Genomic DNA, 143,401 nt, shown 5'->3' with positions numbered 1-143,401 from the left:
GCCCCACTGGCACCCCCACACCCCCACCATCCATTTCAGCAGACTGCAGATGTGCAGAAGCCCCTAGCTGCAGCCCCACTGGCACCTCCCATTCATTCCAGCAGACTGTAGATGTGCAGGAGCCCCTAGCTGCAGCCCCACTGGCACCCTCACACCCCACCATTCATTCCAGCAGACTGCAGATGTGCAGGAGCCCCTAGCTGCAGCCCCACTGGCACCCCTACCCCCCATTCATTCCAGCAGACTACAGATGTGCAGGAGCCCCTAGCTGCAGCCCCACTGGCACCCCCACACCCCCACCATCCATTTCAGCAGACTGCAGATGTGCAGAAGCCCCTAGCTGCACCCCACTGGCACCTCCACACCCCCACCATCCATTTCAGCAGACTGCAGATGTGCAGAAGCCCCTAGCTGCAGCCCCACTGGCACCTCCCATTCATTCCAGCAGACTGCAGATGTGCAGAAGCCCCTAGCTGCAGCCCCACTGGCACCCCCACACCCCCACCATTCATTTCAGCAGACTGCAGATGTGCAGAAGCCCCTAGCTGCACCCCACTGGCACCTCCCATTCATTCCAGCAGACTGCAAATTTGCAGTAGGAGCCGCTCAGCTGAACTGAAAACCTTCAGGCTTCAGGCTCATTCTCATTTATTACGCCAAGCTTTTCTCCTAATTGAAAAGGATAAACAAAGAAAGAGAACCGATGCTTCCACCTTACAAACAAGGACTTAATGTCTCCTGAATACCAGGAACCCAGAATCCTCCCTCCAGGGCCTCTCTGCCAACCTGCTGCCTCTGCCAGTCACAGCAGGTGGCACTCCTCTCCACATGGGCTGTGGAACCAACAGATCAGTCAGGCCCCTGGATCTGGAGCCCTTGACAGCCTGGCCTCAAGGGTGGGGTGGAGTGAAACTGAAAACTACCCCTTTAGCCTCCAGGGACTTCCAGCTGATAAGCTGACTGGGGACAAAATGAGTCCACACCTGCAGGATCGCCTAGCAGCACTGTGCTTGGGACCCCCGAGGGAGGAAGGGTCTAGGTGGGCCTGGCCAGACTGCCAGATGACTCTCGCCAGGGTCAATAAGTTCTTCCTTCCCTAGGTTGGTTTTCTTCTGTGAGGGGCCTTGTGGTTAGAGCTATGGGGTGGGGGGACAAGAAAGAAGGGCATTTGAGTGGCGGTCTAAGTCATATTTGGACAGCCCTGTCTGGAGCTCTGAGGTGATTATAGGTGTTTGTCACAGGCCGCACCAGCCTAACACAGTTACCGAGCAGATGGGTGGGGGAGGGGCAAGTGCTCGGAGCTGGAGCCAAGGTGGGAGCTGCAGGGTGCGCGGAGTCTCCCTGGGGCAATATCTTGAGCTCCCGCTCTTTGCACTTGGCATTTGATAATCCCAAGTTGTGTCTTCTCTTTCTTCTCCTCCTACTTCATCTTCCAACCTAGCACGGCACAACACTACACCTCCGCATACGCACACACACAGACACATGCCCACATGTACCAGGAACACCCAGACAACTGCACACGCTCAGATCACATCAGCCTCCAGCCAACGCTGATGTACAGTAACTCTGTGCCCCTCCACCCTCCACAGCACACAGCGTGCTTGCACACACAAACACAGAATTTACCTCTTCTGTGCTTGCATATGCACAACCCGCCATACATCACGTGTAAACATGCGCTCACAGACATGCAGGCACCCCCATCACCCCAAGAACCTGCGCATGGAGCCTCTTATCTCTCCTGTCTAGAAGGCTCTGTCTACTCCCTTCTCTTGTTTACACTGGTGATGGGTTTGCCTTTGTATACAGCTGTAATTTTTCATTTCCTTTTTACATAGAAAGTGACCAACAGAGTCCAGCGCTGTGCCCCGTGATGCTGGGCCTAGGGACCCAGAGGTCAGAAAGGGCTAGTGGCTCTGGCCTCTGCGAACTTTCAGACATCAGAGGAAAGAAACAGGTGTAAGCTTCAGATCTTACGAATGCCCACAGAACAGGCCCCTGACAGTGTGCCTGAGACCAATTGGGCCATGCTTGGTGGTCTTTCAAAACAGGGTGCTGTCAAACAAAACAGCTGGCCGAGTTTGTCCACAAGGAGGGTCCAGTGTGACCTACGACCCACGCTTACCTCCATTTCCCAGACGGCTACATGCAGATTTTAATGGTGTCTGTTGATGAGGTGGTTGTCTAAGGGTAGAGACAAGCTGAAAGTCGCCGAAGTGGTTGGGGAAACTGAGGTTCGGAAATAGAAGTCACTGGCTGTGACCTCTGTTGGCCCTTCCCAGGCTCTCGGGCCATGGCATCCTCTCTTGCCACCCTTAGCTCTCCCACCTCCCCAGGATGTCATGGCACTACAGCTGTACCTTGAAGTCTAGCCCGTTGGGGCTTCTGCCTTGGGGCCCAGCCAAAGGGACTTGAGCTTTTGAGGCTGAGCCTTCCCACCTTGGCCTTGCTCCACCCCGAAGCTGCTGGCAGACTTCTCCTGCCTAATGGTGGCCTTGCTAGGGTACCCCAGGTCCCATCCCAGCTCTCCTGGAGGCTGTCCTTCCCTCTATCACAGATTAGCTGTCCTCAGGCAATGAAGGACCTGAATCCCAGTCTCCAGGCTTTTCCCCATTCGAGGCATTTTCCTCAAAATAACATCCTCTGAGGAAGCAGCTGTGTGAACTTGACCTCAGTTTCCCTGATGTGCTCAGGCACATAGGTCCACAGCCCTCTGTGGGCTGGCCTCCACTCCAGTCCCATCTGCACTTCCTTTTCTATCCCTCGGCAATGGAGCCACAGGGCTCACTCCAGTGGTTCCTTGAGACATACCTGCTCAGCTGTACTGCTTAACCAACCAACAGCCTCTTTTCTGAAGTATCCTCCCCCCCCCAGCCACACCCCAGTTTGTCTCAGGCCATACTGCCTCCTGCTGTCTGTCCCCCGCTACCTCATATGGCGTCTGAAGCATGTATAGCTTGCATGAACTAGCTGGTCCAAAGCTATACTAAGTCTGTCACCCAGCTGGGGATAATGGGACAAGCCAGGGAGATAGCAGGGACACACACACACACACACACACACACACGGCTCACTTAGGGCCTTGCTTCGCAGTTGGATTCCTTTCCCCAGTTGCTGGGCCAACCTGCCATTCAGTGTGTCAGCATACCCTCTGAAGCCACTAGCCTGGTGGGGCTGGGCTTTTCTTGGCATCCAAAGACAACCCAGAGGCCAGAGCTGCAGGCAGCAGCCATGACCTCGACATTGTTCAGCTTCAGAGCCGAGAAAGGAAGCAGCTCAAGGTGCCTGGGAGAGGCTTCTTGTGGGCATAAACAGCGAGCAAATGTGCTAATCTCATTCTCTCCTATCTGAACCCTCAGCTTACGCTGAGAGTCAGGAGGAGGGGGTCTCAGTTGCTGTGGGATAATGTTCTTGTACACTGTAAAGATTTGTCACTTGTATTGGTTTAATAAAACGCTGATTGGCCAGTACCCCAGTAAAAAGTATAGATGGGGCAACCAGACTAAAAGAATTCTGGGAAGAGGGGAAGGCAGAGAATCAGTCGCCAGCCAGACACAGAGGAAGCAAGATGAGAATGCCTCACTGAGAAAGGTACCAAGCCATGTGACTAAACACAGACAAGAATTATGAAGATCAGAGAAGCAGATGACAACTCACTCCTCCTGGTGAACATGAAGAAACCAGAGACAGGTACCCCAGAAGGAGGGAGGTGGCCCCACAGCCACAGAGCAGAGGGGCCAGGGTTTGGGCAGAAGCAGAGGTTCTGAGATCCCTGCTCCTCCAGACCTCCTTCCCACTCTGTGTTTGTGTGAGAGAGTGTGAATGAGTGTGTGTACATGCATGAGTGTGTGTGTATGAGGCTTGTGTGAGTGTGTGAGCAAGTGTGTGTATGAGTGTGTGTGAGCGTGCATGTGTGTATGTTTGCAGACTGCCCACAGGAGTTGTGGACCAGGACTAGGACTTCTAGTAGTTTTTTCAGCAGTAAGACTTTGACAAAGAGAAGTCCTCCTTATGAGACTGAGTTTACTGAGTTTAGATGGAAGTTTCTCGGCTTTCTTCATATTCACCAGGAGGAGTGAGTTGTCATCTCCTTCTCTGACTCTCTTTTTCTCTCCCCATCCCTCTCTCATCCCCCACCCTGTCTTCCTCTGCTCAGATCTCTGTCCACTTTCTCTGCACTCAATCTCTGTCTCAAGCCTCTGCTGGCCATGGTGTGTGTGTTGGGGGTGGAGTGGGCCTCAGCTGAGGAAGAAACCTTCTTTGTTGCTTCAGAAAATGAACCAATTAAAGCAATAATGCTGCTCAAGCCTCTGAACAAGAAAGAAGTAAAAGTAGCAGCAGGGGAGACTCCCAGGGAAAGCAAAAGGCAGAACGAGTGAGTCATCCCCGAGGAGAGGCCAAAGCTGCAGGCTTCCTGACCAAGCCGCTGCTAGGCCCAGGCTCTTGGTTGGGCCCTGTAAGCACTTGGCAGGGTGTGCCTGCTTACCAATCCCCCACTCCTCAGAGTCATATTGCAGCCAGCCTCATGCTAGCAGACTTGCCAGGAGTCCTGGGAGTCCCGGGTTCCTGGTCTCCTGACCTATCTCATGCTGTCCAGAGGGTGGAGGTGGGAGCTGCCAAGTACACAGGGCTCTCCCTACTGTGGAGTGTAGGGTAAGAGCACCCCACTCCCCAAAAGCCGGCTGTCACTCACCCTTTGATTTCACATGAGCTGGAGACAAAGGCAGCATCATGGTCAGCTGTGCAGACACCACTCTGGTGAGCTGTGCACTCAGACACCACACTGGTGAGCTGTGCAGACACCACGCTGGTGAGCTGCGCAGACACCACGCTGGTGAGCTGCGAAGACACCACGCTGGTGATCTGTGTAGACACCACGCTGGTGAGCTGTGAAGACACCACGCTGGTGATCTGTGTAGACACTAGCTCCTGCTGAGCTCACAGCCCTGAATAATCTACAGAACAGGAGACGGCTACAGCCTGAGTGACTGGGGCGGGAATCTTATGTTGCTTGGGTATACTGGCCAGTTTTTTTGTCAACTTGACACAAGCTTAACTCATTTTATAAGAGGGAATATGAACTGAGAAAATGTCCCCATGAGACTGGTCTGTGAGCAAGATTGTGGTGCATTTTCTGGATGATGGGCTACAAGCTGCAACATTGAAATAAACCCCCTCCTTCCCAAGTCGCTCTTGATCGTGGTGTTCTATCACAGCAATAGAAACCCCAAATAAGGCACTGGGTGTGGTTTGAATAGGAATGGCCCCATAGACTCATAGACTCCTGTGTTTGAATGCTTGATCCATACTGTTAGGAGGTATGGCCTTGTTGGAGGAAGTGTGTCACTGTGTAGGCAGGCTTTGAGGTCTTACACGCTGAAGCTATGCCCAGTGGGACGCATAGTCTCATTTTGTTGCCTACGATCAAGATGTAGAACCCCCAGCTCCTTCTCCAGCACTATGTCCGCCCGCACACTGCCATGCTTCTAGACATGATGATAACGGATGAAACCTCTGAACTGTAAGCCAGCCCCAATTAAATGTTTTCCTTTATAAGAGTTGCCATGGTTGTGGTATCTCTTCAAAGCAATAGAAACCCTAGCTAAGACACTGGGGATCCCAGAAAGTGTTACCAGGAGCTAAAATCCATTCTCAATATAAAGCCTTGGTGTGGGCTTGATTAGAGTAGGGCAGAAGAAAACTCAGGACCCTTTGAGGACTTAGAAAACATGTCCCATGCGGCTTTGGGGAAGGGGTATGCATAATGGAGGGTCAGAGCCCTGGGGAACCATGGAAGGTTTTGTGCAGAGCAAGAGCCTCACAGGGTGCTTCTCTCTGCTGTTTCCATTGCCCTCTGGTAGAGGAGGGAGTCTGAGGCTGGGGGGAGGAGCAGGCGGAGTGCTCTACAGACCTCCAGGGAAGGTGGTGACAGCTGTGGAGATTATCTGAGGTGGGGAACCCAGCCCATGTAACCAGGCTCCTCCTCAGCTCAGAGCCCTGTCGTGAGCCTTGTGTAGGAATGATGGTGGCCTTGTTGCCCTCTGGCAAACACTCCATTTATAGCCAGGCACTGACTTACTCAGGCACCCCTCACCCTATCCTTACTCACCCACTCCACCTCCTCCTCCCATCCCATTCTGCCCTGCACCTGGGTTCACACTGTCCTGTGTCTTTTCCCCTTTAAGGCCCTCCTTCTAGAATGCTATCTCCTCATTCCACACATCCAGATCCCACCAGGCCATTCAGGTGGCCCTTCCTCCCTGCACTCTTCTTTCTTCTTTCTGGGGGAACGAAAGCACATTGCCAGAGCCTCTCTACTGCAATGCCTGTTTATCTTCTGGACTGTGCTCTATGCCAGTCCCAGAGCAAGTAGAGCCTGTGAAGCTAAAGTGCTCAGGATGGGGCTGAGCCTGGGAGAGGCCAGTAAGAGGACTCCATAGAGGAACAGTGTTGGGGGAGGGGGAGTGAGGGAGACGCTGTGGGCTGCAGCTTGAAGGGGAGGCTCAAAATGCCTCAGCTCCTGCGGATGACTCATCCCACCCTCCTCTCCACTCCCTGCCTCAGTGCCCACACGTGGCTCTGACTCTGGAGATTGATCTATCCCCTCACATCAAGTCTGACATTCACACCAGAAATCCTGCTTTCCTTCTTTCTTGCTAAAACTGTAACTTCCTACTGCAAGTTCAATCTCATCGTTTCCTCTATGCCACAGAATTGGACGGACACAAATGGTTGGATGGGCACAGACATGCATGATGGTTGGAGGATGAGTGGATGGATGAGGGGGTGGGTGAGTGGGTAGACAGATGGGTGGAGAAATAGATGAGTTGGTGGAAAGATGAATGGATGGATGGACTAGCTAGGTGGATGAATGAGTGTATATATGTATGTGAGGATTGAGAGTGACTGGGTGGGTAGATGGGCTGGTAGATAGATGGTTGGTGGATATGGATAGATGTGAGAAGGAGGCAGATGAAAGAGTGGATGGATGGATGGATGGATGGATGTGTAGGTGAGTGGGAAGGTGGCTAGAAAGATGAAAGGGTTGGTAAAATTGTGGGTAGGTAGGTGGATGGATGGATGGATGGATGGATGGATGAATGAATGGATGGATGGGTGGGTGGATGGATGGATGGGTGGACGGGTAGGTGGGTGGATGGATGGATGGATGGATGGATGGATAGACAAACGGATGGGCAGATATATTGGTGGACATGTGTGTAGATTGGTGAATATATGGCTGGCTGGGTGAGTGGTTGGATAGAAAGATGGGTGACTGGGTGGACAGATGGGCGGATGGGCAAGTGGATGCGTGCAGGAATGAAGGAGTAGATGGATAGATGAATGGAGGAATAGGTAAATGAATGGATGAGTAAGCGGGTGAGGTGATGGATGGACAGATAAGAGGATACATGGATGGATTGATTGGCCAAGATAATAACTAAGAGAAATGCATCCTAGAAGTGACGGTGACAGACCATGAGTGACAGACTGTCAATGTTCTGCTGCAGGACCCGTCAGAGCTCAGCCACATTCTGCCTGTGCATTGCTTTGCTCTCCTGGCACAGCTGAGCACACATTACCCTTCTGACCTAGGATGACTGCAGGGGCCACACATCAAGCAAGCACAAAATCTCATCCAGGAGGTGGATAGGAAGAAAGGAAGCAGGTTTTCAACTTTCAATCATGGCCCAGGTATTCTGACAGACAAAAATGGTGGGCAGCACCCAGGCAAGAAAGAACTTGGCTCCTCCTTCAGAAGCACAGGGAAAAGCTTTCTGGAGGAAGAGGGCCACATCCCACCGAGTCAGTGGAGAAGTAGGAGTCTAGTACAGCACTGGAGGGGAAGCAAAAGGAGTTAATGATGGGCCTGGAGCTCCAGCATGAGTGTAGCAGCAGACAGGACGGCAGGGAGCAGCAGACTCACACTGGAGGACCTGGGCTCCTGCCTCTTCCATGGTCCAGGTTTGGCCTTAGGGCCAAGGGTCCCTTGAGAGCCTTGAATAGGGAGAGAGCTGACTGCAACCTTGGGGACCTTTTAACTAAGTAACAGCTGTATAAATTTCTTCTGGGGATACAGAAAGATGTTTTTCTCTTGCCATCTCCTTGTAAATAGTGTCATGTTAAATCTATATGTCATCTCAGACATTAAACGGCATGCAGGGGGAACCCATGAACCCCTGCTATTGGTGATGGCAAAAGTAAGAAATTGTCAGCACAGTAACCCCACCCTGCATGCTCACGGTGACCAAGCTGAGATGCCCCTATTTCCATGTCATCTAAAAGTGACTCCAGTTTTATTTATAAGCCCCAAAGTTACAGAGTCAGAAATCAAAGCTCACGACTGTCAACTATTTCAAAACTTCATTGAGGAAAAGTAAGCAGAGTGTCAAAACTTAGTCTCCTGGGTAAAGAATACCTTCTCTAGAAAGGTTCTCCAGTGCTCACTGATGTTGCCGTGAACTCGATGAAGGATGGGCGGTTCACATGTTATATAAATGACAGTGTCAAACTGCTCCGTCCAGGAGTCAGAATTGCTTTTTCTGGTGCAGTTAAAAAGAAAACAGAGAGAAGGAATTTCTATGGAGAAGGAAGATGGAGTGTCCCAGGCATTGGCCATGCTGCCACTCTGAGGGTGAGCTGGACAGCACGCAGGGATCCACACTGTGGGTGCATCTCTTACCCCAAGGTTAGGAAAAGCCTTGCTTGGGAGGTGAGGAGAATATGGGCTGCTGGTCACTAGAGGGGCAAGGAAGGGTGTTCCTGCCAGGTGTGGATGGAGCCTGCCTTTAATCCCAGTGCTTGGGAAGTAAAATCAGGAAGATCTCCATGAGTTCAAGGCCAGCCTAGTCTACAAGGTAAGTTCCAGACCAGCCAGGGCTACACAGTGAGACCCTGTCTCAAACAAAACAATAAAAGAATTGAATCGAACAGGTGTCCAGCCCCCTCTGGGAATCTGCCCTTCCCAACCCCTCCTGGCCAGTTTGTCTTCTTGGAGCCATAGGCTCTGGATGCTGGGAAGCCTGCGGGTAGCTCAAGGCAAATATGTTTTTTAAAGCCTTCCATTTAAGGAGATTGTGTCCCTAAATAAACACTCAAAGCCACTGTATTTGTCCCCAGGGCTAGGAGCACAGAGCTAGGGTCAGAGGTGGGCAAGTGTCCCCAACTTCCAAGTCTTACCCAGTCCATCAAGCCTCTGACTGTTCCTTGGCTGTCTGCCAAGCTGTGCCAGGAAGAAGGCCAGAGTGCCTCCTTGACTGGTCAGCAGGAATGTGGCTTCTATTTTCCTTCTTGGGCCTCATTTTGTTATTTTTACTTTCTATTAGGAAGGGAACATTAGGAAGAATGTGCTGACATAGGCACATTTTAAAGAATCTGTTGGTTCCTGAAATAGCAAACGAAGACGTGCACACTCCCCTCATCATGAGGAACATGACAAGCACCTTCCAAACACCCCATGACCTGCCCAGTGTGACACTGGGTTGAGTGTCCACTAATGGGAGCAGACTGAAGACCCAGGGATGCCACTCCACCGGGAAGAGAAGCCTGGCTGCACCAGTGTGTGACTTCTACCAGGAGGTGCTGGAGTTCCAAGCAGTGTGTTGTGAACAGAGTCCAGTGAAGGGTTTTCCAGGCTTGGGGGACCCGAGATGCCAGTCCTCTGTATGGTGCTCCCGGTTGATCTAACAGGCTGAAGCTGTGGCAGCGAGGAGCGCAGTGTGTCTTCTGAGAAAGGGACTGGAGCCAGGGCATTCACTCAGTCACGGGGGGGGGGGGGGGGGGGGGGGAGTTGCGGGATGGCTGAATCTATCTCAGCAGGAGGCTGTTCGCCAGCTGCTCTCCTCTCGCTCAGTGTTAATGGTGCTGTTTCTTACAGCTTGCATGGACATCTGTGTCAGCTGTGTCTACACTACGGGACAGTATGCTGGGTATCACCACCCTCTCCCCAAACTGTGCCCAACCATCTCTGCTGCCTCTGCCAGACATCAACATGTCCATGTCCCCACACCCCCACAGCCTCGTGGGAGGTCACGTGCTCTGGGTGCTCCTCTGTAGGCGAGCGTCTGTGGGTGCAGGGCTGTGGTTGGGGAGCAACAGGAGGCTATTTAAAGAGTGAAGGCCTAGCAGCCCAAGAGCTGAGAAACTGCAGAGCTGGGCTACAGGGGAGCGTGGTGAGACCTGTCTGCTAGGTCCTGCAGGAACTCCCAGCCTGGGCCACCCAAAGGTGGGGTATCCAGAGACCCAAGGGCCCAGGGACTTAGAGCCAGAGCAGGACAAAGACGAGCAGGACTAGTAGAGGCTGATCCTCAGGACCTCTTCCAGCCAGTTTCAGACACTCTTGCCTCTCCAGGCCTCAGCTTTCCCAACTGTAAAATGGCAATAAACAGTAGGTGACTCTGGATCTGGGAGAAGACCCAGACCTAATAAAGACAGGTGGCTGTGCGCAGCTGGAGCTTGGTAAGCCTCAGTCCCTTTGTTTCACTGGGGAGTGCTGGAGCCGTCCGTTGGCAGGAGGTAGGTGCTGATCCCATAGAGGTGTGCCATGATCTCGCCTGACCCCTAATGCTGAACATAAAATTAAAGAGACCAAGAACCAGGTGACCTGTCTAGGCTACCCCCCCATTATCCTCTGACCCACCAGGGTTTCCAGACAGAGTAAGATCTGGACTGTGGCAGAACAGAAGGATTGGGGGGCAGGAAAAGGGGTGAGCTGTTCAGGAAAGGGGGGAAAGGACAGAAGAGAGAATATAGGAAGGAGAGAGGAAGAGGGAGGACTGGAAAGGAGGCGACGGCAGGAAAGATAGACATTCGAAGAATCTGAGAGACTGGGACATGGGAGGGGGAGGATGAGAAGAGGCCCTCCCTGCTCAGTGCTGTCTAGGAGACAGAGTGACCAAGACAGAGCCACTGGAAATACTGCCCTTGTCTAGCTGACAGTACAGGGCTGGAGGGAGCCCTGGGGAAGAGCCCAGGCAGGCCTCTCCAGCACTGGCATCCCCTGCTCTCACCCTCTGCCACAGTGGGATCACATCAGCCTGCTCTTCCTTCCACTGGGAACAACGGGGAGCCATCCAGGGATAGGTGACTAGCCCCTGCCCAGGAGAAGGTAGCAATGATGAGCCCCGACCCAGTTCTCAGGCCAGCTGCCACCCTCCATGCCCACCTCCTTCCCCTGTTCTGTCAAACTCTCAACACTTTCAGGCCCTCTCCCCAGGGTTCCCTCTACATTGGCTCTCTCTACTTCCTGCAATTTGCTGACCACACTGGGACTGGGCAGTGAAAAGATCCAAACACATGGATTTCAGCCCAGATTTCCTCTCTATGGTGGGCATGGCCACTTGTCCCTCATTGTCTCTTCTCTCCTTCCTGATGAATGTCATGCCTAATTTTGGGTGAGGTACATAACTTGTCAGATTTAAAACTACATTTTCCAGACTCCTTTGAAGCTAAGTATAACCATGTGACTAAATTCAGCCAACAGAATATAACTACAATTCTGGGGACACGTCTCTTTCCAAAGGCCAGGCTTGATGGTTGCAGCTGGGGCAGACATCATGGGTCATGTGGTTAATGGTAAGCAAATTGAAGGAACTGGGGTCCCTGGTGATTGTGATACTTTCCCACTACCCCAAGACCCCGCCTCTCTTTGTGTCCTGGAAAGAAAAGCTAGTTTGTTTATGACACTGCCTTTGGGTATATTCATAACTTAACTGGCAGCATCTTGAGCTTGCTATTTTCTGGTTCTAGACCCCAGATGACCCTCCAAACAGTGGGCAGTCCTCTCTTTAGGCACCTCCGAGGGCCCTGCCTGTTCTGATGTTTTAAGGCTGGGGGTGGGGCTCTAGGCTGACTTCACAGATGAACAAGAGTAAGTGCACCTCACGGGAGCTCAGAAGGCTTGGCCTGAAGGGGCCTGCTCCCCTCTACCACCCAGGCAGTCCCTCCTTCCCAGGGCCCTGGACTCCTGACCAGCACATGACTTCCATACCCTCCTTCCCCCAGCTAGAATGTTCTTTCCTAACAGCACCCAGGTCCATGATCAGCCCCTTAGGAAGGTCCATCCCAACTCTCCTTGTCTCAGCTCCTCTTCCCTTCCCCACCATAAAGCTGGGTGCTGTTTTGAGACAGCCTCTTGTAGCCCGGCCTGGCCTCACACTCACCTTTTGGGTGAGAATCCTCTTGTGTCCACAAACCAAGTTCTGGGATTACAGATGTGTACCACTATGCTCAGTCGTGCATTGCTGGAGAGCCAGCCTGGGGCTTCACAGATGTCAGACGACCATGCTACCAACTGAGCTACATCACTAACCCTAGAAGGTTGCCTTTGTTTCTGTTTTATACTACTTGATGATAACTAAAATTCTCCCACCTGTTCATTGCTTCTCTTTTTGGACTTTTCTCAGTAAAATGAGACTGGGTACAATGATTTCCCACCTAGCCTTAAGAATCTGGTGCACACTGAGTCCACGGTAGCGTTGGTGACTAGGCCCAGGTGACCTGGAAGGACTGGGCAAGCACCGGAACTGATAAAGCCAGAACTGGCACTGTGGAAGACTCACACTACCCTCATGCCCTCTGGCCTTGGTGCTCCCAGTTCTAGAATCCAGATACAGAGGCCTGATCACACCACCCCTGAGCTTTGAGCAGTGGGGCTGAGACCTGAATTCAGGGGGCCTGAAAGGAATCCAAGGGACCCCAGTGTTCCAGTTAGACCTGGAGAGGCTCTCAGATATCCAAGAACCCCTACTCAGCCTTTTATTTGCCCACCACATCTCTGTAATGGTCCTCTCTTCCTGCCCCACCCTCACACCCCAGGACCCTGCTTTCTCCACACATCCCACACTGCCATGCCTCCCATGGTTTTGCTATCTCCCACAGCCCCCCCCCCACTAAATCTTTCTTTCCCCCCTCCCGACTTCTCCACAGCCCTGAGCTCCCCTTCACCTCCCAAGCCATCAGTTCTTTGGTTCTAGTGTTCAGCATCATCCGTATCTCACAAGATGGTACTCGAAGCCTTCCAGAATCAGAGGAATCATGGGAATGGGGCTGGATTCTTCAGGAAGGAGAAGGGGACACTGCCATTTCCCAGCATGCCCCTGAGAGGCAAGCTTTTTAGCTATCTTCCCTCCCACGGCACCTGCCAAGCCTACAGGGAGACACTTGGGACCATACCCCAAACTCCAAGGTCTTCAAAGCATAGATTTCTCCTCAGGAAAGTGGGATATTGGTGACAGAAGCCTGGCGGTGTGGTTGCAGAGAGAGGAGCAGAAGAAGAGATGGGAATTCAGGGTTCCAATCAAATGCATGTCCTTCAGCAAGATGGAAAAGAGTGTGGCCCCCATGCCATGAGCAACCCCATGCTCCAGCCACATTAGATATCTTGGACTAGCTCTGTCTCCTTGACTCTAAGGCACCCCATGCATCGGCTGTGTGGTAGTTAGCAAATCTCTTCTCCTGGCTGACCTCAGTTTTCCTGAACACAAACGTGGGTGTACACCAGATTATCTCAACATCTAAAGCTCTCCAGCTTTTATTTTTGGCAAAGGAAAATCTTCACTGAGCTTCACTTGAGAAACAGGCACTCTCCAACACCAATGCCATGAGGACTTTACTATAGTTCCATTTACCAGATGAGAAAACGGAAGTTCAGATGAAAAAAATTCACCTAAACTCACACAGGGGCGGTGGGACTTGAATTCAAGCAAGCACTTAAGCCAGTTAACTCCTATGAATACAGAAAGCCATAGTTTCTTTCCTCCCATCCATGGTCAGCATTCTGCTTGGCCTGAGATGGAGCCATGGTGACTTCCAGGGCTGCTTGCGGAGACTGCAGAGAGGGTGACAGGCAGTGGGGCTCATGGCCTGTAATACAGTCTCTCTCATCGCCAGCTCTGGAGAAAGCATTCAAGTGTGTGTGTGGTGGTGGTGGTGGGGGGGGGGCGCCCACAGAGGTGGAAGGATAGGGGATTGGCAGGACAGCTGTTCAAGGGATTGGGCACGCAGGGGAAAGAGCTGTGCAGACAACGTCACATCACCGGCAGAGGGCCAGGAAAATGTCAGAACAAAATGTGCTGGCTGAGGCTGGAGATGAAAATTCATTCCTGGCTGCCCCAAGCAAATCTTTTTACTTCCCAGCGGCCAGCACAGGCGGAGGGATTAGTCACTGAGAGCGATCTTCAGCACCGCGGACAGCACCCACCTCCCTTCCCAGTGCTCACAGCTTCAGGCTCAGGGACCGGCACCCCAGAAACACAAAGCATGGCCTTGCTCCACTCCCTGACTCAGCCTCTGGTTCAACCAGGACAATTGTCAGTTCAGGGACTCTCACGCGGGTAGAAGAGTTGTTTCAGCCAGTGCTGAACTTGATACCCATTCACACTCTGGAGTGAGACGGAGGTGACCACTGTGTGTCTTCTCTCCCAAGCCACCATCCACGGAGGGTGCAGATACTAGAAGGTCTTTTTGAAAAGCTCTGTTGATGTCGGAGACTGGAAGGCAAAGGCTGAAAAGTTGCTCACTGGTTAGCAGTTGTCGGGCACTGGAAACAGGGCCCAGCCCAGGGTGACAAAGGCTACTCCTTTGAGTCTCATTGTCTTAGATAGGAATTAACGGGTCACTGACCTGTCCAAGGTCCTGAATCCAGGAAGAGGAATAGCGGGAGTGGGGTGGGGGCTGTGTCTTGCAGCTGAACTCTGGGATTTTGTCACCACTACCAGGGTGAGAAGGTCAGAGAGGGATCCATGGGCCCAGCTCCGAAGGGGTTCTGAGGAGGTGGAAAGCAAGGCATTTGGAAAGAGCAGAGAATAACGGAAGTCCAAGGGACTTAGTACACCATGACAGGTATGGGACAGGGTTGGCGAAGGTGAGGCCAGGAGATCTTGAAAGGTGGAACCTTGGTGGTGTTGCATGAAGCTAGGGACTTTGAGCCTGAATCTGCCACTCCACAGAGGAGCACTGAAGTGTGCACTTAGGGCTATGTGTTGAGAGGAGTCACTGTGTGGGAAAGGGACCACATGGAAGGTGCAACCAGCAGGGGCCCAGTGAAGGAGGAGCTGGGATAGACTGGTGTGATGATGTGTAAGAGATGACCATAGTCTTCTGGAAGCTGATGTCCCGGGGTGGGATTCCATCCTGGTCTCAGGGGGGACCCCAGAGTGCTCAGACCCCATTTCACATATCATGCCTACAGAAACATGGTCTCAACCACAAACCTGAACAGGTAAAGGCAGCAGTTGCACCATGGCACAGATTCGCTAGTGGGAGCAGCAAAGAGAGGAGCTGCCATCGAGAGACCAGGATCTTCTTTAAAAAAATAAAATAAAATGGCATCATTTGGCAGACTTTGAAATTATCAACACAGAGTTTACAGAGTTATCCTGCTTAATAGAGTAAGGGAATTGGTCATGTTTAAAAACTATTCCTATTCAGAATGCAAACGAAGGGGGTGGGAGTGGGGCGACTCATCTAGTAAAGGGCTGTCCTCACAAGCACAAGGACCCGAGTTTGGGTCACCAGAACCCATGTAAAAAGCTGGGTATGGCAGTGCAGTGTGTGGCTGTAATCACAGCAATGTGATTACAAGATGGAAGGAGACAGGTGGAGAATTAGAAGCTTGTGAGCCTATGGCAAAGCTCCAGGCCAATGAGACCGTGTGTGTGTGTGTGTGTGTGTGTGTGTGTGGTGTATTGTTTATATGTATATGAACAATGTCCCCTGTCCCCTGAAGACCGATACCCCAGGTTGTCTTTTGACCTCTCTACCTGTGTTCCATGTACACACACCCACGCTCACACACGCAGGTGTACACACACACATACGACCACCTCCACACCAGCAGCAACAAGTTGCAAGTGAAGTCTGAGAGTCACTAAGAACTAGCATCAGCTGCCCAGATCTTGGCCTGCCTACTCCACAGGAAGACACTGGGGAGAACTTCCTGACAGGCAGGCCACACAGCATAGATTTGCAATCCTTGGGGCCCTGTATCTCCTGTGGGTCTTCTGCAGCCATGGGCTGAGATGAGAGACACTCTAACCAGGCTGGATGTGAGCCGTGGTCCCAGGGGCCTCCTTCTATCCTAGTTCTGCCCCAGGAGTGGTGGCGGCAGCTGCAATCTTACACAGATGAGAATTCCCCAGCCCAGTCCCGCCACACTTTCCATGGGGTGATGTGGGCGTGAAGCACCACAGCTGGGGTCCATTCAGTCACTCTTGGGAGCCCCACTGTCTGCCTGGGAAGCTCTGATGTCTGAGGCAAGCCAACATCTCCCGGTCCATTCCTTCCATTCACTAGGTCTCATCAGACTGTTCCACACACGTAGGCATACAGCTCCATAGGAGCCCTGGCAGCTTCCCAAAGTGCAAAGTGGGCTCTGTCCACAGAAGCTCAGAGTGTCCCTAGGGTGAGTAGGAAGGTAACTAGAGAGTGTGGCAGAGTTAACCACGAACACAGGTCTGTTTCCCAGCTCAGAGTCCATCCATGTCTGAGTCAAAGCCTCAGTGTCTAACCTCACTTCCTATCTCGACAGATCTTGTCTACTGGACCAGACCCAGGGTAGCACCCACTTATTCCCTGCCCAGAAGCCGGGCCCTGTATCCTGCACTTGGTCCTTTGGCTCCATCTGGTGGTTGTTCTGTAAAATGACAACTGACCCACAAGGGAAACTATTCAAAGGGTAATTCAAAAATGAGGGACACAGGGAGAAAGAGGAGGGGAAAAAGCCCTTTGCTGATTTTGTGGGTTGCTTTGTGTTCTGAGAGAGGTAGAATTCGTGGGTCATAACCCTTATCAGCCATGGAACTATGGAGCTGTCACTACTTCTCAACTGAGCAGTGAATAATACCAATCTGAAGCGCCAACTCTGGGAGCAGCTGGGGACAATTATGTCCATATCAAATATGTCCTCAGTATTCCCAGAACACTATAGAGGGACAATTATCTTCAAAGCACATACATCATGTCGGGGGTTTTGTTATTTTCTTTTGTTTAGAGTTTTGTGTGTGAGTGTGTTCATGTATGCGCGCGTGTGTGTGCGTGCGTGCGTGCGTGTGTGTGTAGATGGTCTTTTGTAACCTAGGCTGTCCCAGAACTTACTCAGCAATGGAGGAAGACACCGAACTTCTCATGCTTGTCTCCAGAGTGCTTTGATTACGGACATGTGCTATCATGCCCCAGCCGGCTGTGTTGAGACAGTCTCGGTCTGTCAGCCAGGCTTTCCTGGAACTCACTATGTGGCCCAGGCTGGCTTTTCACAGGCAGTACTCATGCCCTGGCCTCATGATTGCAGACTGTCATGTAACCCAACTTGGCTTTGAACTTCTGATCTTCCTGCCTCCCCCCACCCCCAGGTACTGGAGCTCTACAATTTGATAGAGAATCAGCATGGCATTTTGGGATACAATTTCACTCTAGCTAACTTGAAGCTCATTTATGTAGCCCAGGCTGGACTTGAGTCCTCTCGACCTCACATCCTGAATGCTGGGACTACAGGAGTGCCACACTTCCAGTTCATATTAGGTATCATAAATAACCCAGCGATTATTAAAAATCTACAAAAGGACTTTCTAGAAAACACTGAATATGTACAGACTTTGGTATCCCAGGGGGTTTCCCAAAGACCCCTCTACCCTATCACTGAAGATAAAAAAAAAAAAAAACTCAAAAAAGTAGCCCATTCCCTTGTGTTATGCCAGGTTTTGTGAAATTTGAGATTTGTAAGCAGGAGTTCTAGCTCAGACCCTGATACAAAGCCATGACAGAAAAGAGAGCCATGATTTCCCCAAGGTTGTCCAGCACTTTCCAATATAACCACAGAGCTGGCAGTCTTTTACAGCAGGGGGATAGGACTCAATGAGAGCTTGACCCTCTCGTCTTTCCCGGAACCAAGACTTTTCCTCCTGGGCCCTGGACTGAGCCAGGTCCAAGGCAGCGGAGCATAGGCGCCATTCTGATGGAGGGCAACATGGGAGTGTGGGGGAGGGGAGAAGTAGACAGAATTATGCTTAGGCCCAGGTTCCTCTGTGTGATGGGGACAGTGCTTCTTACGTGTGTATCTGTCACACAGGGCGAGGATCTTTGTCCCTCCTGTAACTCAAGGTTTCCATGGAGACGAGTAAGGTATGAAGTGAGGACCCTCCATCTGCCTTCTGACCTTGCAAGAGAACAGGGGCCTCTCCATATTACAGGCAAAGGAAATGAGGCTCAGATATTACAGGCTAGCTCCAATTTACCTCCCGCCCAAGACCTCAGCCCAGAGAAAGAATAAACATAGCCCAGAAAAACATAAATTAAAGTATTTTATTTTGATAAAGAGGGACCTTGCAGCCAGACCAGAAACCTAGGATCACCACCGTGGGACACCCACCATGCCTTGGTCTCTTTGGTTGCTACAGTGAAGCTCAAGGTGGGGGTGGGTGCTTACAGATGATCATCCATTTCCCATCTCTCTGGGTGCTGGGAGACCAAAGATCAAGGCACAGTGGTTTTGATGTCTGGACAAACTCCACTTACCTGTACCTGCATGGGGCCGTCTTGTAGTGCTTCCACAAGTTACAATGGGGACGGATCTCTGGGCCTGTTTCAGATCAACAAAGATTGACTTCAGGCCTCTATTCTCACCATCTAACCCACCCCCGAAGGCCCCACCTCCTGACCCCATCATGTCAGTGATTAGGATCTAAAATATCAGTCAGGCCACAGCATCTCATGACCTTCTGAGGCCACACAGCCACAGGCTACTACAGCAACTTCAGGTCCCAACTAATGCAAATCTTATTTTTCAGAGAAGGAAACTGGGTTCTTTGAGGCCACCAGCATCACTTATCCTGACACCAGCCCTCAGGGGCAGGGACTGTGGTTGCTCAGCACTTGTTTCTGTAAATGAGTACCCAGCCTCAGCCTCTAGGACTGCCTTGGAGCCTACCATCAGTCTCCCTCCCTCGCTAGGACAGCCACGGAGCTGGAGGAAACTGGCGCTCCTGATCCGGGATCCTAGCCCGCCACCTAGAGGACATGTTGACAATTGTCAGGACAAGGCACCCTTCTCTGGTTTTATCCTTAAGTTTGGGGTGGAGCTGGGGGAGCTCATGGCTTTTCAGAAGTCCTTTATTCTGATATACAGAGCCCACCCCCAGGGTCTAGGGTGAACTCTATAGAGACCTCTTTCAGAATCAGGGTCATTCTTAGACAACCTCCTTTGGATGTCACCAAGTCTGGGGTCCTCGAAGAGAAATGTACCTGGAACCATACACTTTCTTTCACAGGTCCTTCCACGGTCTCTAGAGGGCGTCCTGGAACTGGGAGCCCTCATCTGGAGCTGCACAGATTAAAGAAGGTACTTCTAACCATGGGCCTCAGGGCCACTGCAGCCCTGCTGACCTCAGGCCGAGGTTGGCTGTGTCCACAGACCAGCAGTACTCCAGCTCCCTCCACGTGTCACTCTCAGGCCGTCATTCCCCTTGGAGATTCCCAGGGGTCCAGGGTTTCAGAAGCCCCCAGTGATGGTGTGATGTCTAAGTAACACAGTGGTGTCACCGCACACAGAGGAGATCATCTGGACAGGATGAACGGGTGCCAGGCCCAGGAGATGCTGGAGTGATGGGTGCCAGGCACTGGAGACGCTAGAGCGGTGGGTTCCAGGCCTAGAAGATGCTAGGGCAGTGGGTGCCAGGCCCAGAAGATGCTAGGGTGGTGGGTGCCAGGCCCTGGAGATGCTAGAGCGGTGGGTGCCAGGCCCCGGCTCAGGTGCTTCCAGACTTGGTGCTGGCTCCCACCATCTCACCTACATGGCCTTGGATAGGTGCTAGCTGAGCGCTACTTTCTGGCAAAGGGGGGGTTGGTTTTAGCTGAGAGAGTCTATTTCAGATGTGAAGAAAAACTTGCTGTAGACAAAACTTCTCTTAAAAACCCCACGGGGAACTCCAATGGGGAACCCCATTGTGAAGACCCAAGGTTTTGTGCAAAGCACTGTGAAGAGGAAGTCCAGCCCACGCTTCCAGAGAAGGACATGGGGAGGCTGCAGCAGCTGTCTGCCTCTTAGGACACGCCCACTTGCCATTGATGGGTGAGGAGAGAGGGAGGTTGAATCAGTGGGACTTGTCGACCGGCTGTCCACATCTGTTTGGTAGCAGTCCTCTATGTTCGTAACAGCAGACATGATTGTGTGCAAATTACCTCGTGTAGAAGTTCTTGGCACGGTTCCAGGCTCCTAGTAGCTGTTCAGTAAACACAGGCTAAGTTTGAGTTTGGATCTTGCTTGATCAGTTCAGATATGTGGCTTGTTTTCAGCGGGTGTGGTTCTTCTGGTCATTAACATTAGAATTCCAGCTACAGACTCAGTCTCCCGCCAGTGCTCCCAGTTACTCCCGTGTCCTGTGGGTGTTTCTTACAATGCTCCCCTATCCTTATGTCCTATGAGTGCTCCCCATGACTCCGTGCCCTGTCCTCACACACAATGATGCTCTCTATCTCCCGTGCCTTGTGAGTGCTCTCCACCACCACTGTGCCTTGTGAGTGCTCTTTATCCCCCGTGCCTTGTGAGTGCTCTCCACCACCGCTGTGCCCTGTGAGTGCTCTCCACCACCGCTGTGCCCTGTGAGTGCTCCCCACCACCGCTGTGCCCTGTGAGTGTTCCCCACTGGCCTGGTACCCTGACCTCTCATCTTCCATGATCCAGCACCTCACAGGCACTCTGACTCAGGTGTATAACTGGCATTGTTTGTGGGCACTTGGCACAACTTCCCTTCTGTTGCCCTCGGGAGCATCTGGACTTCCGTATTTCCACAGTCACTCCCCAGCACACACCCACTGCTCCATGAAGAGATGGAGGAGCCAGCACGTGCCTCCTGCTCTTCTCAGTTCACATCTCCTGCAAGGACATGGTTCCCTTGTTCAGCCTGTGTCCATGCCTTGACTGCAATCTGGGAAGGTTTCCTCCTCGCCATGCATTCCCGTACATGAGAGGATGTACTTGAACAAGGCAGGGAGGGCCTGGGCACACCTGGTCCGCAAAGGGGCTGTCTTTGGACCCCTAGGCCATGGGGTGCCCGTGACAAGTGGAGACCATCCTGGTGCCTCCCCACAATGCTTTCTCACTCTCCCAAGGCACCTGCTAGCACCAAGGAGGCTGAGCATGCTCACCGCAGGCCACCAGCCTGGAGCAGCTGCCACAGGTGTGAGGTTCCTTTGAAGTCTTGTATTCTGTCTCAAAAATAGATCCATGTCTGCCTTCTACTCCAGTCTTGCTACTTTGTCCAAGGCTTAAAATAGCACTTTGAGTCTCTACTACTCACTACGCGGGTGCTCCGGGAAGGTGAGGGCTCATCCAGTGGCCTCATCTATATTGCAAGCTTGCAGCAGCACCCATATTTTTGAGAGGCATCTCTACTTTGGTTTTAAAGAAGGATTAGGTTTTGTGTGGTCAGGCTGGAAGTGTGGCAGGTATTAGACTTAAAATTGTGCCCATGGCCTTAGCAAAATGGATTTTACAAAGTTTGATGCCAACCTGAATGGGCTTGCCTGGGGACTGGACATGAGGAAAAGGGTAGGAAGTGGGCAACTCACGGCATTAAGATTTAAAGAGCCAAATGGGATTTGTTTTTCCCACAGGGTTTCACTATGTAGTTCTGGGTAGCCTGGAATTCTCTAAGTGGACCAGACTGACCTTGAAGTCATAGAGAACCATCTGCCTTTTCCTCCCCTGTCCTGGGTTTAAAGTCATGTGCTGGGTCCAGAGAGGATGTTGAGGAATTTCTTCTAACCATCCTCAGAGAGAGCAAGTGGTAAAACACCGTTAAGTTATACACATCTGGATCCCAAGTATATGATCAGGTATTCCCTGATCCATTGGTCACAGTGCTCAGGAGGATGGACTATGTTGCACTGGACACAGGCATAGCTTCCTCACCTGAAGGGTGCACCAGGTAGGTAGCCTGGATTTGGGGAGGCTGTCCTCATAGTTGTAATATTGCTCCATTTTCCCAGCAGGGGGCAGAAAAGCACCCAAACAAGTCTTACTTATCTATTCGTGTGTGTGTGTGTGTGTGTGTGTGTGTGTGTGTGCGCGCGCGCGCGCGCGCATGCTGGTGTGTGTTTGTATCTCTCTGTGACTGTGTATGTATTCATGCCAATGAATTTGTGTGAACAATGTCCAGGAATCAGTTCTGTCCACCACATACAGGGATCAAGCTCAGATTATCTGGCGAAGTCACACTGAGCCGTCTTGCCAGCCGGATACTTTATGTTTGGAGATAGGCTCTCAGTTTCTTTCCCAGGATTGCCTTGAACTCACTCTGCAGCTCATGTGGGACTTGGAGATGAGATCCTCTCCCTTCAAGCTTACTGAGGAGCCGGGATCTGCGTTTCTAGACCTGTGGACGTTTTTAAAAAGCACAGCCACATGCAACATTAGCCTGGGGAATGGTTCACCAGAAGTCAGTAAACAAATAAGAGTGTAGGGAACCTGCAGGATGATGATTCGGATGGGTTCTGAGTCACAGCTGCCAGCACACTCTGACTTGGCTCCAGGTTCAATAACAGCAAATTGATTTAATTGACTTAAACTTTCCTATAGACAATAATTGCTCCCTTGGAACACAGTATTTTTATACTATTTGACGACACCAGAGGGAAAATAAAAGTAACTAAAAACTCAGAAATTGGATTGGTATTGAGCAGGGGAGTACAGGAAGGGAGTCACTTGAGAAGCACATCGTTGGTCCCTAACCTGCGCAGTGGGAGAATGACCGCTGAGGTAGGATGCTCAAGGATGCTCGTGGAGCTGAGAGAGCAAACAGACCACAAGGCAGATTCCAGAAAGGATGGAACCATGAAAATAGATCTGACTACAAAATCCTTGGCTGACCTCAGAGAGGTCGAGGCCGCTAGCCAGCAGCAAGAACAAACACGGGAAAGGAGGGCCGTTTTGGTGGCTGTCCATGGAGAGGGTGGAGTCAGAAGGGTGCTACAGCAAATGTCAGTGCTTCATCTGAAGAGGCCAGAGAAAACCATAGAAGCCAGACTGTATGGCGCAGACCTTAGAATCAGCCAAAGATGAATAGAAGACATCACATATGCACTCAAAGACTCAGATGAAAGTGTTCACAGTGGAAAAAACCCAGAACTCTGGAGAACGATGAAAATGTTAGACACATACTGTATAAACAAAGACACATGGATGTGCGTGGCAGTGGATAGAATCCGACGAAAGGACTAGTGGCCTTGAAGCTCGGAACGTGTGTGGGAGGCGGGAAATAAAAGGAATAGGTGTTCAAAGATCCATGGGGCAGGATTAGTTGGCCCAGCATGTGTTAACATGGGCGGAAAGAGCAAATGGACAATGAAAAGGGTATTTGGAGAACTACTGACTAAATATTCTAAACGTGCTTAAAAAATAATGTGTGCACCCAACATGTTCCCTGTGTGCCAAGACGTATGTTATAAAGGGAACAGCTGTGTCTTGGCACACGGAGCACCTCAAACCATGATGAGGAGAAAACTCCAGGTGAACAGCAGCAAGAATGGCTTCCCAGCACACGTCACACACGAGGAGTGCCCGTAAAGACAGCTGGGACTTCCCAGCAGAGATGGCAAAGGGCAGACTTCAAACATGGGACACAAAGACGTATCAAGTTAATGATAGCTGAGGTGGTTCATTTCAAGTAGACCTGTTGTACGCCCCCCCCCCCCCAAAGGCCTAGACAGACGGCTCAGCAGTCATAGCAGATGTAAGCACTGGATGAACCCCAGAGGACCCGAGTTATTTCCCAGCCAACTTCCTGAGTATATGCTGCCTTATTCCTCTGGCCACAGGCACCAGAATGCACTGCTGCATTAAACACCCATATGTACACAATTTTTTTTTCTTTTTGAGTCAGGATCTCACTGTGTAGCTCTGGCTCTGCTGGAACTCTCTCTGTAGGCCAGGCTGGCTTTAAACTTGCAGAGATCCACTTGCCTCTGCCTTCTGAGTGCTGGGATAAAAGGGGTCTCGCACTACACCTGGCTAAAAAATAAATTTTTAAAAACTTTAAAAAGACAAAAAATTTTAAAGAAGAAATAAAAGATTAAAAAGAAAAATGTCAAGTTTGAAGGGAAATTTAGGTCAGAAAGAAATTCCAACTTACAGGAAGGATTGAAGAAAACTAAAAATAGTAAATGTGTAAATAGTAATTACAGAAAACTCAATTTTCATTCTCTTTATTTAACAGATATATAATTGTTAGAAGCAGAAATTATAGCCTGATATTATGAAATTTATAAAGCATATGATTAAAGCTTTATACTTAATACAAAGAGTGGAGAGATTACTATAAAGTTTGATATAAAAAGACAGAATGATAAGGGTATAAATAAATATTCCTACAGAAAATACTATAAAATAATGCACAGAGGCTGACCAAAAGTGTCAAAAGAGAAAACTGATTTTTAAAGTTTAACTCACAGGCTGGAGAGATGGCTCAGAGGTTAAGAGCACTGGCTGCTCTTCCAGAGGTCCTGAGTTCAATTCCCAGCAACCACACGGTGGCTCACAACCATATTAATCAGATCTGGTGCCCTTTCCTTGACTGTAGGCATACAAGCAGACAGAATACTGTATACACAATAAATAAATAAATCTTTAAAAAAATAAAGTTTAACTCACAAGAAGACAGGGAAGGAGTAACAGTGGAACAAAAGATGCATACGACAAACAGAACGCGGATGGGAAAACTGGTAGACATAGACTTAACTACGCCAGCAGTTACATTAAATATAAACAGATTAAAAACTCCATTTAAAGGGCAGAGTTTATCAGATGGTGTAGCAGGAGCACTTTTCAATATAACAACAGGCTGAAAACAAAAGGCAGGACAAAGACATCCCACACCATCGTTAGGAAGCTGAAGTGGTGATGTCAGTATCAGTTCAATCATTTTACATGAGGGAGTAGCTGCCAAAGATGAGCATGCCGTGAAGACCAATCTACCAAAAAGCACAGCAGTTATGCACATGCATTTCTCCCTGCAGCTTTAATTTATGTGAAAATAAACCTAAAAAAAACTAAAATGAGAAACTGACAAAATCTACAATGATGCTATATTTCTTTGTTTCTTTTCTGTTGCTGTGCTAAAATGCCCTGATAAAAGCAACCTAAAGAAGAAAGGTTAACTTTGACCCACAGTTCAAGGTGCATCACAACAGGGAAACCAAGACAAGAGGGTTTGGGTCAGCTGCTCACACGGCATCTGAGGTCAGGATGCAAAAGTGATGAATGCATGATGTTGCTCAGCTCCCTTTCTCCAGGACCTCAGCCAGGAGGATGGTGCCACCCACAGTGGGCAGGTCTTCCCACCTCAACTCATGTGATCAAGACTGCCCTTCACAGTCATGCCCAGAAGGCTGTCTTCTGGATGATTTTAGATTTTTTTAAATTTCTTGACAATTAATACTAACCATTATAAAACCCTTCTCAGAAGTGATGAAACAGACTAAAAATAAGCTAACATATAGAAGATCTGAACAGAACCAAAAATATCCATCCAGTTGTTACAGACTCTTATACTGTATGACTGCACTAGATTATTTGTACATATGTACAGAACATTCTTATCTTTACTTAGTAACCTTACATTTTTTAAATTGAAATCTTTCAGACTATGTTTTCTGGCAGTAATAGTTAAATTGAATTTTTATATGCTACTAATAAACAATCAGAAGTTTAAATGTGAATGTTGAATTTTAGAATTGTTGAAAATTCTTCACACGATCTATTACTTTATATAAAATATATTTATTTGTCTAGCTAATTACCAAAAGTATTTTTAACTATTCCACATTGATTGTTTGCATATTGTGCTATATTATACACTTTCTTATCTTGAAATTATTTTTTTAATAAAAGCTTTTGGAAGAGGAGTTGGCACCATAGGTTTTGTGTGCTCTGCCGGTGCTGCGGCAGGGAGCTGAGCAAAAATCATGGGCGAATTTCAGCACCAGGGCACGGCAGAGATCCAGTTGAGGGTTGATTTGTGAAGATGTGAGGATGAAGACTGGCTGCCTTTTGAGATGACATGATGTTGAAGTATGGGAACTATTAGAAGACAGTGAGCTATGATAATGTGCAAGTAGACTTCACTCTGGAAGAGTGGGCTTTGCTGGGTCCTTCCCAGAAGAATCTGTACAAAGATGCGATGCTGGGGGGGCTGGAGAGATGGCTCAGAGGTTAAGGTGCATTGCCTGCTCTTCCAAAGGTCCTGAGTTCAATTCCCAGCAACCACATGGTGGCTCACAACCATCTGTAATGAGGTCTGGTGCCCTCTTCTGGCCTGCAGGCATACACACAGAAAGAATATTGTATACATAGTAAATAAATAAATATAAAAAAAAGATGCGATGCTGGAGACCTACAGGAACCTAACTGCTGGAGGCTATAAATGGGAAGACAAATATACTGAAGAACACTGTCAAAGCTCTAGAAGATGTGGAAGACATGAAAGAAATCAAAGGGAAACTATCTGAAAATACTCAAGGTGTTAAACTTTTCCATATCACAGTCATCTTCAAATATATAAAAGAATACACGCTAGAGAGAAGCCCTATGAATGCAATCAATGTGGTAAAGCCATGCATATTACAGTCATCACCAAAGACATAAAAGAACACATACTGGAGAGAAACATTTTGAATGTAACCAGTGTGGAAAAGCCTTGACCTGTCACATTCATCTCAAAATACATAAAAGTATTGATTCTGGAGAGAACCCTCATGAATGTAAGCAGCGTGGTAAAGCCTTTACATGCCATAGTCATCTTCTAATACATCAAAGAAAACATGCTGGGAGAAACCCTATGAATGTAACCAGTGTGGTAAAGTCTTCGCACAACATGATTATCTCCAAAATGATAAAAGAACACATACTGGAGAGAAACCCTACAGTTGTAACCAGTGTAGTAAATCTTTAGCATATCACACTAGTCTCGAAGCACATGAAAGAACTCATGCTGGAGAGAAACCTTACAAATGTAATTAATGTGATAAAACCTTTGCATATTACAGTTATCACCAAAGACATAAAAGAACTCATACTGAAGAAAAACATTATGAGTGTAATTACTGTGGTAAAATATTTCAGTGTCATACTCATCTTCAACAACTTAAAAGAACACATTGTGGAGAGAAACCTACAAATGTAGTCAATGTGATAAAGCCTTTTAACAACACAGTCATCTTCAACCTCATAAAAGAATACTCTGGAGAGAAACCTACAAATGTAATCAGTGTGATAAAACCTTTTCACAACACGCTCGTCTTCAGTCTCATTAAAGAACACACACTGGAGAGAAGCCCTACGGATGCAGGCAATGTGGTGAAGCCCTGGCCCAGCATAGTCGTGTTCACGTGCTTGGAAGAACTCATACTGGATGGAAACCGTATGAATACAATCACTGTGACAAAGAATAAATAACTCATATTCACACTGGAGAGGAACCTTATGCATGTAAGCAGTGTTGTAAAGCCTTTGCATGTATCAGTAGTCCTCAAAAATCATAAGAAAATATCACCCTGCAGAGAAACCCTATAAATTTAGTCAGTGTTGCAGAGTTATGCAATTCATGGTAGTCTTTATACAAGAGTAAACTTTTCCTTTTAAAGCCCATACATATTACATAAATCTTTGGGGATTGGAAGAAAGCATACTAAAGCATATTGGCTGTAAAGGATTTGGTAAGACCTTTAGCCACATAGATACATTCCATCACATAAGGTTGGTTATTTTTTTTTCTGGAGAAAAAAAACCTGGAAAGTATCAGCAATTTGTTCAAATTTTGTGATTTTTAAAAATTTTGTTTGTACATGCACACTCAATAGACAGTCTATGAATTTAAATTATAAAGCAATTCTTTTAGATTTCATACTTCTTTTTGATCACAGGAAACAAGAAATCCATGAATGAACTTTTTGGACATGCACTAGTGAATTTTCTGTTGTGGTAATGAAACAATGTCTCAGTCAGCTTACACAATGTCTCAGTCAGCTTACACAAGGCTTTCATTTCTCCCTTGGTCCAGAGAGATACAGGTTCACCATGAAAGTGGCTTGGCAACAACTGTCAGACATGGAAGGTAAAGCAAGAAACTACACCCTTACAGCCTCAGCCTGCACCTTGAAGCAGAGAGTAGACACTGGAAAGGGTGTATGGATGGAAACTCAGGCCTATACCTAGTGACATATTTCTTCAGCAGGACAGCATTTCCTCAATCTTCCCAAACACCAACTGAGAAGGATTGATTTCTCTGACTTCAAGCCTACATGATAGCTTTTTTTTTCATGATGAAGAAAAATTCTGCAAGCCTTTAACTATCTCAGTTCCTGTGTTATAGGAAGACTGCTTACAATAGAAAAACATTCATGAGAGAAAATTTGTGTAAAGATTTATTCAAATTTTAATAATGCAATATCAGTGTGTCTTGGTGTGGGTATGTCCATGTGCATTCTGTTTCCTAAGAAGGTTGGACCTTTATCTTTTAGCATGAATTACAAGAAGATATCAGAATTCTGATTTTGACCCTTGGAATGAACTTGTATTAATTGCTCAGCCATGTCTCTAGCCCTTTAAGTATCTTGATTTCAGGAACTAGGAAGAACTCATACAAGAGGAAAACCATATTTGTGTAAATGATGTTGTAAAGAACTTAGATATCACAGTTTCTACAGGTTAAGGAAATAAACCTTATTTCATCTATTTTCATCATAGCCCTGAAAAAAGCAAATTACATATCTTGTTGACTCAAGATTGATGATGGAGATCCCTGGTAACATATCAGCAGGTCAGACATTCAGCAATCAACTGTATATGTTACAATATAGCTTAACATGCTTTAAAGCTTTTCACAAAACAAAAAATTTAAACTGGATGTCAATAACAATAAGAAATCTAGAAAAGCCCACAGATAGCTGAAAATTAAACAGTGCATCAGTCAAAGAAGCAATAAGAGAGACAATTATAAAATCTTTGAGGCTGAATGATGAGGTCAGTACAACATTTAAAATATGAGAGAAGCCGCTAAAAGTCAGCTTGGGACCTTCAGCCTTGGATTGTGAGGAAAGACACTGACCTGTCCCCCTGTGAGGAGGTAGACCTGACACACTGTTACAGATGGTGGTCTAATTTAGGATCTTTTGGCAGTAAAATGTTGCCAAAGTGGCAGGACTTCAGTGGAAATCACACTTTGAGTCTGGAACTTTGCCTGGTGTGGAGATTTGAAAGAAAATAGCCCCTAAAGGGAATGGCACTGTTAGGAGGTGTATCCTTGTTGGAGTAGGTGTGGTTTTGTTGGACGAAGTGTGTCACTGTGGAGGTGGACTTTGAGATCTCATATATGCTCAAGATACCACCCAGTGTCTCAGCTCACTTCCTGTTGCCTTTGGGTCAGGATGTAAGAACTCTCAGCTCGAGCGCCATGTCTGCCCACATGCTGACTTGCTTCCTGCCATGATGATAATGGATTGAAAGTCACCCCAATTAAATGTTTTCCTTTCTAAGAGTTGCTGTGGTCATGGTATCTCTTCACAGCAACAGAAATCCTAACTAAGAAACCTGGCTAACAGCATAAGAGGTAGAACATTCAGCAATGAGTCATAGCTCCAGACGGTCCCATACTCGTGAGGGTGGACTCTTCTGCCGGAAGTTTTGGGTATAGATAACCGATAGCTTATAAAACATGCTCTAACTCTTTCCTACAAAATAGACTTTGTGGTAGAAAACTTGACCAATTGGAGACTAATGTCCTCTAAGCATGTATAAAGGAGGCTGAGCTAAGCCCTCGTGTTCAGTAGGGCAAGTTTATTAGATAGATGATAGATAGATAGACAGACAGACAGACAGACAGATAGACTCACTGTGTAGTCCAGTCTTGAACTTATATAGTTCAGGCTGTCCTCAAACTCTCAATCCTCCTGCCTCTACCTACTGTGTACTGAGATTACAAGTGAGTATCTACCACCATGTCAGTCGCATAAGTATATCTGTTTTATTTATTTTGGTATGTGTGTGTGTGAATTTGTTCATGTGTATGTGCACATGCGTGTTGAGGCCAGAGGCTGGCAACAGGTGCTTTCCTCAATCTTTCTCTACACTCTACACTTATTTTTTTGAGACAGGGTTTCTCACAGAGCCTGGTGCTTACCAGTTTTGCTAGATTGGCTGAACTTCAGGGATCCATCTATGTCTGCGTGTCCCATGCCAGAGCAGGGCTGGGATTACAGACATGAGGAACAGTGTCTGGCTTGTACGGGGTGGACGCTGAGAATTTGAACTCAGCACTTTACCAAATAAGCTGTCTTCCTAGACCCTTCAAATGTTATCTATTTCAAAATTAGTTTTTGTTTGTAGCCAAATCTATCCCTAAACCAGTGATGCTCTAGCCCCAGGCTCCCAAGTGCTGGGATTACAGACATGTGCCAACACACACAGTGATCTACTGTAGTTTCCGTTTATGAAGGGTTTATTTTACATAACCCCACCAGACGTCCAGATGCCCCTGCCCAGGGCACCACACTCCATGGATTCTTGGCTCTAGGAAGGAAATATAAGATGTGAATCCACAGGAGGTTGTAGTTAAAAGAAAAAGAAATCTCACAAATTAGTCAGATACTAGGAACCAACTCAAAGAAACAGAAATGGTTAAAGCTGGAGCGATGCAGCAATAAAGTCAATGAGGTCTCTTGGTTTAAAATGAGAGCAAAATATTCGTCAGTATTGCTATAGGATAGGGTCATTTCAGGTTCCCCATCCTCGGCTGCCCAAGGAACTAACTGGGGACCTCGGCTTGGGCATCTGGGAGCCACTCTAGGTTCAAGTCTCTTGCCAACCCTAAGGTGGCTCCCTTAACTAAGAACCATGCTTCCGTGCTCCCCCATCCAACCTTCCTTCATCCCAATCCTCCCCCTTCCCCAATCATAGAACCTTCATCTGGTGATGGATGGAGACAGAGACAGAGACCCACACTGGAGCACTGGACTGAGCTCCCAAGGTCCCGATGAGGAGCAGAAGGAGGGAGAACATGAGCAAAGAAGTCGGGACCACGAGGGGAGCACCCACCCACTGAGACAGTGGAGCTGATCTATTGGGAGCTCACCAAGGCCAGCTGAACTGTGACTGAAAAAGCATGGGATAAAACTGGACTCTCTGAGCATGGCGAACAATGAGGGCTGATGAGAACCCAAGGACAATGGCACGGGGTTTTGAACCTACGTAATGTGCTGGCTTTGTGGGAGCCTAGCCAGTTTGGATGTTCACCTTCCTAGAAATGGACGGAGGGGGGAGGACCTAGGACTTGCCACAGGGCAGGGAAATCTGACTGCTCTTTGGGCTGGAGAGGGAGGGGGAGAGGAGTGGGGGGAGGGGGAGAAGGGTGGGAGGAGGGGGAGAAGGGTGGGAGGAGGGGGAGGGAAATGGGAGGCTGGGAGGAGGAGGAAATTTGTTTTTTTTTTCTTTTCTCAATAAAAAAAATAAAATGAGAGCAAAGTGACATCCTTGGATCTACACGGATACAATTGGTGATGTGATAAGTTAGGAGAGAGAAAGAGAGAGAGGGAGGGAGGGAGGGGAAGGGAAGGAGGGAAGGTAAGGGAGGGAGGGAGGGAGGGAGGGAGGGAGGGAGGGAGGGGTGTGGAGGGCACAACCTGATACCTTGCCAAATGCACTTTGGGAAATGAGCACTGGGGTTAACAAGTACTGGCTACTGGTGACTGACACTACTTTCTCTTTATGCCATGACATGATTAACCAGTTTCGTCCACTCGGCATTTGTTCACCGCCATACGCAACAACTACAGAAGGGGCAGCTCCTTGTTGTGCCCTGGTACGTATATCAAACAGACTAGACTGGCAACCAGCATGGGCCGTCCTAGCCCAGCAGCTAAGGAGCATTCCAAAGGCCTGGAATTCTGCAGGCTGTGCTTCCTCGGTGAAGGGGAATAAAGTGGTAAAGCTGTATGAATGGTCGCAGTGAGATCTCCAGAATGTTTGCAAATGAACCAGCATGTTGCCATGTAGTCTATGGGTGCAAGAAGACGTCCTGCCATAGTGATAGGGAAATATTTTGAGTGAGAAGATAATGAGAATCATGAGATGCATATAAGGGAAAATTAGAGTCATTAAAAGAACAAATCATCAATATGCAGATTGTCTAACTGACTGTGAGGTCCTGGTGATTGACACAAGCCTCTCATATATCAGCACTCAGCTAAGACCTTTATGCTTGCAATCTAGTTCAGTCTGTAACAACTTCAGTTAAATGAACACATTCATTGAAAATATAACTTGACACATGAAAGGAAGTTAAAATGTGGCAGTGTGGTGTGCATTGGAAAATAGAACCTGCATTTTAAAGTAAAATCTTCTTGTACAGAGAGGTCCACGGCCAGCTAGCTGTGCTGGGAGTTTTCAGCACTAACCTTGCATAAATTCTTTCAGAAAGTAGAGACAGAGGAAACAGCTCTGAACCCATTTTGCAAGGCCAGCTACCCCTTATGACAAAATATGATTCTTTATTATTATATTTTAGAGAAAAGGAAAATTACAGTTCCATATCTCTCATAAATATAAATACAAAAATCATAGGTAAAATAATTCCGAATCAAATATGAAAAAGAGGATAACATGTTATGACCAAATGTGACTGATTAAAAATATCTGTGTATGTGTGTGTGCTTGCTTATCTGCATGTACACCTGTACTTGTGGGTATCCGAGGCCAGAAAAGGTCATCAATTACAAGTGACTGCGACCTGCCCAATGTGGCTGTTGAGAATCTAATTCAGGTCCTCTGAAAGCACAGCTAACATCTGAGCCATATTTATAGTCCTATCAAAATTTTTTTAGATTATTTTAACAATCTTTTGATGCAATTCACTACATTAACGTAACAGGGGAGAAACATACATAACAAACTCAAGAGACACAGAAACATCATGAGCCAAAAATTCAACATTTATTCATTCACCAGCACACAGGAACAAAAGGAACTTCCCCCATCTACTCACAGATGTCTAGAGAAGCCTTTGGAGAACATATTTTAAAGTTTGAATAGTAAATGCTCTCTCCCTGGAGTTAAGGGAATACAAAGCTACTATCAGTACTTCTGTTCAGCATTGTACTGAGAATTGCAGCCAGTGAGACAGAGATTTTAAAAAAGCATATGGTTTGAAAGAAAAGCATAAAACCACTACCAGCTCACACATGGCATGATGGTGTATACAGGGACTCCAAAATGATCTAAAAACACCTAGAATTAAAAAGCAAACTCTAAGGTGTTGTTTAAACAAGGTGACCTCCAAATCAATTATATTTCTATAATCAAGCAAAACCAATGGGAAGGACTTTCATTTGCAATTGAATTGTTAAAATTAAATGCTTAAGAATAAATGGTAATATGTACACACCGGATACTATGAATATTACTAAGTAAAAATTATATGTTTATCAATTGGAAGACTTGGTTTCTTGTGAACAAACCGAAGAGCTAATTCTAGAACATGCGCAGAAATGCAGAGAAGTCAAATTGTCACACCCACCAGAGAGTCATGCTGTTTCAAGCTACAGCGATGAAGGGCAGGCAGCTTTGGTTAGGAGAATGATGAGTGGTGTCTTAGTTGGGCTTCCTTCCTTCCTTCCTTCCTTCCTTCCTTCCTTCCTTCCTTTCTCCCTCCCTCCCTCCTTCCTTCCTTCCTTCCTTCTTCCTTTCTTCCCTCCTTCCCTTCTTTCCTCCCACCCTCCTCTCCCTCTCTACCTCCCTCCCCTTTCTTTCTCTTTCTTTCTTTCTTTCTTTCTTTCTTTCTTTCTCTTTCTGGGTTTTTGAGACAGGGTTTCTCTGAGTAGCCCTGAGTAGTACAAAACTCACTTTTGAAGTTCAGGATGACCTCAAATTCACATAGACCTACCTGCTTCTGTCTCCTGCATGCTGGGAATAAAGGTGTGCATCACCACACCCAGTTTAGAGTTTCTGCTGCTGTGATAAAACACCATGGCCAAAAGAAACCAGGGGAGAAAAGAATTTATTCCATCTTATACAGTGCCCCAACCCAGGGAAGTCAGCGTAGGAACTCAAGGCAGGAACTTGGAGGCAGGAACTGAAGCAGAGCCTGTGAAAGAACACTGTTGGTTTGCTCTACAGGGCTTGTTCAGCCTGCTTTCTTACAGCACTCAGGACCACCAGGGCAGGGGTGGCACCACCCACAGAGAGCTAATTTCCCCTACATTAGTCACCAATCAAGAAAAAGCACTGTAGACTTGCCAACAGGCAAGTTATATGGAGGCATTTTCTCAATGTAAAATCCCTCTTCCCAAATGACTCTAGCTTGTGACAAGTTGACATAAAACTAGCCAGCACAGAGTAAAGTAGAAACCAAAAGACTCACACACATAGTTGATTGATACAACGGAAGGGGCACCTCTACATAGTGGGTTGGTAGTATGGGAGGGGCGTGGCAGGCACCTGCATGGAGGTCAGAGGACCACCAGTCTGATTCTCCTGTCTCTGTTTTCCTTCTGGCCACTGGAGTGCTGGGGTTACAGGTGCATGCCATCACCTTAGCCTTGGGGGCAGCAACTGTGGGCTCCAATAATCAAAAAGTGTTTTTACACACTAAGTCTTCTCCGTGGTCCTTTGACTTATTTTTTACAAAAAAAAAATTAGTGTGGAAACGATACCCTTTAAATATGTTCTAATACTCAGTTTTGATGGGATACCTAATACCAATTATTCTAGAAAGCTGTTTAGAAGTTTAAAAATGAAGCTAACAAGGTATCTAGGCTACAATATGAGAAAGTCAATATGCATATATCTCTCGAAAACCATGTGTCAAATGCTCATAGTGTCTGTTTAAAGAGGTGAAAATAGGCACAACTCCAATGTTTACAAGTGGTAAACGGATCACTGTGTGTTCATACAATGGAATATCATACAGCAATGAAAGAAACATGTCTGCTATTCTCAAAATGGTGGCTGAATCACACACATGGCAATGAGCAGAAGGAGCAAACCTAGAAGTTTATGGATGTATGGTTTCTTATAGGAAATTCAAGATGGGCTGGAGTAGAGGCTCCTCCTGGGGTCCTGGCCCGGTAAAGTGCAAGTCCAGAGCCTGGAACTGCTCTGTTCCTAGTTCAGCGATGACCACATCAACGTGTTTAGGCTCCAAGAATTAGACATTACTTTCTAGTGAGCGTAATCTAAACTCCTGATAAGAACGACTGGAGGGGAGGCTTCCTTTTGGCTGGCAGTTTGAGGGCATGCAGCCCATGGTGGAGGGAGTACTGGAGGTCAGGCACCAGTTCCTGCTGTGGCTGTGGAAATGTGAGGCCTCTTATCACATCTCAGCAGATCGGGAAGCTGGAGGAATGCTCTGCCCAGACGCCATCTTCCTTTCCCTCTCCTTATGCAGTCCAGTACCCAGCCCACTGGATAGTGTCACCCACATTCACTAGGCCTGGCTGGAAACCCAAAGGTGTGTCCCAGCATCGCCTAAAGTATTTCTTAATCCAGTCAAGGTCACAGAGTTTACCATTCCGTCACCACAAATGGCATGCTCACAGAGCGAGCTGGGGATAGCAACGTGCACGCTCAGACTCTGCTGGCATCATTATAGATCAATGAGAAGTTCTCGAGAGAAACGTAAAGAAAAAGGCACAGATTATTTCCCCAGTAATTTCATTCCTAGGAAATTCTCCCTCAAACCAAATAATACATCATGCCACTATTTATAACAGCAAAAATTGGCAGCCTCCAAACACGTCACAACACGCTGTGCAGAGCGCAGCCATTTGAAATCTTAGAGATAAAAGGTGCTCTTAAAGAGACTTGTAAAGACGTCCACAGTGTGTTGTGAAATGAATGGGCACACGCAAAATGACCCATGCTACGCTGGCCTGCAACCTTAGAATGCTTTTACGGCAAATCATGAGAAGCAGAATAAAGGTGGCACTGATGCCCAGGGCAGCTCCTCTCCAAGCACAGGGGCCTAAGAGAAGGAGGGGCAGTCCCCACGCACTCGTTGTGGGAGCCACTCCGTGGGGCCCAAGTGAGAGAAAGTGTGAGACTCCAGACTTTTAAAGCATGGGAATTGTAAAAAGGACAAGGTGTAGAAAGTCATGGCTTAAAAGTGATGTGTTTGGGTATCAAGTTGACAAGGAGCTGTGATAAGTTAATTGTCAATTTGACAGATCCCGACTCACCTGGGAGTGGGCATGCTTGTGGACTATCATCTTGCTTGTATTAGTTTGTGTGGGGAGACCCCTCTAGATTACTGGTGAGGTCATTCCTGGACAAGGAATCCTGGACTGTATAAGACCATGAAAGCAAGCTGAGCTCTAGTGTGTTCATGCCCCTCTTCCTCTGACTGTGGATTGAAGGTGGTCCACCACCTCGAGCTCCTGTTGCTCTGACCTCCAGCCTCAGTGAATTAGACCTTAAATCTCGAGCTAAAATAAGCCCTTTCTCCTGCAAGTCACTTCTTTCAGAACTCACAGGCGCCGTGGCAGCTAGGTGAGCTTGTGTAAACACACACCACAGACTCAGTGGTTTCCCATGTTCTTCAAGCAAATCTAAGTGGAAAAGTTGGGTTTGGATCCTGCTGCTACCTTCATTATCTTTGCTGCTTCCCCCGTACTGTGCAGTCTGTCCTACCTCACTGTCTTTGCAGTGGCTGTGTCCCCTGCAGAGGACCCTGCCATTTTGCTCTTGACGAGACTGCCTCTTCTACCTAGCACAACCCCCTAACACACAGTGCATCTTCAGAGAGGTTTTCCCCTGTCTAAAGACACTCTCCAGTACCCTGGTCCTCCTACTCCACCCTAGTCTCCTTCCTGAACCGTGTTGCCTCCCCTGGCACATGGCCCGAATCCAGTGAGAACAGTGGCTCCTCCAGAGGGACAGGGCTGCCTCCTGCCCATCCAGTGGGATGGACCATTAGGGGACACTTGTGTTGTTGGGAGGGGGGTTGTACTCCTAGGGAGTTAACAGGAGAGGGGCTAGCTGTTTCAGTAAGTACAAAATAGCACTGATGACCTGACCCTGACTGTTTGATCTTAGCCTTTGCCGGCAGCTGTGTGAGCAATCCCTTGGTCTTAAGCCAGCCCCTTCAGAGAGAGGTCCCTCAGCTGTTGGGCAAGCGGGAAGATCAGAATGGAGCCACGCCTGGCCGAGAACAGGCCCATGGGATCCAGGTCACTTCGGCAGCTCTTCCAATGTGGGCTCATTTGAATGATTTATTTCTTGCCATTCATAAAGGGAGACAGAGAAAACAAGGCTGAGCCAGTAGGATTAGAAGTGGGAAGCAGAAACGAGAAGGAAGCAACTGCCAATGTGGTTGGGAATGAGGACGGAATTTGGCTCTGAGCTTCCTGGCAGCCCATGTGAAAAGGGAAGCCCGATCCTTCCTCTCATTAGCAAGGAAGACGCTTGTGTGTTCCTCGGGGGAGATGTAATTTGTTCCAGTTTTAGTTTTTCCAGGCAATAAATCCTGAATGAAATTTCTCCCTCGAGGTTGTTGACGATATGGCTAATTGATGGGATAAATAATATGCTTGTCTTACCCTAAGTGTGGAAATGACTCTCTAGAGACCTGGGAGCCACCTACCACATAGTTCACTGGGTATGGATTTTGTTTAGGAATCGTTATTTGTTATTATTATTAGTGGTTTTTATTTATTGAATTCGTATAGCATTTTCAGGCAGGGTCTCTCCCTGTAGCCCTGGTTATCCTGGACAGGCATCCTTATTATTAACGGATCTCACATTGACTTTCCCCCTGAAGAGCTAAAATCTACTCATAAATCACATCTTGACATCTTCATGGGGACATTTTTGCAAGGAGAGGGGAGGCAGAACCTGGCTTCCTCTCACAAGACACTGGCGAACTCTTTGTGTGCAATAGTTACAAAATAGAAGAAAACAAAGGAAATCCTTGGTCACATTGTGGGAAAGAGTGACTAAGGAGAAGTGGAGAAGACACTATTCAATGGAGGGAGGACATTTCAAGTCCTGTTTGGCTCCCCCTGCCTCTAACTAGCTTTATGATTTCAGGCAGGTTGGACCTCTCTGAGCAGGTTTCCCTGTTGCCTCAGATGACTGAGAAGGCAAAGGGTTGCCCTGTGCCCTTTCATTTCAGCTCCTGTCCCTGAGGGATCCCCCCCCCCCCCCGCCATGTCCAGCGAGCACTCTCGCACCGCATTTCTGGGATTCAGGCCCAGTTTACCCACAGAGGGAAGCTTGAGGCAAGGGGCTGGTCTTACATTGACCATTTGTCTGTAGGGGGTCCTATAAACCCTGTCCAATGGTTCCAATCAGAGAAAACCAGTCTCCAAAGACTGTTGAGTCTCCAAAGGGCCTTCTGGTGTGTGGCCACACCCTTTCTTTTCCTCTGTCTCTGTCTAAGCATCTTCATCCCATCTACTCTGCAACAGGCACTCACTAGTCAAAAAAAGAGCACATGGACATCTCCAGGTCATCACTTTGCCCTCCAGGCATGCCGTCCTGTGCGTTCCTGGCCCCACCTTTGATGTTGTTTCATGTATGGGTTCTTCCCCACAGAAGAGACAAGTGGCTAATTCCTCCACGGTGTGTTAGTTAGGGCATGAACATGAGGTAGGCCTACAGACCTCTGGCTGGGCTCGACCCTCACTGGAATACACTGTTCCCGGTCCCAATTATTACTTGCAATACTCAGAGCTTCGGAAAGCTACACTTGTTGACTGTCAAACAGCATAGCAGCTAGACATTTCTGTAGTATTATAGCCGGTTCTGGACTCTTTATATACACCCTCAGGGCTCACACTGGAGCTGGCAGCTGGACCTTACAGCTTTGCAAGATGAGGAAAGAGTCAAAGCTGTAGACACTCAAGGTCATAATGCAATTGACAGATGAGGGATTCCAAGCATCTGTGCTATCAAGGTCAAGAGAAATAAGCGGTCACGTCCCCTCCTCTGCTAGTCCCCATCAGGTGTCCAGGAACTCACCACAGGAGTAGGTGTCCATTGGACACCCCTCTGGGATTGCCCTGAAGGAAGCTTCATGAAACTGTCTGGACCTTCAGGACAACCTGACACTGGGCAGGTCTTCTAAGACCTCTTACTGAGGTAGAATCCTTTTTGACAACTTCCAGCCCGAGGTGAACCCTCCTATATGCCTCCCACCCCACTCAGCCTTCCCTTGTGGTGGGGGCAGTACAAAAAAGGGGCTGCTTGGGGTATGGCTGTCCTGGTTCCCCATCTCCGCAACCACAGCTTCTTCAAAAGATCCCAGCCTCACTACATCCCTTCAATATTTCTTCTTGCTGAGCCCCATTTCACAGACGCAGAAAATGAGGCACCGGGCAAAGAAGGGCTTCTTAAACATCTTTTCCAAACCAGCTAGGGAGCAGCAGCTCCCAGTTTTCTATTCTGTCTCGGTACTGTACTTTGATCTGAGCAGCAAGTGAGGTTCACCCTTTACGTATGTAGCCCCACATACTTTTTTCCTCATGCCCCAGGGCCCTTCTTGGTGTTCAGTGGGACACACATCACCCAACTTCGGTTGGTACTTCCAAACTGCTGAGCACCCAAAGGGTTAAAGGGGCCGGGAAGGGGACCCAGTAAGGGTTAAAATTATAAACGCATCTATCACCCTCTGAGTATTTATTGGGTTCCAGACCGACAGCATCAAAGCTGGGCAGAGCCAGTGGGCACCCTCGGATAGACTTGCGCAAACGCCACAACTTTCCAGCACGACCCCCCGAAAGTATCCCGGGCGCAAAGTTGGCGCAGCCCGCTCCTCCTCCGCAGCGTCGCCCGCCCCGTGGGGCGCGCGGCGGGAACGCGCGAGCTCCCGCGCGGGGCCGGCTCGGGGGACGCGGGGCTCGGCGAGGCCCGGCTCCGGCCCCCTGAATTGGGGGGTCCGCGTCTGCCCCAAACGCCGCTTTCTTCCGTTTTCCATGTCATTTCCTGTACTAATAAGATGGTGGTCAAAGCAGGGGAGGAGAGCAGCAGCGAGTCGCCGCCGTGCTGCTGCCGGCGCTGAAACTTTGCCCGGCCGGGGACCCCGCGCGCGGCCGCCCTGTCCCGCCGCGCACCGCCGCCCCGGCCAGGCCCGCCGTCCCGCGTGGGAGCCCGCGAAGGTGAGTGGGCCCGGTGGCCACCGTGGCCATGAACGCGAACATGGCTTCGGAAGGCTCTGGGCGGCTCGCCAACTAGCGTGGGGACCGCGGCGACGCGCGCGCGGGGACACTGGGCAGCGGGGCGCGTGCGGACGACGGGGCACGGGCCGTAGCACCGGCAGCGGGGCGGGCCCCGAGGTGGCCCGGGCCCGCAGGTTGCCGCGGCCGCCCGCCGCGGGCCTCGGGCGGCCCAGCCTCCGCCTCCTTCCTCCGCGCACTCGCCCGCCTTGTTCCACTGTAGCCTTTTCCTCGGCTCCGCCGCGCGCTGACGGACGCGGCCGCCGGCCAATGGGAGCGGCTTCTCCGGCCCGGTGTTCGGAAAGAAAACGCGTAGACCGGGGGCAGGGCGGGGCGAGGGCGGGATGCGGCCGCTGGCCTAGTTGCAGGGACCAGGTAGCCAGGGCTCCGGGACTGGGCTGGGGGCTTAGGGACCGCGCTCTTCTCTGCCACTCTCTGCGGGCCTGGGGCGGCAGAGGAAGGGCGTGGCTTTCATCTATTTTAAGTCTTGGTTGCGGCGTGGACTCTTCGGGAAATCGTTCCTGAGTGTCGTCTCCACCCCCACCTCCCCATTCTCGGTCCCCAAGGTACTACGTGATGCAAAAACTGCAGAAACTTGGTGGCCAATGACCTTCCTCCGTCAAGGCCAACGTGCCCTAGGCAAGTCGCTGCAGGGACTACGGAGCAGCTCGGGAGAGGACGGGGGGAAAAAGTTGCTGGTGTCTTGAGCACATCAGAGAAGGAGCTCAGACCCTTAGGATGAGTTGGCGACCTAGAGGAGGAAAGCCTCCTATTTTGTTTTATTTTCTGGCCATGGCTTCTTGGAGGATAGCTGTGGTCTGTAATTTAGAGTGATCTAGAAAGAAGCACACCCAGTCCTTTGTGCTTGGGGACCGCGAGTGATGAAGGAAGATTGCTCTTCATCTTGGGGACGCTATAAACTTTGGGAGTTTTGTCCACCCTGAAGCAGACTAATTTCCCACGAAGTGTGATGCCCGTGGCACCCCAGCTTGCCTTGCCCACTTGTCCCCTATAGAGGAAGGCTGGGACGTTTCTGGGTCTTTGTTTGGTAGTCCACGGTGTATGGGATGTATGGGTCAGAAGCCCCAGCTTGTTTGCCTCATCCCTGGGGAGTGGGAACCTTCTGGGCACATATCCCAGGCCCCTTGATTTCTTTAGTTTCATGGGATCTTCAGGATCCTTGCCACAGGGCATTGGACTCTGCAGGGGGGCGCCTTTCCTCCCTACAGTGGGCTCGGTGCAGCCCTTGTAGGAGTCAGCCAGAAGAGCAGTGAGATGGGAGCAGTCAAGTGATTGACCCAGGGTCTGGTTCATGGTTTCAGAAGCGAGAGCTCTGACCTGAGCAATGCTCCGTGAACCATCTTGGGTATCACAATTGCTTGCCAGACTCCAGCCTGTTACACCCAGCCCCTAACTGGCAGTGCCCCCAAGGAGCAGCTGTTCTTAGGGGTCTCTTCTGAGTGTCCTTCTCAGAGATGTGTTTGTTTGTTTTTTTTTTCGTCCCAGGAACCCTTAGTCTGTCACCATAGTCATCACCTCCCGCCTGGGTTGCTGGAGTTTTCCAGTCCACATGTTTCTCAGATTGGTTCTCCGAGTTGTCTGTCTGGTGAGCGTCTACCGTCTGGCTAACTCTTCACTTAGATTCAACACCGGCTCAATCAGCAAATGTAAAAGAGGGAAAGACCATAGAAGAGGAGCTGGAGGATCAGGCCTGTTTATTAAGTTGCCCCCAGGTCTCTCCCTTGAGGGTCTTAACGTATTCATAACTTTCCTCCACTGCTGATATCACTCAAGGGTGCAGAATGTCACAGGTCCTTATGGGAAACACACTAGTGTCTGCTTCCCTTAGCCAGTTCACCCATCTCCAGGCCCGGGAAGCTCTCTTCAGTCAATCCATCCTGGCTTCCTCTCCCCACAACCCACAACATGTTGGTGAAGCCACTGTTATAGAGCCCAAGAGAATGCACCTGCTCTTGCCCAGCCCCCACTGCCGTCAGGAGTGGTACAGTTAGGGCCACCACAGGCTCCTGCGCCCCCTTGAGTCTGCCCAGTACATTTCTATGAAGGACCAAATTGTCATTAGACCTAGATGTCTGCCTTCCTCAGCCTCATCTGCCCTCTTTGTGTCCAGCCCACTCTGCCCTGGTCAACCCCTCTTAGAATCCTCACCTAGAATTTATAAGTGAGTGAAAGATAATGAGGGGCAGCATGGTGTGGAAGGATGGTCTTTATTGGTCTCCCAAAGGTATTACCAGCGAATCCAGGCAACCACAAGGTGGAGTTCAGGTCCTTTTATTCTAGGATGAGGCCATGTGACTAGCTGGTGAGTTTGGAACCACAGAGATGGGTTACTTGAGGCTTAAAGCATTTAACTGTCAATGGGAGGCTCTCCTAGCATCTCATTCTTGGTGGTGTGGCATCTAGTAGCAGGATGGGAGCTGCTTCTGGTTCGTGTCCTAAGCAGTGTTCTTTGATGGTCCATAACCATGCAGCACAAGTGAGAGATAGACCTGAGACCTGGGCTTGTGGTCTCACATCATCACCAGACCACAGGTCCTGTTTAAGGTAGGTGGCTTGTGTCTGAGAGCAGCTAGATGCATGCCTTCTGTGAGTCCTTGACCCTGAGTGGGAATCGCCATGGGCAGAGGCGGAGTACAGGTAGTATGCTCCAGGGACCTGAATCCCAGCTGGAAGGTTTCAGACACAGCCTTGAGTAACTTGCAGAGGGCAAGTGTGAAGCTCATGGTCTTTGCAGATGCCTGAGCCCAGCAGAAAACTATGATGGACAGTTCCAGGAGCATAAGGGATAAGATTGGAGACCCCCAGGGTCTCCAGTGATATAAGGCGATTTTCAGTGAAAGAGCTGACAGGTGGGGAGGATGGCTGACAGCAGCTAGTGTTTCCCGAGGGCTTACGTCCATCGGACACTATGTCTGAGGCAAGGGCATTCATTTGGCTGTTTTGGAATCTGAAGGTCCAAACAGCATGATTCCAGCTCTAGGAAGGGTCCCCTTGACAGTGTCTCACTATGGTGGATGGCACCGTAGAAGGTCATATGGTAAGACAGGAAGTCTGGAAGGACTGTCTTCAGAGACCTCATCAGGCTTCCACAAAGAACTGCTAGTTCCTTTCAGAACGGGGCCCTCAGGGACCCAGGGACTTCCTTGTGGGCCCCGGGTCCTCAAGTACTACCACCTCTGCACTGTCTCAGGGCCTTCACATGAACCACTAGGGACACACTCAAGAGCGAGCCACTCCATACTGCATCCTGTTGCAGGGAGTGCAGGGCCCTTTGTTCCATCCCGCCCAGCCAGCTTACACCCAAAATCACACAGAAACTGTATTCATTTAAACACTGCCTGGCCCATTAGCTCTAGCCTCTTAATGGCTAACTCTCACATCTTGATTTAACCCATTTCTAATAATCTGTATCGCCACTTGACTGTGGCTTACCGGCATGAGTCTAACCAGCATCCATCTCGGGCAGGAGAACCATGGCATATGCCACTCTGCCTTTCTTCCCAGAATTCTGTTCTGTCTTCCCCGCCTGAGTTCCGCCCTATCAATTAGGCCAACACAGTTTCTTTAATAACCAATGAAAACAACACAAATACAGAAGCGCCTCCTAGACACCCACAGATGTTCCCAGATTGGTGTACTGAGACTCTGAGAGCGGGGGTGAGGGGTGCAGAGCTAACGCATGATCAGCATTGAAAAGAGGCAGTCTGATGTCACCTCCTGAGAGCAGAGGGCTCCTGGGACCTCCTTGAGTAGGATAGGCAGGGTGTCGAGGGAGAGCACGACAGGAGAGGCTTGGATGTGGGGAAGGGCCTGGGCCAGCCACTGAGAGGCAGGAGTGACGTGGTGGCTGGTGAGTGTGTGGTGCTCTGTCAAAGTGTCATGTGGGGTCAAATGACCCCCTGGGTTTGAGCAGAGGAGTGCCTGGCCTGGGAGTACCTGGGAGTGGGGCTTGAGGACTTGCTCTGAGGCTAGCTGGTAATCTCCACCTCTGACTGGAGCCTGCAAGTCTTTGGAGGCCCAGAGCCCTGTGTTCTCAGAGTGGGGCCAGGGAGGGGCTTCTCGGCAGCTGGCCCAGGGGCCATGCTGGAAAAACAAGCCATGCAGAAAGCCAGAAGACAAAAGAGGGGGAGAAAGAAGGAGGAAAAAAACATGTGCTGTTATTTTAAAAAGCATATTTCCTAATGCAGATTCGTATCAGCTGAGACTGAGAGGGCCAGTATCTCACACACAGTATACCTAACACTGGTGGATCCCCCAACAAAAGGCTGCAGGAGAGGAAGCCTGGGGCCTGGGATTGGGTGTCATCCTGCCCTTCATTCCTTCGTCATGTGTTCTTGCTGTGCCAGGCTTGGGCCACTCGGTCCCTGCCTTACACTGCTCACAAGCCAGTGGAGAGCTAAACACAATTAAATATCATAGGTTATGGTCGGTGGGAAAGGGGATAGCTGTGGAGTCCCAGTCAAGGAACAGTCTCCTCAGAAGAGGAAGTCTTCAGCCTGGGCTTTGAAGATGGGCAGGATGTCAAGTGGGGAGAGAGGAGAGACATCAGTGTCTGTGGACAGCCTTGGAAAGCGTGGGTCTGTGGTTGATGAGTGGATGGATGGGTGCGAGAGGGTGGGACAGGTGGAGCAGAGCTGTGTCCTCCTCCTGCCCTCGGCCATCTCCCTGGAGTACTGCCCTCCAGTTCGCTCTGTTGTGGCTCCATCTCCATCTCCAGGACTGCCACAATACTGCCTTCTGGGGCGCTTTCCTGTTGAGAGTTGTAACCCACGCAGCTCCCTACGTCAGCTCCCCTCTTTCTCTCCTTAACTTGCCTTATGTCTTACTTACCTATTTTTTTTTTTCTCCCTCTCTGTTAGTTCTCAGAGAGCTAGAATTTCTGGGACCTGGTTCACTCCTGTGAGAGGAGTGTTGTGGCTTGCATGGTGTGTTGTGTGAGGTTGTGAGTGACTGGCATCTTAGGTCAAGTCCTCCCAGCCTGGCTGTTCCCTGAATGGAGAGGAGAGGTGATAACAGTTACCACCCAGCTTAGGGCTGCACAGACAGCTCCCAGCAAGCACTGGGCACCAGTGCCTGGTGTCAGCTTAACTTGGAGCTACCTTCCTGGATGTACAGTCACTGTGCACCAGGGAGGCATGTCCTGGGCATGGAGATAATCTTGTATCCCTTACTGAGAACAAGGTGCCCAAAAAGAGATGGATGAGAGGCCTCTGTGCTTGCCGGTTGTCTGGCTACACCCTCAGGCACTTGTTCCACACCCTGGCTGCTGTTTAGCCTGACTGGATTCAGTTTCCTCTTCTGGCCACCGAGATGAGGGAATCAATCCTGCCTCATATTTGTGAAAGAAAATCTTTCCCTCTTTGTTGTCAGTGCCAAACTGAGACACTGTTCCCAGGAGGGATCAGCTTCTGGGGGTGGGGGTGGGGTTTATTGAGTATCAGGGCCTTGGCATCCATTTATGGAAGGGGAACTTGTGGCTCAGAGAGGTCCCGTGACTGACTGAAGGGCACACAGCTTGGACTCTTCCCATTCACCCTGTGAAAGCTACATCACAAAGGAAGCCTCAGGGGCCACTTTCTATCTTATTTAATAATTCCCAACAGGTTTCTTGTGCTTTAAAATGGATTTGATTGGTAGGATCTTGGCTGATGCAGCTGTGTCCAGGACCTTCCTCACCCTGGGAACCTCAGACTCAGAATGCAGCGTCACACTTGGCTCGACCAAGAGTCTCAGATGAAGGGACGATGGGGGAGGGAACCAGACATGGACGGCTGGCGCTCTGCCTCCCGGCATCGTCCTCAGAGCAGGGTGACTGTGGAGGCGGTTCTTTCTTTTCCATGAGACACACCTGAACCTCTGGAGCTTTCTACTCTGCCCTCTGACACAGAAGGAGACTCAGAATTCCACCCCACCCCTGTTCTGCCTTCCCCCCAAAACCTTTATGCAGATCAAGGCAGGCAGGTAAGCTCACAGGACACCTCATTGTGCCTTTGAGGAAACTGAGGCTCAGAGGCTAGAAGTGACTTATGGAAAGTCATGTGCGTTAGAGTGGCCAGACTCCAAACCTCACCTTCTCCTGTGCCCCAGGGTCTTGCTCCTGATATATTCGTAGTAAGCAGTTTCAATACTTGGAGAAGGGTTGTAAGTAAACACACGGCGAGCAGGCTACAGGGGTGGGAGTGAGGCTCTGGATATGATTTGACTCAACCCTGAGCTGAGTTGGTGTGGATATCACTGAGTAAGGAAATGTGGAGCCACTCCTACAGTGCCAGAGCTCATAGACTGTTGTCGCCTGTTTTCCCAGACTTTTCTGAAGGAAAAGAATGAGGGTCAAGAAAAGGTCCCACTGCCAGCGTCCCTGGTGATGGAGTACCTGGCTTAGAATACAAGAGAGGTGGGAAAATGACCAAGCAGACCCTCGGTTCCTGCAGAAGTCTTGTTGTGAGGGAGCTTGTCATGGGGACACATCCAGTGGACCCAATTTTATCATGGCCTGAGGTAGGGTGTGACTCTGGAGGGTGGAGAACTGTTGGTGGGACCTAGCTCAAACCTCACAGCCCCACTACGGTCAGGGTGGCTTACTCTGTGTGTGCCCAAGTCTATCTATGTGCCTGTAAAGCCCCTCTGCAGGCCAGCTGGATTCCAGACTAGCCAGGGGACTTGGCATTTGCTGAAGACTCAGTGTCCAAGTGAGTGGCTGTGGTGAGGAGAGAGAAGCCCCTTGCCTTGGGAAGAGAAGAGGAAGTGTGCCCAAGAGACCCGTGGCTTAGCAGCTGGAACAAGACTTACCCCCAAAGGTGTAGTACAAAATCCCAAGAAATGTTGAGCTTCCTGTGAGCTCTAAGCCCCGGTATCAGCCATGCATGCAGGAGGCACATGTGTGTGCACAGTCCTGCGAACCTCAGCCATCCCATAATGCTGATGTTTTGGGATCGAGTTTGTAAGGTGAAATGTAGGTCCAGGGTCGCACAGCTCGTAAAGGCTGAGCCAAGATTACTTGCTCTGTGTTACTGCTGGTGGTGGCCTGGCCTGCAGGATCTTTGCCCTGGGTGACTGGTGGCTTCCTCACCCCTCCCCTTGGCTGCCGGGTAGTGCAATGAAAACATAGGACACAAAGAACCATGACCCAGGTCAGTCTGGGGAATGGGGGCTCTTGGCACAAGTGCAGCTGTATTACGGGGTGTCCAGACCTTGCCACCGAATGTTTTGCCATCAGGTATTTGAGCAGTGCCCTTCTGGAATCTGGAAATACAAACGCTACTGGATCTCCTTGGAACGCTATGCAAGCAGCATCCTGGCCAGTGCTGTCCGGTGTGTGCTGGGTGGACCTCTGGCCTAGGTGAGCAGCTGTGAGTTACTGTTCTGCTAGAACTAATACCAGTACTCCTCAAATTGTTCTACACAATAGGAACAGAAGAAACATTACCAAACTCTTTTTATGAGACTAAAATTACTCTGATACTCAAACCACATAAAGACATTACTAAGAAAGAGAATTACAGACCAATCTCACTCATGATGCAAAAATACTCAATAAAAGACTGGCAAATCAAATCCAAGAACAAACATATCAGAACCATCATCCACCATGATCAAGTTGGCTTCATCCCAGAGATGCAGAGATGGTTCTGAAGTAATAGGGGCGGCGGGGCTGCGTCCCCAACACCCCAGCCACCTGCTCGGCTAGCTTATGCCCCAAAATAACAACACACAAACTGTATTCATTTAATCACTGCTTAGCCCATTCTCTTCTAGGCTAATTCTCACATATTAATTTAGCCCATTTCTAATCATCTGTGTATGGCACCCCAAGGTGCGCTTACCAGGAAGATTCTAGCCTATGTCCATCCTGGGTCAGAGCTTCATCCTGGGAGCGGGGCATGGCGTCTCTCTCAGGCGTCTGCTCCGGAGAGCAGAGCTGTGGAGTCTCTGAGCTCACTTCCTCTTCCTCCCAGCATTTTGTTCTGTTTACTCCTCCCACCTATCCTCTAACCAATAAAATGGGCCAGGGCAGTGCCTTTATTAGCCAATGGCCTTCCTCCATCATTTCCCCTTTTTCAGTTTAAACAAAAAAAAAAAGGCTTTAACATAGCAAAATTACATATAACAAAACAGTTGTCAAGTAAAAGTTACAATAATCTTTATCATAACTAAGGAAAACTATAACTAACTATTCTTAACTCCAGAAAGATACACTACTACCTAAGCAAACAAGAAAAAAGCAACTTTTAAAACTCTAGAAATGACAGAGACATCTTGCTGCCTGGACAGTCACCCAAAGTTCCTCTGTACCGTTGAGGCATCCATCTTCAGCCTTCAGGCCCATGGTATCCAGCAGACATTTCCATAAAGCAGGAAAATTCAAAGTCAATTCAGTCACTATCTGTTGTGTCCTGCAGAATGTCTCGCAGACTCTTTCATGAACCAGGAACCCCGAAAGATCATCTCACCTTAGGCAAGTTCAGTAGTCCTCTCTCTGCGGGTTCTCTGTGTCCAGTTTATGCAGTAGTCCAGGCAAGAGCAGTTTCTTGCCCAAATGGCTATCAAACTCCATAAGGTACCTCTTCGATGCCCATCTTCCTCTTGAAGTAGATTGGTGCTGCCAGGAGCAGAGTGTCTCATTGTCATGAAAAGTCCTCAGTTATTAAAACATTAAATGTCCTATTCTGTAATCTTTGAAAGACATGAAGAATGTCTATCTAAAATATATCTCTATATATCTAGAAAATCTAACTAACATGACTACAAGCTTTACTATTATCGGTGATTATCCATTAACAACCTATATTTCTTAACTATACAGTACATATTTAAATGAACTACACAATCACAATATCTTAATCAATAGCAGAAATATGCATATACATATAACAAAATTGACCTTAAATCTCTATCAATAAAGCAAAATCTATACTAATGCAAATTATTCATATCTATATCATATCCCCCTTTAAATGTTAAAGAACGTTTATAAATCATATTTGGGAACATGGGCGCAGTTTTTTCTCTCCAAACTGCTTCCTGCTGAATGGGGGCGTCGTTAATTAGGTCTTTCACGGTATAACCTGTGTGCTAGCTTCATCTCAGTTGGCAGTTGAGCGAAGCAATTTTCTGAAGGTGTTCACACCAACCCTTCAGGAGGGCGTGGTCCATCATACCAAATCGGAATAGAAGAAATGAACAGTGTCTCATCATCTGTGAAAACAAAATAAGAAACTCCTTTCCAAAGTATCATATCCTTAGACCCAAACTCAAAATATCTATGTTGGATTAGTTCAGAAGCATTTATAAACAAATATCTTTTAGTAGCTTTTGTTCTTTCCTCAGCATTCAAATAATTCAAAGAGAGCATAATAACATACAGTATCAAAATTATCTGTGTATTTTCCATCTTTGTGCAGCTTTGTTTTAACCTCTATTTTGTTTATTTTTACTTTTAACTCTTTGCTTTTTGAGACAGGTTCTCTGTATCTTTGACCTGAAGTAACTCTGTAGACCAGGCTGTCTTTGAACTCTCAGAGATCTGCCTGTCTCTACCTCCCAGGCATTCGGGATTAAAGGTGTACACTAGTACACCTTGAACTCACAGAGATCTGTTTGTCTCTGTCTTCTAGGCACTGGGATTAAAGGCGTGTGCTACCACACACAACAACTCTCTTCCTTTTTTTGTTTTTTACTTTAAGAACTTCAACTTTTAGTCTTCATATATTTTTAACACACTTCAAACCATTTAGAAATTTTCTTTGTCTTTGAATCTCTCTTTACTGTATATCTCTCTTTTTCTGACCACACGAGTCTTTAATTTACCAAGCAATATCAGTAGGATTAAAGGCGTGGCTTTGCCGGCTGGATCCAGCCCATTCCTTAGCTTTCCAGCCTCATGGCGGATATACAGGCTGTAGCCATGTTTACTGCCACAACTGTATGGCATTTCAAGGTCCCTGCCAGCAAGTGAGCTACAACAGACAACACTCAAGTCCTCTCTTGGTAGCCGGCCCTCCTGCCTCAAATAGTCAGAGTTTGCCCTGGCAGGACAGCCCAGAAAGCTGGCATTTTTAAACGGCGCAGCTTTTTTCCTGCTACGGCTGAAAACCGAAAAGCATGCGTTCAGCTTTAACCGTTTAAGTGTTTTGTGGCAGGACCTCTTAATGAGCTGCAGGCTTTTGCAGCTAAAGCTGAGTCAGGAAGCCTCTCTTAGATGAGGCTCCCGCTTGCCTCTAGCAAGCAGAGCAGACCCGAGAACACAGCGAGTCTAGTTGCCATCAAACAAATCATAGCACTTTACTCCAAATGCTCTATTCAAAAGCTCTGTCTCCTGCAGGAGCCAGACAGAGATCACAATGGCGGCACAGCCCCAGGAAGTCGCGCTTTAAAATGACACAGCCTTTTTTCTGCTACTGTTGCTGAATCAGGAAATCTCTCTACAGCACGCCACCAACAAACAGCAAAAATCTGTGTTAAACTCTCTTTCCCTTATTTTTAAGCCTTCTCAGGTTTTTTAAGTGGGTTTAGTTGTTCACACGTCTGGGCGCCAAATGTAGTAATATGGGGCGGCAGGGCTGCGTCCCCCACACCCGGCCGCCCACATGGCTAGCTTATGCTCCGAAATAACAACACACAAAACTGTATTCTTTTAATCACTGCTTGGCCCATTCTCTTCTAGGCTAATTCTCACATATTAATTTAGCCCATTTCTAATCATCTGTGTATGGCACCCCAAGGTGCGCTTACCAGGAAGATTCTAGCCTATGTCCATCCTGGGTCAGAGCTTCATCCTGGGAGCGGGGCATGGCGTCTCTCTCAGGCGTCTGCTCCGGAGAGCAGAGCTGTGGAGTCTCTGAGCTCACTTCCTCTTCCTCCCAGCATTTTGTTCTGTTTACTCCTCCCACCTATCCTCTAACCAATAAAATGGGCCAGGGCAGTGCCTTTATTAGCCAATGGCCTTCCTCCATCATGGTTCAACATACGAAAATCTATCAATGTAATCCACCATATAAACAAACTGAAAAATATAAAACATATGATCATCTCATTATATGCCAAAAAAAGCTTTTGACAAAATACAACATCCCTTCATGATAAAGTTCTAGGAGAGAGCAGGGGTACAAGGAACATACCTAAGCATTATAAAGGCAAGATACAGCAAGCCAACAGCCAACATCAAACTAAATGGAGAGAAACTCACAGCAATCCTACTGAAATCAGGAACAAGACAAGGTTGTCCACTCTCTCCATATCTATTCAATATAGTTTTTGAGGTCCTAGCTAGAGCAATAAGACAACAAAAGGAGATCAAGGGGATACAAATCAGAAAAGAAGTCAAACTCTATTTGCTGACTATATGATAGTTTATATAAGCAACCCTAAAAATTCTACCAAGGAACTCCTACAGCTTATAAACACTTTCATTAATGTAACAGGATACCAGATTAACTTATAAAAAATCAGTAGCCCTCCTGTACACAGATGATAAATGGACTGTGAAAGAAATCAGAGAAACATCACCCTTCATAATAGCCACAAATAGCATAAAATATCTCGGGGTAACTCTAACCAAACAAGTGAAAGACTTGTATGACAAGAGCTTTAAATCTTTGAAGAAAGACATTGAAGAAGACACCAGAAAGTGGAAAGATCTCCCATGCTCTTGAGTAGGTAGAATTAACATAGTAAAAATGACAATCTTACCAAAAAGCAATCTACAGATTCATTGCAATGCCCATCAAAATCCCAGCAAAATTCTTCACAGACCTTGAAAGAACAGTACTCAACTTCATATGGAAAAGCAAAAAAAAAAAAAAACCCAGGATAGCCAAAACAGTCCTGTACAATAAAGGAACTTCTGGAGGCATCACAATTCCTGACTTCAAACACTACTATAGAGCTACAGTACTGAAAACAGTCTGGTCGTCCAGACGCTCGGAGGTAGAGAGGCGCGGCATCCAGATCCAGATGCAGCAGAGAGGCTCGGCAATCAGGAATAGGCTTTGGGGGACCAGCGCGGGGCCCCACTACAATTAAATCAAAAAGGTAGGCCTTTTGTTGGCGAGGTCACTGGCAAATGGGGAGCCTGGTCCTGTCCTGAAGACCCTTCGGAGGGGTAAGAGGGTTCTTGGCCTGCGGCAGGAACCAGGAAACAGACAAGGGCATTATGTAAGCGGAGCCCTTGGCCAGCAGAGAAACCTGATCCGGTTTTAAAAGACCCATTAGATAGGATCAATAGGAGGAGATGGGCAGGTGCCAAGGCAAGAATTCACCCAATACACTGAAAAACAACATGAAAACACCAGAACCCAATGATCTTACAACAGAAGTATTTGAACACCCTAACACAGAAGAAGTGGAAAAAATTGACTTTATGAAAGCAATAGAGTCCCTTAAACAACATGTAAAAAACGCCCTTATAGAAATGGATGAGAAGTATAACAAAAAGTTTGAAGAAATGAGTAAATACGTACATGATACCCTGGAAAACCAAGAAAAAACAATCAAACAGGTAATGGAAACAGTTCAAGAATTGAAAACTGAAATGAAGGCAAGGAAGAAAATACAAACTGAGGATCAGCTGGATATGGAAAATCTAGGTCAACAAGCAGAGTCTACAGAAACAAGCATAATCAATAGAATACAAGAGATAGAAGAAAGAATCTCAGATTCTGAGGACACCATAGAGAAAATAAACGTACAGATCAAAGAAAACAGCAAAGCCAACAAATTCTCAACACAAAACATTCAGGAAATACGGGACACAATAAAAAGACCAAACCTAAGAATAATAGGAATAGAAGAAGGAGAAGAGTCACAGCTCAAAGGCCCAGAAAATATTTTTAACAAAATTGTGGAATAAAACTTTCCCAACATAAAGAAAGATATTCATTTAAATATCCAAGAAGCATACAGAACACCAAACAGACTGTATCAAAGAAAAACATCTCCTCGCCATACAATAATCAAAACACAAAATACACAGGTCAAAGAAAGAATATTAAGAGCCGCAAAGGAAAAAGGGCAAGTAACTTATAAAGGTAAACCGATCAGACTTACACCTGACTTCTCTATGGAAACCATGAAAGCCAGAAGGTCCTGGATAGATGTACTGCAGAAGCTAAGAGACCATGGATGCAAACCCAAACTATTATACCCAGCCAAGCTATCGTTCACTATCAATGGAGAAAACAAGACATTCCAGGATGAAAACAGCCTGGTAATGGCATAAAAACAAACAGGAGAACCCATGGAACCAAATCAAAGACCTGGATATTAATTCATACACCTTCGAACACCTGATTTTTGACAAAGAGGCAAAAAATATCAAGTGGACAAAAGAAAGCATATTTAACAAATGGTGCTGGCATAACTGGATATCAACGTGTAGAAGAATGAAAATAGACCCATATCTATCACCATGCGCAAAACTCAAGTCCAAATGATCAAAGACCTCAACATAAAGTCAGCCACACTGAACCTCATAGGAGAAAGTGGGAAATACACTTGAATGCATTGGTACAGGAGACCACTTCCTAAATATAACCTCAGTAGCACAGACACTGAGAGAAACAATTAATAAATGGGACCTCCTGAAACTGAAAAGCTTCTGTAGAGCAAAGGACACGATCAATAAGACAAAACGACAGCCTTCAGAATGGGAAAAGATTGTCACCAACCCCACATCAGACAGAGGTTTGATCTCCAAAATATACAAAGAACTCAAGAAATTGATCATCAAAAGAACAAATAATCTAACAAAAAAATGGAGTACAGACATAAACAGAGAACTCTCAAAAGAGGAATCTAAAATGGCTGAAAGACACTTAAGAAAATGCTTAACATCCTTAGTCATTGGAGAAATGCAAATCAAAACAACTCTGAGTGTATCTTACACCTGTAAGAATGGCCAAGATCAAAAACACTGATGACAACTTATGCTGGAGAGGTTGTGGGGAAAAGGGAACACTTCTGCATTGCTGGTGGGAGTGCAAACAGGTACAGCCCTTCAAATATATGTATGATGATTTCTCAGATAATTAGGAAACAACCTTCCTCAAGACCCAGTAATACCACTTTTCGGTATATATCCAAAGGATGCTCAATCATGCCACAAGGACATGTGCTCAACTATGTTCATAGTAGCATTGTTTGTCATAGCCAGAACCTGCAAACAACCTAAATGCCTCTTGACCAAAGAATGGATAAGGAAAATGTGGTATATTTACACAATGGAGTGCTACACAGCAGAAAAAAATAATATCTTGAAATTTGCAGGCAAATGGATAAAGCTAGAAAACATCATATTGAATGAGGTAACCCAGACCCAGAAAGACAATTACCATATGTACTCACTCATAAGTGGTTTTTAAATATAAAGCAAAGAAAACCAGCCTACAATTCACAATCCCAGAGAACCTAGACAACAGTGAGTCCCCTAAGAGAGACATATATGGATCTAATGTACATGGGAAGTATAAAAAGACAAGATCTCCTGAGTAAATTGGGAGCATGGGTACCATGGGAGAGGGTTGAAGGGGAGGGGAGAGGCAGGGAGGGGAGCAGAGAAAAATGTAGATCTCAATAAAAATAAAACAAACAACCAAATAACCAAACAAAAAACCATGACCCAGGTCAGTCTGGGGAATGGGGGCTCTTGGCACAAGTGCAGCTGTATTACGGGGTGTCCAGATATTACGGGGTGTCCAGACCTTGCCACCCAATGTTTTGCCATCAGGTATTTGAGCAGTGCCCTTCTGGAATCTGGAAATGCAAATGCTACTAAGATCTATTTGGAACGCTAGGCAAGCAACATCCTGGCCAGTGCTGTCCAGTGTGCTGGGTGGACCTCTGGCCTAGGTGGGCAAGTGTTACAGGTTATCTGTAGGGAGAACAGTACAGACTTGGAGAACAAACTGGAGAAACTCTAACTGCAACATGGGGTCCCCATGCCATTTCCATCGTAGTTTACAAAGCCAACCATGGGTTGCTGTTTGAAAGCTGAAACAAAGTCTCTTGACCCCAGATAGTTTGAGCAGCTCTGGTGTCTAGCTGGCTTTGAGTGAAGGCAGGAAGTTTAAGGATTGGCTTTGGGCAGTGGGGAGGGAAGTGCAGGTTTACTTCCCAGAGGTAGGTAAGCAGCTGGACATCCCCCAGCAGAAGTGTGTCACGTGGAGGGAAGGAAAGGGCATTTGGGCACTGAGAACAATGTGCAAGGTGAGCAGTGGGAAGGCCTGTGGTCCATTGAGTGACAGGTGGGCTTGGCATCTGGGAGAAGGAGGAGATGGCTCTGGACTGGAAGGAGTTGCCCTGAAGTACTGAGGTGCTCCTGATGGTTCCTCAGGAGAGGTGAGATGCAGCCAGCTTTTAGGTTGAGAACTGCCCTGTGGTGGGAGGCTTGGAATGGGGATATGGGCGGTCCTGGTGATTTAAAGGAGGACAAGACCACCCTCGTGCACACTCCTTCTTTCCGCCTGTCAGGGAGGCTGCACTTGGGTCCAGGGAGTTGCCAGGGACGAGCTATCTGCCTATACTATGAGGCAGTTCTGGCTGGTGAGCCTGCAGGCCCCTGGAGTGAGGCCACAGCCTTCCTAGGCTGTCCTGATCATGGGCTGACATCTGTGGGGGAAGCTTCATACCCCCACCTCTAACACCAGAGCTTCAGGGGTGTGGCCTGGAGAGCAGCCAGTGGGGCATCCAGATTCTTTGGGCCTGATGGGACCATATTCAAGGAGGGAAGTTAGGGCTTGTTGTAGAGGCTGGGGTCACTGGGGCTTGTGGCCTGCTTTCTGGAGACCTTGTGGCCGGGGGTAAGAAGGGCCTGAAGTTGCCTCCTGTGTGGATCCTCTAATGGCCAGGTCTGGGGCCTGCATTCCTGCCACACCTGAAAGCTGGGCCAGTCCAAAGGACTGTTGCGTAGTGTTTTGAAGTTCCTCCCTCAGCTCTTCCCAGCCTCTTTCCTGAGTTGAGGGACCCACCTTGTCCTTGGGTTTCTGGGAACAACCCAAGGTGTGCCTGGGCCTGCATGTGGCCACAAGCCCAAGGAGGGGGGGCTGCCCAGGAGGGAGCTGTAGAAGCACCCTTCCCACAAGCACCAGCCTCACCCGTCTCTGTGGGGCCCTGTTAAGGGTGCCCCTGGCTCTCTCTCTGTGTTACGCTTTCAGACCAGCTGGGTTCTGCAGCAGCTGGAGGCTGGGCAGCTGCTGTTCAGAGTCTCTGTACTCCTACAGAACAGGGTGGGACAGGGCAGGCCTTCCTCAGTGACCCAGCATGGGCTGCAGGCCAACCAGCCCAGAGTCACTGAGGTGCCTGGGTTTTGACAGTGGTTCCGGTCACACTGGCAGAGTGGCAGCCTGGGTGGGCACTGTTGGGGGTGGGGTGGGGAGAGAGCAGGTTCCAGGTCAGTGGCCCTGGCCTCAGGTTTCCTCCTGCTACCCACCCTCCCCCAAAGCTGGCAATTTCCCTGGTGAATGTCATGCAGGACTGCCTTGCTTCTTAGTGTCCTTATTTCTCAAAGGACACTCCCAGCCTGTTTGGCAGGACACACACACACACACACACACACACACACACACACGCACTGTAATACTCTAAGGCTGCACCCAGGAGTCAGGGTCAGGACACAGTCAACTACTTATTTTGTCTCAGGCAGATCAATTAGTACCTTCCAGTAACAGTCACACCCCCGCCCCCCACTTCTCTGACTGTGCTGCTTTAGAGTCCAGGCATTGCCATTTATTTTCTTGGCACCTTGGGTGCACCTGGAGTGTGGTTGTGACCTCTTATGTTAATGGAGCCATTGTTTTTCACAAAAAGGCTTCATTAGCTCATCTTACCCACAGGCAGCCGTCATTGGCCCAACTGACAGATGGATTAACTGAGGCTCTCACAGGGTCAATGGTGTTGGTAGGGTTGTGTGTGGTTCATGAAGGCAGAGCTGAGCCTCAGGTCTATTCCTCCTGGCTCTTCTCTCCACACTGGAGCTGACTTGCAGTAGTGATGTCATTGGCATTTGATTGATACCTGGCCCCAACTTAGGGTTTAGCTGGAGCTGCCAGGTTCAAGCTGTTTGGAGTTAGGGTTCACTGGGCAGTCAGGGCTCTTGCCTGGGTACAGTGTCACAGTTGGGTATTTGGTCCCATGAGCACTTGGTATGCGTACCTGCTTTCTCCTCTTTCCTTTCTGTGCTTCACCTCCCAGATGCACCCTTTACCCTGAAGCACCAGAGAAGCTGGTCAGGGACGGAGGTTGGAGGTCACTGAGGAAGCTGGGTAGTGCAGGCAAGAGAAGGCTGCTCTTGATAGCCAAGCTGTTCACCTCTGACTAAGTCACAAGTGGACCCACATTGCTCAGCCTCCCCCTTCCTAGGATCTAATGTGTACAGCGCTTCTCCCTAATGACCCTATGTGTGGGTAGACACAGGCCATGGTCTTGGCTCCCATTTTCCTAACCAGACTCTGGTCCACCTGTGTACATGGGTATTAGAATTTTCTCTGATGCCTCCATCCCTATTGTGGGTGATTGTATCGCTCAAGGGGCCTAGTAACTGTTTTCCAAGGCAGATCTTTATGTCTTTTAAATTTTGTTGTGCTGAGTTTTAATCCTATAAAGAACATAACACATATATTTACTGTGAAAGTGGGATGTTGACAAACAAGGCTTTCTTCAGCAGCCACCACATTCCAGGCCCCACAAGGCTAGCTAGTGGCTGCCGGAGCCCTCCAGCATTCTTTCTGTACACAGATGCATAGCATACGACACATAGACAGCAATAGTTGTCTGAGTACTGCAGGACTGAGTCCTGGGTTCAGTAATCCTCACTTAACATTCTACCTACAAAATCTGGCTTTTGTGTAGTGTGTGTGCCTCTGTGTGTGCATGTCACGCGTGTGTGTGTGTGTGTGTGTGTGTGTGTGTGTGCGCGCGCTTGTGCGTGCAGAGACAGAGACAGAGGTCAGATTCAGATGTCTTCTTCAGTCACATGTCACCTGTGACTGTTATTCTCTATCTTACCAACCCTGGAGCTCATTGATTGTCTAGATGGGCTGGCCAGCAAGCCCCGGGACACCATCTGCACCCCCTCCCAGGTATACATTGGCGCACCTTGCTTTTTTACCTAGGAGGGGCAGCGGGTTTGAACTTATGTCCTCATGTTTGCAGAGCAAGCACTCTCCTGACTGAGCTTTCTCCCTGTCCACCTCCCACAAAAGCCCCTTTTTGCTATGTAGACTAGCCTGGCTTCTAACTTGTTGATCCTCCCTCCTCTGTTCTGAGTACCGCTATTACGGGCCTGAGCCATGAGCATCAGTTTGATTATGTCTTCACATGCAGAACTATCATCATCACTGTGTATCCAGCTACTCCTCTACAGCTGGACATCTAAGTTAGCTACCATCTTATCCCAGAGCTTTCTTGGGGCGCTCTAGATTTGTTGTTGCTGGGCTATGGAAACCTGTTATGCTTTAAAAATGTATTAACTGATACTTAAATTTTCCCACTGAGACCTTGTGGAGAAACAAACACCTTCCATGATACCAGCTATCCTTCGGTCTCCTCTTTTGATCTGGGTAGAAATCTGCTTCCCTGGCCCCTGGCAACTCCTCTCCTTCTTCTCCCCTTTTCTGACCCTGTTCAGTGGCACAGTTCTGATGAGCTGGGAGCAGGACAGAGGGAGAGGTAGTTCAAAAGATCAGCGGCCCCTGGAATCAGAATGCCGTCCTTGGGATCCTGACCCATCTCCCCCAGAGCCACCATTTCCAGATCTGTGGCACCTCTTTCTGTGGCTTGGCCTTACCCACTACGAACCAGAAATAACAGCTCTCACGTCACCGAGCAACCTTAAGGGCAAAGGGCTGGCCAGGCGAAGGGTAGGTGCCTGGCAGTATCCCTGTCATAGAGTTCTGCCTTTGCCTTAGCTCGTCATTGCCCCACAGGGTGCTGATCCTGCATCCCTGGTGGGCAGACCGGGTTGGATCTCGCCATTGTGAAGCCTCCCATCCCCGGTCGACCGTGTCCCAGAAGACACTGCTGCCTGGGAATGCACTGGTTATCAGATTTCTACTCTGCTTGGCCAGGAAGGTTCTGGATAGGGGCCTGCAGAGGAAAGAGGCTGTCCTGGTCATTTGCTCTGAGGAGGTAGCCAGGAGCATAGTACCTAATGTAACCCCACACCTTGGACACACTGACCGATTTTTCAGTGGGTCCATTGTGGATTTGATCTCTGTTGGACTGCGGGGTGGGCAGGAGAAGAAAGCAGCTTGGGGCCAGACTGTCCCCTGGGAACTGGGTGTCTTAGAACCATGTTGGCCCAGGCAAGGGTTTGCCTCAGTCACTGGAGCACGTTGTTCTCCCGGTTCCACGTTGGTGCTGGGAGAACGACATCTGGCTTTACCTGCAGCCTTGCAAAAGGCAGAGCACCTGCGTGCCCCACCTGGCTCCTGACCAGCTTGCCCTGCAAAACAGGTCCCCTGGCTGTGGCCATTGCTCAGGTGGAGAAACCAAGATATTTTACGGATTCCTAAATGACATTCTCAACGCCACCCACATGGGTGGCCACTGGCAGAGCTGGAGTGGTACTCATGCCATCTGGCTGTCCATCCACCTCTCTCTCACAAGGCCACCCAATGTGATCATCTTGGCAGTGGTTGCCAAGGCAGGCAGCCCGCTTGGCCTTGGCTTTCTGGGCAGTGGTGTGTGGTCAGAGAGTGCAGACAGCAGGGATTACATTCCAAAAGCAGAGGAGTGTGTGGCTGGCCCTGGCCCAGTCCTCCCCAGCATCAAGCCACATTCCCTCCTGGTAGTTGAAGTGGCCAGCTGAGGAACCATTCCAAGGTCCCTCTGCCCTCTTAGAGAGAACTCTGGGACCCGTCTTCTGGGAAGGGAGCTGTGACAACAGTGGGGACTCCCAAGGAAACAGAGAACAGCCACCGTTGGTCCTGTTTCCCACTGGGGAGAGTACATCTCTGAAACACCAAGGGGCTGGTATGTGCTGGTGGTGGCAAGGCACCTGCCGGCCCCTCAGTCCCAGCTGCTGGCTCCTGCTCTTCTGCTGTTGCCTTACTCTGAAGGTGCCGGCCTGACCTGGCTTGAAGTGAAGGTCGTGAGCATAATGTTAGAGGGATTTGCACAGTGGTCCGGTCTCACATCTCTCGTGTGTACTGAGAGCTTACCCGAGCTAGGTGCCACTCAGTACCTCGTGATGCATCTTAACTCCATCCTCAGAATAACCCGAGATGGCTGCCATTGTTAGTTCTCATGCACAGCTGGGGAAGCTGAGGCATGGGGAGATCGTCTCATCGTGTAGCCCAGATTGGCCTTAAGCTCATAGGGATCCTCCTGCCCCAGCCTCCCAAGTGCTGGAGTTACAGGTGTACCTGTCTAGCCGCATACCTGTATTACTTCTAGCATAAGCTACATAAGCAGGGGACCCATCAGACTGGAATACAGGCTTTCATGGGAGGCATTGAGGACTGGGGGCTTTGAGTGGGCCACTTGGTCTCTTGGCACACCAGTTTTGTTGAGAAGAGGCCCACACAGTATAACTGGGATGTTCTACAACCAGGGCCCTGGCCATGGCAGCTGTGCTCACTCCCGGAGACCGGCACCTGAGCTGATTTGAACTACATCCCAGGGAGTAGGTGGTGCTCTTCCCAGCTGTCCACACAGCAGCTCAGCTGCCAGCCGTCAGGGATAGAAGTACATTCTCTCTGCATGGGTGGCTGTGGTGTTGGCTTCCTCTGGAAGGTGCCCACCTTCAGCAGGACACATGAGTTACCATTGAACTCTACGGTCTCCTCTACCTAGCTTACAATGCTCTCCCCTTCCCTACCACCCATGAGCCCACCTGGGCTAATGAGTCTCAAGAAGGAGAGGTAACTTACCGGCTTCACCAGCCTTCAGAGGAACCTCCCTCCAGCAGCTCCTGTGTTCCCCATGGGTCCCGCAGATAGGAACAGCTACCTGGATGAAGACTAGAGCAGGGTCTCTGTCGGGCTTGTAAGTGACCCTGCATGCAGCGAGTCTTCCACCCCACCTAGATTTGCCCTCTGCACAAAGCCTAGCAGCAGGATCTCTCCTAAGGACTCACGCTGTTGTCTCTGTGAGCCCCTCGCTCTGGGTTCGAAGAACCCGCCACCTTGCCAGTGGATGGAATGGGCCTGGAAAACACATAGTAGGCCTGGGGTGGGGGTTGCTGGTGTCCTGCTGTCTCATTCACCTGAGGACTGGAGACCAGGGGAAGTGCCAAGCGTGGGAAAGCATTGCAACCTATGGAAAGCAGGGGTCTGGCTTCGAATCCAGTTTTGTTACTTCTCTGTAGTGCCCAAGCAGCCTCTCTGAGCCTTATTTTTCTCACCCACGGAATGAGGGCAGTAAGATGGAAGGATAGGTACCTACCAGGAGCCCAGGCATGCGTCCCGTTTGCTGCAGGTCTGCTGCCAGGGAGGGCACAAGGAGGGACTTAAGAAAGCTCTAGAGTCGGTGCCAGCAGCCCAGGAAGCTGAGGGCAAAAATAGACGAGTCCAGAGACAGGGGCTCCAGATGGCCAGGCTACCCTCTGCCAACCTCAAGCCTGCGTAAGTCCTCCCTCCTGGTCCTTGCATAAATTACCCCTTGGCAGGGTGGGCTAATTTTATCTTTTTGGTTTTCGTGATTCATTTCTCATCCGGGAACCTGTGAGAAACATGGGAAGGGCTCTGCAGGTTGGGTGCGGGGTGCCAGCTGCGGTGGAGTGCTGTGTCCACGGGGGTGCCAACTGCGGTGGAGTGCCGTGTCCACGCGGGGTGCCAGCTGCACTAGAGTGCCATGCCCATGCGGGTTACCAGCTTCAGTGGAGTGCCGTGTCCATGCAGGGTGCCATTGGTGCCAGCTGCGGTGGAGTGCCGTGTCCATGCGGGGTGCCAACTGTGGTGGAGTGCTGTGTCCACGTGGGGTGCCAGCTGCGGTGGATCCCAGGGGTGGAATACAGCGGTTTCGCCACAGTCTGTTTTGGCCTCTGTGGTAGAGTAGGTTGGCAGGAAGATGTTTGTCGCCTGCTGGTCCAGTGGTGGAGTTGGCTTAAGGCCGGTTTTCCCTCCGCTGTGGTCACAGAATGCCAGAGCAAATGAGTGCTACAGGAAACCAAGCCCTGCTGCCTCACTGTACAGACAGGTAAACTGAGGCTCAGTGCCCACATGGAAGAGGTCAGGCTCACCACAGCCCGGCTTGACTGTGTCTTTTCATTTCATAAGGGGACAGAGGGAGGCTAACTGTGCTTCTGTCTGAGCTGCTTCACACCAGCTTCTGTCTGAGCTGCTTCTGGCAGGGATCTGGCTGCTTCTCCTGCACTCTGGGAGCATGCGTTTGCATCGGCTTCACCTCAGCGTCTTCAGGGTTCAGTGTGGGGGAGCAGTCTAAAGGGAGATGAGCTGGCAGGCTGCACAATTCCCAGGTCATTATCTGGAGCTGCCACAGAGGTCACCAGCTCGGATGCATCGCACAGCACAGGGAACACAGGAAGTCGACTGCCTTTGGAGCTGGGCAGCCGCGCTGACCCATCTGAGCAGGACTCCTACTTACCCCCTGCATACCGCCACCATGTGGAGCCACATGCCCAGTGTGACTGGCCCTTGTGACTGTGGAGAAGCAGACTGTCCACACTTACCTATGGCAGAAATAAAAGTCGAGAAAGCGGAGCAGCTGCCAGTTTTCCACCTACACTTCCTTCTTGTCGCCTCAGGGTGGAGCCGGTTCCATGGTAATTACCTTGGGGGACCTCTCAGGAACCCCTGTCCTCCCTGTGCAGGATCCCTGTCTTACTAGATTGCCACCTGGAAACAGTGGCAAGAGGGTAGGTGGGCTTTGGGCCGATTAGACTCCACGCAGCTGCTGTGCAGCTTTGTTCAAACCACTTAACCTCTCTGAACTTCTATCAGAAAAGCAGAGGAAAACTGCCTCCAGGGTCATGAACTTTATGAAGTACAACCTGCCAGAAACTCAGCTGTTGTGCAAACATAGAATGCATGTGGCTCCGTTCAAGGTCCAAGAGGGTCCTGAGAGCTTCCGGCACCATGGGATCCAGCGGCTCACACAATGTCTTCAGGACTCTGTCCAGCCTTCTCGGCTTTCTTCTGTGCTGACTCCATTTATAGGCAGCTGCTGGGGTGGGGTGGGGGTGGAGCGGGGGTGGAGCACAAGCCTGGCAGCAGGCACCTCTGTTCTTGCATCCTCTGAAACTCCATTGCTTCATCCATGGGCTGGGCCTCCTTACCCTTCCTTGCAGCAACCATTGGGTATTGCTGATCCAGTATGCAGATCCAGGATCTCATTGGTTGGTTTTCACAATCAATCGCACACCGAGCTGGAGAAGAGACAGGGCGAGTCCCGTCCACAGGCATGGTTGCTGAGCCATGAGGATGGGAACCTTGTTCCCAGCACGTCCGATAGTGCTGGCCTTCAGTACTGGTACTGCAGGAGCACAGGTCAAGAGGGAATGAATGGGCGCCCTCCACTGGGTTTGGAAGACACCAGGCCAGGGCACTGACATATTAGAGCTTCCCCCTCCCACCTCCTTCCTGGAGGCCTGTGAGGAAGGTCACCTTTCTGGCAGTGTTACAGCTCTGCAGAGCCTCTTCCTTCTAAGCATGTCAGCTCACCAGAGCAGCCCACCAATGCCCAGTTTGCCCCACAGGTGTGTGACAGACAGTCATGAAGTGTTAGTGACCGTGTCACCATGCACACTCAGGCATCTTACCCGACATTGATCTCCTTCATCTGTGAGCTTCAGCAGCTGACACTGCTTTTCCTCCTTTTGAAGCAGAGGTCCTGTCCCATCATCTGTAAGGAAGGGCACAGTGAGGAGTGAGAGCAGTGGGAGTAAGCCCAGGCACACAGTGTCAGTAGTAAAGTACAATATTTTTCACAAGCAGCTCAAGTGGTCACCTGCACGGTAGACTGGTCTCCCTGGTCTCAAATCGCTGGGAGGATGAGGTGAAGCAGCAACCCTGCATACAGTGGGCATGTGTGCCATGGTGATGTGTGTATATGTGTGTGGATGCACGTGTGCCATAGTGATGTGTGTATATGTGTACTGGTGCACGTGTGCCATGGTGATGTGTGTATATGTGTGTGGGTGCACATGTGCCATGGTGTATGTGTGTATATGTGTGTGGGTGCCTGTGTTTTATGGTGATGTGTGTATATGTGTGTGGATACATGTGTGCCATGGTGATGTGTGTATATGTGTGTGGATGCATGTGTGCCATGGTGCATGTGTGTATATGTGTGTGGATACGTGTGTGCCATGGTGATGTGTGTGGATGCTCGTGTGCCATGGTGTATGTGTGTATATGTGTGTGGGTGCCTGTGTTTTATGGTGATGTGTGTATATGTGTGTGGATACATGTGTGCCATGGTGATGTGTGTATATGTGTGTGGATGCATGTGTGCCATGGTGCATGTGTGTATATGTGTGTGGATACGTGTGTGCCATGGTGATGTGTGTGGATGCTCGTGTGCCATAGTGTTGTGTGTATATGTGTGTGGATACATGTGTGCCATGGTGATGTGTGTATATGTGTGTGGGTGCCTGTGTGTCATGGTGATGTGTGTATATGTGTGTGGATACATGTGTGCCATGGTGATGTGTGTATATGTGTGTGTGGATGCACGTGTGCCATGGTGATGTGTGTATATGTGTGTGGATACATGTGTGCCATGGTGCATGTGTGTATATGTGTATGGATACATGTGTGCCATGGTGCATGTGTGTATATGTGTGTGGATACATGTGTGCCATGGTGATGTGTGTATATGTGTGTGGATACGTGTGTGCCATGGTGATGTGTGTGGATGCACGTGTGCCATAGTGTTGTGTGTATATGTGTGTGGATACATGTGTGCCATGGTGATGTGTGTATATGTGTGTGGGTGCCTGTGTGTCATGGTGATGTGTGTATATGTGTGTGGATACATGTGTGCCATGGTGATGTGTGTATATGTGTGTGGATGCACGTGTGCCATGGTGCATGTGTGTATATGTGTGTGGATGCACGTGTGCCATGGTGCATGTGTGTGGATACATGTGTGCCATGGTGATGTGTATATGTGTGTGGATACACATGTGCCATGGTGATGTGTGTATATGTGTGTGGATGCACGTGTGCCATGGTGCATGTGTGTGGATACATGTGTGCCATGGTGATGTGTGTATATGTGTGTGGGTGCCTGTGTGTCATGGTGATGTGTGTATATGTGTGTGGATACATGTGTGCCATGGTGCATGTGTGTGGATACATGTGTGCCATGGTGATGTGTGTATATGTGTGTGGGTGCCTGTGTGCCATGGTGATGTGTGTATATGTGTGTGGATGCACGTGTGCCATGGTGCATGTGTGTATATGTGTGTGGATGCACGTGTGCCATGGTGCATGTGTGTGGATACATGTGTGCCATGGTGATGTGTGTATATGTGTGTGGGTGCCTGTGTGTCATGGTGATGTGTGTATATGTGTACAGGTGCACGTGTGCCATGGTGATGTGTGTATATGTGTGTGGATACACGTGTGCCATGGTGATGTGTGTATATGTGTGTGGGTGCATGTGTGCCATGGTGCATGTGTGTATATGTGTGTGGGTGCACATGTGCCATGGTGCATGTGTGTATATGTGTATGGATACATGTGTGCCACGGTGCCTGTGGAGGTCAGAGGTAACTTTAAAAGGTCAGTCCACTCCTTCCACTGTGTGGGATTGAACTCACCAGGCTTGGCAATGAGGCCTTTCCTCACTGAGCTCCACATATATTTTGTATAACAACCTTACTAAGTAGAGGCTGCCTGTATCCACAGACCTAGGGAGGTTCAGGCACTCCCCCAGCCACACAAGAACTTGAAGCATCATGTCAAGCACCTCTCACCAGCCTTTCTGTTTCTTACTCAGATCCCACTGTCACCAGAGATCGTGCATCCGCGAGTCCATTGTGCGTCCACTTTGCACCAGGCTGTTCTGGCTGCAGAGGACAGAACAAGAAACAGAATAGATAAGATCTGCTCTTCCTGGAGTCTCCATTCTAGCTGGAGAGACCGGGACCAATCTTATAAATAAATACTGTGCAGGTTGGATGAGGATGCGGTCTATAGATGGTCTGGCGGGCGGGGCGGGGGGGGGGGAGCAAAGGGCGCTGCTGTTGCAGAGGATGCCCAGAGATTTGACATCAGTCAAAGCCTGGAGGGCTGAGAAAGTCATGGGGATCTGCCGGAGAGAACTCTGCATAGAGAACAGCACGTGCAAAGGCCCGTGCGGAGGCTGGGCAGGACTTGGAGCTGTGCTAGGGGTGATGGGAGAACCACGAGAGACAAGGTTCCAGGAAATGGGGACAGTGTCCTGGTCACTTTGCAGGGTCTGAAGCAAGTTGCCCCTTGTGACAGATTCTCCTTGACTGTAGGACAGGGGTTGGACACTTTCGTTTTGTGAGATCAGATCTCACTATGTAGAGGAGGCTGTCGTTGTGTTCAAGGTCTGGGTTACAGGTATGAGGCACACATCCAGCTTCTGTGCATCTTGTAAGGCCCCAGAACCGGGTCCCTCCCCACAGAGGATGCGCCAGGGCAGGAGATAGTTTATGAGGCCCAGGTGGAATGCTAGCGCCAGCGGGAGCAAGCCTATCCAGAGGGGCCCCATACTGCATTGGGGGCGGACGAGGCAAGGATGACTGACAGCTGCTCAGAACAGAAACCTTGTCTGGGCAGGCTGGAGAGAGTAAAGCAGACTTCCAGGAAATGCAGAGTGGCTGGCTTTCTGACATGCTGACAGGCACCCTGGCCGTGCCCACTGAACTGCCCCCTTGACTGTGTCCAGCATCAGCCAGCTCTCTGAACCTCCAGCCTCAGTTGTGTCCGCTCGTCCACCCCCCTCTGACGCTGGCTTCCCAGACTTGGCCCAGTCCCCATAGGACTAGGACTCAGTGGGAGAGTCACCTCAGAGTCCTATTGCAGATCCTAGCTGTCTAGGCTTCTGGTACTAAGGATTCTGACGTCTGTCTGCATAGCAGAGGCTCCAGGTCCCTTTCTCCATTTCCAACATCCACTGGATTGGCTCGTGGGACTCAGGACATGGTGTTTCCCACCATTCCTGGCTTATAGGAAGAGCCCAGCCCAGACACTGCAGGTGGAAGGGCTGCATAGGGGATGGCGTGTGGGAGGCCAAGGAGCTACTGAGTCTTTTCCTATGTCACCCGGGCTAGTGAACCCCAGTGTGTTCACTAGTCTGACAGGTCTCTGAGCTAAGGCTGTGTGTATTGTGTGTGTGTGTGTGTGTTCAGTATAAACATGCCACACACTAGCAAGCACATGTGAAGGCTGGAGGCTGACGTCTGGTGTCTTCCTCTGTTTCTCTCCACCTTATTTTTTGAGCAGGGTTTGTTGCTGAGTTTGGAGTTCGGTATTTCAGCTAGACTGGGTAGCCAGCGAGCCCCCAGGAGCCGTCTGTGCCCTCCATGTCTACAACACTGTCATCAGAGGTGCATGGCCCCATGCCCAGATTGTATGTGGTGCTGGGAGCTGAACTCAGGTCCTTGTGCTCACACAGCGAACACTTCACTCGCTGGACATCCCACCCCTCCCCCATCTTAAAGTTTATTTTAATATTCTGGTTCTCGTCTCAGTATTCAGTGCCCCACAGAATCACACCCTAGTCCTCTTGCAGAGGACAGTGGGCGAAGCTGGAGACATGGGCTTTTGGGAGACCAGCCCCTCCCTGAAGCTCTCTGGAGTCCCCATGGTCACTTCATTAGCAGAAACTCAGGTGCTGGCCAAAGGGCTTCTTATGAATACCAGGAGACAATCTAGTTAGACAGTGTGCCAGAAGAGATGTTTCTTATTATACCCATGTCCTTCTGCTCTGACAACTGGCTGTATGGAAAGAATGTGTCCTGTGAAGTCTTCAGGGCTTGGCTGTCTTAGCAACGGTGGCTGTGAACTTTCTCACCAAAGTCACAAAATAAACACCTTTCATTCCCTTTGACCCCAAAGTGGGTCAGGAGTCTGCTGCCGAGGGGAATGTCCTGTATGGTGATAGACCTAAGGCCCAGCTCCGGTTGGCAGTGATGGCTCACACCTTTAATCCCAGCACTCAGGAAGCAGAGGCCAGCCTGGTCTACAGAGCAAATTCTAGGACAGCCAGGGCTACACAAGCGTGTGTTCTCTCTCTCTCTCTCTCTCTCTCTCTCTCTCTCTCTCTCTCTCTCTCACACACACACACACACACACACACACACACACACACACACACACGATGCCAATCTGAGCCACCATCTCCAGGTCTTGCTCCAACCTCTACCGCTCCAATTCCTACCAGCTGAGCAGTACACGTAGTACATTTTAGAAGTCCTGCAGGAGGGACCACCCTGGAAGGACCACAGTGTCCTACCAGACCCACCCAGCTGTGCTCCACCAATGCTCCTTGGAGGGAGCCCGCATCTGGCCGGAGCTCAGTTCCACAGCTGTCAGTGGGTTGTTTTTTATTTTGTCTTGGGGCCCCTGCAGATATTTTGGCTCTGTTCTTATTAACATATTGGTTCACACACACAAAAATTACACATCTTACAAAAGCATGGCCTAAGATGTTTCTACAGACATACCCATGGAACCAGCACCCAGGTCAAGAAACGGAGCCCAATTTTAGCCCTAGGATGCTGTTTTCTGCCTATTTTGGTTGGTTCCAAGCAAACTCTGAACTTACCCTTGGTACCACTTACTCTTCACGTAGATGCGACTGCATACCTGATAGAGGCAGTTAGAGGGAAGGCTTTCTTTTGGCTCATGGTCCAAGGGATACAGGCCATCATATTGGAGAAGGTATAGCGGATGGTGCTCCATCTATGGCAGCTGGAGTGAATCCTGCTCACATCTCAGTGACAGACCATGTTGTGGAGAGCCCTCAATGGGAACGGGTAAGCCTCTGGTTTTAGGCTCTCCCCTACACTGCAAAAAGTTCCACACTTTCTCCGAACAGCGCCACTACCTAGGGACTAACTATCCAAAGCCATGAGCCTGCGAGGGTGCGGGCCTCAGGGGCATTGCAAGTTCAACCATAACTGCTTCACACCACAGATATATCTAGTTATCAAGTTCAACCATAGCTGCTTCACACCACAGCTGTATCTAGTTGTTTAGTTTCTTAACTTTCTATAAACCTCTCTGGGTGTCTAGTTGCTCTTCTCAGTGTTATGATTCAGCCATAGTGTACATGTGACTGTGGTTAGATACCTCTCCTTCTGTGTGATATTCCATTCACTAATTGATTTTATTTCATACACTGGCACATGATTGTCACCTCAGCTTTCAGGAGACTGAGGGAGGAGGGTTGAGGATTCAAGGTAGACTATCTCAAAACAAACAAAAACCAGGCAAACTCAGCGAACAGCGTGCACTCCAGGAGATAGCAGGGCAGAGTGAGTGAGCACGGTCCTACAAAGTCTTTGCTTAGGATGCTTACAGCTAACCAGCGTTGATCTGATTGGCACACAGCAATGTGATGGGAGGGGATGGTTACAGCAAGCAGGCAAGTTTTTCAAAGTAGGCTCATAAAATAGAGCCAGGAATGCTTCATGGGGGAAATACCAGCCCGCATTGCCCCTTTAGTGGATCCCTCATCCATCAAAAGCACCCCTTTTGTGCTCACTTCTAATCTGGATCCCCCCCTTATTTTTTGCCAGCCTAGGGTTGAATCTAAGAGTCTATTGATAAACAAAGAATTCCTTTAAAGCAGCGGTTCTCAACCTGTGGGTCTTGACCCCTTTTAGGGCCAGATATCAGATATCTTGTCTGTCAGTTAGTTACATTACGATTCATTACAGTAGCACAATTACAGTCATGAAGTAGCAGCTATTGTTGGGGTCACCACAGCATGGGGGGCTGTGTTAAGGGTTGCAGCATTAAGAAGGTGAGAACCCCTGCTGTAAAGGTTTCTCCTGGCCCTTCCTTTTTTCCCTCCCTTTTGCCTTCCCTCCCCCTCTTCTTCATCTTTTTTCTCCTCCTCTTCTTTCTTTCTCTTCTTCTTCTTCATGCTGAGGTCAAATTCAAGTCCGTTTCCAGATCTTCAGATGGGCTTACTTTGTTTGTATCTTTTCATATTGCTCCTGGGCTCATTTCCCACTCCACGGAGGTTTAGACTCACCCCAAAACTGAGTGGAGAGTACAGAGTTCCTATATGTCACCTTGTCCACCACAAGGGCGTGCGTGCTTGCTTGTTTCAGTTGATGACCTCACAGTGACGTCATCGCCAAAGTCCACAGCTAGCGTGAGAGAGTTCCCTCTTGGTACTGCTGTTCTATGGTTCACACAGACGGGTGACTGGATGTTGACCTGTATCTATTAGAGTCACTTGATGAGCAGTCAAGTGTTTCGCCACCTTGTCCCTTCCTCCATATTACTGTCTCCCCAGATTCCCTCTCAGAATGTCACATGGTGGCAACTGTACAACATGTAGCTGTTCCTCAGTGACCTTTCCCACTTAGTAGTAACTTCCATTTTCCTTCCACAAGTAGAACATGTTTTTCATGTCAGTAATTGCCCATGTTAGCTGCCGCCCAGCGTTCCATCCCATGGTCTGAGTGAGGTTTAAATCACTTCTGTGTGTTTGCTATCGTGGATTACAGTGTAGAGAATAGGTCTGCAGGTTCACGTGTGCTGGATCCCAAGATGGGGATTTCTCGTGCAGAGAGCTGGCCTTTGGGTTGCCGAACACCATCTTGGAATGCTGCTTCACTTCATACTCCAACCCATAATATTTGAGCAGCTATCTCTCCTGACTCATGGCAATCCTCAGTATCACTAAGATTTTAGGAATTTTGTCAGTTTACTAATGGAGATATGATACCCGAAAGGGCTGCCTAGTACCGAGAAAGATGCTGATCAGATGCCAAGTTCAAGCCAAGAAGAGAAGAGAACTCTGATCGATTAGTGATGTTTGCCGTGGCTGCTGCTACATCAGAGAGTGTGGGAGCTGTACGCTTGTCATCTCGGACACCCAGAGCCTGAGTGTTAATAAGCTTTCGGACTTTTCCACTGAGCATTTTAGCCATTTGTCACCTCTTTTACAAATTGTTCACTACTTTTCTGTTGGGCGGAGCATCAGCATAGACTGATGAGAAGTGTTTTTCTGTTGGGTATAGTAACTTCTGGGAAGCCCCTCCCCCAAGTGCTAGGGCCTCACCCACGATTGACAAATGGTCTACCTCTGACCTATAGCCCCAGCCCAACCCATTTTTATTTTTACTTTGTAAGCTAATAAAAAGAAATTTTAAATTATTTTTTAAACTTTTTATTGATTTTTTTGTGACTTTCACATCATGCACCCAATCCCACTCATCTCCCTGCACCCCCATATCTGCTCTCTGCCCTTGCAACCTCCCCCGAAAGAAAAAAAAAATCTTGCCATGGTAGCTGTGGTGTGTCACCATTTTGCGCAGTTTTGCTTCAAGTGTTCATTGCAATGAGTCACTGAGCCGCGTCCCTGTCTCTGGCTTCTGCTACACTGTCGATACTGGATCCTCTCTGGAACAACTCTCGGATATCCTATTGTTGCCCGGTGTCATGGAGATCCTATAACTTTGGTTCTGCGGGACTGGCTGCATCACCTACTCTAATATTTCTAAGACGGGATAGGTGTTGGGGGTGGGTCAACTGAAAGCCCTGGATCTGGGCCTGAGTTGGTCAGCCCATCCGATCTCCCACGCCTATCACCAGGGCCAGCTCTCCTGCCTGAGGCAACTGTCAAGGGGCAGAACTCAACCCCATTTTTAAACATCAGAAAACTTTTACCAACTTCCTTTTAATGTCCAACATACACACACACACACACACACACACACACACACACACTTACTATGTTTCTTTGAACTCATGATTTTCCTATCTGTTGAAGGAGCCGTGGGCTGCATTCCTGCCACCCAGCTCCCGGCCGCCTGGCTAGCTTATGCCCCAAAATAACAACACACAAATTGTATTCATTTAAACACTGCCTGGCCCATTAGCTCTAGCTTCTTACTGGCTAATTCTTACATCTTGATTACCTATTTCTTTCTTTTTTTTAAAAATTATTTATTTATTTATTTATTTATTATGTATACAATGTTCTCTCTGTGTGTATCCCTGCAGGCCAGAAGAGAACACCAGACCTCATTACCGATGGTTGTGAGCCACCATGTGGTTGCTGGGAATTGAACTCAGGACCTTTGGAAGAGCAGGCAATGCTCTTAACCGCTGAGCTGTCTCTCCAGCCCTTGATTACCTATTTCTATTCATGTGTGTTGCACCTCAAGGTGCGCTTACTGGGAAGATTCTAGCCTATGTCCATCTTGGGTCGGAGCTTCATAGCATCTGCCCCAGAGAGGAGAGGAAATGGCGTCTTGCGTCTGAGCTCACTTCCTCTTCCTCCCAGCATTCTGTTCTGTTTACTCCACCCACCTAAAGGCTGGCCTATCAAATGGGCCAAGGCAGTTTCTTTATTAGCCAATGACCTTCCTCCATCACCTATCAACCTCCCAAATAGCTGGATTTACTCTTAAATGATACTAACATTTAAAGAAGAACAGCTAATGTTAATAAAGTGATTATAATGGGCTAAACATTAGTGTGTAGACCTGACCTGTGAAACAGAAATGTGTGGACGATCAGCCATTAGTCACTTGTCAGAGTTACACAGCCTAGGTGTGGCTATGCTGGTAACAGTAGCAGAAGGTGTGCTGGTGTAAGACTTCCATATATTTAGCCAGGTGTGGTAGCACATGCCTTTAATCCTGGCACTTGAGAGGCAGAGGCTGGAGGATCTCTGAGTTTGAGGCCAGCCTGATTTACACAGCAAATTTCAGGACAGCCAGAACTATGTAGACAGACCTTGTCTTAAAAAAAATGCTTCCATGAATTCAGTAGTATCTTTTAATAAATTTATCTTATAGTGATTGGTATTCTCTAGTAATCCTGGCACACAGAGACAGGATTGTTAAATTGGAAGCTTACCTGTGCTACATAGCCAGACTATTTTGTTTGATTGCTTGTTTTTTGAGACAGGTCTCACTGCAGCTCTGACTGTCCTGGAACTCACTATGTAGATCAGGCTGGCCTAGAACTCACCATGTAGATCAGACTGGCCTAGAACTCACCAAGTAGATCAGGCTGGCCTAGAACTCACAGAGATCCTCTGTGATACCTCTGCCTGCCCAGGGCCAGCTGGGATTAAAGGTATAGTCTACCACACCTGGCTTAGTCTCTCTCTCTCTCTCTCTCTCTCTGATAAATAGGTTTTAAAAATTGCCTTTTGCAATTGAGCAGCTGCCTGCATTTGCAGGCTTATGTTACATTTAAATTCAAGGAATAGTAATCATTCTCCCCACAGATAACTATTCAGGGGCTGGAGAGATGGTTCAGGGGTTAAGAGCACCTGCTTCTCTTACAGAGGATCTGAGCGTCGTTCCCAGGAATCACATCAGGTGACCCACAACTGCCTGAAACTCCAGCTCCAGGATAAATAAATAAAATATTCCACACATAAACCTAAAATTTTTAATTTAACTCTTTCCTTTAATAATTCCAAAATGTCTCCATTCCTGCTCTTTTGGTCCACTATTTACCATCCTTCGTTAATGTGTTGTGGGGGTGCACACCAGTATGGGAGATTACATCCAGAGGATTGCCACAGGCTTGAGGCCTGCTTGCTTTACACAGCAAGTATCAGTTCAGCGAGACCGCGTAGTAAAACCCTGTCTCCAAAAACAAACAACTTAGGTTGGAGAGTTGACTCAACAGTTAAGAGCACTTGTTGCTCTTGCAGAGGACCAGAGTTCAAGTCTCAGCACCCACATGGTGGCTCTCAGTCTCCTGTAACTTCCATCCCAGAGGATATGACACCTTCCTCTGGCTTTCATGAGCACACGTGGTATGCACATCTTCACGTTGGCCAAACACTCACACATAAATTAATAAAGTAAAATAAAAAATTTAGCTCCCCACAAAACAACATCAAAATGGCTTGGGATCGCTAGCCCAGGTATATGTCTGACCTTAAGTCCTTTTGTTATTCAAGGGGACATTGGAAGATGCAGGATGGATAACAAACAGAACTGCAGGTTCTCATGGTGCCAGGCGTGAAGGAAGCCGAATGGGCACAGCCTCCTGATGCTCCAGCCCCCTGGCTGCCAGGCACTCAGAGATCCTGGCTCTCTGCCAGAGGTGAAAATGAGCTGCAGGCCTCTGGCCACTCTCACCCCCTCCTCTTGGGTCTGCATCTCATTGCTGAAGGTTGCAGCAGGCTTAATCTCTGTAAGAGCAGACTCCAAGGAGCCAGGCTGCAGGGAGCAGTGCCAGCAGCTTGGAGTGCTCTGCGAGGGTGCTTGTGCTTGGGCACAGAGGCCAGAGCCATATGCAGAAATGGCTTTTAGAGCTCCCCCCGGCCCGTGCCTTCCGGTGCCTGCTGAGACTAATATGAAGGACCTGGTGAAGGTCACCAGCCTGTGCTCTCTCTCCATGTAGGTTCATTTAGTCACATCCTATTCTCATCCCTGTCCCTATAAGCCTGCAGCTGGGACAGAGTTTATTTCAAAGTAAAGGTGCCTGTGGCCCACTTCAGGGCTTAAATGTGCAGCACTCATACAAGTGAGGCTTGATCATGGCCTCTAGGCCGCTGGGCTTTTCCAAGAATGGAGATAATAGCCAGTAAGTAGATGTAAGGTAATGAGAACAGGGGCACCCTTTTCGATTTGTTTACCAGGGAGCCCAGAGCTGAATGGAGGCTCCATCACTAAGCATCTAACAATAGATTGTTATAATTGGTGTCTCATGGGTGCACATGGGAGAGCATGATAGACACAGGACGGTCTTGTCATCTCTGACACCCAGAATCTGAGATCTGACACTCTGTTTCCTAGCCATCCTATTTTGCGCAAGTTGAGTATTTCTAGTCTGAAAATCCCAAATGCAATGTAAGTCAAAATCTGACATATCCAACAAATGATCAAATTTTGGAGCATCGGGATCTGGTAAGGAGTATGCCAGCATTCCAGTGTTGGTACACTCCCAGGTCTGAAACACTTTGGGTGGAGCATCTCAGACAGTGACATCTAACCTGGGTGTGATTCTGTAAGATGCAAGCAAAGGTCACAGGCCTCTCTATTGGGAGGTGAGGACGCTGTCTGATGACCATTTCAATTGGCCTGTCTGTGTACCTCTTGTCCTGCGAGGTCACTCTGTCCCTTTCCCTCTGCCCCTGACCCCTGCCTTCACCTCCGAGCACCAGTGAAACAAGCCCTTATAAAGTGCTACTAGACTCTTTCCAAGGCCTCCCCTCAGTCTGTATCCCATTATTTCCTCGTGGGATGCCCTAGCAGTTATGATTATCCCTGGCTGGCCTATGAAGACTTCTTAAGGCTTAAATTGCAGGCATGTCCAACCTTTTGATGTTCCTACTGACGTTGTCTTCTACAAAATTCACACTCCAGAGCCTTGCAAATCAGTTCAAACAAACAGACAGACAAAAAAAAAAAAAACAAAAAAACAAAACGGGCTGGAGAGATGGCTCAGTGGCTCACACTGAACTTTCATAGCAAATCCAGCTCCAGGGAGATTTCATAACCTCTTCTAGTCTCCATGGGTACCTACACTCACATGTACAGCTTCCTTCTCCTTCCCTTTTTCCCTCTCTCCCTCCCTCCCTGCCTTCCTCCCTCCCCTCTCCCTTTGTCTCTGACCCAACTAAAATCCATAAAATGATTTTTAAAAGATATATTTATTTTTATTTTATGTGCATGTGTGTTTTGCATGCATGTATGTCTGTGTACCAAATGCATGCCTGGTGCCCATGGAGGCCATAAGAGGGCACTGGATTCCCTGGAACTGAAGCTACAAATGGTTATGAGCTGCCGAGTGCTGGAATCAAAACTGGGTCCTCTGGAAGAGCAACAGGTACTCTTAACTGCTAAGCCATCTCTCCAACCCCTACAAAATTTTTAATAAGGAAGGAAAATCTCAGGATGTTCTAAGTGAGTCTGTGGCTTTGTGTGGGCATCCTGGGGCGCATGCCCAGTAGAAGGACACAATGACTCGAGTGCTCATACTTTAGGACTTACCGTAAGAACTGGGCTCCCATGCTCACGAATCTGATTCATCTGTGCCTCTCACTGCCCAGTCCCTCAGTGCCAGCCTTGTCATTTCCCTTACCACCCTCTAGTCTGGCTGCATGGGGAAGGAGAGTCAAAAACAACAACAACAACAACAAAAACCTCCCCAAACTTTCTTTTCTTGAAATCTCTTGAGCTGAGTCGTTGTGGGGCAGCGAGGACACAGAAGGCCGTGCATTTTGACCTGGGTCATTTGATCATGAATTCGTTTGGCAGATGTGAACCCTGCCAGGGGTGGGGTAGGAATGAGACTAGGGTGCAGAATTAAAGGCGGTCCACTCGCATGCCCCACAGACTCCCTGGGAATGGAAGTCCCCTGTCCCCTTGACCTTCTTGCCCTAATCCCTGGTGTATGTTTTCCCAGCCTCCACATAGTTCCTAGCATATTTTTCTGGCACCTGTTACAGGTGTTAGGAAGGCATTGACAAGCCACAGAGCCTGTGAAGCCATTTGTAAAGCCTGCCCTTAGGGAACTAGCCAGAGGCCATTACACATAAGACAGCTATTATCAGATATGGCCAAGAGTAGTGGGGGCATTCCTAGGGTCAGTGGGCAGTGAGGAGATGGGCAGGGACACACCTAGGTCCCTAGGAGCCAGAGCAAGGGAGCACTGTGCAAAATGGTCGTAGGCTGTGTGCTCTCAGAAAGCTCTAGAGTTTGTCAGTGATTGGGTAAAAAGAGAAATTCAATAGTGGAGACTATTCTAAGCTACCCTTGTTGGGGTTGCCCAGTTATGTTCCTGATCAGCTTCCTTTTCTTCCTCCCTCTCTCCTTCCTTCCCTTCTTTCCTTCCTGTCTGTTGTTCTTGTTTGTCTGTTTGTTTGTTTGTTTGCGTTAGGGTCTCACTATGTAGCCCTGGCTATCCTGGAAGGCGCTAAGTAGTCCAGGCTGATCTCGAACTCACAGCTCTCCGTCCTCTGCCTCCTGAGTACTAGGATTAAAGGCTTGTGTCACTACATGCAGCTCTTGATTCGCTTTCTCTCCTGGAACTGTAGCGTCCCCCAAAGCTATTTGTCCCTGTCGTTTGCCACATCTGTGATGGAATCTATCATTAACCACACTTTGTTGGAAGGAGAGGACTGACTCCTGCAAGTTTTCCTCTGACCTCCACACACATGTCTGAGGCATGACCCCACTCCAGATTAAATTAAATAAGTAGATTTACTAAAAGAAATGGGAATGCAGAGAAGTCAGACAATCCTCATTCATCATCATTCAGTTTGGCAGCCGTGGCCAAGTACCACAAACATTACCACGTAGCTTCAGTCTCTGAAGGTTGAGAGGTCAAAGGTTAAGGTGCACCTATTCAGTTTTACTGGGATGAGTGATCTCTACCTTGCAGATGGGACCTTCCTGCTGTATCCTCACAGGCAACACCTTATCCAGTCTGTGTCCTCTCCAAAAAGTCACAGTGGAATTTAGGACTTTAACGTAGCCAAGTGTCAAAGGTCAAATATTTAGCCCCTAACACCTGCCCCATAACTGCATAATGTGTTTTGGAGACTTGAACTCTGGAGTTTCTCCGGAGTTTAGGCTGCTTCCAAACTAAGGGCCTGTGGGACTCCTACCCGTGCAACTGCAGCCCGGTCAGCCTACCTGACCTTGGGACAGTCCCTTCTCAGCTTCCAGCCCTTGGCACCCTTTTTCTCCGCCGGTGACTGGGGAACCATAGCCCGGGCTCGGAGGTGGAGCAAAACCCGCGCTCGCACCCCGGGCGGTGCAGGTGGCGCAGGTGGCGCAGGGCGTGGGCTGCGGTGGCCGAGGTGGGTGTCCGCGGTGGCGCTGCGGAGGCTGCTGCGGGCCGCGCGCGACCGTCCGCGCGTGAACCAGGGACTGTCCCCCTCGGCGGCCGCCCCCTCCCGCCGCTCATGTCCTGCGCGCCCCGCGCCCCTCCCGGCCGCCAGCCAACTGCGTGCCCCCGGGGCCGGCAAGAAGCCACATGCCCCCGCAAGGAATGCCGGGCTGCCGGGCGGGCGGGGGGCGGGCCGGACCGCGGCGCCCCGCCGCGAAGGTGGGTGACGGCCGGGGCGCCGCCCCCGCGCGCACTTTCCCGGTGAACCACACTCACGGCCGAACGGCGGCCCTTGGGCTGAGGGCAGGGAGCCCTGTCCCCTACGGTCCCCTGCGCGCGCCCCCCTCCTCCCGGCTCGCAGGAGGGGCAGGCCGTGCGGCTCCCCCACCCCTCCCGCCGCCGCGGGCTTTGGGGCCCCCGGTGGGGAGCAGGGGGCTGGTGAGCCGAGGAGCAGGGGTGTGGCCAGCGGGGGCCCCGGGGAGTGAGTCACACACACACTCTGCTCGCCCAGTCCCGGGGCCCAGCACGGTCCCAAGGCCGAGCTACTGCACAGCCCGCCGAAGAAGAGTGTCCGGGGGTCTGGCATGAGGACCGTGGGGAGGGGCTGCAGCCGGGTTCTGTGGTGAGGGCGGTAAGCATGCTCTGGGGACACTCCTCCCCTAGAGAGAGGGGTGGGCTTGGAGTCAGGGCTAGCCCTGGCTGGCACACAACCAGCTCCCCAGCCCTGCCTGTACCTGCTATGAGCTGCCCAAGGGGCCTGGCTTCTTCCTCCTGGCAGCCCCTCACTGGGGGCCTCACAGCCAGCCATGCAGAGCTCATTTCAGCTTTCCACTCCCTCGGTCCCCCCTTGGCAGAGTTTGTCAGGTTCTTGGGGGTCCCTTGTGTCCTTCGAACTTAGTATCCAGGCTGTGCTTCCCAGGCCTGCCTCCTGGCCTGAGCTGCCCCTGGGCCCTGACCCCATGGGGCTGGTGGCTCCAGTCCTCCCCAGGACCAGCCCGGGATAGAAATGGCATTTCCTCTTGGCCAGGCTACAGCTGTTTTTGTTGTCTGAGTTCTCAAGGGCTTCCTCTGGGGATGGCAGGGAGGGTAACCAGACTCCTAGGGACCCCTGCTCTCCCTCCTAGCCACTCACCCCTCTTCCCCTGTCTCTTTGATCTTCTTTCCTGTGCTGGTTCGGCCTCCGTTGCCTGTCCCCAGGACAGAATGACTGAGAACATGAAGGAGTGCTTGGCCCACACCAAGGCTGCTGTAGGGGACATGGTGACAGTAGTGAAGACAGAGGTCTGCTCACCACTCCGGGACCAGGAGTATGGCCAGCCCTGGTGAGGCCTGTGGGTGGTGACTTGAGGATGGGAGGGGGGTGGCTGGACTGGATTGGTTGGGGACCCAGGGAATGGCCACCTTCCTTACTGGGCAGCTCCTGGGGTCAGAGGTGAGCAGGAGTTAGAACTTGGGCAGAGTTTCCCAGGGCCCAGCTCTCAGGAATTCACATGCCCCACCACTCCTGCAGCAAATGACCAGCGTGTTGGAGCTCTTTGCCCTTCTGCAATGCCCCCTGCCTCCTGGACAGGTGTCCAGCCTGTCTTCCCCCTGGGCTGGCTATCTCTGATGGCTTCTTGCTTTTCTTTTGTGGACCCTTGCCCTGGCCAGCTCTAGGAGACCGGAGCCCTCTTCTGTGGACGCTGAACCCAAGAAGCTGAAGGGAAAGCGTGAGTTCTTCGTGACCAAAAGCTTCCAGCAAGTGGACTTCTGGTGTAAGTGGAGTGGAGGCTCTGGGCAACTCCTTCCTTCTCCACGTGCCCCACCTGCCACTGGCTTGGGAATATTGTGCCAGAGCTCCAGTGAGAGGCGTTCACCCGGGCACACAGGGTTCAGCCTCTCTTAGGCCTTAAAGCCCACAGATGTGCAGTTCCAGCTCAGGCCCTTGGCCCCAGAGCCATATTTTACTTGAGACAAAAGCCCCAACATTGGCAGCATGTCCTTCACCCCCCAGGGAGGATCATAGGTTATTGCTGCTGAGGGCCCTGGCCTGCAGCTGGCTGGGCAGGTCTAGGGCTAGAAAGTCTGAACCACATGCAGTGTGTTTATTGCTCTAAGTGTGGCCCCTAGGGATTTCCTCAGCCACTGTGTGGAGTCTGTCACACCGCCACTGAACTTTCCCTCTTCTTCACATTCCTCCAGTCTGTGAGTCCTGCCAAGAGTACTTCGTGGATGAGTGCCCGAACCATGGTCCCCCCGTGTTTGTGTCTGACACGCCAGTGCCTGTGGGCATCCCAGATCGGGCAGCCCTCACCATCCCACAGGGCATGGAGGTGGTAAAGGAAGCCGGTGGGGAAAGTGATGTGCGGTGTATAAACGAGGTCGTCCCCAAGGGCCACATCTTTGGCCCCTATGAGGGGCAGATCTCTACCCAGGACAAGTCAGCTGGCTTCTTCTCGTGGTTGGTGAGTGTCCCCTGTGCTATTCCTTGGGAGAGGTTAATAAGGGACTTTGACAGAAACCAGCAGGGGATAATTTATGCACGGACAACTGCTCTTTTTGTTACCCCTTTGGCTTATGGATGATGGATCTTGCAATTCTCTTGTCCCGGCCATGTGGCCTTTGTCCTTGGTGTCCAAGGGCCATGCTAAGGGATCCCAGTTCAGCAGCAAGCAGATTAGTCATCACCAGGTACCCAAGTATCCTCATATGTGTATGTGCACGTGGGTGAGCCTGTGTATGTGCACACGCACAGGCGTGTGCACGCGCATGCACCCAACTGTACATTCAGTAGTATTTACAAATACCTCAGCTAGCTGCTCCTTCAAAGGGGAAGGTTTGTAGCTGAGGACTGCAGGACCACAGAATGTGGTATTTGGCTCAGGAAATGGGCATGCCAGGTACTGGAGGGAAGGTTTCCGCAAGACCAACGTGATTCCCATGCTTGGGAACAAATGGTCTCCTGAGAAGACAGGCATTGAACAAGCATGTACAACTGATTCTTGCCACCCGAGAGGGAGCACAGCACAGTTTGGCGTACTGAGCTTGTGGTACCTGGAACCTGCGTTGGAAGTGTCAGCAAGCTTTGCTGTTTGCTGTCTAATGACTTTGAATGTGCCGCTTTCTTCTCTGGGCCTGTTGGCGACACAAGGCCAATGCAAGCTGCTGGTGAAGATTCTCATTGGCTTTGCACCGTTCTTGGGGTGTCATTGCTGTAATTGCTAAGTCACTAAGGTGGTCGTCATTGCTTGATGTTACTGCTGTTGGTTTGAGTAGGAATGGCCCCCATAGACTAATGTGCTTGAATGCTTGGCCCATAGGGAGTGGCAATATTAGGAGGTGTGGCTTTGTTGGAGGAGGTGTGTCACTATGGGGACAGGCTTTGAGGTCTCCTGTGCTCCCTGTGTGGCATGGTCTCCCGTTGCCTGGGGATCAAGATGCAGAACTCTCAGCTCCTTCTCCAGCAGCGTATCTGTCTGCATGTTACCATGCTACTCAGCATGCTAATAAACTAACCCTCTGAAACTGTAAGTCAGCCCCAGTTAAATGCTTTCTTTATAAGAGGTGGTCAGGGGTGTCTCTTCACAGCAATAGAAACCCCAACTAGTGCAGCCTGGTTGGGTGTTTTCAGTCTTGAGGCTTGGAGAATCTTGGAAGGGGGCTAGAACTTGGTTCTATGCACTCACGAGATGGGGAAGAAGACGGCTGTGGTGACAGTGGAGGTTAGCCGAGAGATGGCGGGGCGGTGTATGATACATTTCCCAAGCCTGAGGACTGAGGGAAGCTGGTGATGTGGCCAAGCAGCAGTGTGGCTAGGTCAGGCTGTGGCACAGAAAGTCTTGGTCTCAGGGAGGATGCTGGGGAGAGGGTCCATGCCAGCTGAGAACAGTAATGGCTGGAATTGAGGTCCAGAGGTGGGCAAATCTGAGACTCAAGAGGGAGAGTCCTGAGGTTGGTGTAATGGGCAGAGTGCCAAAGTGAGGAGTAGGGACTTTGAAAACCACGAGGAAGGATTCCTAAGACTGCTCATGGGAGAAGAGGCAGACAGTGGGGGTAGGGCATAGGATGGTAGAAGAAAGCAGCGGGGTCATTCAAACCACATCTGTGCCTCTGCCTGAGCATCCCCTTGGTGCCAGGGTCTGTGTCAGGACAGTTCAGATGTAAATCCTGCCCACATAGGCAGGAGATGGAACTAACCAAAAAATAATAAAAATACACATAAAACTATTGGCAGATGTCGGTGAGATAAAAAGCTAGGAGAAAGTAAAGAACCAGGGGAACCCATGTGACCAGAGGTCAGAGGAGGTCTCCTGACAGTGAACTGGGGCTGAAGGAGGAGCACAGTCACCTGTGTTATGGTTCTCCAGAGTAACAGAATTTATAGAATGAATATATTTATCTGTCCATCCATCTACCCACCCACCCATCCTTCCACCCACCCATCCGTCCATCCATCCACCCATCCATCCATCCCTCCATCTATCCACCTATCCATCCATCCATCCATCCATCCATCCATCCATCCATTTATCCATCCATCTATCCACCCACCCACCCACCCATCCATCCACCCGTCCATCCATCCATCCACCCATCATCCATCTATCCACCCATCTATCCATCTATCTTCTATCCATCCATCCACCCGTCCATCCATCCACCCATCCATCCATCCATCCATCTATCCATCCATCTTCTATCCATCCATCCATCCATCCTTCCATCTGTCCATCCGTCCACCCATCCATCCATCCATCATCTATCTATCCACCTATCCATCCATCCACCCATCCATCACCCATCCATCCATCCATCCATCATCTATCTATCCACCTATCCATCCATCTATCCATCCATCCATCCATCCATCCATCCATCCGTGAAGCTGATGTCTCAGCTGTTCTTCAGTATACACCAGAACCCTGAAGATGTAGGCTCTAATGCCAGTGAAGGAACGGACTTGCTAGCAAGGCAAGGACAAGCAGGAAAAGAGCAAAAGCTTCCTTCTTCCATGTCCTTATATTGGCTTCCAGCAGAAGGTGTAGCCCAGATTAGAGGTGGGTTTTCCCATCTCAAAGATCCTGATAAAGCTATGTTTTCCCACTATTAAACAAAAATCCCCCACAGGTGTTCCCTTCCATATTTCGATTTTAGTTAATCCCTGATGTAATCAGTTGACAATCGAGAATAGCCATCACACCACCAAAGTACAGGTTGGTGGTGGGGGTATCAGATGGGTGGACTTGCGCAAGCAAAGGCCCTGTGGCAGGAAGGGGCACACAGCATGTCCGAGTAGCAAACCTGGGGCTGGAGAAGGTATGGACATGTACCATGTGGGGTCCAGATTGTTTCAAGGAATGAGGAATGACCAGATCACATTTCCATGTGTGTTTGTTTTGCTGTGTATGTGTGTGTTCAGGGTTGTGGTTGTGTGCGTTTATGTGTGTACCTGTGTGGAGTCAGAGGTCAATGTCTATTGACTGTTCTGCACCTTATTTTTGATCTGGAGCTCACCAGTTCAGCCAGACTGGAAGGCCAGTGGATCCCCCAAGGGTCCTCCTGTCTCTACTTCCCCAGCACTGGGATTACAGGCGCATCCCACAGCATTGGGTTTTTACCTGGATCCCAGGGATCAGCTCGGGTCTTAATGTTCACACAGCAAACCCTGTCCACTGAGCCATGTTCCCAACCCCAGGTTAATGTTTTGACAGCAACTTTTGCTGCAGCCTACGGATCTGATTGGGGCAGAGATGTGGCATTGGCCAGGAAGCAGGTAGAAAGTCAGTGTGATTTCAGGCTTGCAGTGGAGGTGGCGTGGGTGGAGATGGGGAAAAGACGTGGTGAAGGGAAGACTGGCTTAGGCCTGGATGGGGGGCGAGCTCCAGTGAGGATAGGATGGTTTAAGCAAGGGAACCAAGTGTCAGGGACAGCAGGTGGGTAGAGATGCCTTCACTTCTGAGGACTTCCGGGGGAGAGAAGGTTGAGAACGATTGCGCCTCTGGAAGGCTCTGGAGAAGCAACTGGGCATGGAAAGGAGCAAGTCAGCATATTTTCCATCGTCTAAGGGACTGCCTGGGGTAGGGAGGTGTGGTAGCCAAATAATGGCTCTGGGAAGACTAGTGTTAACTGCCAACTTGGCAGGATCTGGAGTCACCTAGGAGACAAGTTGTCATGCCTGTGGGGGGATTATCTTGATGGGTTGATTGATGTGGGAAGACCCATCTTAATTGTGGATGGCAGCATTCCTTAGGCAGGGATCCTGGACTCTATAAAGTGGAATAGGTGGAGTGCAGGTGTTCGCTTCTCTTTGCTTCCAGGCTGTGACACAATGCAGCTAGCTGCCTCGCTCTTGCCCGTGGGACTTCCCCATCATGATAGACGCTGAAATCGTGAGCCGGAGTGACCCTTCCTTCCTTCAATTGGCTTTGTCAGAGTTTTATGGCAGAAACGAGAGTAAGATAGGTCCCGTCGTGCCTCATTCTGGTCCCCGGAACTCGTGGCTTTTTTGGTGGTAGAAGGTGCTAGCATCCATGGTTATGGTGAGCGTTTTGAGTCAGGAAGATGATCTTAGGTTTTCTGACTGGGTTCAAGGTAATTACAAAATTCTTCCATGAAGGGAGACAGGAGGGTCAGGGTCAAATCAGATGTGGGGACGTGGTCCCTACTGGCCTTCCAGAAGTAGAAGAGGCTGGGAGATAGATGTTAGTTCACAGCTCACCGAGGTGTCTATTAACACATCAGAGCAGACTCGGCTGCTGTCTCCCTCAGTCCCTACCTGTTACAGGGTCCTCCTGGCTGGTATATCCTACCCTCTACTCTGAACTATCCAGCCCCAGGCCTGGGCTGGCCTCCTTTCCCCTGCTTCTCTTCTCTATAAAACCCAGCCATTTTGACTAAGTGGTCCTTTTGGTCTCTTGGTCTCCTGGCTCGCTCCTGGCCTCTTGGTTCCTGATTCCTCTCTATTCCTCTCTTGGCTTACCCCTTCAGTCCGGACCCTTCTAGATGCCTCTGCCTGTGATCCCCCTTGTATCTGTAATAAAAACTTCGACCCCTTCAGAGCAGTCATGCCCTTGTAGTAATAAGAGCGGCGGGGCTGCGTCCCCAGCACCCAGCCGCCCACATGGCTAGCTCTAGCTTATGCCCCGAAATAATTACACGGAAACTGTATTCTTTTAAACACCGCTTGGCCCATTATATCTAGCCTTTTCTCGGCTAACTCTTACACCTGGACTAGCCCATTTCTAATAATCTGTGTAGCCCAAGAGCTGGCTTACCAGGAATGATCTTAACCTGCGTCTGCCTGGAGTGGGAGAATCATGGCGACTCCCTGACTCAGCTTCTTTCTCCCAGCCTTCCGTTCTGTTTACTCCTCCCACCTATGTTTTAACCTATGAGGGCCAAGCAGTTTCTTTATTGCTTAACCAATGAAATCAACAGATTGATATATGACACTCCCACATCACTTCCCCTTTTTCTGTTTAAACAAAAAAAGGAAGGCTTTAACATAGCAAAATTACATATAGCAAAACAGTTATCAAGCAAGAATTACAGTTATAATATTTATATCTACTTTATCTTTTATCATAATAAGGAAAACTATAACTATCTATCCATTCTTCAACTCCATCAAAGACTCCAGAAGGATATAATACTACCTAAGTAAACAAGAAATAAGAAAACTCTAGAAATGACAGAGACATCTCACTGCCTGGACAGTCACCCAAAGTTCTTTTGTACCTTTGGGGCATCGATCTTCGGCCTTCAGGCCCATGGTATCCAGCATACATTTCCATGAAGCAGGAAATTTCAAAGGCAGTCACTATCTGCTTGTCCTGAAGAATGTCTTGCAGACTCTTTCATGAATCAGGAACCCCGAAAGACCATCTCACCTTTAGGCAAGTTTAGCAGTCCTCTCTCTGCAGGTTCTCTGTGTCCAGTTTATGCAATAGACCAGGCAAGAACAGTTTCTTACCCAAATAGCTATCAAACTCCATAAGGATCCTTTTCGATGCCCATCTTCTTCTTAAAGTAGATTGGTGCTGCCAGGAGCAGAATGTCTCATTGTCATGAAAAGTCCTCAGTTATTAAAACATTAAATGCCATATTCTGCAGTCTTTGAAAGATATGAAGAATGTCTATCTAACTGAAATGTATCTCTATATATCTAGAAAATCTAACTAACATGACTACAAGCTTGACTATTACTGATGATTATCCATTAACCTATATTTCTTAATTATACATTACCTTTTTTAATGAACTACAGAATCACAATATCTTAATCAATAGCAGAAATATGCATATACATATAACAAAATTGACCTTAAATCTCTATCAATAAAGCAAAATCTATACTAATACAAATTATTCATATCTATATCATATCCCCCTTTAAATGTTAAAGAACGTTTATAAACCATATTTGGGAACATGGGCGCAGTTTTTTCTCTCCAAACTGCTTCCTGCTGAATGGGGGCGTCATTAATTAGGTCTTTCATGGTATAACCTGTGTGCTAGTTTCATCTCAGTTGGCAGTTGAGCGAAGCAATTTTCTGAAGATGTTCACAGCAACCCTTCAGGAGGGCGTGGTCCATCATACCAAATTGGAATAGAAGAAATCCACAGGGTCTGGTCCTCTGTGAAAACAAAAGAAGACCCTCTTCAAAGCATCATATCCTTAGACCCAAATTTTGAAATTGTAATACCCTTATATCCATTCTGGTTTAGCTTGGCAGCCCATGTAATGAAATGTCTCTCTGTGCTTAGCTCCTTCACAGTCAAAAATTTTAAAGAAAACACAATGTACATAATCCAGACTCTCTGTGAATTTTCCATTTTTACGTGGCTTATTTTCCTTTATTTCTTTTAATCTCTTAACTATCTGTACTCTGTCTCTTTAAAGACTTTACCTCTTTTTTTAAAAAAAAAAACCATTAACTTTATTCTCTATATTCTTTTTCTTCTCTCTCCCAAGCCTACGTACATTCATCCAACAGTGTGACTCATTTAGTGATCTGAATCTGTCCTATTGTGAATCTGCAATTTTTTACTATCCAGGAGCACTTTTGTTTTGCGCCTTTAAATCACTAGGCGCTTAAGAATCTAAGCTGTGACATTCCTAGGTCAAAAACAGGTACTGCCTGCTTGCCCCGCCCAGTCCAACATGGCGGAGCCACTCGTGCCTCTGATCCTTGCACATTGTACCACTAGCATGGCAGAGCTGCTTGTGTCTCTGAGCTGCGGCATGCAATGTCCCCCTTTTAGGCACACAGCAGTCTAGTTGCCATCAAACAAATCGTAGCACTTTACTCCAAATGCTCCATTCAAAAGCTCTGTCTCCCACAGGAGTCAGACAGAGATCACAATGGTGGCACAGCCCAGAAAGCCGGCATTTTAAAACAGCCAGTTTTTTCCTGCTGCTGAGTCAGGAAAATTTCAAAATGGAGGACGTACCATTTTGTGCTAGCTCTGGGGCCGCCAGGTAGGAGCGGCACTCAGCACTTTAATTCTGAGACTGAGCATGCAGCACAGAAATTCTTTACATCCAAGTTACAGCCAAATTTGACACGCAGAGCACTGCGCAGTCTGAAAACACACCATGCCCTTCTGCCTGCCTAAGCCTGATTCTGCTGTCTGCCCAGGTGCAGGGAGCGCTGAGCCATCGGCTAGGTCTCAGAGCACTCTCCTTCTGATCCCAAGCGGGAACACAAACATCCAGTCCCATAAAATCCATTGAAATGCTTTATTTTTTTAAAATTTATTTATTTATTAAAGATTTCTGTCTCTTCCTCGCCACCGCCTCCCATTTCCCTCCCCCTCCCCCAATTAAGTCCCCCCCCCAGCCCGAAAAGCAATCAGGGTTCCCTGTCCTGTGGGAAGTCCAAGGAACCCCCACCTCCATCCAGGTCTAGTAAGTTGAGCATCCAAACTGCCTAGGCTCCCACAAAGCCAGTGTGTGCAGTAGGATCAGAAACCCATTGCCATTGTTCTTGAGTTCTCAGTAGTCCTCATTGTCCGCTATGTTCAGAGAGTCCGGTTTTATCCCAGGCTTTTCCAGACCCAGGCCAGCTGGCCTTGGTGAGTTCCCAGTAGAACATCCCCATTGTCTCAGTGTGTGGGTGCACCCCTTGCGGTCCTGAGTTCCTTGCTCGTGCTCTCTCTCCTTCTGCTCCTGATTTGGACCTTGAGGTTTATGTCCGGTGCTCCAATGTGGGTCTCTAGATGCCCTTCAATAGAAGAATGGATGAAGAAAGTATGGAATATATACATATTAGAGTACTACTCAGCAGTAAAAAATAAGGGCTTCTTGAATTTTGCATGCAAATGGATGGAAATAGAAAACACTATCCTTAGTGAGGTAAGCCAGACCCAAAAAGAGGAACATGGGATGTACTCACTCATATTTGGTTTCTAGCCATAAACCAAGGACATTGAGCCTATAATTAGGGATCCTAGAGAAGCTAAATAAGGAGAACCCAAAGAAAAACATATAGGCATCCTCCTGAATATTAACCTTCAGCAGGCGATGAAAGAAGACAGAGACATTGAAATGCTTTAAAGCCAGAGTTCATGCTGGCAGCACAGCTCCAGGAAGCTGCGCTTTAAAATGATGCAGCTTTTTTTCTTCTGCTGTTGCTGAATCAGGAAATCTCTCTACGGCACGCCACCAACAAAGGGCAAAACTCTGCGTTAAACTCTGTTTTTTCTCTGTTTAAAATTAAGCTCTCTCAGGTTTTTAAGTGGATTTAGCCCATCACGTCTGGGCGCCACTCTGTAGTAATAAGAGCGGCGGGGCTGCGTCCCCAGCACCCGGCCGCCCACATGGCTAGCTCTAGCTTATGCCCCGAAATAATTACACGGAAACTGTATTCTTTTAAACACCGCTTGGCCCATTATATCTAGCCTTTTCTCGGCTAACTCTCGCACCTGGACGAGCCCATTTCTAATAATCTGTGTAGCCCAAGAGCTGGCTTACCAGGAATGATCTTAACCTGCGTCTGCCTGGAGTGGGAGAATCATGGCGACTCCCTGACTCAGCTTCTTTCTCCCAGCCTTCTGTTCTGTTTACTCCTCCCACCTATGTTTTAACCTATGAGGGCCAAGCAGTTTCTTTATTGCTTAACCAATGAAATCAACAGATTGATATATGACACTCCCACATCATGCCCTCCTTTTTATCTATTTCTCCATTTGAGAGGCAGGGATGCTGGTGGCCTATAGATGTGGAGAAAATAGGACAGGCTCTTGATGGAGGAGTTCTGAGCTCTAGAATTGTAAAAGAATACATTCGCTTTGTTCAAAGTGTGTGCATGCGTGTTTATATGTGGGTGTTTGTTTTCCTGCAGCAATAGGAAACGTAGACTAATGGTGGATGCCTGTGGGTCAGGGACATCTGCTAAAATATGCAAGGTGGTAGATGGCTGTACCGCATGGCAGGGATATGCAGGGTGGTAGATGGCTGGGCCGCATGACAGGGATATGCAGGGTGGTAGATGGCTGGGCCGCATGGCAGGAATGTGCAGGGTGGTAGATGGCTGGGCTGCATGGCAGGAATACACAAGGTGGTAGATGGCTGGGCCGCATGGCAGGGGTATGCAGGGTGGTAGATGGCTGGGCCGCATGGCAGGAATACACAAGGTGGTAGATGGCTGGGCCGCATGGCAGGGGTATGCAGGGTGGTAGATGGCTGGGCTGCATGGTAGGAATTTGACCTTCAGAATCTCAAGAAGTGAGTGATACCAAATCTGGAAGAGAAGAGGTGGTCAGAAAGGCTCAAGAAAGCAAGAGTGTGTGTGTGTGTGTGTGTGTGTGTGTGTGTGTGTGTGTGTGTCCGTCCCACATATGCCAGGGGCTGCTTTTTGGACCCCAGTGAGAAGCCCAGGGAGCAGCTTGGCCTACTTAGATGGTAAATCAGAAAGGAAAGAGAAGATCTGAACCGTGATACTGCTTTGGGGCTGGATTCTGGAAACCTTGCATCGTAAATAAACTGCACTCATTCATCAACTCTGGTTCCCAAGCGTTCCTTGCTGTTATCTTTTTCTTGACCTTTTTCCTGGTTTTCGAAGACCTGCCCCCATGTTTGCAGTTGCAGAGATGGCTCTATTGCTAAATTCTTACTGCACGGGCATAAGGACCTCAGTTTGATCCCCAGAACTCATGTAAGAAAGCACGCTGTGGTGGCTCCCTCTTGTAATCCCAGCATTGGAGAGGTGGAAGCAGGAAAGTTCCTGGGCTTTCCTGGTTAGCCACTCTAGTCAATGAGTGAGCACCGAGCCAGTGAGGAACTCTGTCTCAAAAAACAAAACAAAACAAAAAAACAAAGGTGGAGTGGTCTTGTATAACAACACTCCTATGGGAATGGAGCCTGATCATAGCAAACACCACCCTTAGTGTTCAGTGAGCCACTCATACCTAGCCAGGTGTGGACTCAGCACTGCGAACACTGCTCATGCCTCTGCATTGTGCTTCCTGCGGCACAAGGCATCGCCATTCTGCTGGGTGTGAGATATGGGCCACTGCATACCAAACTAAGCAGCTAGGTGGGGCTGCACTGGGCTTTAGGTCTGTTGCTGTCTGGCTACAGAACCTGCCTCATCTCTCCCCTCTTGGTCCTCTCCACTTCCCTGCCTTCTGTGCCTTTTCCTTCCTGCTTCTCTGATTGGATCTTTTCTCCTCTTTCTTGCTCAGCATCAGTTCCCTCTCAGAGTCTTCTCAACTGGAGAACTGGCTTCACTGTGTGCTGACGACAAGTGAGGCCCTGGGTTCACAGGGATGGAAGGCCACTCTCCACTGCCGTGCTGTCCTGGCCTGAGTTGTACACTCAGTTCTGACTGCTTTGACAAGATACGCCCCTTCCTCTGCTCTCTCAGCCCAATGGAATTTATCCTGCTGTAAATGATGGATCAAACTCCCCCCACTCCCAGATTCTGCAGGCCAGGACAATGCTGCAGGCACAAGGTGCTTAGAGACACTGTGTAGCCCTGTGGTTTGGAAAAGAGGCAGAAGAAAGAGGAGCCAGCAAAGGCTTCTATTTTAAGTTTTTTTTTTTTTTTTTTGTCCAGTCCATGTTTTGTTCCAGAGAGGATTTAGGGCAGCCTAGCAAGGTGTGTAAAATAGATCACAGTGGGGTATTACAACTGAGAGAAAGAGAAAAAAGAAAAGAGGGGTCTCATGATGGTGCCAGAAGCTAGCAGGCGAGGCCTCAGGGGGCTCAGAGAAGCACAGAGCTTCAGGCTTGTCCAGTGAGTAAGGAGGGAACATTTGAGACAAACTGGAGTGTGTGTGTAGGAATGTGTAAAGGTGAGCAAGTGCTACACATGTGAGTGTGTGTGAGTGCGTGTGCGTGTGGGTGTGTGCCTGCGGAGGCCAGAGCTTGACTTGGCTGTTTTCCTTGGCCTTATATTGCATGAACCATTCTTAGTTCACAGGGGTATGTGAAAATGGGGTGGGGGCATACCACACATGATCTGCCGTCAGTAGTTGCCTGGCCTCTCTCATATGCCACTCCGGGTTATTACTCCAGGTGTGTCTCACGTGTGCAGTGCTGTCTGTCACCTCTCCGGGTTATTACTCCAGGCATGTCTCACGTGTGCAGTGCTGTCTTGTCGCTACTTCATTCTCAGATTTCCCCAGCTGCATGAGTATACCCTTAAGGAAGGCCCTTGCCTGGAGACCATGTGTAGTAATAAGGGCGGTGGGGCTGCGTCCCCAGCACCCCGGCTGCCTGGCTAGCTTATGCCCGAAATAACAACACACAAACTGTATTCATTTAATCACTGCTTGGCCCATTTCTATCTCGCCTCTTCTAGGCTAATTGTCATATATTAATTTAGCCCATTTCTAATCATCTGTGTAGTGCTTACCGGGAAGATTCTAGCCTATGTCCATCCTGGGTCGGAGCTTCATCACGTGCATCTGCCTGGGAGCTAGGAGCATGGCGTCTCTCTGAGGCGTCTGCTCCAGAGAGGAGAGCTGTCGAGTCTGAGCTCACTTCCTCTTCCTCCCAGCGTTCTGTTCTGTTTACTCCTCCCACTTATCTTCTAACCAATGAGGGCCAAGCAGTTTCTTTTTATTTAACCAATGACCTTCCTCCATCAACCATGCATTTTGCCAATAGTAGTGTCACATCTTTCTCATTGCAGGGTATTGGGAGGGAAAGGCAGCATCAGAAAGAGATTTGCCGGTAGAGTGACTAGAGCGAGGAACCCTTGCTCCACACTGTTGAGACCAACAAAATCATTTGAATGTGACACACTGTAGCTTCTTAGGTAGTGTTTCTGGTAGAATCTCTAAATACCCAGGTTCTCTGGGGTTGGAATACTCACAACTTTGCACACCTTTGCTTGCCATACTTGAGCACTCTCTCTCTTTCCCCTCTCTGTCTTTCTCTCTGTGTGTCTTTCCCTCTCCCTCTCTATCTCCATTCCCCCTCTGTCTTTCTCTCACACGCGTATGTACAATGTGCATGTATATTTATGCAATATTGTGCATGCCTGCAGCAGACATACACTGTTTTCTGCAGTAGCTTTCCACTTCATTTAATGAGACAGGGTCTCTTGCTAAATCTACAGCTAGCTTCACCTGGGATTCCCTGTCTGCTTCCTGAGTACTGCCATGCCTGCCCAGCTTTTACACTCTTCGAATCTGTGCTGCAAGCACTTTGTCCACTGAGCCAATTCCCTGGCCCCAATAACCTCTCTGTTCCGCCCGTGTTTGTGTCTGGCTTTGAGGGGACATCGTTGGTTACTATTGCCATTACTTTTTGGAGTTTTGTCGGGAAGGAGTATTTGTATACTTAGACTGTGTGCATCTGTCCTTTGGTCACTCTGTAGTAACAAGCCGTAGGAACTGATGGTGCAAAGTCAAATCCTCTGTGACACCAGCTACCTCAGTGTTATGAGACATGGCCAGTTAGTATTTTATAAAGGGCCAGATGGGCAACGCCCCCTTTGTGGGTCACAGTGTCTCTTGCAAGGACAGATGTCCTTAGGATGGTGCCCTGAATTAACCCAGAATGTACTCAGGTCACCTCTCCCCAGCACCTCAGCTTTGTGGCACAGTATCTGTGCAGACTGCAGAGGTGCCAGGATGTGGCTCACTGCTGTTGCTCTGTCTGGGAAACCCTTCTACGCTGTAGCATGGTGCCCACATTCACTTTTGCTTTTCCTCTTCTGTTACTTCTAGGACAGGCAGCTTCTTCTAGATCTCTTTCCATCCTTGCTCAAGGTCCTTCCTGCTCCAAACCATCTTTGCCAGTCCTCAGGTCAACTGTAGGACCTTGCTTCCCCAGGAGCCCACTCCTCACCCTGAAGAAGGGATGGATAGTTGGCCCTGAGACTGATTCAGTGGGGTCAGGTGCCTTTTCCTGGCAGAACCATGGGTCTCTCAAGGGGACGTTCTGTGTAGAGTGGCCAGAGGGCTCAGAACAGTTCAGGTCCTGGCTCTTCACCTGGATGGAAGTGTGGCTTTGAGTCTGTCGTCCTTTCTGTCTATGTCGAGCTTCCATATATGAAACAAGCACACAGCCTTGTAGATACCCTGAAGTTATGAGTATTGAAGCCCAGTGGGCCGGGGGATAGGTGATTGTCCTCGGCCAACTTCACATGGTTTGGGGAAGGGCTAGAGAGTGTGAATATATTGGACTTGGTTGTAAGATCTAGGTGCAAACAGGCTTCATTTGCCACCTCTCCAGGGCTTTTATTATTATTATTTAATTTTTTATTATTCTCTCATATATTACATCCTAGCTGCACCACATTCTCATAACCAAGAGATGAGGGACACCATAATCCTCATCTTTGCCAACAAGAAGGATCTGCCTGGGCACCTGTAAACAGAGACTACTCTTTCATTTCCTGGCCATCCAAACTCAAATTATAACACAAAACTATATTAATTACAACACTATTTGGCCGATGGCTCAGGCATACCTCTAGCTAGCTCTCACATCTTAAATTAATCCATTTCTATTAGTCTATGTATTACCATGTAGCTGTGATGTTACCTCATTTTCTACATGTCTTCTTTCCTCAGTGACTGGCTGGTGTCTGCTTGACTCCACCTACTCTCTCTGTTTCCTGCCTGACTTTACTCTGCTAAGCCATTGGCCAAAACAGTTTTATTTATCAACCAATAAATCAACATATATAAAGAAGACCATCTCACATCACATCCTGTCCACAGTTTTTCCTCCCTCCCCTCCTCCTCCCTTCTTCTCCCTCTCTCCCCTTCCCCCTAGATCTATGCCCCCTCTGCCTCCCCTCAGAAAAGAGCAGCCTCCCAGGGACATCAACCAAACATGGCACAATGTGCTACAATAAGGTGAGGTGCATACCATCAAATCAAGGCTGGACCAGACAAACCTGTAGGAGGAAAAGAGTCTCATAAACAGGCAAAAGTGTCAGCAACTGCCCCCACTCTCCCTGTAGAAATCTCACAAGAACACCAAGCTACTCAGCCATAACATATACGTAGAGAACCATGCAGGTTCTCCGATCTCTGCAAACCCCCATGAGTTCTGGTCATTTGATTCTGTGGGCCATGTTTTCATGGTGTCTCTGGCCTTCTGGTCCCTCTGATCCTTCCTCTCCGCCTACAGGACTCCCCAAGTGCCACCTAATATTTGGCTATGGTTCTCTGGGCCTGCTCCCATCAGTTGCTGGATGAAGTCTCTCTGGTCTCTGATGATTCTGCTAGGCTCCAGTCCTAGAATCCTCTGCAGCTGGGCAAACTAGGTTGAAGGTTTTATGGCTGGGTTGATGTTCCAATCCCTCAACTTGAGGCCTTGCGTGGTTACAGAAGCTGTCCAATTCAGGGTCTGTGTCCCCCATTACTAGGAGCATTTCATAGGGTTACTCTGTGTCCCCCATTACTAGGAGTATTTCATAGGGTTACTCTGTGTCTCCCATTACTAGGAGTATTTCATAGGGTTACTCTGTGTCCCCCATTACGAGGAGTATTTCATAGGGTTACTCTCGTAGATTCCATGGAGTTTCCATCACACTAGATTTCCACCTCGCCCCCAAATGCCTTCCAGTTCCAGTAGTTTCTCCCAATATTTTCTCCCCCCAGTTCATTCCTCTTGTTCCCAACCTCACCCACCTCAAGTCCATCCACAAAACTAAATTGTTTTCTCTTCCCAAGGAGATCCATGCACCCACCCTTTAATCCCTCCTTGTTACTTAGATTCTCTAGGTGTATGGATTATAGCCTGATTTTCTTTTACTTTATGGCTAATGTCCACTTACAAGTGAGTGCATACCATGTTTGTCTTTCTGGTCTGAGTTACCTCACTCAGAATGATTTTATCTAATTCTATCAATTTGCCTGTAAATTTCATGATGTCATTGTTTTTAGGAGCTGAATAATACTCATTGTGTAAATGTACAATTTTTTCTTTATCCATTCTTTGGTAGAAGGACATCTAGGTTGTTTCCAGTTTCTGTTTTTTTATGAATAAAGCTTCTGTGAACATAGATGAGCAAGTGCCCTTGTGATAGGATGGAGCATCCTTTGGGTATAAGCCCAAGGTGGCATAGCTGGATCTTGAGGTATGTCCCTATTAAGTATTTTTTTAAAAAGGGCATACTGTTGTTTATGGCAGTGAATGCACAGAAGCAAAGAAACTGGTGGCAGTTCTAGGAAGAATCTGAAATCACCAAACTCCCAGAGGCAGAGACAGAAAGGCAGACAGTTGCTGAGAGCTGGAACCCAGGGAAGCAAAGCACTGTCAGAGTGTGCCAGGTGCTTATCATATAAGACCTTGAGTTATCACAGGTGCTTTTCATATAAGGTCCTTGAGTTATCACAGAGCTCAGGGCCTGGACCACACAGTGCTGTGTCAGAGCTGCCGAGAGCAGTGTGGACACTTGGTGGAGTCACAGTAACAATGACCATTAAGGCAGAAGCAGCAAGAACCCTAGGCAATGGGCACGGGCTGTGCTGATGTCTTCTGGTATGTCCTTCTTCCCAGATGCATCAAGAGCTGTCTTTTAGACATGCACACCAGTGGGTGTGCCAGTCAGGCTTCAGTAAGATATTTTTATAAAAAGGAATCTGATAAGCAGCAGATTTAGAGCAGTAAAAGGAAGTACTCATTGCTTATTGGAATGATGACAGTGGACTAAACTTCTGAAACTGTAAGCAAGTCCCCAATTAAATGCTCTCTATTATAAGAGTTGCGTTAGTCATGGTGTCTCTATAGCTACAGCACAGTGACTAAGACAGAAGTTGATACCAGAGACTGGGGCATTGCTGTGACTGGCCTGATGATACTGTTTGTTGGAGGAATATAGAAGACTTTGGGACTTTGGACTAGGAAAGCCGTTGGATGCTTTAAGTGGAGTTGGGGGAACTTAAAGGGCCATCCTAGGAGGAGCATAGAAGACCGTACTGGGAGTAATTTGTACTGTGGAGCCCCAAATCGAGAGGTTTCAGAGATGAAGAGCATCAGTAAGCAGTCTAGGGACTATTCCTGTGGTATTTTGGCAAGACTGTGGCTACTTTTTATTCTTGTCCTAAAAATCTGCCTGAGGCTAAGTTGAAGAGTTTTGGATCAGTGGACCTGGCAGAGGAGGTTTTAAGACAGCCTAGTCTTGATTGTGTTGTAGCTATTAGTAGTCATTTATTTAGACCTGTTATGAGAAGAAGCAAGCTGGACAAAAGCAACACAAATGTAATGTTGGAGTCAAATCCTGTGCTCAGGGGGGTAAAAATAAAGAAAAGCCTGTTGTCAGAAGTAAAGTCAGCCTCAGAACGAGACTCCACCCAGCTAAGGTTCTAACCTGTGATAAGGATTAAATAAAGCTTTAGCAGTGAAGGAAGCCATCGACAACAGACTCCAAGATGTTGGACGGGATACTTGCCGAGGAAAACTGCAGACCGCACGTGGACCAGCCTAAGAGAGAAAAGTGTGTCGTAGTCAACATTTGAAGAGTGCTTTAATATCAGACACAGAGATACAGAATGTGTAGTTTGTCCTGCTGGGTTTCGGTCTTTCTTTGGTCCAGCATTTTTTTACTATGCTCCCTTTCCTGCCCTTTGGAATGGCAATGTATATCATGTGTCGTTGTATGTTGGAAGTTCGTGATCTTTTTGATTTTGATTTTATGGGGCATTACAATTAAGAAATTGTCGTGAGTCTCAAAAGAGCTTTGGACTTTTAAACAGTGTTGAGACTGATAGATTGTGGGGACTTTAGAAGTTAGACTGAGTGTATTCCTGCATTATGATATGACTACGAGCATGTGGGGGATGGGGAGTAGAATGTGGTGGTTTGAAAAAGAACGGCCCCTATAGGCTCATCGATTTGAATGCTTAGTCCCCAGGAGTGGGACTAAGTGATTAGGAAGTGTATTTTGTTGCAGGAAAGAGGTGGACTTTGGGGTTTCAAAAGCCCACACCAAGCCCAGTGTTTCTCTCTCTCTCTCTCTCTCTCTCTCTCTCTCTCTCTCTCTCTTCCCCTCTGCCTATGAATCAGGACATAGCTGTCAGCTACTGCTCCAGCACCTGCCTGCATGCCACCATGCTCCCTATCATGATGATAATGGATTAAACTTCTGAAACAATAAGCCCCCAGTTAAATGCGTCCCTTTATAAGAATTGCCTTGGTCGTGGTGTCTCTTCATATCGGTAGAACAGTGACTGAGACCACCGTCCTCATCACTTTATCCCTAGAGTTTGGTACTTTAGCTGCTCTCCTGATGGAATTTGCTGAATGATTGAGTTCTTGAATCAAGAAAATCCTGAATTGTTGTAAAGCTAAATGAAGGAAAACCTTGAGGCCTGAACCAGCCATGGAGGCTTCACCGCTTTGGTCCCAGCCCAGCTATATCCTTCTGCTCTGTTGACGCTGTAAGGGACTGAAAGGTCATTAGTACCACTCTGTGTTGTCCAGCAGACGCCACCCCCTTGTCGTTAATTCCTTGTTGAATTAACAAGGACCATTTAGTTTTTTCCTTAATGGCAGTGACAGTCATGATGCTGACAGCCACTGACCTCATGCCTTCTGTGTGCTCAAGGCTGCAGGCTGCAGGCTTGGTTTTCACTGGTTGTCCAGAGAAGACTGAGGTCTGCCCAGTGAAACACCTGTTCGAGGCCACACACGAAGCTCCTAAACTGTGAGCTGAGATTTCATACCACTGGGATCTGTGATGTAAGCATGCAGTGTTGGCATAAGGACCGGACTTCGTGCCACTCCATGGAGGTCCCGGTATGCTAGGGCATCTGCCATCTGGGGAGATTGTGGAGGAGAGGAAGTCTGAGCTGCAACGTGTCTGGCCTTTTTGTCTTAAATTGTGTGTGTTTGCACGTGTCCCTGTGTGCAGGTAAATATGTTCATGTGTGTAGAGGTCAGAATTCAGCCTTGGGTGTCATTCCTTAGAGGTCCATTTGATTTTTGTTGGTTTGTTTTTAAAGCAAGGTTTCTTGCTGGCCTGAGGCTTGTGGATTGGCTAGACTGGCTGGCCAGCAAGCCCCAGAGATTCTATCGTGTCCATCTCCGCAGTGTCAGGACTACAAGGTTACATCACTGTGGACAGCTTTTTTTATTTGGATTCTGAAGATTGAACTCGGGTCTTCATGTTGTTTCATCTTCCCAGTGTCCTGTTTCTGAGATTGTTAAAACACAGTGACTGGTTAGACTTATATGCAGACCAAGGAGAAACACCCCCACTTCTCAGCTGCCTTGAATGTTTACGGAATGTCACCCGGGTCCTCTGATCCTGTAGGCACAGCCATAGCTGTGTGCTCGTGCCCACCTGCTGGTGATGGTGGGGCATGCATACTGGTTTCTGGAGTGACAAAGCTCCTGACTTGCCTTGCTCCCAGCTTTTCCACCTTGAATGCTGAGTTGGGAAGGATGCTTCAAATGTGGTACTTCTCTGCACAGAGAGTGCGTGACAGTTAGTTTTGATTACTCCAGCAAACTCCGAGTGTGTGAGTGTGTGGTGCTGGGAACGGAACCCAAGGCCTTACATGTGTTAGTTAAGGGACCCGCTGCAGTGTTGCATCCCCAGTGCCTCCTGCTGGAATAGAATGTGTGAGCCAGTTAAGTGTTGGGAATGGGCTCATAGTTTCAGCTGTTTAATCCCCAGCACTTGACTGCTTTGCTTTGGGGCTCCATTATAATGGGGAGCACGGGGGGGGGGGTAAGCTGTTACATAACATGACCCCTGGGAAGAGACTAGTGTTCCAGAGCACCTTGAAGGGGAATCTGCAGGACCCTAGACCTCCCACTAGGCCCCGCCTCTTAAAGGTTCCATTGCCTTCCAGTAGTTCTGAGCTGAGAACCAAGTTACTAACTCAAGGGCTTTGGGGGAACATTCCAGGTTCAAGCTGTAGCCACACAGATAACAGCCAAATGTAGTAAAAGAGCTGGGGAGTTGTAAGTTCTGAGTGTTACCTTTGGAGAATGTGAAATTTGATGTCTTGTGAGTGTGAGGATGTCTGTGTCTCAGCTGGTTGAGGAAAGCTCAGCAAGCTAACAGCTGGCCCTGGTTAGTGCAGGCTGGCGTGGTGCAGTCACTCGTTGCTTCCTTACTAACCTATCAACGCTGTCAGATTTTTTGGGTTTGTCTTGTTTTTTACTTAAGAGGTTCTTTGTTCCATCATCCACCAAGATTCCACCATGTTAACATGTTAACTACCATGTTAACTTAGCATGTTACATGCTAAGGAAGACAGCAGGGCTGCCGCTGGGCATGGCAGAGCCCTGGGCCTTGCCTCCGTCCCTTTAGACCTGGTGAGGGAGGCCCTCCCTCATCCGACTCACAGCTGGCAGACATACCATCAACAGAAATGATCTTTGTCACTGGGGTCTTGAAAAAAGTAATGGGATGTCATGAAGCGAATGCTAGGGGAGACCACAGCTGTGGCAGCGGAGAGTTTCCTAGATCAGGAAGGCCTACAAAGGTGGCAGGCATAGTCTGAGACTCACAGATCAGATGGGAGCAGATGTCACAGCTCATCGCAGAAACCTTTTACGAGGACATGGTCATTTGGGGGCCATTTCTGTGAGTCCCAACATTAACTGCTGTTTCTCAGTATTAGTGACTATAATCAAGTACCCAACAGGAAAGAGGAAAGGAAGACGCACTTATTTTAGCCCAGGGTTTCAGGGGAATTTCAGACCATCATAGTAGGGAAGGGCTGGCAGAGTTTGTGGTGGTGGGAGCATGTGGTGAAGATGCCTCACATAAAAGCAGAGTTGGAGAAGGCTGTAGAGATGGCTCAGAGGTTAGGAGCACTGGCTGCTCTCCCAGAGGTCCTGAGTTTAATTCCCAGCAACTACATGGTGGCACACAACCATCTATAATGAGATCTAGTGCCCTCTTCTAGTGTACAGGCAGAACACTGTATACATAGTAAATAAATAAAGTTCTTAAAAAAAATAAATCAGGGAAGGGTGGAAGCCAGAGTTTGCCAGCCAGGCCCCACCTCCACAAGTCTTCACACCCTATAATATAGTGCTACAGCAGGGGACCACACCATCAAAGCGTGAGCCTGAAGGGAACATTCTAGACCAGACTATTGTATTGTTTAGATTTTTTGCAAAACAATGTTGCTTGTTGTTTATAGAAGAGGAAAGTGTGTGTGGCAAAAAAAGGGGTGAGGGGGTAATCCCTGCTAGCTTCAGAATGTGGTTACCCTGGCAGGGAGGAAGTGGAGGAGTTGGAGGAAGAGATGATTTGTATGTGAAATTTATAATTTAATTTTTATTTATTTGGTGTATATGTTGTATTCATGTGGCAATGTGTGTGCACATGCATGTATGTGTACATATGTGTGCATGCCTGTGAGTGTGCATGTGTGTGCGTATGTTTATGTGTGTGTGCAGACATTCTGGTCAGAGGGAAGCTCTCAGAGCTGGTTCTTTCCTGTCTTCATTTGTGATCCGGGCTTTAACTGAGTTGTCAGGCCCATGCCCTAGTGCATACACCCACTGAGTCATCTTCCTATCCCAGCAAAGGGAAAGATCTGAGATGAATGCGACTAGCAGACATTCTGCTGGTTCTTGCTGCCAGCTACGTTTCCCTCTTACCATTTCTGAGTGTGTGAAGTACTCTGTAAGTATGATCCTTTTCAGAGTATGGAAAAGGGGTTCTGGCCGTGGGTGAAAGCTGGACTGAGCGCACCTCAGAACAGGCTGCAGCAAAGCGAGGGGCGGGGGGGGGGGGCAGTTAGTGATTTTTCTTCTTACTATGAAAAAATGCCTGACATAAACAACTAGCCAAAGGAAAATTTATTTGGGCTCATAGTCTTGAAGGTTCCAGTTCATAGTCTTTGGCTCCATTAATTCTGGGCCTGAGGTGAGGCAGAACACGGCAGTCAGAGCTGTGAAGAAGAATGTTCACCTTGTGGTGGACAGGAAGTGGAGAGAAATGAAGGAATCACGTGGTGCACCCTTCCTAGCTCTCTCCAAGCAGATCTTCCTCTCGGAGTTCTCTGCACCTCTTAAAACAGCACCGCCAGCCAGAGACCGTGTGCTCAGCACCGGAGCCTGATGAGGCCACTTCATGTTCAAACCATAGGCTGAGGCTAGTCAGACAGGTGGGCAGACTCGGGTGCACAGGCTTGTGAGGTTATAACCACACGCGTGTGGATGTCATCATAAGCTCAGTGGATAGCACTAGAGGTGGAGAGTGACATGGTCTGATTTCTGTTGACAGACACGTGGTTTTCTGTTTCGAGGACAATGGGTAGAATGTTAATACTGGTGTCAGGGGACTTGGGAGGCTGCTCTGCTCCACTGAGACCTCAGGGAACTTGCCTTGATCTAGCATATTTTTCCACAATTGGAAAATTTTGTGTTATATGCTAATTATACCTTATCTAAGGTGTGAAAACAAGAAAGAAGGAACATGTCACTGTGAAATCCAAAAGACAAATGGAAAAAAGACAGATCTTCAAAAGAATCAATAATATGGAAAGTGAAAAACTATTTATTAAATGAAAGGTTAATCATTAAAAACGAAGCAAAGACACTGGGCTTGGTGGTGAATGCCTGTAATTCCAGCACTCGGGAGACTGAGTAGGAGGATTGAGAGTTCAAGACCAGTCTGAGCAACATTAGAGAAGCTTTGTCTCAAAAATGTTACAAATTAAAATTAAAATAAAACATCAAAAAAGTAAGTGCAGTAAGACAGGAAAACTCTGATAGATGGAAGAAACTGGAGTAAGCACAGAGAGACAGTTAGTGAGTTGGGATAGAGTTCTGAGAAGTTTTCCTTGAAGACAGACTAGACTATGAAGAGTTAAAGACACCGAGGATTGAAGGAGCTATTCTGTGTTTATTTAATAGAAATTCTACCAGAAGAGATTGGAGAGAGTAAGAGGTTTACTCAAAATGTAAAAGCTGAGAATTTTCCAGGACTGAAATGTGGAAGTGATCATTAAGTGAAGAGAATTTTATAATCTCAGCTTCAAAAACCCCCCCGATGCAAAATGGTAGCAGGCATTGAGTAAAGTGGAAGATTGTAGAGTACAGTAGACCCATAGTAGACCAACAGTAGACCCATAGTAGACCAACAGTAGACCCATAGTAGACCCATAATAGACCGACAGTAGACCCATAGTAGACCGACAGTAGACCCATAGTAGACCGACATAGACCCATAGTAGACCGACATAGGCCCATAGTAGACCAACATAGACCCATAGTAGATTGACAGTAGACCAATAGTAGACCGACAGTAGACCCATAGTAGACCAACAGTAGACCCATAGTAGACCAACAACAGTAGGCTCATAGTAGACCAACAACAGTAGACCCATAGTAGACCAACGACAGTAGACCCATAGTAGACTGACAGTAGGCCCATAGTAGACCAACGACAGTAGACCCATAGTAGACCAACAGTAGACTCATAGTAGACCAACAGTAGACCCATAGTAGACCAACAGTAGACCCAGAGTAGACCGACAGTAGACCCAGAGTAGACCGACAGTAGACCCATAGTAGACCAATAATAGACCCATAGTAGACTGACAGTAGACCCATAGTAACCAACATAGACCCATAGTAGACTGACAGTAGACCCATTGTAGACCGACACAGTAGACCCATAGTAGACCGACAGTAGACCCATAGCAGACCCGACAGTAGACTGACACAGTAGACCCATAGTAGACCGACAGTAGACCCATAGTAGACCAACATAGACCCATAGTAGACCCAAAGTAGACCGACAGTAGACCCAGAGTAGACCGACAGTAGACCCAGAGTAGACCAACAACAGTAGGCCGACAGTAGACCCATAGTAGACCAACAACAGTAGACCCATAGTAGACTGACAGTAGGCCCATAGTAGACCAACAACAGTAGACCCATAGTAGACTGACAGTAGGCCCATAGTAGACCAACAACAGTAGGCCCATAGTAGACCAACGACAGTAGACCCATAGTAGACTGACAGTAGGCCCATAGTAGACCAAGACAATAGACCCATAGTAGACCAATAGTATATCCATAGTAGACCAACAGTGGACCCATAGTAGACCAATAGTAGATCCATAGTAGACCAACAGTAGACCCATAGTAGACCAACAGTAGAGCACAGTAGGCTGCTTTAAAAGTGGGTCAAGAAAGAACCAGAAACATTTTTAGAGAAGCTAACACCCATGCTCTTTGGTGAATCTTCCTTTCTGAGTGTCTTTCTTTCTGTCTTCACCTTCAAGCTTCAGATCTATATTAGAAATGTCTTTTAAGGACCCCTGCCCTCCAATAGGAAAGCCAAAGACAGCCTAGAATCCCATGTCTTAGTGGATCTTGATAGTCAGAGTGATTGTGGAGTACAGACATTTGGACACAACCCTACCCCAAATTCCAAGGGTCTTGAATATTTGAAATTTGGGGAAAAGAGGAACCCTTTCAGATCACAAGGCCTGGGGCCCAGTGATGGCCCCCTTTGCCCACAGACACTGCAGAGAGAGAGGGCAGCATTCAGCTTTGGTCACCTGTGGAGACTGGCACTCCTGGGCCATGCTGCCCAGAATTCCATCAGTATAGTGCAAATGGGATGTGACTGTTTCCTCTCAGGCCTTCTCAGGGTCTCTAAGAGTTTCAGAGTATAGTGCATACTCTGAAAAGGGATGTGACTATTTCCTCTCAGGCCTTCTCAGGGTCTCTAAGAGGATGGGTGTTGGTGGAGAGAAGACAACAAGGATTCTTGACCCCATCTGGGGTGGTTTTGGGGACAGTGTAGGAGAACGGGAAGAGGTGAAGCTGAGGATGGAGCTGGACCCCGGCCTGGGTAAGAAGGAACCCAGGCATGTAAGAGCCCCTTCCCTAATGGCACAGTCTAGACAGTCTCTCTGTTTTCCAGATTGTGGACAAGAACAACCGCTACAAGTCCATAGATGGATCAGATGAGTCCAAGGCCAACTGGATGAGGTAAGTCCCAGCACTGCTGGCTCCAGGGGGCCTCGCCTGCCTCTGGGATGAGCCAAGGGAGCATCTTGGGCTTTCATGCCTCAGAGCTCTCCAGGCTGCTCCAGAACTGCTGTGGGCAGTGTGTGAGAGGACTGCCCGTTCCCCCAGGATTCCATCAGAGGCTCTCGTGGAGGGCCTGTTGCCAGGCCAGTGGGCTGCAGACATCCTAGAGTTTACAGAGGCTCTGGGCTCTTGGTAGAATTCCTGCAGAAGAGGAGAATGGTCCCACCCTAGGATGGACCTGGGGCAGATTTCTGCTGCTTGCGTGGCATCTCTCCAGGGAAGACCCCCAAGCCATCGCATGGTTGTGTGGAGGTGAAGCTTCCTGCCATGTCCAGCTCCTGTTCCCACAGGACTCACACAGGATTGACTGCTGGCAAGAGTGGTCCTATTCTGACCCCAGGATGTGGCCTGGAAGTTTATATCAGAAGGGTCCTAAGAGTCTAACCAGAGAGAACAGAGAACTGAACAGGGGTCACTCCTCAGATAGCTACACTGAGTTGGGATCCAGGCTCAGAGCTGGCCTGTGTGCTGCGTGTGAGTGTGTGTTAGGAAAAGGGTCAGTCTGGACTCAGTACCACTTGGTGGTGATGGGATTTGAATGTGGTAGGGAAATCAGAGAGGCCTTCACAGACCCGGGCGCCCAGTCACATCATGGGTCGGAGGCCTCGCCACTGTGTAGTTCTATAGGGACTGATGGGACAGCAGGAGATGTCTCAGAGACATGAGGAGGAGCTGTTTAGAAGTGGAGAGTCACGAGGAGATCCCTGTGTCCCTCTTGGTGGCCTCACTGCCACCTGCATGCCCTCAGAGCTGCAGCTAGCATCTAGGGCAGTTTGAGGGTGCAGCCGTTCCCACTGCCATTGAACAGGTGTAGAATCAGCACCCCTCCTTCTCTACACACTGGCCAGTTATCCCTGAAAGTGGCGCAGGAAGTTGGGCTGGACATTCCTATCCACCTTCTCCCCCTGTCCAAAGGCCCCTTAACCAAGGTCAGCTCAACAGCATCTTGTATCCTTGGTGCTGAGCACTGCTTCTGTCCGATACAGGATGGGTACTTGAGAACAGGCCAGTCCAGCCCTGCCCAACCTTGCCCTCTTCATCCTTGCCAGGCTCACACTTGCCACCGCGTAAAACGGTAGAGAAGCACAGACATGTGCAGTGAGGGTCCAGATGGAATAGGAAGGAGCCTTTGACACGAACCTTCAGAGGGGCCAGGGCTTTGTCGAGGGCACCTGGGGCAAGTAGTACAAGCCTTGGAGAAATGCTGTCAGTGGACAGCACAGAGCAGACCCTGTCTGGGTTTTTGCATGGATCACTATAGTCAGGTCCAGGCCAGCTGAAGGAGCGTGTCTGATACATCTGGTGTCACTTGCAGAAATCCAGGAACTATTGCTTAGAGAACTGATCTATTCCATGTTTCCCCCATTTCTGAGCTTTCCCACAGCCCCTTAGGAGATGTTGCCTCATCTCAACCAACTAAGCCATTGTTTAGCATACCAGGGATGCAGATATAACTTGGTTGGGGATGGATCTGGAACATCAAAATTTTTCATTATAGTGATTATTGTGGCCCCTCAGGCTGACAGCCATTGCTCTGTGCTGGTGGCCATGCCCCAATGATGAACTGAGACCAGAGCAGGGCAAAGTCTTGCTCAACGTCATGTCACCCATGGAAAAGTGAGGACCGTGGCCCTGTGTCTCTGGACCTACAAGCCAGGGTTCTTTACCTGCAAGCCAGGATTTTTCTTTAACACACAAGGAACCAGGCAGAGCTGTGGGTGGGTGCAGTGGGCCGGAGTCTGCTTCTCCCACCTTATTAGCATGACTATGTCCTGATGCCCCTAGCGTGTCCTGACTCCAAGTGGCTCCTTGGTGGTCTTAGCACTGTATCCTGTCTTGGAAAGGTTCCGGGATCTAGTGGCTGTGTTTGTGTGCGGCCTTGCCTTTGGTAGCTCTTATTTACAGACTCTCTTAGTTGTGTTCTCACGGATCAGGGGTTTGGGGGTGATGCAATGGATAGATGTCTTTAGGAAGTTAGTGGTGGGCCAGGCAAGGGCTAGGTATTCATGTTCTGAGTGGTAACCTATGCAAGCTCTGTGTTAGGTGCTCCACATGCGGTAATAAGGGCTGTTTTGTGCCTCCGGGGGTTACTTGAGACATGTGTGCCTTTGGCAGTGCTTTCAGACATTCTAGATGGGCAGAGCTTCATGCATGGGTACTCCTGGTTTGCACTGAGGTAAAAGGTAAGCATATTATTGGAATTCCACAGTAATCTCATCTCCTAACACAGACTCTGTGAGTGCCCATGGAGACTTAATTAGGGCCCTGCAGGGTTCACCCTAGCTTTATAGAGGCCCTGTGGTCCACAGGGATAGTCACAAGTCTGTCTGAGTGCAAGACTTTGTCCTGAGCGGGGTCCCGAAGTCCCCAGTTTTCCTTTACCTGAGTATACCCTTGACTGGGAGGAGAAAAAGAAGGCTGGAGGAACCGAGCACCTCTGATCTCCTGCTGTGGGCTTTGGAAGCCTATGGGTTGGGATCCGGGTTTCCCCTGGGTGGAACTTTCAAAGCTATAGTGACAGGTAGGTAGAACCACAATGTGAAAAGATTGGGTTCCAAAGCCAGAGCAGGTACCAGGTCGGGTTGAAGAGCCTTGGCAAAATCAAGACTATCTTAGTGTCCTTCCAGGGGTAACATGTCTCTTGGAGGATGTTCATGGGTACCTCACATCTTACCCAGAATGCCGCTTGAGGAGGAGCTGGTGGAGCAGCTGGTGGAGGGAGAAGAGCTTGTTTTGCTCTGCACATACACAGGGACAGGGATGTAGGGGACACTGGGAAAGGGAAACGAGCCACAAGTACAGAATAAGCTTTCTGTGATTACAACATTGTGGACACTAGCAGCCAACGCCACAGGCCACTGCAGTTCACTGTAGGGCTATCTTTTTGATTCTCAAAATTTTTGTATTTATATGTGTGTGTGTATGCACACATGTACAGATTCCCACAGAGTCCAGAGGTGGCAACAGATCCATTGGAGCTTGAATGAGAGGCATTTGTGAACTTTCTGATGTGGTCGCTGAGATACAAACTCTAAATCCGCTGTCAGTGTTAACCACTGAGCCATTTTTCCAGTCCCTTAAGTTGTTAAGGCTCTTGTACGTAGATGGAGTCTTCAGAAACTACTGTGGTTGGCATCCCTACTCTGGATGGGAGAATGAGGCAGCAAAGTTCCAATGAACTTGAACTTCCTGTGCAGTTCAAGGTGCTGTAGGGTAGCCCTGCTCAGCAGTCAGTCGCTGGGCTCCTTCTGCCTCGTTTTCCTGCCTCCCCTCTGAGGATGGAGGAGGAGGCATCACTGTAGGAGGAGGGTGTGGTGTTCCCTGGCTCCCCAGATGGGGCCTGTGATTAGGAAGGAGGACCACCCTCACTGACGGTCATTTACCCAATTATGCTTTGTGGGATATTCAACCCAAGGAACATGCTGCCCCTGGCGGAGCGTAAGAGGAAGCCTAAATTCTCCAAGGAGGAGCTGGACATTCTGGTCACAGAGGTGACCCGTCACGAAGCGGTTCTCTTTGGAAGAGAGACCATGCGACTGTCCCATGCCGACAGGGACAAGATTTGGGAAGGCATAGCTCGGAAGGTCACCTCCATCAGCCAGGTTCCCCGCTCCGTCAAGGACATTAAGCACAGATGGGATGACATGAAGCGCAGGACCAAGGACAAGCTTGCCTTCATGCAGCAGTCACTGTCGGGCCCAGGGGCCGGGGGCCACGCCCATCCCATCATGCTCACTGTCCACGAGAGGGTCATCGAGTCAGCACTGCTCACTGCCCCGGCTGGGCACAGCTTCCCCAGTGCAGAACTGGATGGTACCGACAGCCCTTCTACCAGCTGTGAGTATCGTTGCCTGTCCGCGGCCTGAGTGTGGGGGCTTGCTTCCTCACCCCTTCCCTTCAGTCCCAGTCCTCCCTGTCTCCCCAGTTCTCTACACGCCTGCACCCTACTTCTGTCCCCACTTCTTGTGCATCCTGTCTGTGTTAGAAGCTGCCTTAGGAACAGGAAGGACAGGGCTGCATCGAAAACCCACACAGACACTTGTAGGACTAAAAAGCTTCAGATGCGTCCAACTTTTGGGCTGAGGGCTGCATGCACATAGCTATGAATGTGGCCTAACCCAAAGCATAAGCTTGTTTAAAACATTACAAGCTGTTTATTTATTCGTTTATTTGTTTTGTACCTTGAGCAGGAACTTGTAGGTGACCTCATTGTGTTGAGGTGTCAAAGGTTAGACATGGCTGCTTGAATTAGATTATTGCACATACTTAGAGGACAGATAAGGGTTGACCCAGTCCAGGACATCCCCAGTTTCCAGCCTTAGACTTAGGGGATACCCAGGGCCCATGCGGGGCCTGCTGTTCTGCAGTCAGCAGGGTCCAGTGTCTTCATTCTGTGTTGGGTCTGCAAAGCACATGGCAGGAGGTGCTGAAGCTGTTAAATAGATCAGGCCAAGCCTGGCTGAGGAGGGATTGGAAGGGTGAGGAAGAGTTAACCAGGCCTGGTGTGAGGCGCAGAGAAGGGGAGGGGAGGGCGAGCAGGCTGGGAACAGCATGTACAAAGCCCACATCAGGAAGGCGCTTGGCACGTTCCAGGAACTGCAGAAGCCAGGGAAGCCCCAGCATAGCCAGCTGGGGGAGGGGCACTATCACAGCAGCCAAGTGAAGGGCTGGGCCAAGGAAAGGCCTTTCTCTGTGCTTGTTGGTCACTGTTTGCCTTGTCCTCCGCACCCCAGTCTTCTGTGTTGGGTCTACTTTTCTGCCGTCCGTGCCTCTGGTGCTCACCTGAGACTGGCTGGGCTCCCCCATGCTCTCTCTGGCGCCCCTGTCCCACCCCGTTCTCTTTCCCTGTTGCCCCACCTTCTTGCTTCCTGGGACTTTCGTACAGTCTTTCTACTTGACCAGAAGGGGGAGCCATTGGTGTCCCTCTGTGAAGAAAGAACGCCACCCCTTCCTTTCCTCCTCTTCATACATCCACACCCACCCTCATCTGCTCTCCTCCCTGGAGGCCCTTGAGCAGGCTGTGGGGGCCGGCACGCAGCCCGCAGGAAGGTGCTTCACAGAGTCTGCCTTCCTCCCTGGCCCCTTGCCATGGGTTCTGCTCATTTCCTGTTTGGCTGGGGCCTCTGACAGGTGGCCACTCTCAGAGTCAGCCAGGAGTAGGAAAGAGTGCTCCCGATGAGGCGGGCTTCCTTGTTAGTCAGCTGAGGAAAACAGTCTTCCAGAAAACAGAGATGCCCCTGAGACTGAGCCAGACTTGAGCCTGGGTCTGCCAGGGTTTGCTGAAGCCTCAGGGGGGCGGCATCCAGAAAAGCCTGCTTCCTGAATCCTGCCCTACTCACCCCTCCATTCCCTAGAGATCAAAGATGGTGAGGTTAGCAGAGGTAGCCTGGGTACAGGAGCCCCCATATTTACTAATAGTCACCAGTGTCAGCCTGGCTAGGGCCTCAGTGGCCTGAGGGCTTGGGAAGGGAGTAGTGGCAGCTCAGAGTGCTCATTCCCACCCTTTGTGGCATCTGCTTGCTGGGCATGCTCAAGAAGCAATAGGTTCTCAGTGTGCCAGTCCCATGAGTCCCCAGGGACCTTAGGAAGGAGGAAACCACCTAGAAGAGTAATTTCTTGGGAGGTAACTCTGACTTTTAGCCCCACACCACAGACAGGGAGACCCCCTTTCAGCAAGATAAGTCGGCCACAATTTTTATTTCTGCTATGGGAATCTACCCATAGCGTGGCCACCTAAAAGTATATGTTCAGGGTCTAGGGCTCGCTGCTGTATCCCTTATTGAGGAGGATTAGCAGTCTGTCTCACAAGTTCTACACAATCAAGCATTCATGATGGGTCATGATGTCCCACCTTGGGGGACGGCAGGGTTGGTAGCTTGCCCCACATAACCCTGCTCATTCCCGCACCAGCCCTTCCCTCCCACCTACAGCCATTTGGCATCACCTTGCAGTGGTTTTAGGTTAGGATTCCAGTGAGGTTTCAAGGTGGCCCCAGGCAACTTTGAAAATGCCTCCATTATGGAGGCTGAGCTCACAGAGAGAGGAGGCTGAACTCACAGAGAAGAAGCTGAGCTCACAGAGAGGGGAGGCTGAGCTCACAGAGAGTGGAGGCTGAGCTCACAGAGAGGGGAGGCTGAGCTCACAGAGAGGGGAGGCTGAGCTCACAGAGAAGGGAGGCTGAGCTCACAGAGAAGGGAGGCTGAGCTCACAGAGAGGGGAGGCTGAGCTCACAGAGAGGGGAGACTGAGCTCACAGAGAAGGGAGGCTGAGCTCACAGAGAGGGGAGGCTGAGCTCACAGAGAGGGGAGACTGAGCTCACAGAGAGGGGAGGCTGAGCTCACAGAGAGGGGAGGCTGAGCTCACAGAGAGTGGAGGCTGAACTCACAGAGAGTGGAGGCTCAGCTTACAGAGAGGGGAGGCTCAGCTCACAGAGAGGGGAGGCTCAGCTCACTGAGAGGGGAGGCTTCTGACAGGGCAGTGCTTTCAGCTCTCCTTGCACTGTAAGGTCCGGTGGGGGGGGGGGGGGGGAGGAGCGGGTCTCATAGCCCAACTAACTGCCCAGCCAGAGGCCCCGGAGATTCAACAGAGTAGTCATTAGTTTTCCTTTGAGTGGAATGCAACGACACCGTCAAGATCACGAGCCTTTAGAGGGCATGCCTGCCACTGCAACTAGGACCTCCAAGTCCTTGGACTGGACTTTTTTCCCTGGAATGTAGCTGCTGCTGGAGGAAGAAGGGGACCAGCTTGTGCTCACCCTTCTCCCAGTGCCTGCCCCCCATACCTCAGGCTCTTAGGAGCTGGCATTTCTCCGTGGGCGTCACCACTGTAGGCTAAGGGGTGGCAGGGCCCATGACCAGGGCTGCCCTGGTCCTGTTGTAATCATCTGTCCTTCTCTCCTTGTATGCTCCAAGATGATGAAGATGAGGAGGCTCCAGGGCCCTCACAGCAGCCTCTTCGGACGCCCCTCCTACGTCCTCCAGAGGAAGAGGCCCACCTGGCCAGGCCCAAGCTGCTCTGTTCACCTTCTTCCTCAAGTCAGACCCAGATGTTGGGCCCTAAGCCAGAGGTCCTGTCCCATCCCTCACCCCAGACCCAGGTCTGCAGGACCCCAGAGCCTCATCCCAACTCTGCCACCATGGACCTGGACTGGCATCTCCTCCATGCCCATGCCCACCAGATTGAAATGTTCCAGCAGTTCTGCCAGGAGCTGGTGACCGTGCACCAGGACATGGCCGACAGCATGCATGTCATCAGCCAGGCTGTGGCTGAACTGAACAGCCGTGTTGGTCAGATGTATCAGACGCTGATGGAGATCCGGGATGCAGCTCAGGCATCTCAGCGGGGGCCAGAAAGGGCAGCCCCCATGGGCTCTACTCCCCAGGCTCAGGCACCCTTGCCGGCCCCTACACCAGATCCCCCAGAACCAGCCCCCACACGGACTACCAGGTCTCGGAAGAGAAAGCACAATTTATAACCTGGCCAGTTTGCACAAGGAGGTGCAATGGCAGTGGTGTCTGGCTTTGAGATGGGGGAATCTCTTGGGTCCAGAACCAAGACTGATGACCCTGGGGCATGGTCATCTCCTCACCTGGTGCAGTCCAGCTTCCTGTGCCATAACAGCAACAGCGGGTGTACAGGTCCGCCCTTACCTCAGGAAGATGCTCAAGATACAAGAGAAGCTGCCTGCTTGATGCTTGCTTGGCCTAGAGGGTTGCTCTCCTCATGGCCTGTATCCTGTATCCTGTGGAGCAGGCTTTGCTGGGGCAGGGGGCATCATCCCAAAGAATCCAACTCAGGGCTGCAGCAGAGTTGACCTCCCAGGTCCTGATTCTGCTTTCTCGGGTGGTTCAGCCTATGGGTGGGCGGGGCTAGCTCAGCCGGGTGGGTGGAGCCTGGCCTTGGCCCTGTGCTTGCCCTGCCTTGCTCAGCTGCTGTGCTTGCCATTTGTGGAGGGAAGGAGCAAGAGCGTGGGGTGTGCTGATGAGGGGAAGGAGACCGTCTTGCATTCTTAGCACACTGTGAGCTTTTCCCCAAGCCTGTACCTGCAGGCCATCTCAGGGAGCCGTCTGAACAGTGAGGAGGCAGCCAGAACAGTCTTTACAATCACCGATTGCTGGTCATTCCGATCATGCATTGTCATGAATCTCAGGGGTCAACAATGACACAATCATGTAGTGGGGGACATTGCTGTGGACCTGGCCAGCTTCCTTCAAGAGGCCAATTCTAGAGTGCTCCTAGATGCTTCTCACCTAAGCTCTTCCCCTGCCTCAGCTTCTGCACTTGGGAGAGGGAACAGAACCAGCATGGAGATAGATGAGTCTACCAGCCTGCCATGGCCCCAAGCCTCCAGCCAGTGGTTGGGAGATCAGGGCCCAGGCTTCAGGAGCCAGCAGGCAGACTCCCTACTCACTGGCTCCGAAGGAGGCCAAAGCCCAGTAAGGCTGTGCCCAGTCCACCTCCCAGCATGCCTTGCCTCTGCTTGCTTGGGCTGTGTAGTTACTTAGCTGTATACACTTCCAGCTTTATATTTTGTTTGGGGGCATGGTCAGAGAGTTAGGGAGGGAGACCGAGCTGAAAGCTTAGGTCTGATTGAGGCGCGGCATTGTCTTCGCTCCTTGGCCTGAGGCTGACCCCAACAGACCTTTTGCACCCCCTTTCCCCTAAGAGCCTAAGTGGGGCTGGAAGCCTTCTGGACCCAGTGCCTGCTGAGTCTATTGCTAGAGCTGTTTAGGAACACACCCCATAGTTTGTCCTCCATGAGGCGAATGGATGGATGGTACCTGCCGTGTCCCTGGGCCCTGGGCTCCATCATCCCAATTTGTGGTTCTTTGGGGGTTCCTGCCTCCTCAAACTGAACATTGCCTTGTCCAGTAATAGCCCAGTGCCTGGAATTGCCCTGCCTACCCATGCTGGAACCCAAGATAGCCCTCTCAAATATTTTTGTTAAGATGGCAATAAAACTAAATGGATGTCACACTTTGAACACAGCCAGGCTCCAGGATCTTTTTGTTTTGGTGTGTATTCTCTTTCTTCACATCCCAAGGAAACCTACAACCCCCCAGAACAGGGATTAGTGCTTAAGGAAAAGTGTGTGGGGAGAAGGGCTCTGTGCCCCTTGCATTCCCTGGATTTCATAAGCTCCCCATGGGCATGCCTAGACCCATGCTTGGCCCTCACAAAGCAAAGACAGGGACTTGTAGGCCAAAGGCAGTTAAGCATCCATGGATGCTAGGTCAGCTGTTCTTTGTTTTCCTGCACATCAAAAGTGACGTAGTACTCAGTGGATTCAACCTGATACTCCCCAAAGTGTTAGTGTTTCAAGGGAGAGAAATGATTTCTGGATGGAGACTAGAGAGGCTCCTGGCTGTCCAGCGGGGGGCATCCTGAATGAGACATCCTTCTTAGTAGCTGGAGCCCTATTGATCTTGATAGCTGTTTATGAAGGGCAGGGCCCTGCCTGTTGAGCCCCAAGACTTCTCGGAGGATAAGAACGGCTTCCTCTGCCATTCACTATAGTGTGCCCACACAGAACAGTCTTCTCATTTGCCATCAGCCTGGCTTACCTCCAACTACGGAGAGAACTTCCTTGAAGCAGGGACCCTCAAATTGTACCCTATAATATCCTTGCTAGATGGTTCTTAGCTACATGTGGCTGTAGAATCCAGACCATTCTCTAAGTTCCTGGCCAGAATGCATAACTTGGAAATGGAGATCGCAGTTTGTAGGAGATACAAGGAACGCTGCAGCTGGCCTGGGTCTCCACTGTCAAAATCCGTGTGACTGATTGGCCTCTACTTCTGGTCTCAGGGAAGAAGAGGCCAAATTAGAGGCTGTAAATCAGAAACGAGGTCAGAGTCCAAGGGACGGTGACCCATTTGAGATGGAAATTTCTGCTTTCGTTTCTTGGTAGCAGTGGGGACTAAGGCCAGCATATTCAATAGGAAGAGGAAATACATGGGAAGCCTATGCCAGCTTCCCAAAGGGAAACCTTGAAGGAAGCCCGTAGCATATAAGGACAGTGTTTTCCAGAGGCTGAGTGACCAGAGGCTGGACCTAGTCCAGAGACATCACAGAGCCCGGGCTCTTCTCAGCCACTCTTCCCATTTCTGTCTCCCCGAGCAACTTCCTTTCTGCTGGGAAGTTGTACTCGCCTAGCCTGGCCTGTGTTGGTACTATTAAACAAAGTGGATGCCTCTATGGATCAGAACCCACAGTTATTTCCTGACCCAGCTAGAAAATGTGGTACACTTGATAAGACCCAGTGGGTGAGGCCTGAGCATTGTCCCCCCAGCTTATCTGTCCAATACCCAAGGCTGTGAGGAGACAGGACTGAAAACAATGTGTTATCTTCTGGAAAGAGTCAGTCCAGAGCCCCTGCGCTCACCACCACTGCCTGCCACCGTTCAGTTGCTTCTAGGGTGCCCAGGTCTGAAGCAGACAGCAGTGCCCTCTGCCCTGGTCTTCCATCAAGGGAGTGAGCTGGGAACTCAGACCCTCTTGCAGCCAGCTGAACTTGGCCACAAAGAGGAGATGGTTCCAGAGGACCTTGGGGTCCTCAGCCATGTGATCAGGACAACAGGGCTGTAAGAATGGGCCAAGCTCTGAGTGCTGCCGAGAGAAGGTATCAAATTAGAGGTGACGGGTGCTGAGCCTTGAAAGTTCTGTCACGTAAACATGTCTCGTCAGAGGACTGGGTGGCTATGACTCGCCCACAGTTGCCATGTGTATCTCATTTCAAAAGCCAAGTTTAAAACAACCCAGTGCAAGATGCTCAACACATTTTGATACGATGTTGAAATACTTTGTGATCTGTATCAAGCCTGAGGGTGCTCCTTCTAAATGCCAGCTCTTGTTGGGTACATCAGCCGTGTGTGTGTGTGTGTGTGTGTGTGTGTGTGTGTGTGCGCGCAAATGGAGATGGACGCAAACAGGTTGAGATGTTTAGACCCATCCCAGACATTGCTGTTTTGATTTAACAAGCCTTGATAGTGACTTGTTCCTTGTTTGCCTTCTCATCTAGCATTTAATATTTGATGGCTGTCCTGAAACCAAAGGGGGAAGGAAAGAGGGTACGCTTAATATGTTGTATGAGCCCAGAGAGAGAACACAGGAATGGTGTTTCTGCCTTCCCAATGTGTCTGGAACAGAGACACTAGGCACTACCTCTGCTCTGTGCCCTGCTGACCAGTAAGCTGGTGATATCTGGACACCAATCTCAGATTCTTGCTAGATTAGAAGCTTGGAATTATTTTGCACATACAAAAAGAAATCTCAGGAGTGGAGCTGAGGCTGGTCCTTTGGAGAGATGAAGCTGAGGATGGCTGCTCGCATCTTGGGGGCCTGTCTTTTGCCTTGGCTAGCTGTACTTAGGTGCATAGAGACCCCCATGACATTTCCACAGCTCAGGGGAGCTCTCTGATGCGCATGTAAGATACTGATGTGAATGCAGGTCTACTGAGGTTAAGGTCTGGACAAGATGTCTGACCCAGGGCTGTAGGTACCATTGACCTTATCCAGATTGGAGCTTGGTGTTTGCTCTCTGGTTGCTTTGGCCTTCACTCCTCCAGCCTATGATATGTTCTGTCACCAGAATGGATTGTTTCTTGAGCATCAGGGGATGTGTTGGTAAGGTGCCAGCCTCCTCCAAGGTTAAGTCAGGCTGACTCTGCAGGGACCTGTCCAGATAGGAGCAGGGTGGATATGAGGACCTTAGGCACGGCCCTAAGGTTGGAGAGGTCTTCTTGGAGCTGCTGGCCCCCATTGTCACCTTGCAAAGGGACTGACATCTGTGTGAGTACTTTGATAAACAGCACAAACGTTGTTGAGCAAACCTGGAAGGTGCATTCAATTCCAGAGATGATCCTCTCAGAATGACGGTCATGGTTAAAACGTGGGCATGCTCATCTCAAGCTCTTCTTGCGGGCTTGAGACGTTGTCGAAACACAGAGTGAGTGGCTTTGGCTCTGAGCTCTCTCACTTTCCATCACAGCAGCGCTGCTGTGGAGATGGGTAAGGTATTGCCAGGATGTGGAAAGTGTCGTTTGAGGGACACTGGGTGAGGGGTGTGGATCCTGGATTGGATGGACCTACACTGGTGTCTTGGGCATGGCTGGGCTGGTGCTTTCCATGCCCACGTGGAAGCCATGAGTTGCAGTTGGGGAAAGAATAGGCTGCCAAGCTGCATCACCCCTTAATTAGCGGGGTCCTTGGGGGAGTTGCTCAGCCTCTCTGAGTCCTTCTGTCCTTATCTTAAACTATGCTGCTGGTCTTCTCTTGTCTCTCGTTTACCGTTCTCGCTTGTCCTCTTTGGACCGGCGTAAGGATGCTGCTCTTTACCCTGACTGAGCTATGACCAGTCACTCTTAGAGGGTGGATATTTCTGATAAGCCTAGTGGAATATGAAAACAGCCCAAAGCATCCCCTGCGCCAGCTGCCACCAGAGGCCTGAGGTTAAAATGCAGTGAAACTGGAGCTGGAGCAATGGCTCAGTGCTTCAGAGTATGGGCTGCTCTTTCATAGGAGCCAGGTTTGATTCCCAGCACCCGCATGGTGGCTCACCGGCCTCTGTAACCCAGTTCCAGGGGAACTAATGCCATCTTCTGGCCTATGAGAGCAAGATACACAGACATACATGTAGACAAAACATCCCTACACATCAAATATTAAAATAAAATACATTTTTTTTTAAAAAACACAGTGATGAGAGAAAGGGATGGGCACCTGCTGTTGAGTCTAGTGTTAACTGTGACCCATGAGGTTGCCAGGACAGGTACCATTTTTGGTCTCAGATAAACAGATTCTTAAGGTTCAGAGAAAGATGTGAGGAGGACCAACTCCAGTTAGCTGTCTCTGGGCGGGGCAGCAGCTTTGCTACATGCCCACAGACCTTAACCAGTGTTGCCCTGCGCTGGAGGCACTGCACCAGGTGTGACCCATGGTTCTCACCTGTCCCCTCCCCACCAGGTACGTGGTCATTTCCCGGGAGGAGAGGGAGCAGAACCTCCTGGCATTCCAGCACAGCGAGCGCATCTACTTCCGGGCATGCCGAGACATCCGGCCTGGAGAGCGGCTGCGGGTCTGGTACAGCGAGGACTACATGAAGCGCCTGCACAGCATGTCCCAGGAGACCATCCACCGCAATCTGACCCGGGGTAAGTAAGGGCGAGGGAAGGCGCATTCCCGCAGGGCCAGGGCTACACCTACAAGGCTAAGCCCATAGGGCTAGGCTGGTACTTGTGAAGGGGCATGCCCACAAAGCTAAGGCCATGCCCACAGGCCCAAGACCATATCCACCAGGGAGGGTTGCACCCACTCTGAACCACCAAAGCCCAGAAAGCTCCTCTGGAAATCTTCCAAGGAAACCACTGAGGAATGCAGTATCCAACAGGCAGGCCAGACAAGTAAGGCACAGTAAGTCAGTTGTTACCCCAGGGAACTGTCCTCCCTAGGAGGCAGTCCTGAGGAGATCAAGGAAACCCAGTCAAGTAAATCATTGACTGAAAACCAGTCCTGTTCCCCTAACTCTAACTGGTGCAAAGACACTTCTCACTCAATACCTCTGCAGTTACTTCCTGTGTGCTAGCTGAGTTTCCAACACATTGCCACGTGATCACAGTAATGGGAACTAACCCACTAAGATGCTCTGAGAATTCGTGGAACAATATAATCACTACCATTAGTGCAATCTCTACCTCGATGGTAATTAAGTGGTTGGTTGTAAAATTCTAGTCCGGTGATTCCCGTGGCATCAGCTCCATCATCGTACAGATGACCACACTGGGCGTTACAGAAATTCAGTGGCTTACCCAAGGTCACATGACTCATGAGGTCAGAGCTAGGTTTCCAACTGAGACATATGAAGTCAGGATCTAAGCTGTAGCCAACAGTGGCCACTAAATAAAGCCAGCCTCGGTATGGGGTTGCTGGACTTGTTCTTGTCAGTCCAAGCATAAAAAAGCATAAAAGAATGGTTTCTACCAGGAGAAGACTGAAGGACATGAGAAGATGACCCCAGGCTCCATTGAAATGAACTGTTTGACAGGATCTTGCTGCCGTCCTCAGCCTGGCACGCCCAGGCCCTTCTTTCAAGAATCTCTTCTTTGCACGGAAGCCACACATCCACATTCCCAGAGTCCATTTGGTCCTCAGAGCCAAAGCCAGGCCAAGCCCTACTTTACCGTATGTTTGCCTGACCTCTTGGCTGGAGCCAGCCTTGTTTGAAAGAGGAGTGGAGGAGACAGAAGCAGGTGACGCCTTGAAATGAAGCTGACTTGGAAGACAAAAGGTGCCCAAGAGCATTCTGGCTTAGTTCAAAGCATCTGGCAACTGCAGGAGAGGTGATAGACCTGTGGAAACTCATCTCCTGTCCCCTTTGGAGCTGAGTTTGGGCTGTGCTGGCTTCATTAGGAAGGCGTGCTTCTGTGGTGAGAGGTGGCTGCCATTTGGCCTCTTCCTGAAACTCGACATGTTTGGTGAACCTTGGCTGCAAGGATAAAAGCAGAAGTGACTGAAGCAGCCAGGCAGTTCCCAGGAGAATCACAGCACCCAAGGAGAAGAAAACCGAGAGAAGTCTCAGCCGTGCACAGATTTCCGTACTTGGATTTTTCTGGAGCATTTCTTCTGGTATCTTCTCCAAAGCACCCACCTCATCCCCAAGTCCTGAGACCCAGGGACAGCTTAGAGAAAGGAGGGAGGCTGGGGAAGTGGAGGCTCACAAGAGGCCTGGCACACAGACTTGAGATAGAGCAAGCCTTACAAGAGACAGGAGGGAGGTATGGACCAGGCTGAACTGTAGGGTGCAGGAGGAAACCAGCAACCACAGCAGGCCTGCTGGAACTGTGAAGAAAGTGCTCCTTGAGAGTGACTGTGGGGCTTGGTGGATGACTGATGTATGCTGATGTTAGGCACAGAGTCCCAGTCCTTTAGTGTGCCTTCAGCGGCCTGTCAGCTCTGCTTTGGACAGTCCCCTTTGCCCAGTCACTTAGGGTATCACAGGTGTGTGTGTGTGTGTGGGTGTGTGTGGGTGTGTGTGTGTGCACGTGCGCATATGAGTATGCGTGTGTGCAGGTGATGTATGAGTGAGTACATCTGCGGACCAGATGTCAATCTCAAGTGTCATTGCTCAGCAGTCATTCACTTTGCTTTCTGAGACAGCTCTCACTGACCTGGATTGCCCGTGGGCTGTCTAACTCGTGAACCCAGGGAGCCAGCTGTCTCCACCTTCTCAGTGCTGGGATTACAAGTGCGTGCCACCACACCTGGCTTTTTTTCTTTCGTATTTATTTTTTGTTTTTACATCCCAAACCGCAGTTTCCCCTCCCTTCTCTCTTCCCAGTCTCTCCCCACACCTTCCTTCTTTCTCCCTAACCCCCATCCATTCCTCCTTTGTTTCTCTTCAGAAAAGGTTAGGCCTCCTGTGGATATCAGCCAGTCGTGGTATATCAAGTTGTAGTGAAATTAGGCACCTCCTCTCCTACTAAGGCTGGGTGAGGCAACTCAGTAAGAAGAAAGGGTCCCAAAAGCAGGCAGTGGAGTCAGAGACAGCCGCTGCTCTCTGTATTCGGAGTCCCACAAGAACACCAAGCTACACAACTGTAAAATATATGCAGAGGGCCTAGGTCAGTGCCCTGCAGGCACTCTGGTTGTTGGTTCAGTTCTGTGAGCCCTTACGAGCTCAGGTTAGTTGATCCTGTGGGTTTTCTTGTGTTCTTGACCCCTCTGGCTCCTACAATCCTTCCTCTCCTTCTTCCACAGGATTCCCTGAGCTCCTCCTAAGGTTCGGCTGTGGGTCTCTGCATCTGTTTCCTTAAGTTGCTGGGTGAAGCCTCTCTGATGACCTGGCTATTTTTTAACATTAATTCTGGGCATTGAACTCAGGTCCTCATACTTGAAAATCAAACCATCCCAGTCCCCACCCCCTTTTTGAGATGAGGTCTCCTGTATCCCAGGCTGGCCTTGAATTCGATTTGCAGCTGAAGCTGGCTTTGAACTCCAGAGCCTCCTGCCTCCACCTCCCAAACGCTGAGGTTACTGGGGCAGCACTGTACCTGGCTTTTAGTGAGACAGAGGCTACTTAAGCAGATCATGGTCGTCTGTTTTCTGGAAGAGTGTGGTGTGGAGCCCAGAGCTTCCAGAGAGAATGTCAGTTATTCGTTTGTGGTTCTTTGAAGGGTAGGCATCAACACATGTAGGTGATGTGCGTGATGTATGTGGAGATTTTCTTATTTGCTCTGGTTTGATCCCTGAATGTCCTGGAAGATTTGGAATAGAATTCATGGTGACCTTTATTAAAGGTCATCTGTGGACCAGGGAACCTACATGGAAGCCTTGAGTCTAGAAGGGTTTCCCGTTTGTCTTAGGAAACATGAATGACTTTGTCTTAGAACCCAGAGACAGTGGCAGTCTGCTATGCTTGCCGCCCTGGCCTCCCTGCATCTCCAGCTGCCCGATGTCTGAGGAGTCTATAAAAACCTGAACAGTCACCCTTGATTTCCAGAGGTTCAGCTTGGTGAACGCCTCACCTGCTCAGTGACACAAACACATCTTAAATGTGTTTAAATTTAATTTTATTTATGTATTTTATATGTATGGATATTTTGTCTGCATGTCTGTCTGTGTATCACATGTGTGCTGGTGCCCTCTGAGGCCAGAAGATGTCTTCTGGGTACCTTAGAACTAGAGTCCCAGAGTGGGTGCTGGGAATTGAACTCTGGTCCTTTGGGAGAGCTGCAGTGCTCCCAACCTCTGAGCCATCTCTCCAGCCCACACACTGCATTTTTAAAATGTTCTCACCTCATCATCACTGACTGAGCTTTCTGTGGTTCTGCTGGTGTGGAACCCCAGGCTCCTGGAAGCTGGCTGAGTGCCAGGAGCCTGGTGAGTCTGATGCTTAGGCAGATCCTGTGAGGATAGAATAGAGACCTGAGCGACTTAGCCCTGCTGTGCTGTCATCTGTGCGAGTCTGGAGCCTTGAGGAAAGTAGCTAAGGGAAGCCAAACCTGGAATCTCCTGACCTTCACCTAAGGCTGTGGAATAAATCCTTTCACCAGAAGCCTGAACACTGTGCGTTCAGAGCAATCTCTGCCCAAGGTTACAGAGCCAGGGCCCTGACCTTGACCCTGGCTCAGGCAGCCTTTGAGATTGCCCAACCCCACAGGCTGCTGCCAGAACTTTCCAAGAGCTGGAAGACTCCTCTGCTTTCTCAGCATTTTTCCCCCTGGGGAAACCAGTACCCTGTAGCAGTCTGTGCTATTCTGCTGGCTGTGTTAAAGAATCTAAAATAGCTTATTTTGGTGAGCTCACCAACATTTCAAGGTAACTAAAAATGATAGAAAAAGAAACATCTTTTCGCAGGTGGGGAAACAGTTATATTTGAGAACGCTTTGGGTCTCGTGACTGCCTTGTTCTTACCTTGAAGAAGGCTGACGTTTGGCATTTTTAGAAAGCTCTCTTCCTTTTTAAATTTCAGACATGGCTAAGAACCACAGGACTTTGTGTATTTTTTGTCTCCATACTGCTGGGAGAGCAGAAAGACAGCAACTCTAGGGTGGCTGTTTCTCCCGTTCTCTAAAACTGGGCACGGAGGAGGGTGGAGCCTATGCTCTACCCATACCTTTCACTGGGCACGGCAGCCATCCTGTAGTCTAGGTCTGGAGAACAGTTTTCCCAGGGTGGGTGGAGATTTTCTCAGCTCTGAAGTTTGTTGCTTTATTCAGATGGGGAGGGATGCTGTCTCTTAGGGTCATAGTATGGGGGTCCCATTCCCTTAGGATGGCCATTTCTTGTTATTCTCCCCTTCAGGCACATCCCAGCTCATAGGTGTAGCATTTATCCATGCAAGGGCTCTTCAGAACTAACTGCCTCCTTGTAAAGGTCTTGTCCTGTGACCCTCATGACTCCCATGGTGTGCTCCCCTGTCCATCTGGGTCTCACCTGACCCAGACGGTTAGAACCAGGAGGATGTGTCAGGCGACTCCCTAGCAGAAGGCCCATTCTGTTTCCTGTTGGTTCCTCCACTTGGGGCTTTTCCCCACATCCTCACACCCTGGTTTTCCTTCCTAGGAGAGAAGAGGTTGCAGAGGGAGAAGGCTGAGCAAGCCCTGGATAGTCTGGAAGACCTAAGGGGTTCCACTCAGTTCCCTGTGTTGAAACAGGGCAGAAGTCCCTACAAGCGCAGCTTTGATGAGGGGGACAACCACCCTCAGGCCAAGAAGAAGAAAATAGATCTCATCTTCAAGGATGTACTAGAAGCCTCACTGGAGTCCGCTAATGTGGAAGCCCGCCAGCTGGCTCTGAGCACCTCTCTGGTCATCCGGAAAGTCCCCAAGTACCAGGATGATGACTACGGTCAGAGCGCCGCTGCCATGACCCAAGGCATACAGAATATCCGCCGGACCCAGGGGGACGGGGACTGGAAGGTCCCCCAAAGGGTGGAGGATGAAGAGGAGGAGCCTTCGTCATTCAGGGCTGACAGTCCTGCCGAGGCCTCTCTGGCATCCGACCCGCACGAACTGCCCACCACCTCCTTCTGCCCTAATTGCATTCGCCTGAAGAAGAAAGTGCGGGAATTGCAGGCAGAGCTCGACACGCTTAAGTCTGGAAAGCCACCTGAGCCCTCCATTCTGCCTCCGCAGGTACTGGAGCTCCCTGAGTTCTCAGATCCTGCAGGTAAGTTGGTGTTAGAGGGAAGAGCACATGGCACGCTGTGTGGAGGGTGGCCCAGAGCTCTCTGTCACAGCTGCCTGCCAGGAGACCCGAGAAGTGCAACGCAGAGGCAGCCACCTCCAGGGCTGGGAACCCTGTCCCTCGGGTGCCAGAGGCAGGCTGGCTTGAAGCTCTGGGGGTATTGCATGTGCCAACTTGTATCTTGCTTGTCAATAAAGGATGTCCCATTGCAGGAGGGCTGTGTGCTGTGTTCTTGACCTGTTGCTTTCCTCTGGGGACCCCACTGTTTTCTTCTCCCTAGCCTGACTTCTCTCTCCTGCGGTCCTGAACAGGTTGTCTGCTGGGAGCTCTCACAGCTCCCCAAACTCAGGCCAGGAGCACAGCCTAGTCCTCTTCTTCCAGACTCTGTCCTGCCTATATGGTGCTAGGTTCCCAGCCCAGAGTTCTAGAAGGATAAGGAACCGGAGGACCGGGAGCCAACAGCTGTGCAACTTTGTCCTGCGTTGCTGGCTTCCTGGGTCTCTTCAAGTTTTTGAACCAAGGGGACCTGGGGATTGGTTCCGTGCAGATCTGCAGCTATGCCGGGTTGTTTCCCTCAGCCCTCCTCAGCTACCCTCAGAATGGAATGGGGTAGACATAAAAATACATTTGCCTCAGCATCCGTGCTACCTTCAGTTAAAAACCACACGCTTGCCCTGACCGTATCGGTATTGGGCATTCCAGTGCCTGGTCCTCCAGTGTAACCTGAGTATGTGACATCAAACATTCTAGAACATTCCACCCCAGAAGCACCCACAAGTCAAGACTGAGCTCAGGTACAGGGAGCCTGGAGCATGGAGCATGGGTAGCGTCCAGAGGCCACCATGGGCAATCCCTGGGGAGGAAACCTCCGTGTGGAGAGAAAGCTGGGGTTCTAGCCCCGTGGGGCCTGCTTTCCAGCGGTATACCTTGTTAAATCTGTGTTGTCAACAGCACATGTGAATGTTTCCATCCCCTCTTATTTTCCAGCCTCAGAGAGCATGGTCTCTGGCCCAGCCATCATGGAGGATGACGACCAGGAAGTGGATTCTGCAGATGAGTCCGTCTCCAATGATGTGATGACAGCAACCGATGAACCCTCTAAGATGTCCTCCGCCGCTGGGCGCCGCATCCGGCGCTTCAAGCAGGAATGGCTGAAGAAGTTCTGGTTCCTCCGATATTCCCCGACCCTCAATGAGATGTGGTGCCACGTGTGCCGCCAGTACACGGTGCAGTCCTCGCGCACCTCTGCCTTCATCATCGGCTCCAAGCAGTTTAAGATCCACACCATCAAGCTGCACAGCCAGAGCAACCTGCATAAGAAGTGTCTGCAGCTGTACAAGCTGCGCATGCACCCGGAGAAGACCGAGGAGATGTGCCGCAACATGACCCTGCTCTTCAACACCGCCTACCACCTGGCACTGGAGGGCAGGCCCTACCTGGACTTCCGGCCGCTGGCAGAGCTACTGCGCAAGTGTGAGCTCAAGGTGGTAGACCAGTACATGAACGAGGGCGACTGCCAGATCCTCATCCATCACATTGCGCGGGCGCTGAGGGAGGATCTGGTGGAGCGCCTGCGTCAGTCACCCTGCCTCAGCATCATCCTGGATGGGCAGAGCGACGACCTCCTGGCTGACACGGTGGCCGTGTACGTGCAGTATACCAGCAGTGATGGGCCCCCGGCCACAGAATTCCTATCCCTGCAGGAGCTAGGCTTCTCCAGCACAGAGAGCTACCTCCAGGCACTCGACCGGGCCTTCGCTGCCCTTGGCATCCGCTTACAGGATGAGAAGCCAACTGTCGGCCTGGGAGTGGATGGGGCCAACATCACCGCTAGCTTGCGTGCCAGCATGTTCATGACCATCCGCAAGACGCTGCCCTGGCTTCTATGCTTGCCCTTCATGGTGCACCGGCCCCACCTGGAGATCCTGGATGCCATCAGTGGGAAGGAGCTGCCCTGTCTGGAGGAGTTGGAGAACAACCTCAAGCAGCTACTGAGTTTCTACCGCTACTCTCCGCGTCTCATGTGTGAGCTGCGCTCCACAGCCTCCACCCTGTGCGAGGAGACGGAGTTCTTGGGGGACATCCGTGCGGTGAGGTGGATCATCGGCGAGCAGAATGTCCTGAACGCCCTCATCAAGGACTACCTGGAAGTGGTGGCCCACCTCAAGGATGTTAGCAGCCAGACACAGCGGGCAGACGCTTCCGCCATCGCGCTGGCCCTGCTGCAGTTCCTCATGGACTACCAGTCCATCAAGCTCATCTACTTCCTGCTGGACGTGATCGCCGTGCTCTCACGCCTGGCCTACATCTTCCAGGGAGAGTATCTCCTGGTGTCGCAGGTGGACGACAAGATCGAAGAGGCCATCCAGGAGATCAGCCGGCTGGCAGACTCCCCGGGGGAGTACCTGCAGGAATTTGAGGAGAATTTCCGAGAGAGCTTCAATGGGATCGCCGTGAAGAACCTCAGGGTGGCTGAGGCTAAGTTCCAGGCTATCAGGGAGAAAATCTGCCAGAAGACACAGGTCATTCTGGCACAGAGGTTCGATTCCCGAAGCCGGGTCTTTGTGAAGGCCTGCCAAGTGTTCGACCTAGCCGCCTGGCCCAGGAACAGTGAAGAGCTCCTGAGCTTCGGCAAGGAGGACATGGTCCAGATCTTCGACCACCTGGAAGCCATTCCTACCTTCTCCCGGGATGTGTGCCGCGAAGGGGTGGACCCCCGGGGAAGCCTGCTGATGGAGTGGAGAGACCTCAAGGCTGATTACTACACCAAAAACGGCTTCAAAGACCTCATCAGTCACATCTGCAAGTATAAGCAAAGGTTTCCGCTCTTGAACAAGGTCATTCAGGTACTCAAAGTCCTCCCCACCTCCACTGCCTGCTGTGAGAAAGGCCGCAGTGCCCTCCAGCGGGTCCGCAAAAACCACCGCTCCCGCCTGACCCTGGAGCAGCTCAGTGACCTGTTGACAATTGCTGTGAATGGACCACCCATCGCCAACTTTGATGCCAAGCGAGCCCTGGACAGCTGGTTTGAGGAGAAGTCTGGCAACAGCTACACACTGTCAGCGGAGGTCCTCAGTAGGATGTCTGCCCTGGAGCAGAAGCCCATGCTGCAGGCTATGGACCATGGCTCTGAGTTCTACCCAGACATGTAGGGGCCTGCACAGCAGAGGTCACAAAGCCGGTGAATATTTTTTTAATCTATACTCATAAGCTTTGATATATTATATAAATATATATTATATTATATATATATATATATATAAATCCACACTGAAAATTTTTTAAAAACTAAGGTGATGTGTCCACCGGAAGCTACTGACGGCTTTCAGAAAGGAGCAGCGTCGGCAACTGACTCTTGTCTCCACACTTGGCAGCTGCAGCCTACGCGGCACCCCTTCACTCACACAGCGTGTTCCGGGCCACGCGTGTTCTCACCAAACAGTCAAAGCAGCATAAGCTAAATGACGATTCTCTTCGTCATTCTTGGGTGGCTTGTTCTGTTTCTGCTCTCATGTATTGGTCACGGGGCTGGGGGTTGGGGTGATGCTCTCACCTTCTCCTCTTTGGTATGGTTTTATGACGGGGGGGCAAGGTGTGGTTTCCTCGTTGGCATTCTGTTCCCGTCTCATTGTGTCAGGGTTTCCATAAGGTGGATTGGATTTCTGGATGTCTTTCTCCCATCACTTGACCTCAGCTTGGGAGAGCTTTCTTTGTTCATTTTTTGAGTGATTCCTTCACTTGTCCCCCTCGACTGTGAGCCCACCACACTCAACCACGCCACCCTCCCATCCCGAGGCTGTCAGTTCCCTCCTCAGACCTCTGGAGTTAGAGATATTAGGTGTCATACTGAAGGCAACGTCCTTTCACATTTGAGCTTGAAATCTAGGGACCATGGGGAGGGTGAGCTTTGTGCCCCAGCAGAGGATAAAACATTCTTCCATTCAGAGCTAGGACTGTTGGGGAGACAGTGAGCCAAGAAATCTAAACCCCAACAGGACCGCAATTTGGGCTTAAAACAAGTAAAATGCAAAGTGTGTAGATTCAACTTCCACAAACTGCTTGTATATTCTTTCTAACTATGAAATATGGGGGATTTGGGTTTCTCTTAGTAATCAAGTAGCAGCTGTTTTATAGTTCAGGGTCAGAATCCGCCAATGCAAGTCATGTCCTGAGCTATGCAGAACTCAGGTGAGAGTCCGCAGAGAGGTTGTTCCTTTTGCAACAGGCTGACGATATGCTCCGCAGCCTGGCAGGACAGTCACAGGATGCCAGGCAGAGTTTCTCTGCCTGTGAGCTCCTCCTATTTTGAATAGGGTTGAAATGTCCTAAAGAAAAGGAGAAAACAGGAAGTGAGGTGGGATTCTCAAGATAAAAACACGTATGCACATCTACACACACGCGCACACGCATGTGTGTGCACACGCACACACAGACACACACTCTACAGCCACAATATAAGCTTTAGAAATGGCCGCTTTCCTGTCCCCACCCCGGGGGCAGACAGTGGTTTACGCTAGAGGAGTCTGACCAATGTTCATGTATCTACCAGTATACCTCACAAACCGTTGTCAGCAATGTTCATGAGCTGTTAAAACCTCCCTCTTGTTTCCATGTCTGAACTGTGCAGTTTTTGCCGTCCCAGAATGTGGATACGGGTTGTGTGTGTGGAAGGGCAGAAGATCTGTAGTACCTGCCGCAGTCAGTTCTTCAGAGAACTGTCCCTCTCCTTCAGTGAGATATTAGAGATTCAACCACAGGCAAGGCCCCCATGCCCTCAGCCTGCCTAGCTGGGCCTACGGCTACGTGGTGGCTTCCTTCCTTCTGGGTTCGGCTCGTCTCTGAGGCCTCATGGAAATGTCATTAACACTGAACATGTTGATACCCTTTTCTGGTTCTTCAGTCTGTCCGTCCTCCCTCAGATCCTCCCTTTGCCTCCATGGTCTTGGTGCTAAGATAACTTTAGAATCATTGCTGCTAGCCAATAGTTTTCATGATATAAATATATATATTATATATTATTTTTGAAATGTTTTTGTTTTCAAGAGTGATGTAGCATGTTAAAACAAGAAACAAAAGTAAACCATCAAAGCTGGGTCTTTCCACCTGCCCCACTGCCAGGCCTCTTCTGCTGCCTTCTTCACCAAGTTGATACACCTTACCTGGTGACTGTCAGCCCTCCCTTCACTCTGCTCCCCATCTTAACTCCCTTCACTCTGAGCAGGGGGAGTTAGCAGGAACTAGGGAAGGAAACCCACAGTCCCTTTCAGAGGGTTGGAATCCGGGTCTCGTCCACTTGCCGGCTCTGAACTGGTGTCTCCCTCCATATGCCCTGAAGCACAAGGTCTCCCACTTGCCCAGTTCCTGCCCTGTAACCTCATCTCCTCACAGACACTTTGGTCTGGGGAGTTTCCGTTGAGAACTGCATGGACCAAGGTGTGTTCAGAGTAGGGATGGCTGGCAAGGCGGGTCCCTCACAGGCAGCCTGTAGGCATAAATGATGGCCTGGGCCTTTTCTTCTTGCCCGTAGTTGCCTTACACCTCTCCTCCCCAGTGCAGGGGCTTCCTCGCCCGGGAAAGGTCCTCTCTGGGATGGCCCTAGGCCAGACATAAGAACGAGGACTGTTCCTTCCCAAGAGGTTGTGGCTACGCAAACTCAAGTCCTTAGCTAGAGACACAGGTTCTAACATTCCAAGCCAGTGTTACCTGAGTTTCCTTAAGACACCAGGAGCAGGGGACCTGCCTTGAGGCCTAGAATGTTCTGGCAGCGTGTGGCTGTAAGCAGTCACCCGTTCCCTGGTCCCCCGTTTCCCCGATCCCACCCCTTCAGCTAGGTGCCTCTGAAACGCTGGGTGCTGGTGAGGCTGGTTCACCCAGGCAGGGCTGTGACAGATGCTGTCTAGGCCACTCTGCCTCAGGATGGCGGGTGACTGAGGAACGATGTGGATGAACCCCACACATGCTCCCTGGAAGGGCCGGGGCTTCTGCCCAGTGAATTCCCATTTGGGATATCCTGTGATTTCGGGCCTAGGCATTTCTCATGTTCCCCTTAGAGAAGAGCCCGGGTGGCCCACACTTCCAGTCTGGCCGGAGAACCATGACTCATCTCATATCTTGGTTGGTTTAACAGACTGGAGAGGCCTTGCAGCTTAAATGCAGTTGTTTTTGATGGGACAGGGCCCTGTAACTCAGTCCCTGGTGTAGAAGCGTCGAACGAATGTGTCTGTGCGGCTGACAAGTATTCGCGCTGGGCTGACTAAAGTGACTTTCATTGGCTCTTACCAAGAGTAGGGACTGAGGTGGTGTTGAAGACTAAGGCTTGTGGCTGTTATACCAGCTGGGTACCTTGCAGGCCCCTGTGGTTGAAATGTTCTCCTACGCGAAGGGAAACAATGACCACTTAGCATGTATGAGACAGGAGGACTACTCAGCCCCGAGGGCAGCTCCTGCCCAGTTAGAATCCCTGCATGCATCAGAACTCAGTGCTTTTGTAATGTCTGCTTGTGGGTCTCATGGAGACAGCTCCATCCACCCTGCCCCATCCTCGCTGGGAATGAGAGACCATTGGGCTCCAGGACCCTCGGTAGCCAAGTTCCGCTCAGGCTGTGTGTTCCCAACTTGAGTTATTTTGCTGAGGTTTCTTGTTGGCTTGTTCATTCTAGACCTTTGATTTTGTGCAAGGACCTTGGAGAGACTTAAAACACATCTTAAGTGTTTTCCATTTGTCTGGAGGAAGAGCAGTGGAGGAAGAAATAAAGGTGGACATGGCCGTAGAGAGGTGGAAATAGACTTGAGATGTTACCCAGCCTGATCTTGAGCAATGCTTCCCATTGCTGCCTGCCGGGAGCTCAATGGGGACCAGGAGAGGCCACCTGGCCTGAAGTCTAATTTCTTTCTTCTAGAACACTCCTTTGTTTTTCACTTATGTCTCTATGGAAACAGGAGTTTGGCATCCTAACCTGTTTTCAGTGTGTGATCTGTGTTAAATTACAAGTCAGATTTGTGCTGATTTGTGCTTTTTTTTTTTTTTTGGTCCACGCACCCAATTTGGGCATAGGCCCCAGGTTCACTGGAGCTCATGTGTGCCCGGGTGCCCTTTAAGAGGCAGCCCAGTCAGACTGGGCTAGCTAGCAACTGAAGCAGGGAGAGTGGTCCTCTGGGATGAGGAAAGGCGGGCACAGCAGGCAGTTAAGGTGGGATCGCTCCTTTACAAGCTGCCTTGGAGTCTAGTCTGGCCATTCCTCCAATCCTTGAGGGAGAAAGTGCATCAGATGTGCATGGCCCCTCCCCTCAGAGGAATGCTCTTCTCTAGTCCTCTGTCGGGGCAGTTGTGAGAGTCTTTGAGGTAATCTTTGCATGTTAGTCAGAGGGAGAAAAGGTGCCCTTTGGAGAGGAAAATAGTATGGCCCTCCTCTTCCTTCTAGCACGCTCTCCCCTTCCCCAATCCCTTCAGATGGTATCACCCTAGAAATACCTATGCAATGCAGTCTCCCTGGGAGGCTGTGCATGGAGGCAGGGGTATGTGCAGTGTATCATACTGATGCTAAGGCATATCAATTGTATATACAGACATATACAGTACGTATACACGCAGAGTAAGAGTAAATCACGTCTATATATCTATAAATATATCCTATATATTTATACATTTATATGTTTAAAATAGATATAAAAGTAGTCTATAGAGCTGGAAAGGTGGTGAGGAAGCCGAGTGCTGGGTTGGGTAAGGAGGAGGAGACTGCTCTGGAAGGGAGGTGGGAGTGCTCAGCCGGCTGGATCGCTGACCACTGTGGGGGCATCTTCCTTGGGGTACTGGAGGGGAGAGCTGGGTCCCACCTCTCTCCATGCACTTTCTCTCCTTTCCAGCCTGCTCAGGCTGAGGTTGGAAGGAGATACCCCTGAGGTCAGGCTGCAGTGGCCCCTACCTCCCCCTACCACTGGCCTTCACTTAGCTGGTCATTGCTGCTTAGCAGTAGGGGCTCGGACTTGGTCCCTGACCCCTAGGGGAGGGACCTCTGCACAAACTTCCCAGTGCCCTCCCCTGTCAGTAATGAGCAGCACTGCTGGCGATAGAAAAGGAGTACCTGGGCTGAACAGATGTCCAGAAAGATGTCATCCCCTCTTCCCAGATGCTTCTGTCCGCCCCCTGGAGGCCAAGGCTCTGAAGTACAGCCGTCCTGGCCTCCTTCACTCATTCACCCACTGTCTCTAGAGCACCAGGAGCTGAGGAAGGCAGCCTGAGCTTCTGGTAGCGCTGCCTCTCCCAATTCAGAAGCCCCACCTGGTGGAAGAGATATATCTGCACACTGACATTTTCAATGGCAACTCAAGTTCAGGATCTGGGCCTTGGCCCAGCTCACTCTGCGCAGCCACAGCTGCTGGCTGTACTCAGGACAATGCTGTCCCCTCTTCCCAAACCAACCAAGCAGTCCACCTACCTCTGCTGTGGCAGCAGGTTTAGGCTTAGTTCACGACACTGTTCTCATTCTCTCACTGGATGCCCAAGCCCACTTTCTCTGGGGAGGGTATTTTCTTCAGCTTGTCCCCAGACAATGTCTCCACGCTGGGTGGGGATGCCTGGGACTCCAAGGAGTCCGGCAGGCTGGCAGGATGGCAGAGGGTTTGTGCAGTCCACATGGGAGTCAGAAGGCTATGCTCCCAGCATCCTCTGTTTCCTCTCTCCGGGAGCAGAAAGGATCTGATGACGGGAACCCTCCCTGCTCTCCAGCCCAGCCTGCCTTTGGGCTCCACACACACACACTCACTTTCCATACCGAGCCTTTGCAGGTCTCCCCTGCTCTTCCTCACCATACTACCAACGGACCTCAGTCTCCAGCAGACCAGTCCTGTACCACAGTTGAGACCAGGTCTGCTCTGCCAATGCCCACTTCCTTGAACCACAGCTAGCTGCCAACCGGCTGAACACCCTGTAGTGCCTGGCTCAGTGGAGTTCAGGACCAATGGCCCGAGCCTTCCACCCACTATAGTGGGTCAGAGCCTGGCCAGGGGATAGGCATTCCCAGTAGCAATCCCACAATGCACTGTACCTCAGAGAGAGAGAACATGCCACAGGGCACCGAGGGGACCAGCCTCCGTGCAGAGGGGGCAACTGCTCACAATACTATTCATAAGAAGACAAAGGCTAGGCTGTCCTAGGGCATCCCTCAGTGTACCCTTTGGCCTCTGGAAGAGCCAGTAGTCTTTTTCAGCCCTGGTCTCTCTTTTCCTCTCCACCCCTAAGCTGCTGAACCGTTTTCATGTCAATCACAAAGGAAAAAAAAAGTGGGGGTGTGGGGAATTCCTAGGAGCCTATTACCACACACATATTAATATGTTAATACTTTCTTTTTTAAAGACAACTCTCAATGTTATTATTTGGCAGACTGTGCTTTATAGTACCTGTGTGTCGGGGGCTAGAACACTGGATACAAATAGAGCTATGCTGGTTTATAATCTGTATGCAGAGTCTTTCCTTTTGTCACATTATCTTCATAATATAAGAAGATTATTAATAAAAGCATTTAAATTGATGCACCAAGCTTGACTCCTTGCCTCTGTGACGGACCTCAGTGAGTCGTGTGGACCCCATCAAAGGCTGAAGTGTGGGACTGGAAGGAACTCCAGTCCTCTTTCGCTGATCTCTGCTGTTCTTCCTGTTCCCGTTGCAGTGCACCGCTGACAGGAAGCCCCTGCACCCATCAATCAGGCTGAAGAAGGGGTGCCTGAAGCCGCGTGAAACACCTACCCAGACACACTGGCCTTACAAGAATCTCTCTTGGGGCGGTGGGGGGGGGGCTGGCTCTGCAGATCAGCTGGTTCCAGCTCTCCTGCTTAATGCTCTCAGTGGCTCTCCACTTCCTGGCCTGGTCCCCACTTAGAAAGGTCTTTTCTGAGTACTTTGCCGATGGCACTGAAGGACTGAGATTTTTTTCCCACATTTTTTGAGGAAGGAATTAGACAAACTATAGTCAATAATGACATTGCTCTACATACAGGTTTTTCCTCTTGAGATGCTTGGTTCCTCTCCCATCCGCCTTCCTCACAGAGGTCTTACCTCTTCCTTTATCCTTACTTCTGTCTTCTTAGCATTAGACATTTTCTTTTCAGTCAAGAAGCACCGTCACCTCCATGTTGGTCACCTAGCAACTGCTGTGTGACAGTTGCTGGGGAGATGTGAACAAAGTCTTCTCAATCCGGTGACATACTAAGGATTGTACCCAAGTCCAACTTGGTGAGCCAGTGAGTTTTGGGGGTTACTTAGGGGAGTGTGAGTGAAGGTTTATTTGCAGAGCATTGACGACTCACAGGCAGCTATGTCACCAAAGCCATTTCCAGCATGGCTCATGAAAACTGGAACCCTAGAGATACCTTGGCAGTTTGCAGCAACTTAACAGGTAGGAGATTCTGCCATTGCTACTTATATAACATTGGAGAGGAAGGCCTTGGAAGTCTGTTAAGTTCCAGGGACTTTCCGAGACTTATGAGTTAGTTCCAGTCTTAGGAAGCCTCCCTTTAGAACTTCTCAATTTCTAATGATGCTGAATGGACTGGTGTTCAGGATACAGTGTTTCAGTGCAGAGGAAATTGCTACACAGTACTCTACCCTTCTCTCTTGTTCTTTTATTCTTTCTGCTCCCTTTCCGTGGTGTTCTCTTGGCCTTGGAGGGGTGATGTATATGTTTAACCTTTGGGATACTCTCCCACAGCAATAGCCTCTTGTTCTTAGGCCTTATTTTTGGGTGGTTATTTGGTTCTCCCAGTCCACCATTGCTTATAAAGGAAACCTCCTTGTAGGTCCAGTTGCAGTTGGCAGAAGTGTCCTATGAGTTATCCCAAACACACAAATGTTTAGAGAAAAGTTTAACAAAGCCAGAAGGTTGCTGTTGAACCTGAAACAGTCCATGCTGCTGCTGCACATGCAGTTGCATCTCTCTGGGCACTACGATAGCAGAGCTTCAGGGTCCACAGCCAAGGGAGACTATTGTAACAACTGTGCCCAAGCAGGCTGCACATATTATACCCTCCACCATTATCAAAACAAGCAAAAAAGCAGCAGCGAGTCAGCAGTTCAATCCCAGCCTTACGAGAGATGGCTCAGCAGTTAAGACCACTGCCTGTTCTTCCAAAGGTCCTGAGTTCAATTCCCAGCAACCACATGGTGGCCCACAGCCATCTATAATGAGATCTGGTGCCCTCCTGAGGAAGACCTGGTCAGTCATCCTCATCAACTTAGACCATGAAACCCAACATGGACAAGTTCAACAGAACCGCCATATACGGGCTGCCCATGCCTGCTTCAGCATTGCCACGGCATACATTTCATTTTTTTTTCATTTTTATAATCAGAATATGCATTGCCTTCACCCATAGGGCATAAGCCAACAGCAGTGGCAATGACATTATTTTAGGGGACCTTTGGGGCCTTCCTGACCAAAAAACTACCCACTCTAAGCTTTTTATCCGACTCCTGTAAGTGCTACATTCCCATTATATGACACTTCTGTGTCTTTGTTTAAATTCAATAATTACCTCTATTCCATGTTTTTACAAATCAAAAAATGCTCAAGTATTAGCATCATGCAACAAAAGTTTTTTTTTTGTTTTGTTTTATTTTGTTTATTTTGTTTTATTTTGTTTGTTTTGTTTTGTTTTGTTTTAACAGAAAATGGGTAGGATCTCTAAAAACCCACTGTCATCTCTCCTAGATAAGAAGTCCTAGTTAGGGCCCAAGGCAGTGACCTCCACAGGGGCAGGCCTCACCAGCCACCTCTCCCAGAGCAGGCCTGAGGCAGAAACCTCCACAGGAACAGGTACAAAAGAAGCAACTGCTGAGGGAGCAGACCCAAGCCAGAGATCTCTGTAGGACTGGAGCAGGAGTCAGGGACTTTTGAGGGAGGCCCAAGCCAGGGACATCTGTGGAAACTGGCCTGAGCCAGCGACCTCTGCCAGAGCAACTTCCCCAGGAGCAGGCTGGAGCCAGCCACCTTAGCTGGAACAGGCCTGAGGTAGCAACCTCCACAGGAGCAGGTAGGTATAAGGGAGCTACCACTGAGGAAGTAGGCCTGAGACAGAGACCTCTGCTGGAGCAGGCCTGAGCCAGCAACTTCTGCCCGAGTAGATCCAAGGCAGCCACCTCAGCGGGAACAACCCCAAGCAAGCAAACTCTATGGGAACAGGGCCGAATGACTCCCAAGATTGCAGAGTGACCCCCAGGGAGCGCTGAATGACCTCACCTCTGGGAACACCGAGTGACTGGAACTGTGGCCCAACTGCACCATGAGGAGCAACCATCTGGGCCTTGGATCTACTCGCACCTGGAAGATTGATCTCTAGAGTCACAGACAGCCCCAACTCCACCGATCAGGGGAAAAGATGGGTAGGCAAGGTAAGAACACACTCAACACCACAAAGAGCAGCATGACACCAACAAACACTAGCGGCCCTGCAACAGCAAGACCTGGACACCCCAATAGAGATGAAGCAGAAGAAAATGACCTAAAAAATAACTTTAGGAGAATGTTTGAGGCCCTTAAAGAGGAAATGAAAAATTCTGTCAAAGAAATGGAGGAAAAGACAAATAAAAATTGGAAGAAATCAACAAATCCCTTTAAAAAAAAGCAATAAAAGATATGAAAGAAACGATTCAAGACTTGAAAACCAAAATAGAGACAATAAATGAAACACAAACTGAGGGAATTATAGAAACAGAAATTATGAGAAAATGATCAGGAACCACAAATGCAAGCACGAACAGCAGAATACAGCACAATACAAGAAGATCTCAAGCACTGAAGATACAATACTGGAAATAGACTCATTGGTCAAAGAAAACATTAAATCTAACAAAAGCTTAACACAAAACATCTAGAAAATATGGGACACCATGAAAAGACCAAACCTAAGAATAATAAGGATAGAAGAAGGAGAAGACACAACTCAAAAGCACAGAAAATATATTCAACAAAATCATAGAAGGAAACTTTCCCAACCTAAAGAAAGATATGATTATGAAGATACAAGAAACTTACAGAACACCAAACAGACTGGATCAAGAGAAAAAGTTCCCCGTCACATAATAATCAAAACATTAAACATACAAAATAAGGAAAGAATATTAAGACCTGCAAAGGAAAAAGGCCATGGAACATATAAAGGTAGACCTATCAGAACTATACCTGACTTCTCAATTGAAACAATGAAAGCCAGACGGTCCTGGTCAAGTGTTATGCAGACATTAAGAGACCATGGATGCCAGCCTAGACCACTATACCCAGTAAAACTTTCAGTCACCATAGACAGACAAAACAAGATATTCAAGACATCCAAAATTCAAGATATTCAAAACAAGATATGACAGAACCAGATTTAACCAATACTTACCCACAGACCCAGCCCTACACAAAGTACTAGAAGGAAAACTCCAACCCAAGGAAGTTATTTACAGCCACAAAAATACAGACAATAGATGATCTCACAACAGCAAATACCAAAGAAGGGAAAAACACACACAATAGCATCATGATCAATGAAAACTAAAATAACAGGAACTAGCAATCACTGGTTATTAATATCCCTTAATATAAATGGACTCAACTCACCTATAAAATGTTGGATATGAAAACAGAATCCATTCTTCTGCTTCATAGAAGAAACACACATCAACCTCAAAGACAGACATCGCCTCAGAGTAAAGGGTTGGGAAAAAAAAATTTCCAATCAAATGGACCTAAGAAACAATTTTGTGTAGATGTCCCTAATATCTACCAAAATAGACTTCAAACTAAAATCAATCAAAAGAGACAAAGAAGGACATTTCATATTAGTCACAGAAAAAAAAATTCATCAAGAAAAAATCTCAATTCTGAAAATCTATGCCCCAAATACAAGGGCACCCTCATACATAAAAGAAACACTTCTAAAGCTTAAATCACACATTAAACCCCACACATTAATAGTGGGAGACTTCAACACCCCACTCTCACCACTGGAAAGGTCTATCAGACAGAAAATTAACAGAATTAAGGGAATTAACAGATGTTATGAATCAAATGGATTTAACAGACTTCTATAGAATAGTCCATCCAAACATAAAAGAATATACTGTCCTCTCAGCACCTCATGGAACCGTCTCAAAAACTGACCACATACTAGGTAACAAAGAAAATCTTCATAGATAAAAAAAAAGGAACAATTGCATGTATCTTATCGGATCACCATGGTTTAAAATCAGAATTCAACAACAACACTAATTTCAGAAAGCCCACAAACACATGAAAATTAAATAATGCTCACTTGAATCATCAATGGGTCAAGGAAGAAATCAAAGACGTCCTCAAATTTAATGAAAATAATTATACAACATACCCAAATTTATGGGACACAATGAAAGTAGTCTTAAGACGAAAGATCATAGCAGTAAATGCTGAAAAAATCCCACACTAGTGAATTAACAGAACATTTGAAAACTCTAGGAGAAAAAGAAGCAAACTCACCCAGCAGGACTGGACAGTAGAAAATAATCAAATTGAGAGCTGAACTCAACAAAATAAAAAACCTTTATCCAAACTAACCAAAAGGCAGAGAGAGAATATCCAAATTAACAAAATCAGAAATGAAAAAGGGGACATAAAAAGACATGGAGGAAATCCAGAGAATCATTGGGTCATATTTCAAAACATGTACTCCGAAAAATTGAAAAACTTAAAGAAAATGGACAACTTTCTGGTTAAATATCACTTACTAAAATTAAATCAAGACCAGATAAGCAAATTAAATAGATCTATAACTGCTAAAGAAATAGAAACAGTCATCAAAGGTCTCCCAACCAAAAAAAAGGCCAGGGCTAGATCATTTCAGTGCATAATTCTACAAGATTTACAAAGAAGAGCTAATACCAATACTCCTCAAATTATTCCACACAATAGAAACAGAAAAAAACATTGCCAAACTATTTTTATGATGTTTCAATTACCCTGATACCCAAACCACAGAAAGACATTATTAAGAAAGAGAATTACAGACCAGTCTCACTCATGAACATTGATGCAAAAATACTTAATAAAATACTGACAATCTAAATCCAAGAACACATCAGAAAAATCGTCCACCATGATCAAGTCAGCTTTATCTCAGAGATGTAGAAATGGTTCAACACATGAAAATCTGTCAATGTAATCCATCACATGAACAAACTGAAAAAAAAAAGTATAATCATCTCATTAGATGCTGAAAAAGCCTTCGGTAAAATACAACATCCCTTCATGATAAAGATCTTGGAGAGAGCAGGATACAAGGAACATACTTAAACATAATAAAAGCAGTATACAGCAAGCCAACAGCCAACATCAAACTAAATGGAGAGAAACTCACAGCGATCCTACTGAAATCAGGAACAAGAAAAGGTTGTCTACTCTCTCCATATCTATTCAATATAGTATTTGAGGTTCCAACTAGAACAATAAGACAACAAAAGGAGATCAAGGGGATACAAATCAGAAAAGAAGAAGTCAAACTCTCACTATTTGATGGTGATATAATAGTTTACAGAAGGGACCCCCAAACTTCTAACAAGGAACTTCTACAACTCATAAGCACCTTCAGTAATGTAGCAGGATGCAAGATTAACTCGAAAAATCAGTAGCCCTCCTGTACACAGATGATAAATGTGCTGAGAAAGAAATCACCCTTTACAGTAGTCACAAATAACATAAAATTTCTTGGAGTAACTCTAACCAAACAAGTGGAAGACCTGTATGACAAGAACTTTAAACCTTTGAAGAAAGAAATTAAAGAAGACACCAGAAAATGGAAAGATCTCCCATGCTCTTGTGTGGGTAGAATCAGCATAGTAAATATGGCAGTCTTACCAAACGCAACCTACAGATTCAATGCAGTGTCCATCAAAATCCCACTAAAATTCTTCACAGACCTGGACTGAACAATACTCAACTTCATATGGAAAAACAAAAAACCTAGGATAGTCAAAACAATCCTGTACAATAAAGGAATTTCTGGAAACATCACAATCCCTGACTTCAAACTCTACTACAGAGCTACAGTACTGAAAACAGCTTGATATTGGCATAAAAACAGACAGGAGGACCAATGGAACCAAATCCAAGACCTGGTTATCAATTCACATACCTCCAAACACCTGATTTTTGACAAAGAAGCAAAAAATGTAAAATGGAAAAAAGAAAGCATCTTCAACAAATGATGTTGACATAACTGGATATATACATGTAGAAGAATGACAATAGATCCATATCTATTGCCATGCACAAAACTCAAGTTCGAATGGATCAAAGACCTCAACATAAAGTCAGCCACACTGAACCTCATAGAAGAGAAAGTGAGAAGTACACTTGAACTCACTGGCACAGGAGACCACTTCCTAAATATAACCCCAGTAGCACAGACACTGAGAGGAACAATTAATAAATGGGACCTCCTGAAACTGAAAAGCTTCTGTAAAGCAAAGGACACGGTCAATAAGACAAAATGACAGCCTACAGAATGGGAAAACATCTTCACCAACCCCACATCGGACAGAGGTCTGATCTTCTTGAGTTATAGAAAGAACTCAAGAAATTGGTCATCAAAAGAATAAATAATCCAATTTAAAAAATTGAGTACAGATTTAAACAGAGAACTCTCAACAGAGGAATCGAAAATGGCTGAAAGACACTTAAGGAAATGCTCAACATTTTTAGCTATCAGAGAAATGCAAATCAAAACAGCTCTGAGATTCCATCTTACAGCTGTAAGAATGGCCAAGATCAAAAGCACTGATGACAACTTATGGTAGAGAGGATGTGGGGAAAAGGGAACACTTCTGCAATGCTGGTGGGAGTGCAAGCTGGTACAGCCACTTTGGATGTCAGTGTGGCCATTTCTCAGAAAAGTAAGAAACAACCTTCCTCAAGACCCAGCAATACCATTTTTGGGTATACATCCAAAGGATGCTCAATCATACCACAAGGACATGTGCTCAACTATATTCATAGCTGCACTGTTTGTCATATCCAAAACCTGGAAACAACCTAAATGTTGCTCGACTGAAGAATGGATAAGGAAATGTGGTACATTTACACAATGGAGCACTATACAGCTGAAAAAATAAAGATACCCTGAAATTTGCAGTCAAATGAGTGGATCTAGAAAACATTATATTGAGTGAAGTAACCCAGACCAGAAAGACAAATGTCATATGCGCTCACTCATAAGTGACTTTTAGACATAGGGCAAAAAAAAAAATCAGCCTATAATTCACAATCCCAGACAACCTAGACAACAATGAGGACCCTAAGAGAGACATACATGGATCTAATCTACATGGGAAATAGAAAAAGACAAGATCTCTTGAGTAAATTGGGAGCATGGGGACTATGGGAGAAGGTAGGAGGAGAGGGGAGAGTAAATGAGGGGAGAGGAGAAAAATTTAAAGCTCAATAAAAACCAATTACAAAAAAGATGTCCTAGTTGCTCTTGGACAACTAAGGGAATGATAAAAATAAAAGTTAGTAAGGCCCAATGCAGTATAAAAAGATCTCGTTACTTTTTATCAATTCTTTAGTCAAAAGAGCAATGTTGGGTACAGTGACACGGACAGGAGATGCAGTCCCATTTAGGCGTTCATGAGCCACAAACATCTCCCTTGATCCATCTGCCTCCTCATTCTGGCATGATGCTCTTGTCATGCAGACACTGCATCTCCCATCCCCTAATGGTCTCAGCAGGGCTGGCTTGTGTTCATCGGCTCAGTTCAAACCCAAGGGCTTCATTCTAACCTGCCAAGACTATTGTTGCAGCCGGACCCTGGTTCTGACAGGCTGCAGACCAGCACCTTGGTGCTTGCCTTCCCATCAGCCACATCTGGCTGATAAAGGGCCCAGTCTGGGTGAAAATCTTTAACTCAGGAGACTTTATAGCACATCCTCTGGGGGATAAGGTAGACCCCATTCATTGAGGAGACGTACCGCTCCATTCCAAGCCGAGGAAGATGGCCACCCCGGGGTTTGCTTCCCACAATAGCCAGCTCAGCCTTATGTATTCTGTCAACCATCTACTCAACCTTGCAATTACCTCTGCATTAAGGAGACACACATTCCAATCCTCACGGGGGAAGGGCTGCCATATTGAGGGCTTCCCCCCAGGTGCTCCATCTTTACATCCGTCAGCCTCAGTTTTGTGTCTCAGCATCTGCTGCAGGGGCTGTGCAGCCACTACTGCCACTACCCCAGCTCATCTATGGTTTCGTCAGTCCCTGTTTGGGCACCAATTGTATCGTGTGATACTACTTGGGGGAGTGTGACTTGAATAGATATTTTCTCATCCTAGAGAGGAAACCAGTGACAGACGAAAGTAACAACAGTTCAGTTTGGTGAAGCAATTCTGTCGGGGTTTCTTACATGAACACGGGTGAAGTTGTGTCACTAAAAGCCCACGCCAGCACAGAGGGCAACTTCTGAAAGCTGGAACCCCAGAGCTTCCTGTGCAACTTACAGAGTCCACCAGTTCCTGCTGTTTATATTCCCTTGGGCAGGGAGGGACCTCGTGAAACTAGTCAGTTTCAGGGACTTCTTAAAATGTGGAAATTGTTTGCTTCCCAAGTCTAAAGGAGCCTCTCTCTAGGGCAGAATGTTTCAATTAAGAAGACATTATTATACAACACTTCCAGATCTGACTGACCCAGGATTGTAGACGTTTCTGGAACACAATGATTTTGTCACCAGGAAGCAAATAAGGAAAGATCCCCATCTGCCCTTGCCTATGAAGTCAGTCCCCTCAGAGTGACTCTTGGAGGAGGTGGTCAACGCCTTCTGTTCCTTTCCCTCTTTCCCCAAACTTTTCTCTCCAAGGTCCAAAGGACAAGTTGAAGTCACCCCGAGAGAAGACTTAGGAGCCTGGCTAGTGGCCTGAGGATCAGCAGAGCTTCCTGTGACAGCGTCTAGGGTGGCCTTTTAAAAGGAGCTCTGGCCATGGTACTCTCTTAGCAAGGCACATGGCTTTCCCAGTGGAAATCACCCCCACGTGCTCCATCCCCTGCCTGCCTCCTGTCTCATCTTGTCCTCACGTAGTGATCACACAGTCTTCCAACCCCTACCATGTGTCTTGCCTATCTGAGAACCTTAGTTGACATCCTGAGCCCTATGTCTGAGACAGTTATTCCCAGAGTGGCAGCAGGTTGCGGCAAAACGCAACCTTTTTTAGTAGGGAATTTTCATGTCTACTAATATAGTTCTCTCTGTCTCTCTGTGTGTGTGTGTGTGTGTGTGTGAGAGAGAGAGAGAGAGAGAGAGAGAGAGAGAGAGAGAGAGAGAGAATGCCCGTGAGGGAAAAGTAGAGGCATTTCATTCTGCTGTGGGTAGTGCCTGTCACCAAGTAGGCAAGTACCATGCTGAAGGGGTGAAGGGCTGTGTGCAGCTCCTCAGAGGAGCCCAGCCGGGCACCTGCAGGGACCAGAGCTGGAGTCCTGGATTCCTCCTCATTGTTCATCGCTGTCTTGGTTTCCTCACGCAGTCAGAAGGGTCCTGTACTTGATCTCTGGCTGCATCTGGCCTTGACCCGGTCCCTTGCCTGTAAAGTGAGAGGTTGTGTACAGCTGGCAAAGTTGCCTGAGCTCCTTGTTCTTGCCCTGGGACAGGGTCCCAGCAAAATTCCCAAGCATCTCCTATACCCCAGGAAAAAAAGATTGTCCTGGTTCTTTCTGGATTATCCGTGTTTGGGCTCTTTAGTTCCAGGTAATACTTGGGGACTATGACCTTCAAGTAAAGATGCAAGGCCACTGGTGTGTCTTAAGAGTCCCGACTTTAGGACTAGACCATATTAAACCCTCCAGTTTCTTAGAAGCATCAGACCTTGGACAAATCACGAATCCCAGTCTACTTGAGTAGCCTAGCACAGGGCTATGGGCCACTGTGCGCAATTATCTTTTCATTGCTGTTGTGTCCTTTTTGACCAGAATGGAGCACGTGCCAGGAAGTAGCAGGGTTATTATCTCCTATTACTGGGAATACCTGAGAAATGGACAACCTATACCTTAGCCTGAGTGTGAACCGCCATGCCTTTCCCAGAGAGAGCCCAGGGCTCCTTCTTCAGCTTGCATCTGCTCGTC

The 143,401-nt window shown here is 49.0% G+C and overlaps 2 protein-coding genes across 5 annotated transcripts; both read left to right on the top strand.

The window, feature by feature from the left end:
• Positions 1-23,172: 23,172 nt before the first annotated feature.
• LOC121440537 (zinc finger protein 431-like) lies at positions 23,173-26,499 on the top strand. Its single transcript, XM_041641272.1, has 3 exons — positions 23,173-23,182; positions 26,086-26,162; positions 26,365-26,499. The coding sequence occupies exons 1-3, from the start codon at positions 23,173-23,175 to the stop codon at positions 26,497-26,499; spliced, it is 222 nt and encodes a 73-aa protein (XP_041497206.1).
• Positions 26,500-39,865: 13,366 nt separating this feature from the next.
• Positions 39,866-132,808, top strand: Prdm11 (PR/SET domain 11). Of its 4 annotated transcripts, none has more exons than XM_041641266.1 (8): positions 39,866-40,134; positions 79,332-79,456; positions 79,785-79,888; positions 80,316-80,578; positions 104,435-104,502; positions 117,568-117,755; positions 122,665-123,270; positions 124,276-132,808. In XM_041641266.1, the coding sequence occupies exons 1-8, from the start codon at positions 39,952-39,954 to the stop codon at positions 126,438-126,440; spliced, it is 3,702 nt and encodes a 1,233-aa protein (XP_041497200.1). In that variant the 5' UTR covers positions 39,866-39,951; the 3' UTR covers positions 126,441-132,808. The 4 variants fall into 4 exon arrangements, with proteins under 4 accessions (XP_041497200.1, XP_041497203.1, XP_041497204.1 ...); XM_041641267.1 differs by lacking the exon at positions 39,866-40,134 and adding an exon at positions 78,332-78,353; XM_041641269.1 differs by lacking the exon at positions 122,665-123,270.
• The last annotated feature ends 10,593 nt before the right edge of the window (positions 132,809-143,401 follow it).

This window comes from Microtus oregoni, unplaced genomic scaffold (genome assembly GCF_018167655.1).
Source record: "Microtus oregoni isolate MIOR12 unplaced genomic scaffold, Mior012 000068F_ref0000429, whole genome shotgun sequence".
Taxonomy (NCBI): domain Eukaryota; kingdom Metazoa; phylum Chordata; class Mammalia; order Rodentia; family Cricetidae; genus Microtus; species Microtus oregoni.
The sequence above is the reverse complement of the archived record's forward strand: the minus strand, read 5'-3'. Positions and strand labels throughout refer to the sequence as shown.

What these genes read in the sequence shown, in the direction of transcription:
- LOC121440537 (XM_041641272.1), top strand. An exon ending in CTTCCCAGAAGAATCTGTAC is followed by an intron (nt 26,163 to 26,364) that starts AAAGATGCGATG and finishes TAAATATAAAAA; the next exon opens with AAAGATGCGATGCTGGAGAC.
- Prdm11 (XM_041641266.1), top strand. Translation starts at nt 39,952, where the DNA reads ATGTCATTTCCTGTACTAATAAGATGGTGGTCAAAGCAGGGGAGGAGA. An exon ending in CTGGCTTCTTCTCGTGGTTG is followed by an intron (nt 80,579 to 104,434) that starts GTGAGTGTCCCC and finishes TCTGTTTTCCAG; the next exon opens with ATTGTGGACAAGAACAACCG. An exon ending in TGAGTTCTCAGATCCTGCAG is followed by an intron (nt 123,271 to 124,275) that starts GTAAGTTGGTGT and finishes CTTATTTTCCAG; the next exon opens with CCTCAGAGAGCATGGTCTCT.